The sequence below is a fragment of the Thermobia domestica genome, chromosome 5 (genome assembly GCF_964235325.1).
Source record: "Thermobia domestica chromosome 5, izTheDome1.hap1.1, whole genome shotgun sequence".
NCBI classification, from domain to species: domain Eukaryota; kingdom Metazoa; phylum Arthropoda; class Insecta; order Zygentoma; family Lepismatidae; genus Thermobia; species Thermobia domestica.
The window spans coordinates 73,467,043-73,611,221 of record NC_137458.1 but is presented as its reverse complement, the minus strand read 5'-3'; the positions used below and the strand labels follow the sequence as shown (position 1 = coordinate 73,611,221).

Sequence of the window (144,179 nt, the reverse complement as noted above, 5' to 3'; positions counted from 1 at the left end):
TGTGCTATACTTATAGGTGTAGTTACTGGTGTACAGTAAAGATATTACCGTATAAATATAAAAGTAACATAAAATATCTTAAACGGAAAACGTGAATAGGAAACAATGCACCTCTACACGAACTATTTACAATTTATTAAAACTATATGCATTAAACATCTTCGCTTATATAACGAAATAACCATTAACATTAAGAATTGTACTAATAAACTCTATCTCCTAAATCATAATGAGAATAAATAATAACTACAAATCGTTATCCAACAATTCCTGAAATTTATACAGACAAGATTACGCTATCACATTAAACTACAAATTATAATGAAAAAAGAAATTGTTAATTCAACTAAACATATTACAAAGTAAAAATGTTTACACTTCAATTTAATTACTTACACATATTCATATTTAAAAATGTTTAGTATTATTTAAAATTCCGATAAAAGTGTGTATATTAAGCACAATTACAATATCAAGTAAACTTATGGGAGCAAACTTCTATTAATATAGTGGTGTTACTATGTTGATATTAATCAACGATTCATTTATTTTTCATATACTTTTGTATTATATCAAAAACGTGAACTTCCACACGGTTAACATAGAGTCTAAGCGCCTTCTTGGGTGGGAGACTCGGATTCTATTCTTACTAGGAGCTCATGCAGTTCGGACTTCATGTAAATTTCTGCGTCTTATACATCACTACTTCTCAAAGGGACGCTAAACCCAAACCCAAGTCAAAAATATAGTGAAAACTTATAGTGTGAAGGGGATCAACTTTTGAATGTTATCATGGGACATCATTTCGAAGTAAGATTTTATCACAATCGCACATCTGACACTATTTCGAATTTATCTCTAATCATTTCATACTTATTACGCTCATAATATCTGTTTATTAGCTTACAATTGCCTTTCCAAACTTGCAAGCCAATTTAACCTCATATTGTATACTGAAAATGCATTACAAACTTGATGTTGTTTGGGGACCATTCGATATTACTCGATTAGCTATTTTTCTGATGGGTTACTTTTGTCTGATGTGGGACCATTTTAGGGGAGAGACTCAAAGAAAACTCTTAAAGTCGAAAACTAAGAACTACCCTCATGTGTATCTTGATTTTTTCGTATCTGTGAAAAGGGACAGCAAGTGTAACTCAACTTATTTTGACGTACACATAATTAATTCTGAGTACGCTAGTAAAAATTAGATTCTATTTCACAATTCGTTCAAATTTTATTGACGAAAGACTGCAGAATGTACAGGCTCATTCTTTGTTAGCAGCTGAGTGTATGCGTAACGTACATACACAAAGGTACAATGTTTTAGGGACTTCACTTTATAGCAGTACCAACAGGAAAATCAGAGTTTTACGTCCACGTTTATCCGTGTGGGTTAAAGAAGACAGTGATGATGAGAAATGAATGAAATGGTGAATGAAGAATGTGGAAGGAAATTGGAGAACCGCGATAAAACCCACACACACGGTGTTTGTCCACTACAAAACCCACTTGGCACGAGCTGAGATCGAACCAGGGATCCCAAGCACCTGAGGTAAATGCTCTAACAATGAGCCACCTCAGTACCAACAGAAGTGACATTGTACTTACGAATGCCAAAGCTCTTAATAGACATCAAGAGGACTTTTAAAGAAGTATTGAACAGGCAATGTAATTAGTACAAAGTGAATATAAAGATCTTAGGTACATGCAAACATAAAGAAATTCAAAATATTTCTAAGAAATCAATGTAAAATTTTATATTATTTACACATATAGCTACCTAATACGACTTCAATAAATTGCTATGTTTGCAATCTTTCTTTAAGTATTAGTATTGTGTCAATAACATTGAATCCTTCAAAATTACATATTACCTAGCTGGTGTTGTTAATTCAGAATTTGTTGCAAAACACAAACCATACTCAGTTCTCAGCGTTTCTTTTTGATAGTTACTGCGACTGTGAAGGTGGATCACTGAAACTTTCGGTTCACTTTTAACCTGCAAGAAACGTTGATTAATTACTTAAATAAATAGCTAATCAATTAAAAGTTGTACCATAAAGTTGTGGGTTCATTGAGGAGTGAAGAAAATTATGTAATATCATAATTATTTAATTCACAGTAGTTGGTCATTCCTTATTTCGTATGTGTTTAATTTACTTATTTCTAAATTCATTGTCTCGAACGTGAAATGTACCTCAATTCTTATCTCAGTCTCGATAATATTCACCTCTGAGTAAATCATTAGAACTTTGGTAAGATGACCAGTGGGACATTGTTATTACAGCAATTGGAACGTATCCACCAGAAATTAGGTATGTTAAAAGCAGCCAACCGAGTGCTAGTGAGTTATTCGTTTCAACTACTGCAAAGCCACATGTTGCTAAGATAGTTTATCTTAACGGTACGCGTAAAAAGCTAAATCTTCTAGATATACATTACTATTTCTTAATAGGAAGCTCTTTGTACAAAGCGATTGTATCAGTTTATTTAAACGCAGTGAAATTTAGGCCTTAATAATCTCAGTTCCCTGTATATACATACATAGGACGGTGTTACGTTAACTGACGTTCTCGATTTTCATAAATTATTTAACTAACAAAGATGGCTAATTAAGTACATGGCTCATCTGGGCCATGTCATAGGTGTAACTCCAATTAGGCAGGTAGTTAAAGTTACAACGTTATTCAAGTTAGAAGTTTATACGCACTTTAATAGCTACTTTTTAATGAAATTTCTCTCTCATGTTTTCAGGTCTATCAACATCCCTGAACGCTCTTATTTCAAAATAAAATACGAACAGCTATTCTTTTGACTTTCAAGTTATTCTAAAATTAATACGTGTCTGATCCATTGATATTAGAAAGGCACGCAATTAATATTAGCTAATGTAGATTCAATTATGTGCATCACAAATACCCACTTGCAAACACAATAGTCATATTATTATCATACCCAAACAAACATTATAAGATTCACAACTGCTTAACAAACACAGAATAGAAAACACTTATTCTTGTGACAAGTAAATCAGATACTTTATCCATTTCCGTTTCACATCTTTAGAAATATAAGAATGTACTTACCTTATCTCTAATTTCATTAAGAGAGGTATTTGGCAAAATATCAACTCCTTTAAAACGTCTGAATTCCTTTAAGTTCGCAGCCTTTACATTTGCAACAGATTCAATATTTTCGATATAGTGATTTAGTTTCTTCTTCTGCAATTTTCCAAACTTTCTGGAAAGTCATAAAATATAGATATAAAAAAGACAATAATAACTAGGGTTTCTTACGGAACAAGAGTTAAACTTTCTCGTCCTGACTGAGAAAGTTGCCCATCTCGTAATGTGCATATGTTTCTGCTAGAAGAGTTTAACCTCGTGTCGAAAATTGTGTCTTGTATGCAACTATTACTAAATTTTTGAGAATTATTTACTCGTTTCCTTTTCTTTATAAGTTTATTGGTTTTCTACATGAATGGAAATAAAATTTTCTGACAAACTTCGGAATTAATTTTATCAGTTTATATTGAAATATATGATTTTTGTAGAAACAATATTTAATATATAAGGACTGTTCATTTAATTCGCAGATTTTTATAGTATTGATTGTACCTTGGAATCCTCAACGCGCATCTCGGCGGTAGTGATGACTTTTAGCAATCTTCTGGGCACAAGTAGAGTTCCATATTACAAAACACAAGAAGACAAAACTTCTAATTAGTATTCGCTCTCGGGACAAGTTGGTACAAGTGAACAGTGGCCTGTCCACCGTGACAATGCTCCCTATCACACTACAATAGTGGTGCCATGCAGGGCCGTGCATAGGAGTTTACATACATAAACAATATATTTCAGATCTGTAGCATTTCTTTTATAGGTGTGTGCGTAATTACAAAATATGGCGTAGATGTCAAAATTTGATGTTCACGTCGCGTGTACAACAACCTTACAAATAGAAAAACATACATGTATATGCCAAAAAGTAGGATGAAAACAAAATATTACGGACGAATTGTTATTGTGCCAAAGGTGACAAAAGTCAATATATATTGTGGCAGTCAAGGTGTTAAAAGACAAATGATTTGATGCAATCAAAGAGAGCCATAACATTTGTTCCAGGACTGCTTTCACATATGGCAACAACATTGGAATCAGTGAGGCAGGAAGCAAGTACTTCGAAGGGAACAAGCATAAATAGGTGGTATGTATCAAACATACGATCTTATAGCATCAGTCCTGTGACTAAATGAATAGCCCTTGTATGTATCATGTAGGTGAATGTATTTGTAGACTATACTTTCGTTGTAACTATTACCTTCATTATTTACCGTCTTCAAATAGGAACCGACTTTTGCATATGGCAGAGGTCTGATGTTCAAGAAGTTTGTCATCATTCGTTATCATTGTTTGGACAGTTTTAGAGAAAATGGGAGAAGAAACAAGCTCTTTTTTAGACAGAGAATAACACAAATATTTATTAGTATATTTATTATTTTCCGGTTCATATCAGGAGGAATATCTAATTCAGATATATTGGTTATATCATGGAGATATCTTCCGCGTAATCGGCCTAGTTAATTGCTGACTCTCATCCTTGGTGCGAGATGTCCCGGGTTCGATTCTCAGTAGAGATACTCGGTCGAAAAAGTAAAAGTAAGATTTCCCATTCACACCAGGCAAACGCGGAGATGGTATCTAATATACAGGTCCAAGGCCGCTTCCTTCCTTCCCTTTCCTTGGATAGTGTGATCACCGAGGGACGTCAGACCTCATACGTGACGGGCTAACATGGTCATAGAGGTCAAAACCCCAGAAACTTAACAATAATTTTTCAAAAATATATCTTCCGCCAGATAGTCGTAGCATTTCCATTGGTTGACTTTTACATCGTTCACTGTATTAATTCCGTCCATCTTCTGTAAATATAACGATTCTTTGTGCAATGTGATATTAATAAATAAGTAAATGTAACTTGGCTTTAGTTATCACGGTTATAATTTTGTGACTAAAACCGATTTCTAACGACTAATTAAATTGATGTTTATGAAATATCAATTTTGACGCCTGGCAAAAAGCTCACTTCAGCAACACCATAAAAGAATGGACTAAGGTCATGTGTCTAACATCACAAAATCTGCGTACATCTATTATAACAGGTTGTGGTATCCTGACAGTCAAAAGGCAACACGTTGTAGAACAGAGTGATATGAAAGTGTACCTTACAGAGCACACAGCTGTAAGCGATTTTCTTCACGAATTCAAATTAAAGCATTCAGCACAAGAAGGCCCAAAAATCATTACCTGTGATTTAGAGCCAGAAATGGCGAATTAGTTTATTTCCGGTTAAATAACATTCCAAGATGAGTCCTTTGAACACCAACATCATACTCGTATGAGCCTCTAGGAAATGAAAGCGAACCTTTGAGCTATTGCACATATGTTAAGCATTCAGCATATCGCTGGCGTTCGGCAGTGCTGTGTAATAGAGAGAGTGAAAAACTTGAACTCACAGATGCAACATGACTTGACACCAGCCAACAAAGATCACCCTCTGGAAGTGTGCACTTCTCTAAGTGTAAGGAATGACAGGAAGTTCCTTATATCGGTTTGGCCTTCAGATACACAATGGACAGGATAAGGGCTTGAATCATGATCAACATTCAGGAAGGTTTGAAAAAAACTTAAATTTTTTGCAGGTAGGGTGTCTATGTAGAGAGTGATTCTCATTTGTTTTTCAGTCGAGGTGAAACTATCTCTGTTGATCGCTGCAATGCTGTACTCTATAAATGCTCCGCAGATTAGCCAACATGTATGAAGTAATTGTAACACGTATGCTGTTCCCATTCCAATGGCAATTCTGTTATTGCCTTAACAACAGTGCGAGCTCCTCGTGACTTGTAATATGAATCTCATCCAGATCTAACCTTAAAAGATGAACTTGGTTTCTTATCAATATTTATGGTACATCAATATTTTATTAGCTTCGATATTATCGATATTTTGCTTGCATCTATTTCCGATGTTCAAATGTAGCACCGTCCTATACATTTGTCTTACTCTTTGCTCCCTCCTCTGTTACTTCTCTGTATTGCTGCTCCGAAAGTAAAACATGCTCTGATATAATAGATCAGTCAATTAAAATTGGTTGGTATAAGGCATATATTTTAAATATGAGAATTGAGGAAACATTATAGACGAATATAGATTGTTTTATATGTGGAGCCAACTACTAATCAGTTGCTTTCAAGTTCTACGTAACAGACTTAAATTTTCTACACATCAAGTACAGGAATAGATATAATCCATTCTAAAGTACAAATTGATGTCCACTTACTGTTTTATATATTTCTTCACATTACGACCTTTGGCGATGGGATCATCGCATATAGTAATGGAGGAAACTCGAAATATCCATTCATTTCTATTTCTCTCGATTGTTAACACTGTTGGATTTTCCTGGAACTTCAACCAAGACTGCATAATTATCATGACTGTTGCAGCCACTGATGCAGAGAAACAACTCACCCATAATAGCCTGTAATTAGAGATTAATAGATGAAGGTTTTTCTCTAACAGTAAACAACATATATATTAATCTCAAATATAGATTTGATTACTCAGAGCCATCAAACTTTCAGAAAAGTGAAAGCAATATTTACAGAAGGATTAATACAATAAATAAATATTTACGTGATGAAATGGCTAATAACTGACAGACTAGTGCTAAGATCGATAGAAAAGTTGATAGTATCATACTGATGAATGCTGAAATTCAAACTCTACACTTATACTGTCGTGTTCACTTATTATATTCGGTTTCAGAACAATTGTGGTTCATTGGAAAGTGGATGCGTTTAAGTCAAAAATGTCATCATTAAGACTATTGTATCACTTCTGTTGAGTGCAGAACTTAGATTTTCGAGACTCGAGGGTATCTGTTCTGAAGTCTAATCCACAGAATTCACCACAGGTGTTCAATAAAGTTCAGTTTGGGGATTGGCGAGTTAGGAGTGGTGTTGTTGTTCAACATGATGTTCTAGCAGTTCTAGCAGTTTGAAAATTGGTTCTTGGCACTATATCACTATATCAGTTATTGGCACCATATCAGTTCTGATATGAAACCATATCAGTTCTAGTAGTTTGAAAAATGGTTCTTGGCACGAAACTTTGGGTTATAATAGGATACATATATATCCTAAAACATTCAACTAAGTGTGTGTAAATGTTTCCTAGGAGCGTAATAACAACACCAGTAAGAAAACAGTAAAACTAACTACCTACAACATCACAGAGCCGCTATCATGTTTCACGGTAGCAAGGAAACAGATGCTGCCATAACCTTCCTCGGGTGTCCAACATACACAACAATGGATTAGCATGTTGTTGCAAATAAGGTGGAAGAGAATTATTTGGAAAATGTTATAAATTTATAATCGTCAGAGGTACATTTTGCTTGTTCTCAGCCAATTTCTACGGCGCTAAAACGTTGTTGATCATGCTCAGTGGTTTTGACCAAACCTTGGATATTCAGGTCATGCAACTCTCATGTAGTTATCTCAATAGGCTGTTTAAGCTGCTAATTGATTCTTGTAGCCACTTTATGGGCTAGATTGTAATAGAGCAGGAGGAATCTGTTGCAACAAAACTCGCGACTTGTTGTGTGACCGGTTGGAATGACCAACATATTGTTATTTTCCCCTAACTAACGTTATAAAGCGTTTGGGTGAGTCTGTATTTAAGTTTCAAAATTTTATTTAACTTGGACTTTATACGAGAACGCGGTTTGTTAAGTAGAACAACTACTGTAAGTTCGGCAAAAGAAGAAACTACTTTTCTTTAAGAAAAAATCCTTGCTTTTAAGACTTTTATTTCCGAATATAATAAACACACAAAAAAAATTCAATGCAAGTGTAATAATAGATATTCTAGGGTGCGCATATATGTTCTAGGGGAGCTCAGCTCTCTTTGAACATGCCTGAATTCAACACTGTTACTGAGCTTGGCGACAACCATCATACTACAGAAGCTTTCCTGCCAGCCATTTTTACATTTCGCAGTTACTGTTTTGAAATAGTTCTGCAAACCATCATCCCTTGGACACTGTTTTCCACGAATTACGTAATACACATTCGTACATGCACTTGCACCCATTATAGTGGAATTAAAACTTCCTTGAAACTCTAACAATAGTTTTTAAAGAATGTAAAATATAAAGTCTAATCTAATGGATCGATATTATTATTATTATTATTATTATTATTATTATTATTATTATTATTATTATTATTATTATTATTATTATTATTATTATTATTTCTTTAATATTATTCTATTACTTTAAATTGGATTACTTTTCTAAAATCGTCCGTCCTTTTCTTGGTATCTCACTTAATCCATGTAAAGACGTCTGCTTCAGATATAATTTGGAGAATTGATACATATCTCAGATTTCCAACAAACAAGTAACCTATATAAAAAAAAATGAAAGTAAAATTTGTCACTATGAACAAGGAAATTAGATAATATATATATTCATAAAAACAAAATTTACCAAGGTTCTTTCTGAATATTCCGTCCCATACACTACCGGTACCGGTCCAATCCGCTTTTGGTCGCTACATAATTCACAATACAACTTTTACTTCTCTCACTTAGCACTCTTTAACAGATGATATAGCCCTCAACATCATAAAATAATTGAGTTGGATGGATTTACGTATCAATTTTATTTCATTCTTCAAAATGACGTATGTAATATTCTTCCTGCTACGTTTGATCTGGTTGCAAATCTCTAAGCTCATTAGTCAAATCTCACATAGTAAACGAAGTTCTAAATTTCGTTTATATCTAGTTAGAAATTATATTTCTAGACTTACATATCGGAAATATTTTACTAAATAAGAACAAAAAATGTATTTTGACAACAAAAGAGTTCATAAAGCTTGTTATCACTTCAAGAGTCTTATAACCATTCTAGTTTGTCTAATAGTTATCGTGCATGCCTTTTCTGCGTTGAGTCTCGGAATCGAGTCTAAGCACATCACTCTGACCCAGATCAGACTTTAGTGTCGTCCTTTGTAGATTTGTTGCTGAGAAGGTAAATAACTTAGTAAGTAATAGAGTCACAGAGCAATAATTTTCTATTCGTAGTTTGCCAAACAAAATGTTCGAGTTGAAGGAAGTCAATATTCGCGTCGCTGGGATGCCGCTAAATGTATGTTTAAACGTGTGCTCACTTGATGTAGATCATTAGAGCACACTTCATTGCTGGAAGATGGGCTGCTTTTTGTGACCGGTCAAGTCAGCGCAGACAGCAAAGATCGAAGGTTTTTGTGAATCGGGGTAGAGATTCACCATAATTTTTTTCCGCACATGCTATCGTCCCATCATCCACATTACCAGATCCTAAATCACTTAGCAAGTATACTTTTTTACAATATACATTCCATGCTTTCTGTTTCCCAATGTCTGCGAACTGACTGGTGATGATTTGGCGGATATTTTTGTAAAATGTGTGCTAAACTTTCTAAACAGGTCGTGCTCACGAATTCGAAGAGGGGAACAGCAAGTGTTTACTGACATATCAGGCGAAATATTGAAGGACGAGATTGTCCGCTTCCTCAACATTGGAAATGTTTTATTGATTTGCCTGAAAACAAATCTGACCTCCTAGCATTTCTTCCTTTAGAGCTGATTAGGTTCTGTAGGCAAACATTGAAAGACGAACAGCTAGTTATCACATCGGTTAGATTTACAGACTTACTTCACGTGGAGTCATCACAGGGAGAATACCTACCGTTTCTTAAATATAATAATAAATAGGATAATACTTCACGCATACCACGCTTTCAGCTGCGGTTACAAGCAGCTGCTCATTGACTCCAAATACACGGATGTTCTTGTTCTCCTTATACATTTTTTAAACAATTAAGGCAGAATAATATGGATGTCTATTAGAACAGCAATAAAATTACAATTTATTCCAGTGTATACAATTGTGAACGATGCTCAACGATGAAATACCATTCCTTGCCAGCGTCCCATGTACTTATTGAAAGCGACAACACCAGTCAGTTCGCAGACATTAAGAAACAGAAATCATTGAAATATATATTATAAATAATCATACTTCCTAAGTAACATAGGATCTGGTAAAGTGGATCATGAGACAATAGCATACGCAGAAGAATTTGCGATGAATCTCTATACCGACTCACAAAAAGTCTCGATCAATGCTGTCTGTGCTGATTTGGTCGGTCACAAAAACTCAGACCAACTTCCACCAACGAAGGATGCTCTAATGCCCAACATCAAGTGAACACATTTTCATACATTTAGAGGCACGCCAGCGACTCGAATATTGACTTCCTTCAACTCGAAGGTTTTGGTTGACAAACTACGAATGAAAAATTGGTGCCCAAATGGAGAACTCAGGAGTCTATGGCTAAAAGTTGCCCAGAGATAAAATCTTGTACATGTAAACATACGTGGGACACAAACAATTGCAAGTGTGTGCAGGCTTCAGTAGAGTGCATGAAAAACTGTAGCTAATGGTAACAAGTGTTATAATTTACCTGTAAACATTTATGTACCAGAAAATGATTCATCTGGTGAGGATTTAAAAGACTAAAGAAATTTTGGGCAGATTTGATATGATAATGTAGAATATTAAAATAGTTTTGCTTGTTTCCAGTAATTAGTAAATATTTAATGAAGTTCGATGTAATATTCTCATAAGTTACATACAAATAGAGTTATTGAGGTTTCTGCAAAATCATTTTTAAAGTAACCACTGAGAAAATACAGACCATTCTTGATTTTAGAAATATCCTTTAGGTGTACAACGATATTATCAATTAACCTATATATCACCTGTAAATGGTGTTTGCCCTCACTTAAGACATCTTTACATATGTTCTTACCTTATTAATATTTTCTGCTTTTTCATTATGGTAAGATAAAAATTTTGTTAAAGAAATAAGGAATTATTTTCAAAGACCTGTGGAAATACTGCACACAAATAGAGTTTAAAAATCTGAATCAACCTGAATATGAAGTGTAAATGGATTTTAACACTATAAAAGATACCTCTACTTATCTCATAATTTTGTTATCCTTAACACACGGTCGTATCAAGTGATCGGAGATCTAGAAATGATCATGACAGTGCAGGAGAGCGCAAGGGAGAAGGGTGAGAACTGTTCTTCAAATATTGGGGGAAAAATCAGCTTTTATCTCAGAAACAAAACTTTTACTGACTAACGTGAGCTAAAATTCAGTGATACCATTCGAAGCATCAGCATTCGAATCAAAGTGCACTTTCCTTCAAACTTCCCTCGCTGTACGCTGTTTTTGGAAGTAAACCTAACCAAATTGGTACCGCTGGAAAGATGATTTAATGCTCTACAAACTATTTAGAGATGTTTTTCCATATCTCAACTCATTGGGGAGATACAGAGCAAAAAAGAAAATATTAGGTAGAAAATATATAAGTTTTTAATGTTTAAGTTAAATTTTCCGAAAACCTGTTGTGTCTATCCATGCATGAATAGAGAAGAGCGTAAAGAATGGCTTAGAGATAAAACTGAAAAAAGAAATTCATTAATATTTTGATTAGTTTCTGAGATATGGACTTTTATTTGAAACGCTCACTTTTTAGTTTCAGTAGAGAAGGATGGGGTGTACGGGGGCACCTTCCGCTCGCATGAAGCGACCGACGGTTTAGAAATGATCAAGATAGTGGACTTGATGATTTAGCACCACCGGTTAGTTTTATTCTCTTGGGTTGAACGAAACTTAATAACCACGTGTTCTGCCTCCCGACTATGTTATAAATAGTGAAACTTTCTTATATTTCTAGACTTACATGTCGGAAGTATTTTATTAAATAATAACAAAGAAACGTATTTTGACAACAAAAGAGTTCATAAAGCTTGTTATCACTTCAAGAGTCTTATAACCATTCTCGTTTGTCTAATAGATATCATGCATGCCTTTTTTGCGTTGAGTCTCGGAATCGAGTCTAAGCCCATCACTCTGATCCAGATCAGACTTTAGTATCGTCCTCTGTAGATTTGTTGCTGGGAAGGTAAATAACTTAATAAGTAACAGAGTCACAGATTGCATCACGTCAACACGTTTGATTTGGTTTTTGATGAACTAAAACCCTCAACAAGTTAAATTTTATCAAGTTTAGGTTTAGCTATAAAATTGTACTCAAATTAAATAAAATATACTTTAATATAAGTGAATATTTGATAACAGAAAATATTTAAGTTCTTAGATTGTCAACTGCAAAATCATTTAGTTTCATTTTAGTCATGTATTCCACGAATACATTAGTATTTTTCGTCCTAGGAAATATACTATTCCGCTAACTTAAATACCATTGCGAGTTATCATTTACGTAAGGATGATACCACAGGAATACGCGAAAAATTTAGTTTTAGAAACCCATATTTTGGCTTCAATTCCCAGACCCATATTCTAACTTTCGATTCTTAACATTCTGAAAAAAAAACTGATGTTATTCCATCAAGAAATTATTGAGATTCTGTATCTCCCGAACGGACATGTGGACAGATAAGGTAAATATATATAAATGAGTTTTTGGTAAACATTATTCCTTAAAAACCAAGCAATATCATTGATAACTTTCACAAAAGACTGAAAATAGGGAAGAAAAAGCACTATACCCTTCTTCCTTATTTTCAGTAAGCACCACATCCTTAGGTAAACTTAACGTTGAGTGAAGAAAATCTGGTGACTTATTGTTTTTAATATGTTTGCCAAAGATAAACTTTGTCAGATATGGAGTTAGTTAGTAGGTCGTAGTTCAAGTGGATTAAGATGTCTAAATGGGTCAACACGACGTAACCCACTGCAACCCACCGTAACTCATTCTGACCCACCATGACCCACTTTATCAACTCAATCCACCAATCCACTCTGACCATCGATCCACTCTGCTCAGTGAATTCTAGACAGCATCTTCGCAACACTAGTGAATTTTTCTACGTTTTGCTTTGAAGGCCTCCAATTTTTGTCCTCTTTCATTTGTTTCTATTTACTTATCTGAGATGAGTATATCTAAGTGAAGAAATAACTTAAGGGACTTTTGGATATTGATATTTGTAATTATAGTAATAGTAATATGACTTACTACTTGCCTTTCGAGACACCGTCGAATTTTACACTTTCTTTTTATGTTGGCCTACTTTACCCTTATTTAAGACGCTCGCATTTCATTCTATTTTCCACTCAAAAACATCTGTAATTCAACAAGAAAATAATTAAATTAAATCCATCGTGATATGTATGGTCCATGATCAACTTTTTACCATTTTATATCGTGAAGGTCAGATCACATATTGAGGTGAGGTGGTTTTGAGTTGGTGGTGGTGGCGGTTGGCGGTGGTGGTGGTTGAGGTGGTGGCATCCCGCTCAGCAGAAAGTATATATGAGTCTTGGACATCATATAGCCAGGAATCGAACCCGGGCCTCCCTGCCAAAGGCGAGTACGCTAACCGCTCTGCCACGAAGGAGTTCAACATCGGCATTATAACAGGGCTGTGCTTGATCGATTGACCGTAAGAATTCAAACTCCGACTAATGATAATTTTACACCTTGTTGTATTACAATTGCAAACTCTTTAGTTAGTGAAGAGAAGGGCGTGGATCATGAGTCAGAGTTGATGACGGTGGTCTTGGTGGGTCACGATATACCATGAGTCCAGTGGGTAGTGGGTGACGGTGGGTAATGGGTCAGTGAGTCATGGCTCAAATTTTCATTGACCAATTGACGCCATCTCTGCACTTTGGTACCTATAAAATTGTACCAAGTTATTCGACTATCAAATATGAAACTGATCTCCATAAAAGGAAATGCTACCACTCAAAACCCAAATAGAGCTAAACATTGGGGCGAGAAGAATAATAATACTTTCTCAGATCGTAATACGCGAAAAGATGCGAATTGAAGAGACTGAAGAAGAGTAAAAAAAATTAAAATAGGTTTATAACTTCCGAGCGCGAATATGCTCAAACCTTTGCCGGAATATTAAAAAGTACAAATTTTTATAGTAATTTTTAAAAATTTTTAAATTATTACTCTCATGCCGAATGTAATAATTTATATATTAAAAAACATAAAAATAGTGTTTAAAGATTATTTAAATCCATTTCTTCCGTTCCGATTAATGAAATTTTGAAATGAAATTTACAAATGAAGATAGAACACAGTTCAAGGTTAAAAGATACCAACAATTTCTATTTGTTTCGTTTCTTTATTGAATGCAAGTTAAATGATTAAAAACAAGTTGAGTTGAGTTGATTTTAGTTTAGCGTCCCTTTCAGCAGCGAGGCTATATGAGACGTGGACCTACTGATTAACGTGGAATCCGAACCACGTGAGCTCCCACCGGGAATCGAACTGATTAAAAACAAATTATTTGAACTATTAGTAATATATATAAACAGATCTTTTGTTGACAGAACTAATTTTTTCAATAAGTTCTCTTAATTAAAAAAAATCAGTTAGGTTCACTGTCAGTTTAACGTTCCTTTCAGTAGCGAGGCTATATGAGACATGGACCTAATTATTAACGTGGAATCCAAATCACATGAGCTTCCGCCGGGAATCGAACCAAGGTCGACCACGCCAAAGGCGTGTACGCTAACCGCTTAGCCACGAAAGAGCTCAATGTAAAAAAAAAAACTGTTTAGAAATATTATTAATGGTTTAAAATAATTTGGTTTTAATCATTTAAATTTGTATTCAATAAAGAAAAAACAAAACACAACAAAGCATGTAAGTTGTTAGTATTTTCTTTTTATCTGGAGCTGTAATCTATCTTGATTTGTAAATTTTGTTTCCAAATTGCATTAACTTCAAAGGCAATGCGTGACTGGAAGGCGTTGATGGGTTTAAATAATATTTAAACATTATTTTCTATGGTTCTAACACATACGAATTTGAGGTATTAAATTCTAGAAGAGGCTAATTTGAAAATATATAAGAATTATCTTTGAAATATGATTTTTTCCATATTTTGGCAAAGTTTAGAGAACATGTGACCCCGGATGATATAAACCGATGCTCTTTTCTTTTTTTAGTCCATTTTAGTCTCCGCAATTAGCAACTTTTCCGTGGTATTCCGACTTTAAGCATCACCCTACTCTATGAAACATTCCGTCCTGGGGCAATCCAAATGAAATCGACCAATTTCCAGGTCAAAGGTTGCTGACAAAATTTATTTGTTTTTTATGTTTTTTTTACCTAAGATTGTACCACATTTAGGGAGTTGTAAACGGGTATTCATTTATTTTTTAGCCACGTAGGTTTGTTCGTAGCGGCCATTTTGTATAGGCACGTGTGTGTATTTTATACTTTTCAGACGATTCTGTTAAACGCTGAAACTTTTTAGGTTTTAAACATAATGGGTTCAAACCAAAACCATATGAACGATAATGGAATGGACAACATTTTGTGTTCTGCGGACATTGAAACGTACTTTAGACCGTCGGGGGAAAAACTCTAAACATTGATGTTGGAAACCTAAAAATGACCATTTTGCAATGCACATTTTGAAACGAAATAAATGAGAGTCGCCGTCAATTTTTTGTCTATATAGAGACTAATTAATAGACAACGTCCCAAGTAAGTTTTAGATCTGAAAACCATATATTTGATTTTTTGGAAATTTTTAAACATCACGAATTTTCGAAAAGCGTGTATTTTCACCATCAAATATCTCAGGAAAGACGCAAGTGAAAAATCTTAAATTTGCACAAAATGGACTATCGTTTTGCAGTAACACGTGGGTAAAATTGCGTTACTGAGACTTGAGTAGTTTCTATTGTGTTACTGATGATGCAATGATATGAAAGTCGAAATTTAACGAATTAACTTATTGCAGTACTTCTGTGCTTCCAGAACATAACATTTTGTCATTTGCATTTAATGATACCGTAGTATTTATGACGAGAAATGGCGGATTGGGAGAATTGAAGACATCAGTTAGGACAATCTTCCTGTTCACTTTCTCCATCCCCATGGCCCAAGGACCTCTTTTGAACTACCTACGAATGACAAGGTGTGAGTGCCAATCGCTAAGGTTCTCCGGAAAATCTAACCCTCAGTGTTCACAATTCCTACAAGTCCTACTTTCAATATCAGTGCCAAACCCTGTACACAAATTAGTCAACTGTTTACCTCACTGATGTCTTAACAGCAGCACTATAAGTAGAAAAGAAATAACAGACTCGTTCCGTTTCTTTGTACAAGATATGATTCATAAATTGTGCACATTTTACCAATTTAACATTACTGTCGTGTTATTTTGACTTTTACTTCAAAGTTTATATCCACGCCTAATGGTGATTCATGATATTAAGTCCCTGTAAAAACAATACGTAACTCAAAAATCACTGAAGTCTAAGTGATGCAATTTTACCCACTTGTTACTGCAAAATTAGTGGGTAAATTTTGTGCAAATTGCAGATTTTTCATTTGCTTCCTTTCTGAGATTTGATGGTGAAAATACAGGATTTTCGAAAATTCGCGATGTTTAAAAAATTCCAAAAAAATCAGGTATATGGTTCTTAGATCTGAAACTTGTTTGGGGCATTGTCTATTATCTAGTCTCTATGTAGACACAAATTGAATGTGAGTATAATTTATTTCGTTTCAAATTGTACTTTTCAAAATGGTCATTTTTAGGTTCCCAACATCAATGTTCAAAAGCTTCTTCCCCGACGTTCTAACGTACGTCTCAATATCCACAGAACACAAAATGTTGTTCATTCAGTTATCTTTCGTATGGTTTTGGTTTGAACTCATTATCTTTAAAACCTAAAAAGTTAAAGCCAGGGCCGGGGGGGGGGGAATTCGGGGCATTTGCCCCGGGGCGCAGCTAGTTGAAAACATGTAGGGGACGCCATTTCGAGGCAAGATTAACATTGGCAAGTTTCGAAGGCCGTATGAAGGAGGATGAAATGATTGATTGAATGAAGCCAGTGGGAGGAAATCTGAGCTGAAAAATGTTCTCACAGCATTTGATGAAATTATAACCACTTCCTCTAATTCAGAATTCAAATCAGTGTCAAAAACTTAATGAAACCAATCAAAGATCTGATATTTATAAATTATTTAGTATTTTGGGACTTAGTTTTGCATGAAATAAATGGAGTTAACAAAGAAATACGGTGTACAGAATAAGCAGTATTTCTTTCAGAAAAATGTTCCTTCGTTGCACACTTAATATTCTGAAGGGCACATATTATTTTCATACGGTACAATTATATTTATTATTATATTACAGACGTATTATTTTGATCTCCTCCAGAGGGCAGTGTCCCCCTAGAAACATGTATGGAAGAAACACTGAGAATAAGAATTTGACTTTGCAAAGGTCTCTTGATTTGTTATCTGATCTTCTGAACACAATCAAATTATGGATTTGACAGATATCTGTCTTAAGCGGAGCTAACTGTTAATTTGATAGATGTGGAATATCAGTTCAGAGAAAAGTGTATCTTGAAAAAGAAGATAATGTCAGGAGAGGATGGAGCAACACTTTTTACTGAAGAGGATCGCCTTAGACAATCTTTCTTCAGAATTGTTGACCTCTTACGGGAGGAACTCTTTACTAGAATGGACAAGCTCAAAGAAGTACGCAAGAAATTCGGCTTCCTCAGAGGAAGCTCATTGTGTGAAATGTCTTCGGAGGACCTGAAAAAATCTCGCTTTGAAATACCAAGAAAATTTGAATGCTGTAGAATTATGTGTAAAAATGGAGAGTCTTAATGCCCAGGCTGCTGTATTCTTGCCGGACCTCAAGAAGTCCACCCCAAGGAACATACTCGACATAACTACCGAAAAGGCGTTCAAGGTATATGTCCAAACGTTTCAGTGTTTCTTAGAGTTTTTCTATCCTTCCATGCAATGTGGCAACTTGTGAAAGAAGTTTCAGCAAACTAAGACTCATTAAAACATTTCTCAGATTGGTAACACTAGTTTAGTTACAGAGAACAAGGTTGCTCAACCAGAACGCATGTTAAAAACGAGAAGGGAATTATATAGAATACCCTTCTAGATAATATAAATAAAAGTAATTGTTCTTTTTTTTTGTTACCTATAAATGGATGTGAAAGTGTAACTATCTACCTTAAACTTAAGCATATTACTAGAAGAATTATCTACACACAGGTGGAAGGCCCATACATAAAGTGAAGCCAATATACACATGCGAGAAAAAGGCAATATAGACACGTGAAAAGTCAATATAAAGATGCGAAAAGCCATATATACATGAGAAACGCCAATATCGCATGAGAAAAGCCAATATCACATGAGAAAAATCAATATACATAATTATCTACGTACAGGTGGAAAGCCTGCACATAAAGTGAAGCCAAGCATACAACTGAAAAGCCAATATACACAAAGCAGGAATCATAAAGTAAGACAATGAAGAAGAATTTTCTGAGCCAACAGAAGAAGAGGAAGCAACAGGTTATCAAGTTAAAGATCCTTATTTATAAAAGATGTTTCTAAATAACCAAGTAAGTTCTGTCGCTTTTTCACCCAGCACATTCGAACATCGATATGTCACCTACCAGTAAGACGTACCTGGAAGATCAAAAATAGTCCCCATCAGCATCGACGATCTTCTGCCAACGTTCTGGAACGCCATGGATTCCATCGCGGTAGTACTTGGTGAACCGTGAAGCAAAAAAGGAGTCAAGTGCATTTTGCAACTTCACTAGGAATTTGAACTGGCATCCTCGAAGGTGATTGTCTAAGGAATAGAACAGGTGATAATCGGACGGTCTATGTCCGGAGAGTATGGCAGATGCAATATTGTTTCCCATTCAAGGCGTAGAATGGTGCCCGGGTCATCTTAGCCACATACGGCTTTGCGTTGTCCTGTAACAGAAGGACCCCTTTGGAATGCAGAAGTGCTGTTTCCAGAGTTTTGAGTTTTTCTTGAACACGGCTCAACTGATGACAGTGCACAGTTGCATTGTTAGCAATTCCCGATGCATGATGCAGCGAACAGTCCACCAAGCACACAGGGGGACCTTCTTCTACAGCAGTGCTGGTTTGGACTCTCTTAGAACCGCTTCATGGGATTCTAACCAAAGATGACGGCACCGTGGAGCTTCGTACAGGATTCACTTCTCATCACATGTCAACACCCTGTCCACAAATGGCTACTTCCTCAGACGAGAGAGCAAAGAAACACAGGTGTCTGCTCGCGTTGCCATCTGGCCCGGAGTCAAATCATGTGGGACCCATCCACCCAACTTGTAGTACTTCCCAAGTTGATGGAGGTATTACTGAATGGTTTCCACTCACACTGAATTGTAGTCAAAGTTCCTCACAAGTGTGGCCACTGTCCGACTCAATTACTGCCTTAAGATCTTCATTTGGTACATGTGATGGTGTTCTGACACGTGGTGCGTTTTCGACTGATTCGTCACCGTTCTTAAACTTCTTTAAGCACCGCTGCACTGTCCACGTAGTCACGACAACTTCACCAAAGACATGGCGTATCTTCCGCTCCGCTACAGCGGCGTTTGACCCCAGTTTGAAGTGGTACAGCATTCCACACCCTTGTGACTCTCTGTGGAGGTACTATGTTCACTCTGTCCTTACACAAGTTCACGGTGTAACTGCTACAACCAGGTAGTATGTTGTATATACCAATACCAATAACCGACCTTCGCCTTTTCTCCATTCACATTCAACTCACGGTGAGAGAGCCAATGGAACACATACCTCCACAAGAAACGACAGAAGTTTCCTGGTTACCTTTATAGCTAGTTTTAATTGTTATGTATTTGTTTTGTCTTTTATATTAGAACACTAATATTTGCATTAAAATCTGAAGGACATTTCACAATAGGTCCCAATACATGTATATAACAAAGTTGTATCTTCTACAACTATTTATTTCTTACGAGAAAAATCTTGAGAATTTTGTTTCCAGTATAGCAGAGTATTTTATTATCGAAATAAATGAGCTTCAACAAAAAATGGTTTCAGAATTTAAGTTTTAAAAATATCATAAATATGTAATATAGATAAAACGTAAACATTGCATAATGTATCGGTTCGTGTTTCGATTAAACGATAAAATAACTTTTAATACTTTTCACTTTGTAACTTTTGGATACGCTTCGTAATGATTTCAGACTTGTATGCAATGGCGTATTTACGATATTTTTGGGGGATGCCAATTTTAGTCCAGGAAATGTGAAAATTCTGCAAGATATTTCAATTACTTTAATACAATAAATAAAATTTCGGGTGGGCAAATACGCCATTCCTTGTATGTGTACACAAATTTCAATACAAGTTATAAAAGAGAGAAAGATGACAAATAGTTTAAACTTTTTAAATATATAATTTAAGCTTTGTTCCAATTTCTAACAAAAAGTATTTAGACTTGAGAGGAAGAGGATGCCAAAAAAACCTTTGTCCCGGGCGCAATATTTTGTAGATCCAGCAATGGTTACAGCGTTTAACGGAATCCTCTGAAAAGTTCAAAATACGCTCAGGTGCCTATACAAAATGGCCGCTAGGACAAAACCTGCGCGGCTAAAAAATAAATGAATACCCGTTTTCAACTCGTAGAATATGGTAGAAACTTAGGTAAAAAATTAATAAAAAACTAAATTTTGTCAGCAACCATCATTGGTCGAGTTCATTTGTACTGACACTGGTACTTTTTTTCCGAAATGAGATCGTTCAGTTTTACGTCTCATGATTATGACCGTTACGCTAAAGCAGATGGTGATGATGGAAAATGAATGAAATGGTGGAATAAAGAAAGTGGGAGGAAACAGGAGCACCCCGAGGAAACCCATGCACACAGAGTTTGTCCATCACAAAGTTCACTTGGCGCAAGCTGGAATCGGACCAGGAACCTCAAGCACCGGAGATGAAAACTCTACCACTGAGCCACCGCGACCCTATTTTTTTCTTTTCGTATCGTATGTAGTATGAGTATTTTCAAAGACGTTACTTCCAGTGGAATATTGGTGCAACTTTGCAAAAGTCTGTTATAAATAGCCGTTTTTATTATTTTTTTTATTTCATTCAGCTTGCGGCTAGTTCAGGCACTTTGAACTTGAAATGTAAGATTCTGCATTAATTTTTCAACAAGCTGAAAGTTAAACAGGTATTGAAGTTCTCCAAGATTTGCCTCATTTCAACTTCAATTCTCTAGCAATCTAATCTATTAAATTTATGTTTATTTAGATATGATGAAAAGTTTTCAAATTGGAATAACATACATACTGTTGTGGTTTTCAAAGATTAAAAAAATAGCAAACTCTCATTTTGAGCATCAATAAAATAGCCAACACCACAAAGATGTTCTACAAAGATGTTAGATATCTTTGCTCTCACGTTTGTTATAGAAGAAGAGCTAGTAATTCTAAGCATAAAATTTAAAATTTAGGCTAATACGTATATAGTAGATGAAGTAATTAAGGTTACTGTGGTAAAATCAACTATTAATCGCCCTTTACAGAAAATTTCACTCAACACTATGAATGCACGAGCACATCTAATGAACAACGATAACATATTACAAAAACAATTATTGTTAATGTTAGTATGTCGTAAGTGCATATTTAATGTGATGTCTCATGAAAATATCAATGTTTGCATCTTCAATGTGTTGTTTTTCAAGATAAACGTTTCTATTATGTCAGCTTTGGTACTTCAGCATTGTTATTTAGTATATTTGAGGGACATACAGGCAAGTCTATTGTAATAACTCAGCTGCTGATAAAACACAACAGTTTTTATTTTTTTATGACATTACGTGAAGGTTAATATTGATCTATTTACAAACTAACATTAATACTTGTCTTACAATACGAACCCAACAACTATAGATAAGGTGGTAATGGTAATAATTTATAAAATTGCGTATAACAGTTGCTCTTGACCTAATTTAGATATAAGTTAATTACTTTCGTGAGAATTGTGTCTAAAAAGGTTACTTCCTAAACAGATAGATACGAAAAAATGACAAATTTTCAATGTTGCAAACAGAATAAATATGTTTCCAAGTTGTATTTGTTCTGTTAAGAAAATATATTTGTTCCCCACTGTTAGGAGAATATATGTAACTGTTAGAGCTCTGTATCTCCCTGTTATGAATACTTACAATCTATTACGTCCGAATGTACTGTTTTAGACATACAGCACATTAGGTTTAAAAATGTATATACAATCTATTCCTACTGAATAAAAACTACCAATTTGTATTGACAAAAATATATATAGTTTGTAGCGACAAAAGCTCTTTTTTTTGTTTGTTTGTTTTGTTTTTATGGTTCAAGAATTAGAATTTAGATTTCTGGGCCTTGGGCATCTATGGCCATTTAGCCCGTCACGTATGAGGAATGACGTCCCTGGGCGAGCACACTATCCGGGAAAAGGAAAGGAAGAAAGGATTGGGGAAGCGGCCTGGGACCTATAAGGTAGGTACCACCCAGTATTTGCCTAGTGAGAATGAGTTAAACCCAAGAACACCTCATTCAGGTTTGCTGGCTTGAAAAAGTTTTTTACACTTTCTCGACCCAGTACTCCCACTGGGAATCGAACCCGGGACTGCTCGCACCGAAGTGAGAGCGTTACCGATACGCTACGCGGGGCCACTTTTGATGATTTAAGTTAGCAATTTCTGGTTTCAACGTGTATCGCCATAGAACGAGAATAGTAAAAATAGCGAAGAGCGGTCTTTTGCTAACGATTCAGCATTTTCAGAATAGGTTGTATCTTCTTTTCTAAACCTCTATACTAACCAGAACATTCAAATAATTAACGATTTCAAACTTTATCGCCATAGAATAAAAGCAGTGAGGGGTAATGAGTATTTGCTTTTTGATATAGATTCAGGTTGCAAGGACTACGTTCTATCTTCGATCTTATTATGCTATTGCAACCAGTCGGTAGATGTACCACTTCAAGTTTGAAATAAAATGAACTCGAAATTTACGTCTCACGGCTATGCCGCCTAGGCTAAAGAAAACGGTGATGATGAGAAATGAATGAAATAGTGGAATGAAGAAAGTGGGAGGGAACAGGAGAACCATGAGAAAAACCCATGCACACGGTGTTTGCCCATTACAAAGTTCACTTGGCGCGACCTGGGATCGAATCATTGACTCCGTGCACCAGAGATGAACGCTCTGCTACTGAGCTACCGCCGCTTCAATTCAAATTGAGTATTGAATTCGTGCAGTTTGGAAGTCTAGCGTAGTTGAACCTGTGAAATGAAATTCACTTGTTTATTATACGATTGCACACCACACTTTCCAAAAGGAAGGAGACAACGACCGTTTCTTTGATCGACATTTTACAAGGAATCCAACTCCGTAGTAGAATTAACAACCTATTATTATTACTTCCATCGGCGCACATCTTTCTTCAACATTGAGTGGGATGTTCCCATAATCGTTTTTGTTTTTTAAGTGATGTTCAAAATTTATATGAAGTTGAAAAACAATGCTATGCAGGATCAGGGAAGTAGAGTTGTCTTCAGCATTGGGAGGTGGGCAGATTTGTGGCTTATTCTGTGGGAGGGAGATGAGACTCATATTACGGTAGATGCCTCTGATTTCTGAGGTGGTTCTGTTGTATATTATATATAAGGCGATGTAAATGAAATGGCAGTCAGGCACAAATCATCACATTTCTCTCCAAAAAACACATTTCAAATCGGATTGGAGGGGGGGCAAGTCCCGCTCATCCCCCGAGATTTGCAGCAGTGATTATTTGTAAAAAAAAAAAAGTTCAAAACATTTAATGATTTGTAAAAAAAATGCATAATGGCTTTCGAGCTATAATAAGAAAAAAGTATAACAGGTCAAGAAATTTCATTTTTTTCTAAATAATAATATGTCGCCGTTTTTTGCACCAGTGCTTCTTTCGGAAACAAGAACGCCACCTGTGAGGCGTTAATGTCTACCTTGAGAGCTACTGCACTAGACCTGTGGTTCTCAACCGATGCGTCGCTTCACGCTGGTGTCACAAAGTCTCCTAAAGTGTGTAGCGAAATTTTAGATTTTAAAAGTCATGAAGAATTGAATAATTATTTGTCAAAATCAAGACAGACTGTACCAGTGAAGACCTCCAGCGGTAGCAATAATGCTCAGTGCTATATAGAGTCATTATAAAAACTAATTGGGTTCACTATTATAATGGATATTATTATTATTATTATTATTATTGTTATATTCAAGATGGCGCCAACTAACGACACGTGTGGTCTGTGTCGTAAGCCATTTTTTGGAAAACAATTAATTCTAGCATGTTGTCTATGCAACAATAGATATCATGTAAAGAACTGTCTCAAATTTGGACGTGTTGAATACGAAATGTATTCGGAAAAAGGCATTTCAACATATAAATGTCAAAACTGCATAAGGCAACGAGACGACAACACGGCAGTTACTCCTACATTGAGGAAGCACGTAAGTTCCATAGACACTGATCAAATAGACAATTATGGTGGTGATTCTAGTGATGATGAAGTTTTAGAACATGAGGAAAATAAATCCTCAAATACTATTTGTTCAAATAACAACTCAAAAGGTGTTTCATGCTGCAGTGTAGTGAATGAAAAGTTAGACCATGTAATATCTATATTACAGGAAATAAGTGACAAGTATGAGGCATTGAAAGCTGAATTAATTTCTGTAAAGGAAGAAAACATCAAATTAAATGAATTAGTGAAAGCAAGTAGTGAGAACAGAGTTAAGACATTTGCAGAAGTTGTAAATAGTCCATCTACACCTGACCGTGTTATAGTGCAAGGGTGCTCGAATGAAAACAATGTCAAGGTCAATGAAGCGAACGACATGCCATGTGAGCGAGTTGCAAAAAATGTAAACAATAGTGACTGGAAGGTTGTAAGCCAACGCTCCAGGCGTATTAATCCAGCAAAACAGCCAGGAATCGTAACAAATCATGAATCACGCGAACCTATAAGAAGCTCAAATCTAATGCAGGGAAGAAGTGCTAGTGATAAACTAAAGGTAAACAAAAAACCACCTCGTGTATCCGCAGTGTTTGTGACTCGACTTGATCCTAGTGTTTCGTGTGATGAGCTTACAAGTAGACCTCACCACTTCGCCGTTGCGTTAGCAAAAAGAAACACCTACTGCCCTAATATAGGGTTGTATATAAGACACTGACAATAATTTTAGCTGCTAATGAGCACTAGAAATATGGGAAAAACGAAATAGAAACATGAATGTGGGAAAGCCAAGTACAATATAATTTGATAGTTGCAAGACCGATATTTTTTTGAAATAGGTGGAGGAACAATAATTATGACTTCAACTATGTAAATCGAGTTAAAAGGGATGTTTTTGTGGCATTCCAGATCATGGTCGCCATCTTGAAATCCGCCATATTGGATCGACGTCAACTTTTTCAAATGGAAACGGGACCATATGAGGTATCAAACAACAATGATTTCTTCCACCAAATCTCATACACTAATTAGTTTATCCATATCTAGAACGGTTTACAACTTACAGTTCTTTGAATGTTGAAAAATTCGTTGTTTGTAGCAGATAACAGATAACTACAGTGACAATGAACATAGCTCCAGAGACAGCATTCTTACAGAACAAAATTACGCCAATGCAAGAAATGTAAGTCCTCAGCATTCATACAGTGGTGTGCGTGTGTGCCTCGCCACTTCGGTGTGCGTTTGTAAATTCAAACTGTAACTATAAGCAGTTGGGGCAGCACGATGAAGAGAATAGCAATATTGGTTGCCAATGACATTCCTGGTCGTAGCAGCTACGGTAAAAGGTAGGAGCTTACCTGCACCGTGCATCAGTCTACAGCGACAAACTCTTTGTAAGGAGACAAGTGCAGAAAATATATTTTCCCACTGTCAGTTCTATTCGTGAACTTGGAAGTGTTTGAGAAATAGTTATTTCGTTTATTGCATTGTGCCTCTAATTCTGTGAGGTGCGTACAAGTGTGTGTTAGGGAGAGTGTGTGCAGACAACAAATATAGACTACAAAACGACACGCCATGGCGTTAAATAAGGCAAACGTTGCCATGTACCTCTTGCAGCAGTTGCAGGCATTACGGTTCAAGCACAAAGCAACAAATATATCAGAACAGGAAAGAGTAATCGCAGATGACATAATTGGATTCCTAGCGGATGAAGAACTGGAATTCGAAATGGAATACACTCTAGATATTATAAAGGAGCCACATCATGAGATAAACAATCAAGAAGCTAGTGTGGAAGCGGAAGGGGGTAATCACACAACAGATTCCTAAGATGCCGATAGAACACCAGGTGTCAGACGCATCACTTCCATCACCATCGAAACGCAAGAAAGGCGATTCACTCTCGGTTGAGAAGACGAAACAAATTATTAATTACATGACACAACACCCAAACCAGGGTAAAAAGACAATATGTAACCGATTTCGCATTAGCGAGTGGACCTACGATCGTGTTGTTTAGAAAAAATACAGGACTATCACGCGAAGTCAAGCGTTCCATTTACAGGAGGCATTGTGCGTGCAGTTTATCCACGCACGTGAAGTAGTTTTCCAAACGGTATCAGACAGTGATCTTCAGCGAACGGCATGCCACGTTGCGCGTGATATTGAGTATGAACAGTTTAATGCCTACTACTGAACTTCAAACGACATTATAATATCGGACTACGGAAAGTGACAACCTTTAAAACAAGACTTCAACATGAGCGCCAGCCACACTTAATGTAAACTGCTAAAGATTACGTTCACAGCATCAAACAGAGGTTGCGTAATTTTGAGTTTAAATATGTCTGTAATGCTGACCAAAGTGGTTTTCAATTTGAAATGCATCGCCCGAGAACTTTGGATATAAAAGGCAAAAAGAAAATTGAGGCTCTAGCAATAAGTGTAAATGCTATGACACATTCCTACACAATCATGCCTTAAATTAATTTAAAGGGAGATTTAGTTGGTAAACTGTTCATTGTTCTCCAGGAAAAGAACGGAATAGTGCCTGTAACATTGCAGACTGGATTTAATAGGTTAGTGCAGAGACTTGGCAATACATCTGGCATCAACATCTGGTAAAATGGTATTACATGAATTGCGAGAATGTATGTGACCTGCTATTGGTCGAATACAGGGAGCAGGAATTCACTTATGCTGGATAGCTGAGAATTATTTAATAATGAAGAGGTGCGAAGTACAATAGCTCCACCTGGGAAATCAGTGAAAAACGCGACAAATTCCAAAAGGTACCACCGGCATATTTGAGTCTTTGATTGTATTTCTTTAGACAATACAAAAAATAGGCGTACCATTTGTGATTATGCAATAAAGGACGAACATTTTCATTCAAAACTGCATGGCAGAGATACTATTGTCACTCTGCATTCCTTTGTGTACAATCAATTTCAGTCTTCTAGCTTCGCGGAATGATTCAATAAGCATTTTGTAAATCAGTATATATTGGTGAGCCGATCGAATGGTTCGAGGTGTCGAAGAAGCACGCTTTCAATATTCCCGGCATTAAATTTTGTGATATTTGTGACGCTTCATTTTTTATTAGGTGCTCATGGTGCTCTGCAGAATTCTGTTTTGGCCATTTTATGAATGCTGAGAACTTGCATTTCTTGCATTGCCGTAATTTTGTCCAGCAAGAATGCTATCTCTGGAGCTATGTCCATTGTCACTGTAGTTATCTGTTATCTGCTACAAACAACGAATTTTTCAACATTCAAAGAACTATAAGTTGTAAACCGTTCTAGATATGGATAAACTAATTAGTGTATGAGATTTGGTGGAAAAAATCATTGTTGTTTGATACCTCACATGGCCCCCTTTCTATTTGAAAAAGTTGACGTCGATCCAATATGGCGGATTTCAAGATGGCGGTCATGATCTCGAATGCAATAAAAACATCCCTCCTAACTTGATTTACACAGTTGTAGTCATAACTATTGTTCCTCCATCTATTTCGAAAAAATATTGGTCTTGCAACTATCAAATTATATTGTATTTGGCTTTCCCAAATTTCATGTTTCGATTTCGATTTCCCATATTTCTAGTGCTCATTAGCAGCTAAAATTTTTTGTCAGTGTCTTATATACAACCCTATATTAGGGCAGTAGGTGTTTCTTTTTGCTAACGCAACGGCGAAGTGGTGAGGTCTACTTGTTAGTGCATTTATTAAAGATAGTGCAAACATTGAGGTTGTAAAGTGTGCCAAATTAAAAACAAAACACAACAGTTATTCATCCTTTTACGTTAGTGTACATGAAAAACATTTTGATACTGTGTGCAATTCAGACATGTGGCCTGAAGGAGTACTGTTTACAAGGTTCATAGGACGTTTGAAGGATGAAATAGTGGTACCCACGTTGGCAAGCGATCGGAATGGAAAAGAGCAACTACAGGTAACTAATACATAATCAATGCATACGAGATATTTACAACTATAGTATCAAAATTCTAATGGTTTGAACACAAAAGAAAAAGAATTTACAGATGAAATAAACTGTGAGAACTATGATTTTTATTGTATAACAGAAACGTGGTATAAAAAGGAAAACTGTTACCTTTCTCAAATCTCTAGAAACTACAGTGTGATACGAAAAGATAGAAATCTAACCCTCACAAATAAGTCTAAAGGTGGAGGTTGTTTACTCTTAATAAAAAACGAATATTCTTATGAAATCCTTAATCCCCCTGACGAATCCTTAGACATTATTATAGCAAAAATTTTAATTCCTGACAGTACCCCATTGATTTTATGTTTAGTTTATTTCCCTCCTGACATGTTACTTCAAGATTTTAGTAACTACTGTGATTGGCTATGTTCTTTTGTATTGACGAAAGATTTTAATGTAATTATATTAGGAGATTTTAACGCAGGAGACATAGATTGGATTTCAGGTAACATAACAACTGATAATTATTATTCGAAGAAAAAAGCAGAAAAAATATTTGAATTAAGCAATATTTTAAATTTAAACCAGAAAAATAAGTCATATGACCATAGGAATGCGGGAAGAGTATTAGATTTGTTGCTAACAAATTTGGATAACAGTTCTATGTATTTTGACATCCCACCACTGACTAAAGTCGATCGCTTCCATCCCCCATTCATGTTTGAGTGGAAAATTATAGATAGTGGCAAATATTGTCCCGTTCCTCAGTACGATACATGTAATTTCAAACTAGCAAATTTCCTAGGTATTTACAAGGGCATTAGGGAAATTAACTTAATAAATAATTGCAGTAACTGTGTTAATGAAATCACTGACCATTTATATAATTTAATTTATTCTGTATTTAATGAGCATGTACCTAAGAAGTCAATTGGTTGTAAACAAAAATATAAGGATCCATGGATGACGCGAGAATTGAAAGCACTAATAAACAAAAAACCTAAATATTTTGTTAAAGCCAAAAGAACAAATGATGAAGTATGGTATCAGAGATATTCAGACCTAAGGAAACTTGTGAAAAAGAAATACATTGAAGCAAGAAAATCTTATTATTCAGGCTTAGAAAATAGTATTTATAAGAACAGCTCATATTTTTGGAACGTTTTTAAAAAGTCTGACTGTAAACAAATACCGAAGCAAATAAATTGTAATGGTATGCTAATTCAAGACACTGTCGAAATTGCTGAGGCATTTAAGAGTGTATTTTATGAAGCTTTTAACTTAGAAGTAGGTCAAGAGGTATTGCCTGAGAATATCGTTAATAATAGTGCTCTAATCGGAATTCCTACCGTTACTGATTTAGATGTAATGGAAGCAATTAAACTAATTAAACCGAACACTACTCCAGGTCCAGATAATATTCCTTATTATGTAATAAAATCTTGTGCAACTGAACTTTCAACTAGTTTGGCAAATATATTTAACGTTTCATTACGTACAGGTGTATATCCTTCAATGTGGAATGTAGCGATTTCCAATACGCTACATTATTTTTATGATATATATATATATATATAAAATTGTGGTGTTGTGAAGTAAATTTACTGTTTAAAAAGGGCAGAGAAAGAAATTGATTAAAGTTTTTTTAAAAAAAAAAGAATTGTAATATGTAGGAAGGAATTCGTTTTGTTTTTCTTTCTTTCGCTCTTATTTCTGTAAAAGCTTGAAGTTGTAAGCGAAACACCTTTTCTTTTCGTTAGCTGTGTTTGAATGACGTAGCACGGGAAGACGAGATAGTGAGTGACACGCCCCCTTTTGTGGCTTCGGTTGCCTCGTGCTCGCTATTCCTCGTCACTTGGTTTGAAGGCGATACGGGGAACAAGTGGAAGATTACGTACATGCAGCAGTGTTTGGTTAAAGTCGGGAAATTCGTATTACATTTTCTCTTTCCTTGTCAGTGCAAAAAATATAAAATATAAAATACCGTGAACTAATGTAATGATTGTGGAGTGTTTTTTCTTTTTTAAAAAATGTATGAAGAAGTAACTTAACGTCAGTTTGTTTCAGTTTGATACTGCAAAATTGTTAGGCTATGTAGGCTGTCTCAATTTAATGAAAGTTAAGTTAGGACTCCTCTTATACCGTCTTGTTGCTAGAAATTAACAAAGTTAACAATTAATAGTGAGATTAATTTCTAAAAGTGAGATTAAAAAGAAAGAAAAAAATTATTTTTTAAAAAAAGTGAGCTTGTAAGGAATAAGTAATTTCTAAATGATTTTTCTACTTACTTCTAAGTTTTAAAAATTGGAATTAAACTACGTAGTGGAATGGTAATGCTAATACGTAGAAGAGTGCCTAAACACGTTAGTGGGTGTAAATTGAATTAGGTAGTTTTCGCTAGGAGTAGTGGTTAAAGAGGTCAAAACTAATTTAATAAATGGTAAATTCTAATTGAATAAATTTAACGAGACTACATAGGGTGCTTCAAGAGGAGTAGGGAAATAAATTACAGTACCAGTTTGATCGAATTGAGGCAGAAATTACGTTAAATTTAGACATTAAAGGAAATTATTTAACTGAAAAATTAACGCAATAAGATTATACAGGGCGTTTAAAAATTAATAAGCACTGAAATAATTAAATTTATTGCTAAATCGTGTTGCACTATAGTAGAAGAAAGACAAGGTCTTAGACTGTGGAACCAGCAGATGATTGGAGCCTTTGGGGTAAAAAATAATCTCTCCTTTTCTGTTTCTAATTTTCCAAATGTGAAGTGGTAAGTACTTAATTTAATTTTTTTATTACTTAGAAACAGTAGAAATAGTCACTGGGTGTTGAATGCACACGTTAAAAAAAATCTTAAAGTATACACTGAATCTTTTGAGCCAAATTTCTCCACATCGATTACATTTAAATTTAATAAATTTGTAAGAAAGAAAAGGTGTTCGCAATTCAAGCTTATAACTTCTCTATTGGTCATTAAATGTTTGGTTTTTTAGTCCAAATTAAACTGATTTAAATACAATGATTTTCACTCCTGATACTATATATATCGTTGAAAGATTAGTAATTGTTATCTATTGTTATTGTTTGGCTACATTAAATTGTATATTGTAATTTAAATCTAAAAATTTTTGAAGCTAATTAAAACTGTCCCAAAAATTTAATTTATCTGTTTAATTCCTATGTTTTTGCATTCACCAACCAGTTCTTTTTTTTGTATGAACGAGAGAGAGTGGAGTGCTATAATATTAACTATTTGCCTTTCATTTTTTTATTTTTGGGAGGTTTTCAGGTACGCTGCTGCTGTAAATTTTTCACTGGTTCAGAGTCACTCGCGATTACTTTTTGGTTTTTTTTTGTTGTTGTTTTTCTAATTATTTTCCTCAAGCCATATAGTAATTGCGATACCGAAAAGTGACGCTTCGAATAAACCAAGTCAACATATTTTTTAAAATTCTTTTGATGACGTTCAGGTTGATTACCTAGGAGATTAATTTTTAAATTGAGATGCTATTTCAATTCCGAACCAGCGGGTATATGGTATTATAAATTGGATCAGTCGAGATACTTAATGTTTCACTAATGTACTAAATGCTACAACATTAAATTCAAACCAAGTCCGTTGTTGACGTTTTGGAGGTTGGGCTATTGTAATAAGTAATAATAATAGTCCCCCTTGTTGCAACGTAATAATAAGCATTACTGATTTAGAATTTTCAAAATGGATAAAATTACTGTTAATTAGTGTAAGGATAGACTGGATGAGTAGAATATTGAACGAGAAATTAAAATTATTTTTTTTAAACTTGCTTTCGGATAAATATGGAAATGGAATAGATGTTAGTTGTTCAGGATTTGATCATAGTGTTATATTCAGTATTATGAAAATTATTTGAATAAGTATCCCTTTAAGGTAGTCCGTGGTAGATTAAAAATTGAAGAAACCTCTATAAGTGAGTGACCTTATCAGTGAAAATTGGGGCTGATTGCTAAATTGTAATTCAATAAAGAAAATAAAACCCAAATTTGTTACGACTTGATTTGTATGATATATTTATTGTATTTTGTGAATATTTTGTGTGGTTGTGTGAGTGAATGAAAGTTGGGTAGCTTGATAGTATTTGGAAATATTAGTATTGGTAGTAGTAGAAATAATTCTTAAATTTACTATCTGTTGCATTTCGTTGAATTTTTTTTAAATTGTGAAAATATTAGAGATGGCATTTTCCGACCACTCTGGCGAAACAAATTATTTGAGTTTAGAATTGGACCCGTTTTCTGAAATACAATTTCTTAGTGGTGAACGTAGTCCTGGACGGAGGAATGTTGAAGTGGTTCAGCATAATGCTAATGATATACTTGAAAATAGGAATCAAGCGCGTTTTACTACGGACTTTGTACAGTTTGATAATTTGTTGCCTAGTAGTTTGGAGGCACAGTCTCCTCATTTACGCAGTGATGAGTTGAGATCACATTTTTTGAGTAAGAAAGAAGAAAGTGACTCGGATTCTGATAGTAATAATGATCGTAAAGCTCAATCAAAATATTTCAGGGAAACTATTAATGAATTTTGCGATTCGGTTAAATATGTAAATCCTAGATTAACCTCTCAGCCAAATTTCTCAGAAATGTATGGTTTCCTCAAGGGAATTTCGGACTTAGAAACTGAAGTCAAGGGAGTTCCTAGTCATCTATATTATGGGTTGGATAAAAGATTGAGTCGTAATATTGAATCGGAAAATACGGTTAGGGAAGTTGGGCGAACAAGTTCCATAAATGAAAAAATAAAAAAGGAAAGTAAATGTGAGGATTTATCGAATATTCAGGGTGAAACTATCCCAGACTCTAAAAAATTCAGTGATCTGTTATTTAATGCCAGAGAGGGTAAAAATATAACTTGTACGCAACCTTGTTTTGGAATTTCAGAAAATTCACTAGATCCTTTGATTAATAAATATGTCTTTGGGAAAATAAGTTCTATTGTTGATTCGAAACTTAGTAAGGTACAACCAACTGATGGAACTGATAGTTATAGGGTTTTTGACATGATGGTAATATTGAATGAGTTAGTTGTGAATTACAAATATCCCCTGCGAATGTTGTTATACTCAGTGTCGGTCAAGACTTCGGGAATGTTATATTCTGAAATTATGGATGGATTAGCACATAATAAGTCTTGGGAAGATCTTAGGCAAACGATTAGGGGTAGATTCATATCGATGACAGTGCGTGGTCACCTTATTGCTACCAGAGTATTTCGTCATATGAAACAGACGGAGAATGTAATTGAATATATTGATTCTGTTTATAACTCAGCTAAAGTTCTTGGGTTTAGTGATAGTGAAAAGGATATTGTAAATCTGTTATTGCATGGGATGAACCCAGAATATAGGTTTCAGTGTTTTTCTTATCAAATACCAGAAAATGTTCAGCAAATGAAGCGTATGGTAGAAAACTTCGATAGATATAAGCATTCTAAAAGAGAGTATGAAAACTTAACTTCGTTTAAAGGAAAAAATGTTAGGTCTTGCCTTGTTACTAAGGAAGATTATAATTATATGGGTTCATTACTTAAAAAAGGCATACTTTCAGAAAATTCTACTGAAACTTCGCGTGTTGAGGAAATTTGTGGGAAATTGAAAGATGTACAACTTGGTAAGCAAAAAGCTAATTATGGTAAATCAAATGATAATAAACATTTTAATCCGAAACAAATTGTAACTTCTACCTTTTCTGGAAAAAATAAGAAATATTCGACGAACGATGGGAGATTTAATAATAAAGGAAACCCTACTTCTCTCACTCATGGCAATTCGGGAGGAAACGGAAGGTGTTTAAGACTGAATAAACCTATGACTGATAAGAAACTAGAGGTTCCGGCAAGTATGGATGACAGTTCGGCTACCTTTGTCCTAGCAAACAATAGCAGGAGTTACTGTACCGTGTTGTATAGATTCTGGAAGCACTATAAATCTTATTAGTTCTCGTTTAGTTTCATTGTTGGATGAATCTAAATATAGTTGTAGGAAAACTGACTCAATTGCGATTAACTCCATGATGTGTTCTAGTAGAACTGAACCCCGCATGGTGACTGTAGAAGTAAATTTTGGCGTACTGCGATTCGACATAAGCCTCTTCGAAATTGCTGAGATTCCGTGTGATGTTATTTTGGGAACGCCTTTTTTAAAATCAACGAGGGCTATCCTGGATGTGTCTAGGAATAGAATTTGTTTTAGAGACAGTAATAGATATCTAATATTACGTAAAATGTCATCATTGACTGACTTTTTTGAAAATGATAGGCAGCATATACCAGGAGAGAAACCTAATCGAAGAGAAAGAGACTTACCGGGAGAGAAACCGGATCGTGCTGACAGGAAATCTGTGTGTATTTATCTAACTGAAAATAAGAACCGGATTTCACATAGATGTATGAAGAAAGTAGATGTTTCTGTTCAGTGTGAATTGGACTCTGCTTCAGCGTTTGAGAATGTGAAGTCACGTGGGACAGCTAGATTAGATGAGACTTATCGAGACGCTTGTTGGATGACGGAGAGCTCTGTAAATCAAGGAAATAAGGGTGTCGACCGTATAGATCCAGTTAATGGGAGTGAAGACCAGTGGTCTGTGTCCTTAGAAGAAGAGTTTTCTCATCGTTTTGCGGAACTTAAAAGGCAGTTAGGAATGAGTAGTTCCAGTGACATTGTAATTGAAGAGCACACTGAGGAAGAATTGCCGATGGACAAAAACGAAAGATCGAATATGGTTGAATCCAGTGATGTTAAAACTTCAATAGACGAAAGTGAATTTTGGACTGATTCGGATATTTTGGAATTTATTCAATCGTTAAAACGTTCCTACCCGGATGTTGTGACTGAGAGAGTGGGCTGTTATAAAAATTTTCAGTGTAAGCTTTATCTTCGAGAATCTGGTTCCTTTAAGGATAAGCCTTTTCCCATTCCCAGGGAAAAGCGTCAGATATTTGAAAATGTAATAAAAGAACTTGTTGCTCAAGATGTTTTAGAGGAAGTAGATCATTCTAATTTTGGTAGCTCGTGTTTCTTGGTTAGGAATCGTGATGGTTCGCACAGATTAGTTGCCAATTACGTTAAACTTAACAGTATGTTATCTGACTATGTGTATCCCACTCCAAACATGGAAGAATGCTTGAGAAACCTTGCGGGATGTTCTTATATGTCAATCTGTGATTTACGGAAAGCTTATTTCCAAATTGAGGTTGAAAAACAGAGCAGGGACTTGACTACTATTGTCACACCCATTGGAACTTATCAATATAAGAAATTGCCTGCAGGTATAAAGCTTGGGTCAAGTATTCTGGCTCGTTGTATGAAAGATGTCCTTGGAGATTTAGAAGACCATGGTATATTTATTTATTTTGATGACATTTTAATAGCAAATCGCACGAAAGAAGAGCATATCAAAGCCATAACTTTGGTGCTTGATCGCCTTAGGGAAAATGGTCTCACGCTCTCGCCAGAGAAATCCTTCTTTTTTCGAAAAAGAATTAAATATCTTGGATTTATTGTAGATGGTGAGAACATTATTATGGACCCCAAAAGGATTGAAGCCATTCTAAATTTACCTGTACCGAAGACTCGTAGAGGAGTTCAGCGTTTTTGTGGAATTTTAACTTTCTACTCTCGTTTCGTTCCTGGGTTTCAGGAAGTAGCTGCTCCTATTTCAGAATTGAGGTCAACTAAAAAGAAGTTTGTGTGGGGTGAAGCCCAGCAGTTTGCCTTTGAAGAAATTAAAAGACGTTTTGCAGAAGAGTTAGTTCTAAAGGTTCCAGATCTTAATAAACGGTTCGTGATCCATGTTGATGCCTCAAGTCGAGGATTAGGAGGGGTAATTTCTCAAAGAGATGACAGCAATGAACTTCGTCCAGTTGGATTTTTTTCTAAGAGATTAAGTGAAGCTGATAGACATCGTTCTATATATGAGCTTGAGTTTTTAAGCTTAGTAAAAACCATTGTCCGATTTAAACATTATCTGTTTAAAGAGTTTGACCTTTATACAGACAATAAAGCCTTGAGTTGGATAATCAATAATTCCAAAAGGTTGTTAAAATATGGGTCTTTAATAGAACAGTTGTCTCAATTTTCTTTTAAGATCCACCATCTAAAAACAAACGAAAATAAGGTCGCTGACTTTCTGTCTAGACAATATGATAGTTTCAATTTTGAAGTTGAACCAAAACTTGAAGAAAAATCCGAGAGGAAAGATTTCGTTCTAGTTAACCTTTGGAAACTACCATTCTTGAGTGAACCTTTGACTGAGTTGCAGTGTAAGGACCCCGAGCTAAGCGATTACATCAATAGGATCGAAGGAGGTGAGAATATTGTGGATATGCAAATTAGAAGTGGATTCTTGTTGAAGAAAACTAAAGCCAAAAGGAATGAGTGGAAGATCATTGTTCCAAAGGACCTTCAAAGGAACCTAGTGGAGTACTATCACCTTCAGTATCTCACAGGAGGGCATTTTGGGATATACAAGACGATACAGAAGATTATGAAACGATTTACATGGACTGGGATAGTAGATTATGTCAAGGAGTACGTGAAATCTTGTCCAGAGTGTCAGAAATCTAAACCATCGAATTCCAAGAAAATGGGTCGTCTTGGTTCAAGTGTCGTTACTAGGATTAATTCGAACTGGATGGTGGACTGCTTAGGACCTCTTCCGGCTTCCAACGGATTTTCTTATTTGTTAATAGTGATCGACAATTGTAGTAAGTTTTGTATGCTCGAAAGGCTGAGAAAATTGTCATCTAAGATAATTAGTGATAAATTATATGATTTATTCACACGTTATGCATTTATTGAATCCCTGTCAAGTGATAATGCATCCGTTTTTACGTCCGATTACTTTCAAAAATTTTTGTATAGTTTGGGAATTCGTCACATTAAACTTAGCCCTTACCACCCAGAGGCGAATGTGGCGGAACGTTACATCAAAACGCTAAAATTCTCCATGAAATCGTATTTCGCTGAACGGCAAAACCAGTGGAGTGGTGTAATACGAGATCTTCAATTTAACTTTAATATGTGTGAACATGAAGGTATGCGTGCAGTACCTTCAGAATTATTTTTGGGAAGGATTGTTAATAGCCTCTTGGAAATTAAATGGAAAGTTATGGAGATTGATATTTGTGGAGAAACTTCAGAGGACGTGTGGAAAAATGCCTTGGAAAATATGGTAAAAAGCTGGGAGAAAAGGAGGAAATTGTTTGAACAAACTAGAAGAGAAGTAAATTTGGACGTTGGGAACCTTGTATTAGTGAAAAATCATGAGAAGCCTTCGTTGAAAGATAAAGTTACCAAATCGTTAATGTACCAATGGGTTGGTCCGTTTAAAATAGTCAAGTTTCTGACTCCAAATTCTTTGTTGTTAGAAGATGTAAGCGATCCATCAAAGGTTAAACGTAGTCATGTTACCGATGTTAAGAAATTCTTTCCACGTAGAAATTGAACTCTAGGTTAAGCCTGAACAACTGATTCAATATTTTACTCATTGCAGTTCAACCTTCAAAACGACATCAACGTAATTAGTGATAACTATAGAATAGAGATTAATTTAGATTAAGTTAAATTGTTAGGTTAGATATTAGATTTGGAATTAGTACGTAGAATTGTTAGAAATGTTAAATTTTTCAAATTCATTCATATCCATAATCATCTCATCTTTCATAAATCATTTTCATTGGTGCTAATCATTAGTTGTTTGTAATTATTTGTATTATAAATCTGTTTTTGTATAATTATAGAAAAATCTGTTGATGTACTAAAATTGATGTAAACAGCTGTTTCTTTACCTATGCTATGAAGATTAGAAATCCTGACCAGATATTGACTTCTACCAATGGAATTCCAAAATTCAGACATGTTACTTTGCTTGGCATTGATTCATATCCATGGAGGATGAACGAAGAATACTACTAATTCGCCTGAAGATCTAAAAGTGGAATAATTTTAAATGGTTTGTTATATAATTGTGAAATGTTTCTCGAGGAAGACTTAACGGCCGAAAAGACAATTGATATAAAATGTTATATAATGAATTTAAGAAAAGTTTCTAACTAATGAAAGACTTTTCAATTGTTCCAATATGCAAATTTGAAATATAAAAAAATTCCGTGTAGTATTTTTTATATTTTTCGGGGCAGTGGTGTTTCTAGCGATTTCCAATACGCTACATTATTTTTATGATATATATATATATATTAAATTGTGGTGTTGTGAAGTAAATTTACTGTTTAAAAAGGGCAGAGAAAGAAATTGATTAAAGTTTTTTTTTAAAAAAAAGAATTGTAATATGTAGGAAGGAATTCGTTTTGTTTTTCTTTCTTTCGCTCTTATTTCTGTAAAAGCTTGAAGTTGTAAGCGAAACACCTTTTCTTTTCGTTAGCTGTGTTTGAATGACGTAGCACGGGAAGACGAGATAGTGAGTGACACGCCCCCTTTTGTGGCTTCGGTTGCCTCGTGCTCGCTATTCCTCGTCACTTGGTTTGAAGGCGATACGGGGAACAAGTGGAAGATTACGTACATGCAGCAGTGTTTGGTTAAAGTCGGGAAATTCGTATTACATTTTCTCTTTCCTTGTCAGTGCAAAAAATATAATATATAAAATACCGTGAGCTAATGTAGTGATTGTGGAGTGTTTTTTCTTTTTTAAAAAATGTATGAAGAAGTAACTTAACGTCAGTTTGTTTCAGTTTGATACTGCAAAATTGTTAGGCTATGTAGGCTGTCTCAATTTAATGAAAGTTAAGTTAGGACTCCTCTTATACCGTCTTGTTGCTAGAAATTAACAAAGTTAACAATTAATAGTGAGATTAATTTCTAAAAGTGAGATTAAAAAGAAAGAAAAAAATTATTTTTTAAAAAAAGTGAGCTTGTAAAGAATAAGTAATTTCTAAATGATTTTTCTACTTACTTCTAAGTTTTAAAAATTGGAATTAAACTACGTAGTGGAATGGTAATGCTAATACGTAGAAGAGTGCCTAAACACGTTAGTGGGTGTAAATTGAATTAGGTAGTTTTCGCTAGGAGTAGTGGTTAAAGAGGTCAAAACTAATTTAATAAATGGTAAATTCTAATTGAATAAATTTAACGAGACTACATAGGGTGCTTCAAGAGGAGTAGGGAAATAAATTACAGTACCAGTTTGATCGAATTGAGGCAGAAATTACGTTAAATTTAGACATTAAAGGAAATTATTTAACTGAAAAATTAACGCAATAAGATTATACAGGGCGTTTAAAAATTAATAAGCACTGAAATAATTAAATTTATTGCTAAATCGTGTTGCACTATAGTAGAAGAAAGACAAGGTCTTAGACTGTGGAACCAGCAGATGATTGGAGCCTTTGGGGTAAAAAATAATCTCTCCTTTTCTGTTTCTAATTTTCCAAATGTGAAGTGGTAAGTACTTAATTTAATTTTTTTATTACTTAGAAACAGTAGAAATAGTCACTGGGTGTTGAATGCACACGTTAAAAAAAATCTTAAAGTATACACTGAATCTTTTGAGCCAAATTTCTCCACATCGATTACATTTAAATTTAATAAATTTGTAAGAAAGAAAAGGTGTTCGCAATTCAAGCTTATAACTTCTCTATTGGTCATTAAATGTTTGGTTTTTTAGTCCAAATTAAACTGATTTAAATACAATGATTTTCACTCCTGATACTATATATATCGTTGAAAGATTAGTAATTGTTATCTATTGTTATTGTTTGGCTACATTAAATTGTATATTGTAATTTAAATCTAAAAATTTTTGAAGCTAATTAAAACTGTCCCAAAAATTTAATTTATCTGTTTAATTCCTATGTTTTTGCATTCACCAACCAGTTTTTTTTTTTTTTGTATGAACGAGAGAGAGTGGAGTGCTATAATATTAACTATTTGCCTTTCATTTTTTTATTTTTGGGAGGTTTTCAGGTACGCTGCTGCTGTAAATTTTTCACTGGTTCAGAGTCACTCGCGATTACTTTTTGGTTTTTTTTTTGTTGTTGTTTTTCTAATTATTTTCCTCAAGCCATATAGTAATTGCGATACCGAAAAGTGACGCTTCGAATAAACCAAGTCAATATATTTTTTAAAATTCTTTTGATGAAGTTCAGGTTGATTACCTAGGAGATTAATTTTTAAATTGAGATGCTATTTCAATTCCGAACCAGCGGGTATATGGTATTATAAATTGGATCAGTCGAGATACTTAATGTTTCACTAATGTACTAAATGCTACAGGAAGCAAGTATATGTTGTTCCAGTGTATAAATCAGGTGATAGACAGATTGCAAGCAACTACAGGCCAATAACTCTTGTCAATGCATTCTCGAAGATATTTGAACTAATTGTCCATAAACACATATATTTTAAGGTAAGAAATATCTTAAATGAGTCTCAACATGGTTTTTATAAGGGCAAGTCAATTGTAACAAATCTAATTCATTTTACAGACTTTACCTATAACGCACTGAAAAATAAATTGCAAGTCGATGTAATATACATAGATATATCAAAAGCTTTTGACTCTGTCAGTCATAAGTATCTCATTAGCAAGTTATCAAATATTGGTTTGTCACCTTTGTACATTCGCTGGTTTGAAAGCTATCTGTCAAACAGAACTTACGAAGTTAAAATCGGACCTGTACATTCTAGTGTAGGCTATGTAAAAAACGGAATACCACAAGGGTCGCCCTTGCGCCCTCTCTTATTTTCTTTATTTTTAAATGACCTGACAGAAAAAATAAAATACTCTAAAATTCTCCTATATGCTGACGATATGAAGTTGTTCAGATTAGTCAACAATGAGTTCGATAATTATTTACTGCAACAAGACTTAAATGCAGTAAACACGTGGTGTAGAAATAATTTTCTAAAAATTAATGATAAGAAAACAAAATTTATCACATACACCAATAAAACTCAATATATGTCAGTAAATATGAGGTCAATGGTGTACAAATTGAGAAAGTAAGCATTATTAAAGACCTAGGTATTACATTTGACAGTCAGTTAAAGTTTTCTAATCATATAAATTGTATTGTACAAGGTGCCAGAAGGATAATAGGTTTTATTTTTAAACAGTGGCCTGTATTTCAAAGAGATAAAACATATGTATTTCTATATAAATTCTTGTAAGACCAAAATTAGAATTTGGTTCGGTAATTTGGAACAGCATTTCTAAAACTTTGACAAACAAGATTGAATCTGTGCAAAAATGTTTTATTCGACTTCTATGTTTTAAAATGAAAATGAGCTATTACTCACATAGTTATGAATATTGGACTGATTATTGGGGTTTAGAAAGCCTTATGAATAGACGAAAAAATTTCGACAGAGTATGCATGCAAAAAATAGTAGATAACATTTATATCAGTGAATATTGTTTACAAAACATAGGTTTTAAAGTGCCAAATCATAGCATAAGAAATACCATGATTTTAGTTCCTCTGAATTGGAAATGTGAAATTTTAAAAAGATTGACACATTCTTTAAGCTCATTTTAGACTTATTGTATTAAACAGTGTGAAAGTTTTATGTGATCTGACTGATAGTTTTTAATCAATGACGTTTAGAAACATTAAGCCAAATGTAATTTTATGACTGCTGTTCTCAGCTTCTTGTTGTTTTAGATGGATGGAAAACTTGATAACTTTTACTGCGTTGACAAGGAATTATTTCTGCTTAGCTGACTTTTAGCTACATTGTGTTTTATATTAGTACCCTTCTTTTTATTGTTTTCTTATTATTTATTTTTTAGTAGTATTATTATGCCATCGCATTCTCTGATACCAAGTGCTGTATTTTTGCCGAAAGCTGTTCGCGGCACTAAAATAAAGATTATTATTATTATTATTATTATTATTATTATTATTATTATTATTATTATTATTATTATTATTATTATTATTATTTATAATAAAAATATCAAACAAGTCTGTCGCAATTAGTGATGGGCAGTGGAAATATTCCCGGTGGTAAGAAATTTAACAACTTGGAATATTCCCTGTTTTTTTCCCTGGCATATAAATTCTCGGGAAGGAATTTATTTCCATTTCTTTAGTTTATCTTCCAAAAATTTAAGAATCATATGACTAGCTATTTTATTTTAATATATTATGATTTACTACTATGTTTTAAATAATTTGGAGGTTAAAAACATTAAAATTATTTTACTGTACTTTATATAACTAATAATATGATTTTTCAAGTTCCATTTCGATTTGCATTAAAAAGTACCGGTACTAATTTGCAAATGATGAAAAGGAACCATTTTGTAATGTAGAATTATGTAGAAATAGAGATGAAGTATTATTAATAAACCCTGAACCACCGTTAGTAGTACACGCCGGTCTGTCTCCTCTCCCTGACTCGAATTTCTGATGAGGTACTCGGACTTCTTTTACATGTGAATTAACGCCAATTTTGAGAAATGGGCAGGAAGAAAGGTCGTGTGTGGCAATATTACGTGCAAAGTTATAAAGATAAGAAAGTATCTAGCAAATATTGTGAACATACATAATTATACGCAAAAGTTGATAAAACCGTGGAACATTTTTCTTCTGGCAGTTACCCAACCTAATTTCTTTATAACATTTAAAAATTTAATATGTTTATATCAGTCAGTAAAAGAGTCAAGTTTGGAAAATCCACTTAATATAAATTTAAACTGTTTGGCGGTTTAAATTATGTGGACCTACTATACCATTTTTGACACACATTTACTTTTATAGAACATATTGTAAATAAATATCCATTTGTGCGTACTCTCTAAATATAATAAAATATTAATAAAATAACATAATATCGTTCAGAATATACATTTTAAAGATTCCTCTGGAGACAACAGTAATAATATACTGTGATATAGGAATGAATTTAACTTTAAAATCATAATATAGTGATAGAACGCAATTTTCTTTGTGATTGCACGTAAATTCCCGGAAAATTCCCATTTTGGGGAATGTTCCCGGGAATATTACCGAAAAATATCTTTCCAGGAATTTACTCATCACTAGCCGCGATGTCCTGGACTTTCAGTGTACTGAATCGTCAGTCAAAAAAGGTTGAGAACCACTGCACTAGACAACTTTTAGATACATAGTGGAAAATTGTCTGTTTCAAATTTCACTATAATTCTACGATTCATCTACGAACAGTGCTTCAAAAAATGTTGAATTTTAACCAACAAAATGCAAAAATATTGAAGGGACATCCTTCAAATATAAAAGTCAATAGAACAAAATTTCCTATTACGGTACCATTCCTTATACAGAGTGGACTACCTACCTTGAAATAAACTTGTAACTTTTAAGCTAATAGTATCTAAAAAAAACGTTGAAATTTTGTACAATTCCAATATCTACATGGAGTCGTCGTTTGAATTATACACCATTATTACCAAATTAACAGTGTTGCTAATTCAACATAAAGTTTATTTATTTCAAATAGTATGACGTCAGATTATTATATATTTCAAATTTAAGTGTCAAACAAAAACTTACAAAACTATTTTATTATTCAGTGTTGCTAATTACAGTGTTACAACCAATCGAGCTTTGCAGGCCTCAACAACAGTAATAACACAACTGAAACAAACAGAATAATGCACATTCAAAGGACTTAGTCCTTTTATTTTGTTTAATTTAAAGTCCCACGATTAAGAAACCCAGGCTAAATGAGAATGTGATGAAGGGATGGGGTGATAATGATGGACTGATGAAATTGGGGGAAAACGGAAGAATCCCGAGAAAACTCATGCATATGAAGTTTGGTCACCACAAAAGTCAATTGTCAAAGCTGGAATTGAATCAGAGACCCTTCGTGCTAGAGACAAGCGCCCACCAAAGTATCTTATGGTCGTCTACTATTACCGCGGTATAATGCATATCGAATTGTATAGCAAGAATGTTACAATAATTTTAAAAAAATATTTTCTTCATAGTTTTTATTTTGAAAATTTGCATATATAAATAACCAATTACGTAGATGCTTTTCAATATACGTAAAGATCTTAATACCTTTAAAACTGTTATCCTCTTCGCACATGTGATAACAGTCAACAGACATGGTGGCAGTCAAGGTGTTAAAGCACTTTGGTATCACAAATTATACTATTTGAAATTTCAAGCCAGTCCGAAGTATGGAAACATAGCAAAACTGATTAATCCTTGAGAGACTGCTTGAAGTTTTGTAACTGCACGAATTTGTTCTAACTACAACAACTAGAACCTTTGGATATAATGTTATAAACAACAAAATCAACAATCTTCGTAACAGAGGCGTCATTTCAGACTTTCCTTCACGGAGCCAACAGCACCACCGACATAAAGACTTTCACGTTTTGTACTAGTATATTAGTAAACAATCCATTAAAGTATATGTATTTCTCAAACTCTTGGGGGGGGCAAGTGCCCCCTCCTGCTCCCTAAATAACGCCGCTGCTTCGCAACTATTTCTATCAAATATGCACTGTATTTTAAGCAATATTTCAAGCACTTGTACGACAACAATCTTATCAGACTGAAAAATACGCTAGTTTTCAAATATTATGCATAAGCAAACTGGCAGAAAATAAACTATTTTCTAAACTGCCAAAATTGCACGAAAGGTATTAAAAATTAAAAAAAATATCCGGCATGCATAAGAAATATTGATAAAAATGATAACTGGTACCGGTATATCATTACTGTTTATAATATGCACATCGAAAACTAACAAATTTGAGGATCACTTTTTCAATAAGACAAGAGGTATTGAAACAATAAATGAAAATGAAATGATTTTTTTTTTTCAGTTTAGCGTGCCAAAAGTATGCCCTCTAGGCTAAGGAAGACAATGATTAAGTCAAGTAATTTATGATGGAAGAATTAGTGGAAAGAAAATGTAGGAGGAAACTGGAAAATCCACGAACACGACGTTGTCCGCCAAAAACTTACTTGGGCGAGGATCGAACCAAGGACCCTACACACCAGAGATAAGCTCTCTACCATCCAGCCGCCGTGTGAAACAATAAATAAACAATAAAATGTGATCAGCTTCCTTGGTAGAGGAGATCAAGAAGCCCAGTGGATTCTGGCATTGTTTTTTTTAAATGCCTAAACGTTATGCTTATATAGAATGATTTATCAAAATCAATTAACGGATCTTTATTAATTTTATTTTTCTACAATACTGAAATATTCAACGCTGTTTGTTTTGCTTATGTGTGATATAGGATAGTATGATTTTTCATAAACTATAAAGAAATTCAATGTTTTTATTTGAAAAAAAATAGAGCATAGATACCAATCCTGTCGATCCCATGTCGATCTACATTGATATTACTTAAGAATTCTACATTAAGACAAGGACGTTGTCCAACAATAAATGTAATTGTTCAATGATCTGCTGATCCCATTTCTAACGACGACAAGTTTTGAAGTCTCGATTTGTCCATGGTGAACGACTGTTGTCTCCCTAATCCCAATTGAATAGTTGTATCTCATCGTGGATGGAGAGCTAGAATAAACAGAATTAGTTTATCATATGTTAGTCACTTTACTTCTGCATGACTCTCGACTGCACTATCAACTGTGAATAATCATGTTTGATTTCCGGATTGTTGGTATTAGTCTGGGAAGAGAAGAGTCAGCCGTCAAAATAAAATTATAAAAAATCCCAGATTCAAACTTCATCCATGTTGAAAATTTGATTGAGATTGATCGGGTGGTTCAAGAGTTATTAAATCACGAACATAATCAGTTTTATTTTTATATATCGTATATTGATTTTAGTATATCTCCCTCTCCTTCCCATCCCCTACGTTGCTCCGCCAAAGTGAAATGATAAAAAAAAAACACAACAGGCACAAAGCTCATCTATGTTGAAACTTTGATCAAGATTGGTCATTTGGTTCAAGAGTTATTAAGTTTTATTTATTTCTTTATAATTTCCCCTCCTCCCCCAACACTAGGTTCTAACGTCAAAGTGAATAGCTAAAAACACTCCGAGGTCAGAACCGCGCCTACGTCAAAAATGTGATCGACATCGGTCGGGCGGTTCAAGATATTATGAGTTACACACATAGTCAAATTCAATTTTATAATCTAGCTAATTTGGCTAGCTGGGGTCTTCGCCCCAGACCCCCGCGTTTACTCCGTCTACGGCGTCACATCTCTTATGTATCAGTCTTTGCATTAATAATGAATTTCGAGCATTTAATTTTCATATCTCCTGAATTTGCCCAGCTAAGGGCTTCGCCCCCACACCCCCGCTTATGCTCGGCTTATGACCTCGTACCTCTTACGCCCACAAACCTACCAAATTTCAACTTTCTTTTCTATTTCAACTGTCTAAAAGATAAGTTTTTGTATCCCAAGACAACGCCCAATTAAATAACATGGGAATTTCTTCATTACACTTTAAATCCCTTAAAAATTAAAAATATTCAGTTTTGGAAATTTTCCTGTCGATTAGTCCCAGAAGACTACAATCATGTCAAATTTAATCATTGTGGCTCTAATCAACACAATGAGTTGAAGCGATTTAAGTTTATGATGAATTTAAAAAATTAAATCATAAGGCAATAATTAGTACAAATATATATTTTTAAAAGAAAAATTAATGTATTCGAAGATATTACTGCTTATATCTTCTGCCCCTGAAAGGTTTGTTTCTTCAATAATAAGAAAGTATAATCGATGTTTTTACAGTGCAAATAAAAGAAGAGTAAACGAAGCTGAAATGGAATAAGAAATGTCATATTTGTGGAAGTTTGCCGTCCTTGCGCTACTTCAAAGCATATTTCGATTACCTAAAATTTTTTACGCCTAAAGGCAATTCCGCTCTATTAAAAACCAAAGTTAAAAATCGGAGCTTTTCCGTTTCACCTAATGTTTAGTGTTTATCTTCTTTATACTAAAATGAAACTTTCAAAGATATATATATATTACAGAAGTACAGACATCCTAAAAGGCTGTCAACCACAACCACTTTGACGATGTTCCGAAGAAAGTATTGAATCCTGTAAAGAGACAAGCCAAACCAAGCCAAATGTTTCACAATTTTTGTTTAAAATTTGTGGAACCTTTAGGATTGTAATTATTACTCATACCCTAAGGTCAGTGGTAGAAAAATTACTGTTATAAATTTTAATTGTTGCGCTGTTACTTAAAATTGCAAATATATATACGTATATATAGGGGTGCTGACAAATTTTCGGTCCGACTCCGACCCGACCCCTATCTTTTGTAAGTTTAAGTACCAGATGGGATGATTATAGCACTAACTTTTTTCTTTATAGTTCATGTATTGAACCATATCGCAGCCAATTGTGGAATTAATCGGAGAAGGATGCAGAGCCTTAACTTTGCCACGTAAAAGAAGTCATAAATAAATAGATAAATAATCAACAAGGAGTTCGAGATGTCATGAAGTTTTTGTCTCAACAACAGAAGTCGCAGAAGGAAATTCATGGTGGCATGCCAGACAAATTGATAAACATTATTCTTCATACTTCAATGTGGAGAAATAGTGCTCAAACTGAAAGAGTGTTCAATAGAAGATTGTGAAAAGTATGAGAATCAGTGTCTGTGTAAACTATGGAAAAAGAAAAAAAGGGTAATGACCTGAGTTTGAATTAGCAGGCGAATTTCACTTCAAGTTATAGCTGAGACATTACAGATATGGAAAGAACATGCCTGGTCAATAATCCATGATCAGCTGGACATGCACAAGTTTTCCACGAAATGAGAGGGCAAATGTTTGAACTCTGATAAGAAACGCAAACGTGTGATATCTTCTTAGTTGATTATGCAGTATTTTGAAAACTTTAATAAAGATTTCTTGAACTGGCTTATTACGAGAGTAAATGGCGGCTCAAGTACTCTGATCTTGTGACGAAACAACAGTCATGTTACTGGCGCCACTCAGAATCTCGAAACACACAGGAATTCAAATCCGAGGGCGAGATGCTTGCCTCAATATTCTAATATAAGGATAGTATTTTGTTATCAGATTACCTTCCAAAGATTACAAACCGTAACATAAGAGTATTACTACATTGTTCTGGTTAAGTTAAAGGGCACTATTAAAGTAAAATGCCGGGGAAGGTTGAGAAGAGGTGTGTTGTTTCAGTAGGGCAATGCTTTCTGGAAGAACAATGAATTTTCTGAAGAACCTAGGTTCCTAATGCAATGACATTTCTCCTTACTTGGCAGACTTTGCGTTCTATGGCTATTATCTTTCCCAAACTAAGAGAAAGTTGTGAAAGGACAGAAATTTAGCACTGATAATGAAGTTAAACAAGTTACAGAGCAGTTTGTTTTGCACAAGAGGAGTTTTTTTTTCCTTCGGCAAGAATACCGTGAACAGCCTGAAACTTTCGTGTGCACCTGTAGCTAAAGTTCTTCTAGGTCTTGTCTAGAACTTATCACCTTTCCTTCGTATATATATACGCTTAAAGTTTTCGAACACTGGATGTTAGTAAGCATTTGATCCTATTATTTTGGCATGAAAACTTCACCGTCTTTCACAGTAGAATTGAGGTCTATGAGTTACTACAGATGCTATGTCAATTTATAATTCTTAAAATTAAAACCAAAAAGGACGGTTTGATATACGTATTGCATAGTATAAGCAACAGTGTTGTAGGTGAGGCAAGATATTAGACGTAGAAGGGCAATGTAGTTTTTCAAATTTTGCAGTTCTCTATTCATTATACATATGATGGCTTTTAAAAGGCTAAAATCGCCATTCTTTGAAAAATGTTTACGACGTTCAATATGTATCCTTCTCTCCTCAATCATTGCTCAGTGGAAGCGTATACGCAATGCTTGTCGTTACGATTCCAACGAGCAACAATGAAGCATACGAAACCATCGTAAGCACTTTACAAAGTATGATATTTTTGGCGTTTTAAACAAGCAACAAAGAACTGCATCAACAAGCAACAAAGAACTGCAAATTTTTTGGAAAGCTAGTTTAAATTTCAAAGCTACTTTCAATTCTTGTCACTACATTGACTCTCTATGTCTACACTTTCCAAACAAAACTAATATCTTGCCTCACCTTAAACACTTTTGTTAATACTATGCAATATCTATATCAAATTGCTTTTTTTCTTTCCTTTTTGGTTGTTGTTTCAATTTTAATAATTATGATTTGACATATTAACTGCAGTACCTCTCAGACTTCGATTCAACTGTCGTCAATTTTGATGCTATAGTTAATAATTCCTCTCATGCAGGGCGGTAAAGATCTCGTGCCAAAATAACAGAATCACTTCACAGTAGAAGCTTACAAAAATCCGGTTTGTTCGAAAACTTTTAAGCGTACTATATATATTTCAAACTGAAATTAATAAAAATCATTCATTTCCGATTTAAACGTTGGTCGCCAGAAAACGAAAACGGTAATGGAAAGTAACATATGTTTTTTTGAAATTTCAACTAGCAATTTGGGACGACCGGCGTGTGCACCTACGTGTGCACCATAGAAGTTCAACATTTGCTATGGTGTGGTGTACGAAATTGTTCATGACACGTTTCAATTCAGTAAAATTAGTGTTCGGTGAGTGCCTAAGAACTTGACAGACGACCAAAATAGCAAGCAAATTATGATAAGATTGAATCACCTAACGCGTTACGCCACACAAGGTCATGACTTTCTGAAAGGAATCGTCATTGGTGATGAGTCGTGGGCGTGTCACTACATGCCGGAAACCAACCAACTATGGAAATATGCTGGTTCCCCAGTACGAAAAGAATTTATGGTGACTCAATCTGCAAGAAAGGTATTTGTGACAGTGTTCTTGAATATGTACGATGTGTTATTGGTGGACTTTGCTGACCACGTAACCACATTAAATGCTGCAGCCTGCATTAAAACTTCGGTTAAGTTGCATCGTGGCCTTCGTGACAAACGCCGCGACATTAATGCTGACAGTGTCAAACTTTTTCATGACAATGCCCGCCCACACCCTGCTTCTCTTTTCCGTAAGAAACTCAACAAATTTGGGTAGGAGGTGTTCGAGCATCATCCGTACAATCCGGACCTAGCATCATCGATGGCATCAAGTTTGTCTTTTTGGTCCTATGAAGAAATTCCTGGCCGGCCAACACTTTGTGACTGTTGCGGAAGCAAAATCAACAGTCCGCAGATGGTTACACTCCAACCAAACAGACTTCTACGAAAAGGGCATATTGAAACTGGTACTACGCTGGGAGAAATATGTTGAAAAACTTGGTGACCATGTAGAAAAGTAAGCCAATGATGTAAGTTCATATGTACTTTATTTGTTTTGGTACATATTGAACTTTTTTGTAAAAAAAAAAAGTACTGTGCGTTACTTTCCGATCTGCCCTAGTATTTATTTTCCGCAGTGTAGATAATATAAAAGATTGCATTACTATGTTTGAAGTGATCGCTTGATAACGGGCTCTTTCTTTCTTGTTTCTAATGTGATGCTATTGGGCTTCTGAATGATAAACATATCGCAGAGTGTCTACATCTGCTGTCTATTCACAAGCTATTATTCGTTTCATTAATTTTTCTGGCCGATGTTCTGGTCTGAATAATGTTCTTACATAAGTTATAAGTTAAATTTGTTCTGTTGGGAATATTGTGTTGACTTTGTAAATTTTCGTTTGTATTAGTGTTTATGTGTGTGTGTGTGTGTGAAGTACAATGAGAGCTTCCAATTCAAAGAGAAGATTGTATAGAGAAGATTGCATCAGGTATGGTTTTACGTTCATTGAAAAATATAGTATTCAATTACTACAGTATGTTGTACACAGTGGCGTATTTACGATTTAGTTTCGGGGAGGGCTTTGCTAACTTTCGGAAGGGGCTTTGCCTGAAAATGTGAAAATTCTGCAAGATATTTCATATACTTTACTATAGTAAGTAAGAGTTCGGGGGTGGCTTAAGCCCGGTAGCCTCCCCTAAATACACCATTGGTTGTACAAGATGGTATTCAACTACTATGCGCATGCTATCCTTAACAATGATGCTCTCTGCCCTTTCCGATTGAAACATTTGTCAACAATACATCTAGCCCACAAAAAAATCTAATGTTTTATTATGTGGAAAGAAATTCGTTGAAATAGATTGTTGAATTCTTCTGGAACCTTTCACGAGCAAAATGAGAAAGTTGTAGAAAATTTAAGGCTTATAAAAATATAAATCGCTTTCGTTCCTGACTCATATTACTCAGAAAGGCCTACAAAAAAAAAAAAAAAAAAAAAAGAATCATAAGGTCTACGTTTTTAAAGTTTAGGTTGTGTAGTACACTATCAATCTAATAGTTTCATATAAATTGCTCACGGAAAAAATAATCGAAATCATACATTGGTTAAGTAACCAATGATTGTGGGTCACGTTCAACATGCTCTGCTTTGTAATCCATCTTCTTGTAAGATTACTCAATATTGTATCAGGCTTATGAAATATTTTATATTGTGCATATATTTGAAAATACCACATTTTTATCAAACTGAGGATTCGAACAGAGCCTCACACAATTAGAAATTTTAAGATTCAAATACTTTTACTACCGCAAACATTTTAGCATATGTGAATTAATGGTAAATTATAAATTTATATTTCTCTAATTTAAAATTCATATTTCATTTTCTTGTGTATAATTGGATGGTGGTGTTTCAAGTGTTTCCACGCGACAAATATTTCTATTAACGATGGAACTACATATAATTAAATGTGTATGAGACGACAGTGACTACGAAAATAATATACAAACTTCTATATGTAGAACAGGTTAGTGCTACGTTAATTGCAAGTGTAGCGATGTAGTTTGGATATCAAGAAGAAGAAAACAACATCTTGAAGGAACAATTGTCTTTCCATTCCTATTTCTCTCTTTCTTTCCTTTCTTTAACTTCTTTCTTTCTCTCTCTCTCTGCCTCACCCACACACACACACACACACACAAACATATATATATATATATATATATATATCCTTAAGCTTATTTCTTTCAGGTTCCTGCAGGAAACCCAAGTACTAATTGAACTTTATAGAAAATTATGAAGATCAAGTAAAAATATAAACTCTTGAGAAAATAAGAGATATTTGATTCGTAACTAATTGTAGTAACAAAAATACTTTAAAATATAGTTCAATCGAAAAATATGAGATCATGTATAAAATAATCAGTCTAATTGCAATTTCAATTTAAAAACCGCCAGGGTTTCTGCCGGTCCCTACAAATATAACATAAAACTTTCAAAGTAATATTTTACAGTTGAAATGTACAGGAAAATAAGGTATACCGTAAACTGGGGATACTTTGAAACTTTCTTTTTTCATACTGTCTTTGTTATTTACAGCAATCAATTTTTCTTCTTGTGACGTTTCTAGAGTTTAGTCCATGTTACTTTTCCTTGTAGTCATAACAAAATTTTATTAAGGCTGAAGCCGCAAAGGAGCCAAAATGTGCGTTTCCAAGTAGCCACGCTTTTGTGGATACTTGGAAAAGATGTCTTTTCATAGTAGTAAGAGTTGTGTGAAAAATGGGACAATTTGGAAAGAACCACTTGCAAGATCACACATTCCTGAGAAGATTGATATGCAACATGCCTATGTTTCTTTCATATCCTAAGCTGTTTTAAATAAAAAAGAGACCTTTTTGCACAACATTTTATTTAAACACAATAAATTGTTGAACCAATGTAAACTAACTGCAGTGGTAATCTTGTCTTCCTGAAAGCCTACAAAACTAGTTTTAAAATGTTTCTGCCATATATTTTACTAAACGGTAGTTTTTCAAACAATGCAAGGGAAATTTTGGTAAATGTCAATACACGCAGAGGCTCTCGGGGCTTTAATTACCATACTGTGGATTACAAGAATACCTGGTACCATCTTTACAAATGTACATTTACGTTAACTCTTTGCAAAAATATATTATACTGTGATAAGAATAATAATGTAACATAGTACGATGAAGACAAAAAATTACATATTAAAATTCTTTGCTGGAAAACAACTTGTTCTCTGCTGTTGTACGTAGGTTCAAGCAAAACTTCAATAATGTCATCGTTGTCTATCCCCTCATTAATATCGTCATTTTTAGTAGAAAAAAGGAAAGAAATTTTTAAAAAATGGCCACAGATTGTCCAGAAAGGAAGTGGAAATGTAAAACTAACTCGCCTTATTAGGAAACATCTGAAAGCAATAATATTTAGCACAACCAGGTAAAAATCACTTTTCATTACGGAAACACAGGGACAATTCACAAAAAATTCAAAAAGTATCAATTTCTGTGAGAATTTTCAGACCAGTCTATTAATAAGACGCAGCACTTATGACCATCCATATTGTTTCCTTTAGATACCTAGTTTTCATTGGTCTGGAAGAAAATGACGTATCTGTCATAGTTCTCTCATTATTATAGCATATAACACAGAAAGGTCAGTTTTCCAAGTAGCACCAGTTTACGGTATGCAAAAGGAAAGAGAGTTTGGAAAGTTAGAAAGAACACATTTTACTCATAACTCAGATTATTTTCTGTTGATGTTGGCATAGGAATTCTCACAGAAACTTTTGAACTGTTTTCTAAATTTAAGTTCACGTTTTATACATGCAAGAATAAAAGGAGAAATTATCTAGTATTTCATGAGGTATTACAATTCTAAAGCTGTCTTGTTACAATCGCATTCTGGAAAGAAAAGTTGTCCGATTTTATCTTTCTTTAAACATATATCTTTAACCACCATGCAGTAATTTTACATTGCATTACAGCTTAAATGTTAATACGCACTTAAGCAGAAATGAAGGACGAGGAATCTGTTACCATCTATAGAACTAATCGGTAATATACGGTAATTTTTTATTTGACTTCCATATTGTAATTATTGATGTAAATCAACCTTAGAGAGAAATAATGTAAATAAATCACATAAAAGAACAAGTAAATAATACACTTTCTTTTCGAAGCATAAGATAATGATATACATACTTACAGGTAACATTTAATGTACTAATATATATTCTTCTTATTAATGTGTATTAGCACATGGTCCTATTTATTGTGTAATAATCTCTTTTATCCTCTATTTTCACCAGTATTGCATTTTTCACTCCATCCCATTTATCCAGTTCTGCTTATTTAGTAGTATTATTGTTTTGGCTTTTATAAAAACAGGGTTAATATACTCGTATGTTTCCGTTCAAATGTTTGCACTGCAAAAAATTTTATAAGGCTACTATATATGATGACGTTTGCCTTCCATCTTTCTTATACGTAAGATGGAACAAAATTACTTAACCACGCAACATTGATAGGATCATTAGCTTCAGTACAAATCTATACTCGTACTCTGTTAATGCGGAACATCGTACGTACATGATTAAGCAATAATTGGCATTTCTCCAGATAGGTTCCATCATTCCCATTTATTGATGACAAGAATTGATACTGACATGACATTAATGTAACGAACTATTACTACACACAAAAGTAGAATGTATATGTTATTGTATGTTTCCTGTAGTATATGAACCTATTACTACAGAAATGCATCCAATCAACTATCAAAAGTATAGTTAACGGAAAACTGCATAGTTATATTAATTGCATACACGCAACATATAATAGTTATTACCAGGGCCCGGATCTTGTTGACCTAAAATTTTCTAAAAAGCGACCTATAGAATTACACTAAAATTCCTCTGAAATGATCCTAAAATTCACAAAAATTGACCTTAAAATTTGTTTTTAAAGCGTTTATTTCGTTAAACATTGTCGTTTTGAATATCTATTAGATTTTAATTACCATTTCTGACTCATTCTCAAAAGCTTTGTTTCAGTTAGTTGCAGTCTATTGATCAGTCCATTGTATGGCATTGTACGTACTGAAAGCATCAATTCACTCCCTAATTGAAACTAGGAAACACACTTAAGGAATAGAAGTTTGCAAGTGTAGACTGTATACACGAGAATAACAGATAAAAGAAACCCCGTTTAAAATCTTTGTACGTCTTCGAATTCATTGTTAGTTATTCACGTGATCATATCCTTTGTGTGATCTAAAATCATCTGTTTGGCCACCTACCAACCCCTATCCCTAGTCAACCAGCTACAGCTTGGTGTTCATTACCTTCTTAGGAATGCAGTTTTCCACCCCAATAATCAGGAACCAGGAAAAGAGATAACTTCGTATTTTTCAAATCCGTGAACAGTGCTCATTTTAAGATTTCCTTATGTAGAAGAAAAAGACTAAAAGACCATAAGTGACCTGAAGTTACCTTAAAATATTAAAAAATGATCTGAAACTTCAACACGGCAAAAAGTGACCAAAAGTTGACCCTAAAACAATATACTTTTAGAACCTTGAGTTTACGGTTAACGTTTTTATTTGAAGTTGCCTTGTCCTATGCGTAACAGAAAAAATTGACTTGTCAACAATATCCGGGCCGTGGTTATTACCCACTCCATCGAAATTTAAAGGATGTATTTTATATACCAAGTTCCAGACTTTCTGCATCAACTACAATAAAGCAGGTTATTAAACGTTTCTACTTTGAATTTTTCCAAAGGCTCTGCTGGTGAATATTTCGTGCTAATGTCAGACAGATAAATGCCACCCAAGGAATATTACTTATCCTTTCGAATACAGTTATGTTTTTTTTTTTAATTTTTGAAAAATTGTTACATTTTTAATTATCTCAAGAAGTCATCCTTCGACTTAAGAGTACACGTGGTCCTTGAAAAGCATATATTGAGGACAGTGATGCGGTACGGTTTCTGGTTGAATCCTACAACCTTCCAAGTAGAATTTGTGGGAACAATCATGCAGTTTGGGCCTTCTGGGTTTCTCCTCCGTTTCGCCCTCTGTCTTTATTCCATACTTGTCATTCCTTATTATCATCTCCATTACTTTTAGCATCGAAAGATAATGGTAAAACGTTAAAATACAATAAAATAACACGTACTATGATGTTAGTAAATTATACTATTCACTGAACGACTAAATGAATATAACAACAATAAACCGACTTCAATTTAAGACATTGATAGATGAGAATCCTGGATATTATCTAATATATCCGTGTTAGATCATTATTATCAAATGGCAACATAGGATTAAAGTAATAATAACTTGACATAAGTGGATGATGTAACTTATTTATGTATTTCCTAACACTTTTATCATTACAAGTGAGAGAAACATGCACAAAATGGCAAGGTCTGTTGTTATAAATACAACGAGAATAGAGAACAGTACTAAAGAGCAGAAGACGATATTACATTTATACTGTAAATGATAAATCTGTGAAATGAAATTTAACTTTCGCATTGAAGTTTCTTTGTGATCACACGGAGCCCAGCAGAAACACCTGACGTTCTTCAAATAGAATTTGTGACCAGACAGCTAATTTGACGTACTATGTTTTATTTGCAAATTGAAATTTAACTCAATTTGTTTTGTTATAACAATTCGTTTCAAAATATACTGTACTTACATTTTCCGTTCAAACGTTTTATATTATAAAATCTCTATAAACCTCTTAATGCCGTGTCGTTTGCATTCCATGATCCTACTAATTATGGGTGAAATAGAACCAAATTATTTTTAATAGCCCAGGTTGATATTCCAACCAAAACTTAAAAATATGATTTCTTGAGGTCACAAGATTTTCAAAACATTATTGATGTTCTAATGTGGAATATTTTCAAAATGTACTCTATCAGCAACAATACATCGTAAGCAACGCTGTGGAACAGACCGAGAAATTGTGGTATGGTTTTCATTGAAATTGATTCACAAGTAGTCCCATTCACCTCTCCCATGACATCCAGCGTATACGGTTTTGTGCCGTAAACAGCGTTCTTCAGAGTTCTCATAAATACTCTACACTTCCTCATCGGGCTATCGACTTCTCAACGAAATTTTCATCCAAGAATTACGACACGTAACGATAGTAATGTGGTGGTGCACTGCCTTGCTGAAAAGAACAATCTTCAGCTGGGCACAGATGATGACCAGCTGATACATTTTTTCTATAATATTCTACACTTGTCACTGTTTCTTTTAAAGAAGAAAGGCTTTGACGGACATACTACACCACGCTAATAGCCCAGAAAGATTAACTCATCATTCTTAAATAACATTGGGATTGCCTCTTGGCCAGTAAACACAGTTGTGGTGATTGAGGCTTCCATTCAATTTAAAAGTCGACTCAGTAGATCAAACAATGAAATCAGTAATGAAGCAATGAAATCAATGTGAATCAGTTAATTCACAAATTTGAAGGCGCCTATCTTTATTGTCTTCATTGAGTGCGTGAAGCAACCTGTAAATCTAAGGTATACACTTTGCTTGCTTTAAAATGAGGGGAATACCTGATTTCCTTAAACATGATTCATGCGAAGCTTGCAGTCTGGGGTTCTGAGTTGATCTTGTAAAAGATTTTAACGCTATTTTCACCTCTTTCTCGTGCGAAACTAATATTTTCCCACCACAATGTGCGAAAGTAATATTTTCCATTTTCCGATCACAGTTCCTTCCCTCTCAAATTGTAATTTCATAATTTTACACGTGCAAGCGGGCAGTATCAAATTTCACCGCCAATGTCTCTGCACTTCTTTCATGTTCTCATACTTCCAACAGCACTTTAAATTCACTTTCGTTGCTCAAAGAAAAGGTTCCTAGCTACCTTGTCAATTACTTGTCGCTAGTGGCAACTGAACCAAAAATAAATAAAAGAAAACATAACTGATTGAGAAGACAGGGAACAAATGAAGATATACTAATCATGAAAGTGCAAACTATAATTAGCATTATCATCATAAAAGTACAAAACTATAGTGTTAATCATATACTATTATTGGTATAATTTTTATTCTAATTGGAGTAACTGGCTGGGGGAAGGAAATAGATAAAGAGAAGCAAATCTTGTTAAATATTCTGAAAAAATTCTGAAAAAGAAATAGCTTTCGAAAGATTGAACATGGTTATAATTTCATTGGTGCTAATACAGTAAATTGCAACACACGTATGATTAGATGAAATAGATTATTGAATTATCAAAAACAAGGTTTTAACAAGATGAAAATCAAGCAAAAAGTCCTGCATTCGCGTATTTCTTCCTCAAAAAACGGTTGGTTTCACCTTCTATATAGAGCCGAGGAATTCATTTAATCAATCGACATTTTACGTACCATTGTTTTGAGAGGTTTATACCATACTGGATCGAAATATCTGAGTATTGATCAAGCATCCTATCTAACCATTTTATATTGAAATATGTACTGATATACAATGAAAGTAAAGTTTAAAATCCGAGTTGGTTCCTACGTAGGCAGGACATTAGGTGGCTCAACCAGTTATTTCTATAATACTTGAATAATCTCAACAAGTAACTTTAGAGATACTTCGGATGATTATAACATGCAGATTAAGTACCAAAAGTTGTGCAGCCAATTTTATACAATATTTATTTATCTTGTATGCGGTAGCATGTTTCTTTTAATTGTGTATCTAAAAAAACCCTGAAGGAAGAAGGTAGGCGGATCATGTTGTCGACTATGGCACATCTCTATATGCCAAAGTGAAATAAGTGACCAAAGTAAAGTTGACGAAATGTAGAACATAGTTTCAGCTGTATCCTATATAATGTGTTTACAGAAATTTGTCATTATGAATTTCACGTTATTTTCCTATATTTCAAATAAGCTATTTGTTGAAAGATTTAAGTTAACTTTAATAAAAGTGAACATGACTTTCACTTATATATACCAATACATTAGTTATTAATGGTGGATATTGGTCATAATATACACAACACAAGCATTACATTTTACTTCTGTATTTCTGTAACAAGTTACATTAGCAAATTTAACTTTAAGTATATTCTTATTTCCAAATAAGAATACTCGTTATTTTTATTACATTTGACCACTCAAATTAGGTATTTCCCTTTACAATTGATATTCAGAATTTGATCTTTTGTTAGCATATCGTTTGGAAGTGACCATCAAATGAAAGTTTTATCATGTTAAGTTACACAATCATATTTCAACTGCCAAGCCATACAAAACTTAATAAGTAGCTCGTTTGTAATTACCGATCAATTCGCAATTGAATTTTTTTTTTAAATCTGGAGTAAATTTTTATTCATAAGAGTAAATGGGCCTCATGTAATCATTTTGACGTGTGATTAAAGTCATTCTAAAAGCCTGACTACTGTAAAAAAACATATGTTAGTCGAACAGTTTAATATGGCACTAATCACGCGTCAAAATGACTCTGCATAAAGCCTATTATGTTTAAAAACTGTGAATATTACAAGGCTGTCAAGAAAATGACAGAAATGACTGAATAATTTGGTACCAAGCTTTCCGTGCTATTTATGGTCGCTTAGGGCCTTATACAGAGTCATTCTGACGGGTGATTAGTACCATACTAAAGAGCTCGACTAAGATATGTTTCCTGCAGTAGTCAGGCCTTTAGTATGACGCAAATCATACGTAAAACGACTCTGCATAAGGCGGTTAGGTTCTAATACTTCTTTAGAGGCAATTTGTAGAACTAAATATCTTTGGTATGTGTAACTAGAAATTTATTTCGGGAGATGACGCAGGTTTTCTTTAAAATAAGGCAATTGAGGCGGGAAACGATCAATAACTTTTCGCTATAGCGTAGGCAGAATGAAGATATAACCTTGAAACTGACATATGGTATTTCTACTTTTCCACATAGTCATCGTGCAAAGTAACAATCTTTTTCAAGCGTTATTTCACGGAAGTTCTTTTCAGAAAGTGTCAAAAAGGGTATAAAACCAACCTTTTAAAGTTGGAATACGAGGAAGAGTATATTTCTTTCAACGAGTGCTTTATGCTTGGAAAGAAGAATTATTATGTCATGAAACAAGATTTAATTTATACCGAAGCACTGAATAACATTTAATATGTCCTGAACTTTGTGAAAGAGAGTGTTCTTGAACATCTTTGACAGTATGCTAAGGAACTCTACCTTAAATATATCATATCACTGTAATATAACCAATCATGCAATGATTTATGTTATATGATTCATGAGGAGTACGCCCAGAAACCAAACATTTGACTTCCTTAGCAAAAGGCTACACACAGGACCATTTCTCCCGGTGAAAATGTTTCCACTGATTATTCAGAACTTAAAGTCTCTGGCTCGTAGCGATATACTCAACATTCGTTCACGGTTAAACGATGATCGTTAAATTCAATCTAGTCAAGACATACAATCATTCTATTCCAGGTTCTGAAAAGAGGGTTACAACAGTTCAACACTCGACTCATTTCAGACGTCAGAATTTGAAACCTATAGTAAGTAGAAACTACAAATTACACATTAGTGTCTTTTTTTAAAATTTATTACGTATTTATTACGCAAATTTCAAACATGTAGCCCACCTCTTTCAATATAATGAAATGTATCTTGGATATAATGTAGTCCGTGAAAGAGTAGATATTAACTATGTGTTAGCATGCGAAAAAAAAAACATGCTACTAAATCTGTTTATGTATCTGTCTCTTACGACACTATTTCACTAATAGTCTAGGCAGGTAAAAAGAATAGTCATTTGAAAAATGCTTGGCAACGTGTAGCGCTTCAAGAAAGAATACCATGGAACAACACGTTTTTGTTGGTTTTGCAGAGCAGAAAGAAAGAAGAGTAAAGTTGGTCTTCAGATAACAATGAAATACTGTTTTTATAATTTCAACTACTTACATTTACTTATCTCTGTTGTTGATTGTCGGAGTATAATGTCATATTTTCCAAAGGAATTTTCAAAGTATCCTATTTGTAGTTCGTGCATGGAATTTCAGTACGTAATTATTATCTGGAATTAATCCTATCACAAATTGAACTCAAGATAAACAAAAGAGATTGTTTTCATCACGAATTTTACTCATATACACAAACATCTTCTGAAAATGAGTTCTCAAACTTTACTCTGCAGGAAATTGCTTAGTCACTTAAATCACTCACAAGTTTATACGCTGACCGTTGAAAGCTTTTCTTAAAATCACACTGTTTTGAATGCATAGCTTTTCTCTTTGCCATAAAAGAGTTGGTTTGAAACGATTCTTTATGATTTTCGCAATGTTTGTTTACACAGACTGCACTTAATTTGTAAACAACTTAAACACCATATATATATATACGGATATTCTCAATGTTCCATCTTCTTACCAACTGTGGTAGAAATGCGATCCATCACTTCCATATAATTCATGATCAGTAGGAAATCTTGTATGCATTCAGGATGATTAATAATACTGTGTATTAGAGAGTAGGCCTACTGGATTTAAACTTCATAAATATAAGAAATTCGAGATCTCCTCCGAGTGGTACCCTATTCTTTCTTAATTGTGTAGTACGTCCTTATTTTCTGAAGTGAAATTGTATCCTATACGATATAACGGAAAAATTAACAACATACACTATTCTTTTATTTGCAGTGAATAATTACTGGTTTTAGAAATAAGAAGTATATTACTTCAACGAGACTCATAAAGCTTGCTCCAACAAATAGTCCAATAACACCTCCAATGGAAACTGTAAGTAAGGAAGAAAAGAATTAATCTAGATTTATATATTTAGGTCAATAACAATACCCCGTTCTGCTTCAATAATTTACGTATAAAATCTGCAAATATAAATTGCAACTAAATTTGTTATATATATTGTTATATATATGTTATTACTTTATATATATATATATATATATATATATAAAGGGTACGATAGTGGCAACAAAGTTTCCTCTGCACTTCCCACGAATATAATGTTTTTGCTGGTAATATAGGTAGACAATCTGGTCTAATCAAAACGATTATAATTTTGAGGGACTATGTGAAATTGAAACTCTGTGAATATTCAATGAATTGCACTGAACAAAATATGTATACCTTGAATAAAACTCCTTGTATATCCCTACACAGAGACTCTAAATTCATTGACATTGAGCCCATATTGAAAAACTGCGTTACTTATTATTTATTTAATCAACCATCTACCCTTTGACACTTAATAACAGTGAAATCATTAAATAAGTGTAGTTACCGTAAATATCGTGTTATCACATATATTTGCCAACAATTTACGATCACCATATGTGACGTTGCTTATTAGTTCTTGAACAATAGTTAGCAATATGTTCAAACTCCAATTTCCTTTAATATAATATTTATTTATAGCCTAAAAGAAATAACATTAGTTACTATATGATGAAACTACGTTCATCAATATACCATTTTGTTCTTCCTTTCCCAAATTATTACAATATTAAACTACTTGCGTTACAACTTATAATTCCGTCGACAGTTGTACATAAAATTTAAACCATTACACCATATTTTAATCCGATGAAAAATTGCCTTACTAATGCAGTATCTATGCCTCTTTATTGTAGAGCTTTCTGCCCGCTATCAATTTCCGTGTTTCTCAATATCAACAACGGTACTATCAATTACAATAAATTGGAAATGAAAGAAACTAGTAAATAAAATATATAAAAGTATCATCTCAGCATCTGAATGTGGTACTAAATACAATTCTGGAATAACCTCTGTCAGTATAGTGTTCCACTGGATTAGAACTTGTTACTTTACAAATAAGAAGCAATAATGCTTGTGACATGTACCTATTTCAATCCAAGATAATGTTGATTCAGCATTACGTGATCACAAAAGACGCAGATATCGTCATTACTTTCTGTAAAACTTAACCAAATGTATTCACTAAATTTTACAACTTCAGTAGGAACAACAAATAATTTTTGAAGCCTGAAAATTTATTCGTAACGTTATGTGAAATAATATAAATTTACAGAAACTTATTACTAATAAACTTTTAGCGGGAGAATATCATTTTAAGTATTAATAACTTTGTAGCATACGTTCTAGATAATAGTTTAAAAACATTGATTATTTTAGTCCAGTATTTCGTTTCTACATATCAGACGATACCTAGAAACTTAAAAACATTAGACTAGAGTTGAGACATATCATTCATATTTGAATTTCCATCAACAGTTTTCGGTTCTGTGCAAACGAAATGATATTATTTAAGTCCATAATATTTATCAACAATTTAATGAAAATATACTAGAAGAGACATTTTTCTATTTAAGATGTAACAGAATATAAATTTCAGAGATTACCTGGTAAGGGATCTCATATATCACAAACATTTTTTTGTTCCGTTTTAAATCGTTCAGCCAAAACTTCCTTAAATGCTAAATCTACAATATCACTTAACTAGAGACGTCTAATGAGTATAAAACCTCTTCTCGATTTACTTTCAACGTTTGATATCACTATATGTCACTGCGAACAGTACGTACTCTTGCCAACCACTAAGGTTCAGTAATAAATGCTTTTCTAGAAGCTTGTCTGTTGTATCATATAAATCTACAACTTGAAATATCTACTTCCTTTAACACTATAACTATTACTACATTTCTGACTCAAATCCTAACATCGACAAGAGTTCCACTATCAACATCATACTTATAATAAACATAATTTAGTAATGCTGTTCACTTGTTTTTGCAATTGCTTTACTAACTCTCAACACTGACAACTAAATATGGAAAACACTTTATCCAATTATTTGTTCTTCTAATAGTTTCAACCAATGCAAAATATGTTTTAAACATGCAGTTACAATTGTTTTCGTATATTCTTACCTGCAATATCAAGTACACCACGTACAACTTTTAGTCGTCGACGTGTTTTCGACAATTTTACTTTAGCACTCAGCTTTCCATATTCACCAACATCTCGTTTCCCAAGGCTAAACAAGACATATATAAGACATTGAATTGAATTATGACTATTATGAAATATAATACCATATATGATTTACCTCTCTAGGTTATGATATTTACTAGAAAAACAAATTATTTTAATGTCGCTCATGGGCATTATTGATACGCGGGCTACAAACGAATTTATCTCAATTTCTTTGCAGACATCAATTTTGACCAAAGCATTTTCGAAATGTTACCTCTACGAGGTACGTTCAAAAGTATCGAATCTTAATTTTTCCCGCGTAAACCAATGAAGCACATGAGACTTTCATCAGTGTAGAGGTAGAGGGGACACTCATGCACAGCCGTGAATTTTTTCCCGCCCACAGAAAGCATCAGTCGCTCTGTGTGACTTTTGGTTATTTTCCAAGATGAAAATGCCACTAAAGAAGACCCAATTGAAGACAAGAGAAGACATCATGCGATAATCAAAGCCACGGTTGGTCATCATCCAAAACCTGTGTTTCAGACGTGTTTCCAATAATGGCAGGAGTGGTCGGAATAGTTTATGCATTACCAAGGAGACAACTTTGAAGAAGATTAGTGTTTCGGATTTCCAGATCAATAAACGAACGTATTTTTGCTAACAAAATGTTCAATACTTTTTGAACTCACTTCGCATAAACATTTTATTAAAATTTTGAGGAAATCTCCAAATGTTACATAAAACATAATTTATGCTTTGTATCGGTAGAAAATAAAGCATTCTTATATTTTTTGGCTTAAAATATCATTGTTCTCTTGTAACAATTTGCTTGTACATTGTCGTCTGAGAAACAAATCTAAAAGTAATTTTCTCGTAGTTCGAGTCCCTCCTTATAAAGTTTTGTGTTCCAACCATGTTCCGTTTAGCATTTTCAAAATAATTGTGTACACACGAATTCCTTAAATCTAGTGCAATAGCTCAGTATGTGACGTCCAAATGTTATTTCTACATTAATATACTGTAAATTCCATTCAAAATTTGAATATGTTCTCTTGAATATGTTGAATTTAAACATCACATTTGACAAAACCTGACCCGAACTTTATAAATTATATTTTTAAATTATCTCTTTAATTTTGCTTCATTTTTAATTTGTTATTCATCTATACATAGTACTGAATTAGTGTTGTAAAAAACGGTTTTTTTTTCTGTGAAGTTTTTTCAATAAAAAACCGTTCTTTTCCATGTTTTTTTCAAATGTTTGTTTTTTTCTGGCAGCTATTATTTATTGATTTATGTTGAAGATTATTGAAATAATCAATAGAACTTGAGTCGAAGCCCTCGTAACTTACAAATCGTTTGTTTCCTTGTACATATACGAGCAAAATCGTGTGATTATTCCTTTCGGACCCAGATCATTTTTGGCGTTTTCCAACTTTGTCAGTTAGTGACTTATTCCTCAAAAACCATTTACCCTATTGATATGGTTAAGACCTTGTTTTTTAGAAAAAGAATGTGGCTATTTTTTGGTGTACGTTACATTGGAGTGTTGCGAGCGGGAGAGAAATTACTGATGGAAATGTAGGGGTGAACATTTACAAAAAATCCCTAACCGAATTTGAAGATTTTTTGTATCCAGCATCACTGTTGCCATATGGGTCATCTAAAAAAAATCTTTGGTGCGTTGACAGTGTACAGTGAAAACCTGAAGTCTCTGGCTTCCATTTAAAGAGAAAGAAAAAAATCTCTGTTTCCATATACATGAAATTTTGACACTTTTTTGCCTCAGAAGCAAAAATTAACAGATATGCCGGGGCTACAGCTTCTCTAATTATCCTATTTGAAACTTTTTATGGTGTGTTCTGTAGGCTAAAGAGAAGGCTTTTAGGTAGTGGTACATTTGTTCCAACGTAGCGAGCAGGGGGGAAATAATAGAGGGGAAAGGGAAATTTGCCAGATTTTTCACTTAAAATCGGGAATTAATTGTTTTGGCTGAAAACATTGCCATAAAGCAGACGTAAACTATCTGAAAGCAAACCTTGGTACCATAAGAATGTATCCTACAAGTATCATGGCGATATCTAACAAAGTAAGCATGAATTTTTTAAAAAAATCTCATTCTAACTCAGAAATGCACAATTTTCTTACCATTTACATAACATGGTTTATTATAAGCCTCAACTGTACTTCCCCTAATTATTCTACCGAAACTTTTTATGGTGCATTGTGTCGGCCAAGGACGAGGCTTTCAGGCAGTGGTACGTTTGTTCGAATGTAGCTAACAAGAGGGAAATAATAGAGACAAAAAGGGAATTTTTCCAAAATTTCCTCCTAAAATCGGAAATTAAAATTTTCTGTAGCTGGCAACAGTGCTAGCAGACACACACAAACTATCTTATATAAGCTTTTGTATCCTTATTATATACCCTACAAGTATTGAGACGATATCTAATAAAGTAAGCAGATCATTAAAAATATTTCAGTCTACCTAAAAAAATCAGTTATCTTTCCACTTAGAGAACAAGGTCTACTGTAAACCTCAACTGTACTTCCCCTAACTATAGTATTGAAACTTTCTATAGTGCGTTGAGAAGGGCAAAGACATGACTTTCAGATACTGGTACTTTTGTTCCTATGTAGTCAACAAGAGGGATATAATAGACAAAACACGTAATTTTCCCCTAACATCTTGAATTAAAATTTTCCGTAGCTGGCAACACTGCTATCAGACAGACGAAAACTATCTTAAAATAAACACTGGTACATAACTAATATACCCTACAAGTATCATGGCGATATTTAAGAAACAATGCTTTTAATTACCAAAAATATATTTCGATAAACAGAAAAGTAGGGAAAATCAAGAGTTAGATCCTAAATCCGAATTTTTCGTGCGTCCCCTAATTACCCCACTGTAACGATATGTACCCGAGTTTGTTCAGTAAGGACAAATGTTCGACTGGCGTAAGATGACTTGCATTCGGACGTATAGGTAGGTTTATAACAAAAATTTCGAATTTTTTGCCCAAATTTAAGGAGATTTTAATTTCCGTAGTTGGCAACACTGCGCGCAAGCCCATCCAATTGATGTCAACAATTAGGTATCCATCCGAAGTATCTACCTGACAAGTCTTAAGGAGGTCTCTCTACAACGAATGAAGCTACAGGGGAAAAGTAATAAAGAAAATTCGAAAATTCTCGAATTTTTGACGGGTGAAATTTGAGAAGGAAATTCGACACACAGAAGAAGAAGAAACTAAAATGATAAACTATGGACCAACCATATTTGGCAAAAAATATATATACCGATATCTTAATTAGTGACCATACGGGAGCGGATTAAAAAAGTGACACACGCGTATGTGCCACTTTGGCCACGTGGGTCCGAAAGGGTTACGAGTGTACATTTAATTACATTTGTTTGACTACTAAATTGTGTTGTTGTAGTAATTATAGTCTTGACTAATAATAATATCGTTGTTGTAAACAATCATAATCTCTCCTTTTTACATCTTAGTTCAAATACTGATGCTGAGAAATGCAGGGTGTTTCAAAATGAATACCGGGGAATTAAGTCTTCGTGGTACTTATTACATTTTACGCACAATTATAAACAATACATCAAATAAAAGAACACCTCAAACAGTTTTTGCTTCAAGTGTTCGATGTGAGCTTCATTCGTCACATGGCACACATTGAGTCAATAGGTGAGAAAGGCCCATAAACTTTCCACCACATGCCACAAAACATTCAATTCACACAGACGGTTGCACTGTAACTACAAATTCAGTCTTTGCAAAATTAAAACACACAAAGCTTTCTGGTTCCATTTTTGCTACTTACTTTTTCTAACGGCAGACAGAGGAAACAATCCATGGTCTGCGTGTGTACAAAACCGTTTGAGTTGCTTTTTCATTTGATAATACTTATTATTGTAAGTTAATTGTAATAGATACTACAAAGTTTCAAAACCCTAATATTGATTTTGAAACACCCTGCATTACTTCAAATTATGTCATTCTATATTCATGTCTTGTATGTACACTCATGTCCAAAATTATTGTTCCATGTCTATAAATATGTTGTTCTAGGAATATAATTTGATAACGAATCCGCCTGGTATTTCTTATAATGTTAGTATGTGTATAATCGGCAAAGACATGTATGTGGAAAATTTCATGTCAAAACAGCAGTAAATAAGAACAATAAAACGAAAATGAAACTTTCTTGTCCATTTAGCAACATTTTCTTTTACTCTTTCTCATTTTCGTATTTACAATTCTTTTCCTTTGAAATTTACCACAAATATACATTTTCCGATTATACACACAGCATCAGTATTAAAAGTATCCTGCAAAATCATTATCAAATTATATTCTTACAAGAAGACAGTTATAGATATGCGACAACCATTTTGGACATGAGTGTACATATTATTAGGGCCGGCCCTAGGCAATTTGTCGCCCGTGCAATGACGTAATTTGCCGCCTCCCTCTTTCTCCAGAAAGAACAAATCTTAAAAGTCACGATTTTAAGTATGCTACTCCAGCATGAACAACGAAAGGGAGGGAAACTACATCCGCACTCAGAAAGGCTTATATACTTACTACAAATACAATATTGTTGTGTCTGTTTTTTTCTTTAAATATTAATATATTATGTTAGTGAAAGACATCTGAAAGATGGTAATCCATTTTATAGAATTCAATATCGAGTTTCAATCTCAACATATCAGTTTGCAATTATAGTGAAACTAGCTCTTTTACCTTTATTTCTTGATTTTCCTTCTACATCTATTTTTTTTAAGTGTTTCCACCGTCAATGATAACGATCTTATTTGCGACAAAGACAAGAGAAGCTCTGATAACTAACCAAAGAGGACAGGCATCCGAGAATTGAGTTCCTGTATTTAACAACAATCAAGCAGTTTATTCTGGGATTTATTTTGCCATTTGCTTTAGCACTGATCATGTTACTTAAACTAATGAGACCTAAACATAATTTATGAATGTAGCATTCAAATAGAAGGTCAGCTTAGTAAATTTAGCTACCATGATCATGAAGTCTGTCTCCAACAAGAAATATTTTTTTTAAATAAAATACTTATGACAGATATTGCAGCCCCGTGCAAATGCACGTGTTGCACATATAGTAGAGCCAGCAATGCATATCATATATCTAGTCGACAAATTATTTATAGAATTATTTATAAATTTAAAGAATGCACTAAGTTTAAACATATAAACGATGAAAAAAAATTTGAATGTTGTATTTTGGAGCTCCCAGTGGAAAAAATTGTAATAATCTGTATATATAGGACACCGGATAGTGAAGATGAAATTTTTGTGCGTAACTTAGAAGTAATACTCTCACATTATAGTTGTACTAAATACAGCCCAGTAGTAGTAGGAGATCTAAATATGGATTTTTTGAAAGATATTGATGTAAAGATAAAAACATTATTGGGTACGTTTAATTTAAAACATTTAGTAAATAAACCTACTAGGATAACTCCAACCAGTATATCAGCACTAGATCAGATCATTCTAAACTCTGACCACTTGAGCTCAAGGGCGCAAGTGATTAGTACCGGATTTTCTGATCATGAAGCTCATATTGCTGAAATATGTGATAAACGCTTCTCTGTAACTCAAAAGTGTAAGAAACATAGTGTAAGAACTTTCAAAGTTACAAGGGTATTCAGTAATCAGAATATCAACTATTTCAATTATTTACTTAGTCACGAAACATGGGAAGGTGTACTTTCATTAAACAACGCAAATGATATATATAATGAATTTATAAAAATTTTTGCTTACTATTTTGATATAGCTTTTCCTAAAATGAAACTTGTGTTAAAATCCCAGAAGAAGGGACAATGGGTTACTCCTGAAGTACTAAAAGCAAGTGCTACAAACATAAATTTACATAAACTTAGTAAGGTTTTTAAAACAGGTTGTGCAAAGTCCTACTATAAACAATATAAAAAAAGGTACAAGGAACTAATTAGAACGACTAAAAAGAACTACTACCAACTTAAACTTGCTTATGCATCGAATAAAACTAAAACCATGTGGAACATTATAAATGAAGAACTAAATAGGGGCAAAGAGACACCATATGTGGATACAATAATACATGAAGGGAACAGTGTATCAAACCCAAGGGAAAAAGCAGAAATATTTAATAATTTTTTTATAAATGTTGTCGCAAAAATTATGGATGATGATAAAGTAAATAAGTGTAAACAGAATGGCTACAAAGTAGTTACTGTAAATAATTTTAAACGAAGTTCAAATAAATGTGAAAAAACAATCTTTCTACAGCCAGTATCAGAAGATGAAATAGCAAATATAATAAAATCTCTCAAAAACAAAAATACAGCTGGAATTGATGAAATCTCAGATAATTTATTGAAAAGATGTTTCAATCAGGTGACAAAGCCACTTTGTCATTTAGCAAATATATCACTTACAAATGGCGAGTATCCAGAAAAGTTAAAAATTGCAAAAGTTAAGCCATTGTTTAAAAAAGGTGAAAAGCAAAACATAAATAACTACAGACCAATATCTCTCCTACCTGTCGTTGGAAAAGTTTTGGAAAAAATTATGTATAACAGGGTAATTAATTTTTTATTGAAAGAAAATGTTATTCAACAAAACAACAGGGCTTCCTTAAAGGTCGATCTGCAAACACCGCAATATTTAATTTCATTGAGAAAGTAAGAAATATTGTAGATAAGAAAGAAAACTGTATAGGAATCTTTCTTGATTTGTCTAAAGCTTTCGATACAGTACAACACAGTTTACTTTTGAATAAACTGGAGAACTGTGGAATACGTGGTAAAGCAAGGGACTGGTTTAGTTCGTACTTAAAAAATCGTAGGCAGGTCGTAGAAATAACGCATAAGAATAATAACATTGTAGAAAGCTATTTATCAAATGAATTATATATAAAACACGGAATTCCACAAGGATCTATTCTAGGGCCATTGCTCTTCCTTTTATATATTAATGATTTTGAAAAAAGCATATCTTCGGCAGATGTTACCCTTTTCGCTGACGATACCACTCTGCTAGTGAGTGGAAAAACTGAAAAATTATTGGAACAGAATGCTAGGCAAACACTAAATGAAGTATCTCTTTGGATGAAGAAGAATAATCTTTTTGTTAATGTTGAAAAATCCATTGCTATAAATTTTCATAACAAGTGCAGTAAACCAATATACCCTAACCTATATCTGAACCAAAATAAAATTAACTATACAACACACTGTTCGTTTTTAGGCCTTACTATAGATCATAACCTGACATGGGAATTTCATATAGAGTCAGTTATTAATAAATTAAATAGAATATGTTATGCACTAAGGATTATTAGAAAGAAGGTAAATTTAAAATTAGCTAAAACCTTGTACCATTCGTGTTTTAATTCTATCTTGCAATATGGTATCATGTTCTGGGGAAATTCAAGTCAGAGATTTAATGTTTTCAAAATTCAGAAGAAAGCCATAAGAATACTTTGTGATAAGAAGCCGAATTTTTCTTGTAGACATTTGTTTAAGGAGGTCAATATACTTCCTCTGGATAGTTTATATTTGTATCGTCTCTTTTTGTATTTGAAAGAACACTCATCGGCATTCGTAACAAATAAGGATGTACATAATCATAATACGCGAAATAAGAATGATTTTCATTTGTGTAATCACCGGTCAGCAATATATCAAAAAAGTGTAAGTTATGGTGGTGTTAAGTTGTACAACATATTGCCTATTGATATAAAGTATGAAGAAAATATGAAAAGGTTCAGACAAAAGTTAAAATTATTTCTATTAGAAAATTCTTGTTATACGATTGAGGAGTACGTAAATGTCATGACAAGGTAATATTACTTTATTTTACCCATGTTTTTTTTTTTTTTTTTTTTTTTGGAAATATGACGCATGTTACACTTACTTGAGGACATTCCTCGTACTTGTAAGTTCATACAAAAGAAATAAATACAATACAATATATGATATTCAGAAAAATATTAGTAGGCAAATTAGTATTAGTTTTTACCTTTAGACAAGTTATTTGCATTTTATACTGTTCGTGATATTATTTTCGTACTTATTAAAGGCCTACTTCCACGAAAAAACAAATGTTCATGTATACTTTTATTTCTTCGTTGATATTGGTGAAACAGTATAGAAACCCGGATTATTAGTAGGTACGCTACTCACATAAATTGTAAAATATTTGTACCTATCAGTATCTAGTGTTTAATTTATGTTGCATTTTATGGTAATTACACCTACATAAAAATACTTCAGACCTAAATGACGTAAGATACATTACAAATGACTATTTGAAAAAAAAAATTAGAAAAAAACGAGAGGCAATGTTTCTTTTCTAAAAGAAACGTACATTTCTAAACGGTTTTTTTTCTATTTACAACACTATAATGAATACAGTTTTTTTTTCTATTTACAACACTATACTGAATACAGTTTTTTTTTTTTACTCTACATCTTAATTTCAAAACACATTTCATGTCTTGACGGCATATAAATAAAAAGAAAGTACTTTGTAATGTATTTGTGATAAACACTTTCTAATATATCATGCATGTGTTGTAGATTAGAAAGAAATATTGTCTAGGTTATTTTTTATTTTCGTGAACTGTTATTTTTCTCCTGCAAAGATTTCAAAATAATATTCCGTATAATAATTAACAGCATTATCGTTTAGATTACCTTTAACTTCCAAGCTATAAAAGGTCGTGAACTATTTCTAATGTATAGTGCATATTATACATGGAAGTGGTTGAATCTATAACTTAAAGGACTTGGGAAAAACTACGGCTGTACATTATATTATGTCTGATATGACTCACATATAATATGATGTGTATATATCTTACGAATTAGGTCATTATTCTCATTTGATTTGAAATTAATATCCCTTTTAACAGCTATATGAGATTTGGATATACAGCTTACATATAAATTGTAATGTCTACTGGTAAAGACAATAATAGTGTGGGATTTATTCCTTCACCAAATTTATTTATAAATATCACAAAATATCTTTGTAAAGCACAAAGAAAATAATTCAGTATCTATCCTTATCACAAATGAAGGTGAAGGAAAGAAATACGTTTGCACTGGAACCTCTTTATTCATGTCAGCCTCCAGGGCATCTATAGCGACTATAGAATATGATATTATTGGTAACCTCCTTAGCTGAAGTTGTATCCAGAAGTTTAAATTGTAATTAGGAATCCCCTTAGCTCATGGAAGCCTTCAGAGATTTTACGTAAGGTAATACTCCGTCATCCAGGATGACCTCAGGAGCATGTGTTGTGAGGTATGTAATCAGTGGTCAACTAATAATTAGGACGTCTCCTGGTCCTCTTTTATAAGTGACTTCTGGTTCGTCCCTACTCGGGTTTCAAAGTGCAGGTTTCGTGTCTTCCTGTTTACTTCATGTGTATCGTCTGCTTCAATTGATGATTATATAAAATAGCACGTGTGTTAAAGATGTAAAATGTAATCGATTGATATAGTATGCACTGAAAGGTGGGGATCCTTACACACACACACACACATATATATATATATAGGGTAAGTCAATATAATTGTTACAAGCCATATCTAGCCAACTATACATCAAATATGAAAAATGTTAAGAGTCAATGTACAATACAGAGAGGCCTAAAATATGAGTCACACAAGAGGCTCCCCCGTCCCTTTCGGGAGGAGCTGAGGGTACGTGAAATTTTCAAATGGGAACATAGGTCGAGTGATACCTCGTTTTAAAGAGCTTGGAAAATTGAACAATTTTTTTTAGAAAACAATTGTTGATATGGGGCACCGTTCTCAAGATGGCCCCCAAAAATCGTTCTGTATCAGATAAAATTTCCAGTATTTATAAATCAGAAATAGCTGAGTAGAAAAATATGACACAAGAAATGAAAAAGCCATAGGCAACGTGGAAAGGTATTGTTGCGGTGTTTCCAGGGTCTCCATCGTGGGGCCCCGGAACCAACTTGAAAATTTCAAATGGGAATATAGGTTCAGTGATACCTTGTTTGATAGATCGGGGAAAGCCAAACAGCCTAGTACAAAATTTGTTTTGATTTCGGGCAAGCCTGTTTTTAATTGGCCGCTAAAAATGGTTCCCCATTAAGATACAAAGCGCAGTGTAGAAACTCAGTGTTACACACCAATATCCCTCGAACTATGTATCAAATAAGAAAAGTCTTAAGAGTCAATGTACAATACAAAAAGGCCTAAATATCGGTCAAACATGAGGTCCTAATTTTGTACTAAGGTGTTTGGTATTTCACGAACTATCAAAGAAGGTATCACTCCCCCTATGTTGCCACTTGAAAATTCGACGTACATCCCTCCCTCAAAAAGTGGGGCGGGGAACCTCGTGTTTAACCCATATTTTAGGCCGTCTGTATTGTACGCTGACTCTTAACACTTCTTATTCGATGCATAGTTCGAGGGATATTGTAGTGTAACACTCAATTTGAACACTGCGCTTTGTATCTGTATGCAGAACCATTTTCGGTGGTCATTTTGAAACTGACTTGCCCGAAATCAAAACAAATTTTGTACTAAGCTGTTTGGCTTTCCACAATCTATCAAACTAGATATCACTCAATCTATACTCCCATTTGAAATTTTCAAGTTGGTCCCGGGGCCCCATAATGGAAGCCCTGGAAACACCGTAACAATACCATTCCATGTTGCCTATGGCTTTTTCATTTTTTGTGGCATCTTTTTCTACTCAGCCATTTCTGATGTATAAGTACTGGAAATTTTATCTGATACAGGATCATTTTTGGGGGCCATCTTGAAAACGGTACCCCATATCAAAAATTGTTTCCTACAAAAAATGTTCAATTTTCTAAGCTCTTTCGAGAGAGGACTCACTCGACCTATGATCCCATTTGAAAACTTTACGTACACCCCTCCCCTCAAAATATGGGCGGGGGAACCTCGTGTTTAACTGGTTTTTAGGTCCCTCTGTATTGTACATGGACTCTTAATATTCTTTTTATTTATTTTATAGTTCGCGAGATATTGGCTTGTAACACTTATTTTGACCTACCCTATATATATATATATATATATATATATATATATATATATATATATATATATATTTGTTTTTATGTATCTGTGTGTGGAGAGAGTGAGAAAGAGAAGGGGAGAGAGATTGCTGTAACTCAATGGTAGAACGGGCACCACTACCGCGTGTGTTTTTTAATAACCAACAATGAGTGATTGGGTTTTCACAGTATTCTCCCGTTCCCTTCCATTTTTTCACTTCACCATTTCGCTTATCATCATCACAGTCTTCCTTATCTTCAGGGTATAATCGTGATACGTTAGGCTAAAAAATGTGTGTATTTATATATATAGCATATACACTCCAACTCTATGTCCTATGGAACCTGCAGGTTCAATGCCACATTCACAAGAGCTCACCATTGACTTCTATCCTTAGCCAGCTGGATCCAGTTTCTACTTTGTATTCCTATCTCCGCGAGTTCCATCTTAATATCGTCCTACCATCTGCATCCAAGTCTCCTTAAGTGTCGTTTTCAGGTTGGAATTCTAGTTAGAACTTCGAAGCGTTCCTATTTATTTCCATTCTGGCTACACATTCTGCTCGAGTGCGCCTCCTAGATTTGATGACCTTAACAATGTTCGGTAAACAGTATAAATTATGTAGTTCCTGCTTATGACGTTTTCGCCATTCTCCATTCCCATTTCTCTTGGATCCGAATATTCGTCTGAGGATCTTATTCTCAAATACTTTCAGTGTACGTTCTTCCCTCAGAGAAAGCGGCTATGTTTTGAAACCATACAGAACAACAGGTATGATTATCCTTTTATATATTTTAACCTTCAAATTCCTCGATAGGATTCGCGACGACAAGAGATTTTGAAATTAATAATAACACAAACTCCCTGCTTTAGTCGACATTTAATTTCTTCTTGAATATGGTTTTAGTCTCTATATTGATTTTATATTGATTACATATTTGGTCTAGGAATTAATTCGTGCGGGTGGAGAAGAGATGGCGCAACGAACGGAGCGTCCCACAGTTCCGTGTATCCACACATGTGTTGCAAACCCCTGTCATCGCGTATCGTTCGTAGTATAGGGCAGTGGATTAAAGCGTCAACAACACCAGTTTGTAGTTAAGTGAACATGGCGCAATTTGTGCCTGATAAAGTGTTTTTGCGGGGTGTCATGCTGCATTACTTTAACATGCAGAAAAGTGCGACTGAAAGTCATCGTATTTTGGTGGAAGTGTATGGTGACCATGCTCTAGCTGAGCGAACGTGTCAGAAGTGGTTTGCACGGTTTAGAAGTGGTGATTACGGCTTGGCAGACCAAGAGCGAGCTGGACAGCCAAAAAAATTTCAAGACGAACAATTGACAGCATTGCTCGAGCAGGATTCGTGTCAAACGCAGGAACAACTTGCAGCAGCATTAGGCGTTGATCAAACAACAGTCTCCAAACGCTTGAAAGCCTTGGGAATGATTCAAAAGATGTCACATTGGGTTCCACATGTATTGAAAGACAGAGACGTTGAAAGACGAAAAACCATTTGCGAATTGCTGCTTCAACGACAGAGCAGAAAGGAGTTTCTGCATCGAATTATTACGGGTGATGAGAAGTGGATCCATTACGAGAACCCTAAACGAAAAAAGGCCTGGGTGAAACCAGGTGAACCAGGTCCATCACAACCAAAACGAGATATTCACTGTGCAAAGGTTATGCTGTGCATATGGTGGGATATGAAAGGTGTGGTGTACTATGAGCTGCTGCAACCGGGTGAAACTATGAATGGAGAACGTTATCGACGACAATTAATGCGTTTGAAGCAAGCTCTGGCCATAACACGACCAGAATGGGAGAACAGACATGATAAACTTATTGTTCAACATGATAACTCTCGCCCACATGTCGCAAAACCGGTCAAAACCTATTTAGAAAATGTCGGATGGGAAGTTTTACCCCACCCGCCGTATTCACCAGACGTTGCTCCTTCGGACTACTACTTGTTCGATTGCATGAACAACGATTTGATTGGACAGCGGTTTACTTCTTCAGAAGATATCGAAACATGGGTCTCTGACTGGATCGCTTCCAAGGATGAAGACTTCTTTCGCCACGGAATCCGTACATTGCCTGACAGATGGGCGAAAGTGGTGGCTAGCGATGGACAATATTTTTCTTAAGGTATTTATGTATTTTGTGTTTGTACTACAGCTTCAATGTGTGCGTACCAACCGCACGAATTAATTCCTAGACCAAATATATTTGAAAGTGTCCACTTTATCGAAAGTATTATTTGATATTTTAATGTATTCATAATATGCATCGATTCCCGGCGGGAGCTCATGTGGTTCGGATTCCACGTTAATCAGTAGGCCCACGTCTCATATAGCCTCGCTGCTGAACGGAACGCTAAAGTAAAATCAACTCAACTGAACTCATAATATGCAGTGTTACGATCCCGTCGAAATTCCACGTATTTAGCTTTCTCTACATTTACTTCTAAACTTATGTCCCTGCAAGCGTTCGACAAGACCTCTTTCCATAGTTTTCCTATCATCCGCTATTAAATTTAGACCATCAGCATTTGCCATAAACTGGTGAACACCATTCAACTCTAGGCCCTGATTAGTATCTTTGATTTTCCTTACAGCGTACTCTAGGACAAATTTGAATAATAATGGCGACAATGCATCTCCTTGTTCCAAATCCTTCTTAACGTGAAAGCTCGAGGACAAGAAATTTCCTACCCGAGCTTTACTTAGTGATTTATTTAAACATACCTTAATTTATATAATGTTCGATTTCGTAAATCTCCAATAATTTCATCTGCGAATGGGGTCCATCTTGCTAATACAAGTTTGAGAGGAATTTACAGAATGTTGACAGAAGAGATATACTTCGATAATTATTATAATCAGTTTGTTCGCCTTTCTTGTGAATTGGAACAATGATTGATTCTTTCCACTCTTGTGACAATTCTTCATTGTTCCAGATAAGGATAATGAGGGTGTTTATCTTGCTTCATAATTTTTCCCCTCCTGTTAAAGTTAACTCACAAGGGACGGCCACGCAGTGGCTCCGCTGAGATCTGAACGAGACAATTGTGTTTGTATTTGATATGTTATAACTAGATGAATCCCAAAATTATCCGTGCCACCAGGCGGAATATCGTGAGTTACAACATATTTTGTAATGTAAGAACTACAAAAAATAACTGGCAGAATAGTTTCAAACCGAGTCATTTGTTCAGAAACTGTTGGGTAAATGGAAACCTCGGTCAACAAGTATCCCATCATTTTCAACGACAAACGTCTTGGGGTTAAAAGAACTTTGCCCCAGGGTTTCCCGCAGGGACTCAGACGGGGTTCAACTTAAAGAACTTTCTTGTTAAGTGAAAGAAGATGGAGCACGTCTTGACTTTCTACGACAACCCTGTCCAAAATTGGGGCGGGTCAAAAGCTTAATTGAAAATCTATGGCCACTTTGAATCCAATACGGCCGCTTAAAATCTATATGGAACAGATTGGCATACAAAACTGCTGAAGCTAGGGAAACCAAATTTGGAATTAATGTTGATTCGTAGGTGACGAAAATATGCGAAAAGCAAAACGCGATATCTTGAGTTCACAATGCCGGACTATGTATCGAACCCATTTCCAGCTCAAACCACTGATGTCGGAGAAGCGAAATGTGTTATTTACGTTTATGGTTAATAGTAGATATCCACAAAATATCAAAAAGTACCATCTGTAATCCAATATGGCTGCCAGCGTGAAAAATCAGTTTGTATATTATTTCTTAGAATACTGTGACCAAACCAACAAAGTTTAACGCAGCTCGATGTACTGAAATGATTTACACATGATTTGGTACTACTCGTCAATCTTGTAAATGAATGTTTTTGTATATTTCGTATTGCTTGAAATATTGCGATCAAACCAACGAGTGACATACAAATGTAACCATAACGAATACGTTACAACAGAGAACCAACCTGACAGGTGCAGGAAGTCCTTTATGCTTGAACTACGTACGACAATATTAGAAAAATACTCGAAGGTATTCTGACTTTTGTTTAGAAGTATGAGTAGGAAGTCAGAGTTGTGTGTTCATCGCATATTCGTTATATTCAAGTAAATGATGTTGGGAGAACCGTGACGAACGTGCATTAAGAACAAAATATATATGTATTGTTACCGAATGAAATAATAGTTGAAGTGAATCGAAATTCAATTGTTCTTTAATCTTCCTATTGTTTCTAAATGCTTAATAAAGAAAAATAGACATTTAGATTTGAACTGTTATAAATGACAGGTTTTAAGCAGCCATCTTGGATCCAAGGTGGCCATATATTTTCAATTAAGCTTTTGTTAAATTTTGGACAGGATTGTCGTAGAAAGTCGAGACTTGCTCCATCTACTTTCATTTAACGAAAGCTTTCAAACGATGAGCTACTTAACCCGTCTTGCCATTTGAAACGTTTTAGTTCGACCCCGTCTGGGACACTGCGGGGGACCCTGGTGCAAGCTTTTTTATCTGAAAAATTGTGTCCTTGAAAATGATGGGATATGTGTTGGCAGAGGTTTCCATTTACTCAGCCGTTTCCGAACAAATGACTCGGTTCAAACTATTCTGCCAGCTTTGTAGCTTTTACATTACAAAATATGTTGTAACTCACGACATTCCGCCCGGTGGCACGTATAACTTTGGGATCCGTCTAGTTATAACATACGAAATTCAAACACATTTGTCTCGTTCGAATCTTAAAGGAGGCACTGCGTGACCCTTCCTTGTCAGACGGGATTTCGTCTACTGGGAGATTTGTGTTCCTTTAGTTTCTTTATAGCGATTTCTACTTCTATTCGGATAGGCTCTGGAATATATACACTTACTGGTAAAAAAATGAAGCAACCAGATTGAATGGAAGGAATAAAATAAAACTTCACGGGCTGCAAGATAACGACTTTATTGACTACATATGAGGTCAATCCAACAACGTATTTGGTTCTACTAGCGTAGCGCGTGATGCAACGGAAAGTTGTAGTGCCCCTTCGGGCACGGATACGTGCGTTTATGTGGCTTGGAAGTGAGTCGTAGAGTCGTTATATTGTTGCCTGAGGCAATTTAGTGTATAGATGCTGTAATTGCGTCTCGAGATTTTGCAGATCCGCAGTGACGATAACTTTACGTCCGAGCTAGTCACAAACGTGTTCAACTGGGGAGAAATAAAGTGTTCATCTGGCCAGAGAATAACTTTAGCGTGACGTAGACAGTCCACTGGCGAACATGCCGTCTCTCATTGAGAGCTGTCTTGTTGAAAAATTGTATCAATGTATTCTCGCAGAACGGGTATACATTCGGACGCAAATCTTGCCCATATATCAGTATACCGTCAAGGTTATGCGATTATTACGAGAGTAACCGAAAGTAATATGCCATTGCCACTCCTACCATGATGCCAGGAGTAATGCTAGTTTCATTTATTAGTTGATCATGACTTCTCTCAACGGTGCTACTATACACGCACATAAATTTTCATCATTTGATACTGTACGTGCTGTATAATTTAGTAATGTTGGGTTCAAGTAGTATTTTGATTCTTGGCTCTACTCTAATGACTAGACTGTCTGAAGATTCTCCCAATATCCTCTTAAACTGTCTTATTTGGGTGAATAGCACTTTGACCATTCAAGTGTTATTTCTACAATTGCAAAATCACTGGTAATATTAGCAAAGACAAAATATCTTGCTTGTACTTCCTTGACAAATCCATTTATATTAAGTACACATTTCATTCTTGTGTTACTGTGACTTTCTGCCGCTCCCTTTCCCCTTCTCCTAATTATTACACATACGTCTATTAGAAACTAGGATCGAATTTTCTGACTGAATAGTTTCCAAGCCAAAACGAGGATTTTTTAAATTCCAGCGTCTGCTCCTTTGGTGCACGAGGACCCGGATCCAATTGCGAGCGACTTCAAATTTGAACTCAAAACAGTTAATCATACTCCACCTTACACTATAGGTTCATGTCTCATACAACCTCGGTGCTCAAAACCCACGCAATATTCCATTCTAACCAATCAACAGGACAAGGTTTGTCTTGATGAGCAACAAATATCAAAGATGTATTTGTATTTACTTTAAGTAGAACGCCATCAAGTTCCTCTAATCGAGTCTTTGGCCCAGGACCTACTATTACTAATCCTGGTGTACGTAGAACCGCACCCTCTAAATTTGAGGAATATACATTGGCATCCCTTTAAATTTCGGAAGGGTTCCAAAGAACCTTCCCCTTAATTCTGAAATTTTCCAAAACTAAAAATTTTACATGGCAGGATAGAAGCAGGGTATGTACCTCTATAACTTGGTTGGTTCATTTTGTTCCTTTTATGGGTAAATATTTACAAATAACTCAAATTCCGAAGGATTTTACTATTGTGTTTTTTTTTATCATTGTTTGTCATGTTATATATATATAAGTACAGGGGACCATTCTCTTTCATAAGCCATGGGTACGTTGATGCTCCGTTCTTAAACAGCCACCTTCTCCTTAAATTGGGGACTTTAAAAAATAATAATTAGCAAATATTCTCTAGGACTCGAATACATACATTAGCAAATTTGTTTGGTCCTTCTTGGCTCGTTCTATTGTAAGAAAAAATGCGATAAATATAAATTTATAGTATATGTATTACCATCTATTCGCCACGTTGTTGTTTTTGTCCTCATTTATGTTATTTGATTAAGTTTTATTACAACTTATGATTACATGGATCAACTTAGGTACATTTTCGTACGACGTATTTGTATATTTATTTTCCCTTCTCAAATTGGTATAAAACTTTAATTTAGAAAATGTCAAACAGTAAAAATTAGTGAAAATCCTCTAGGACGTGAATAAATATCTCAGTAAATTTGGTTGATCCTGCTTCTTCCCCATCTATTGGCAAACAAAATGCTAAACATATAAATCTAAGCTATACGTACTGCCATATGCTCACCATGAAAATTCAGGTGTTTTGTTTTGTGTAGTGGTGGATACCGTGTGGTTTCTTTTTGCCCTAACTTAACCTTTTTGATGAAGCTTTATTGCATTAGACGGTTTTATGGATAAATACATGGGTCAATTCTTTATCATAAATCACTGATAAATTGATACATCCCTCTAAAAGTTTGGGAGTAGTGTGTGTTGATCCACTTAAATTTGGGAATTGCCGACAAGTAAAAATTGGTGAATATTCTCTGCAAATTTGCGAATACGTACGTCTGTAAATTTGATTCATGCACTTATGCCCTACTATGATTAAAAATGTCACAAATGTACGTAAGCAATGATATTTTCGCAACAAGTTTGAAATAAGGCAGGGAAATTTAATTAGCATAAGAAGGTTTGCCTCAATGTCCAATTAGATTAGACTTTATTTTATAGCCATATGGCCATATGACCAGATGACTTTTATGACCGTATGGATAACTACTTAATTTTCTCTTCTAAAAAGAGGATATGGACAGCATGATACATCCCTTTGAAATCCCGGATTTGCCCACCCTAATATTTTGGAAGTACAAAAACTAAAAACTAATAAATGTTCTTTTGAGCTAGCGAACATACTTCGGTAAATTTGTGTGCTTCATGTTTTCTTCTTCCAAGGGTACAAATAGGCAAAAAGTGTCAGTTTGTGAGAAGATGACTTAATTTATTCTCTAATATGGGGTTTTGAGTTGAGTTGATTTTGAGTATAACGTCCCATACACAAGCGAGGCTATATGAGATATGGACCTACTGATTAACGTGGAATCTGATCCACATGTGCTCCACCAGGAATCGAACCCAGGTTTCCACACCAAAGACGCGTACACTAACGCCTTAACCACGAAAGAGTTCTAAGATGGAATTTTATTGCAACTTATGATCATACGACGAATAGAGGAGTTCATCTTCTTTCATAAGATAGTACTTTCTTGGTTCACTCATCTTAAATTTTGGAAGGGGTATAATTCACTTAAAGCTAAATTTGGAAATTTTTTAAAAAGTAAAAAGGACTTGGGTATATGCTTTTGTAATGTGGATGGCAACCTGTGTCCTTCCGAGGTAAAAAAATGCCAAAATTCAAATTTGGTTGTTTTACCAGATTTATCATCGTAGCACTAGTCAAAGATAATCGATGAAATCTTATTTTCTATCCCTATCTCTCATTATTGATGTCATATTTATAAGATTTATGTCACTGACAGTATTATGCTGAGTGCAATCTGATTGGTTGATTCCTGCTTCGACTTTAAACTTGTTAGATAATTATTGGAACCTATTCTTATCACCAACAATTTCTCAATTTGAACCTTAGGATTGCAGCTTCAACTCATAGTATTAGATCTTTGGTGTAAACTTTTCAGAACTTCAAAACTGGAAGGCAATTGTTAAAACAAATAAATTTCCAACAATATCAAACTCACACTTTGAACTTTAGCTACAACTTATACGGTCTTTGTTGAAAAGTTATTCTTGATACAATCTGATTTGCTTATTACTTAGAAACATTTGTCAAACAATTTTTTAAAGCTTTTTTTCTATAACATTTGTTTGAATATTTTGGATTATTTTTCAAATTTCAACATATTGCACTGATTGCAAAGTTTTGAAAATTTTGTTTAAAATTTTAATTTAAAATCCTTTTGTTTAAAGTTTTTCACTCATCTATTGATGTACAAAATCAATTTTACGCTTAGAAAATTAGTCAAAATTTATATACTAATGGACATTGATGTTAAGTTACTCTCCGTGCAATATGATACACTGAGCACTTTCAAACCTTTGTCTGAATTTTTGGACAATACAATATTAATTTCACAATATGCAACAATATTAATTTCACACTTTGAACTTTAGTTACAACTCAAAACCTAAGGTCATTGTTGGAAAGTTATCTTTGATTGAATCTGATTTACTGATCACTTTCAATTGTCAATTTTTTGGCATAGTTTGGAAAAAATTTATTTAACCTTAGTGTTTATTATTTTTATTAATTTTTCCAGTTTGAAATTTTTGAACTCATTAAAAAGTTTTTTAAAAAAAGTTGAAGACCTTTGTCTAAAATTTTGCATTTATCGATTGATATCCAAAAACAACAGTTTCACAATTTAAACTTCAGTGAAAACTCATAATTAAAGACCATTGGTGGAAAATTATCCTTGGTACAGTCTAATTGGCTGATTATCACCCTTTATTTAAAATCCTTCAAAATATTTTTAAGTTCTTCATTTAAGATTTTTCGTTTGAAAATGTTTTTCTTTTTCTTACACATTAAGTACAGCAAAGTTTAAGTCAAGATTCCTTCCCAGGTTTTAGTAACCTAATTTGGTATATATTAATTAGCAGATACTTTACTTGGCTAATTGAAATCATTTTATAAACTGCTATTATTCTTTCACGTCTGAAATTCATGGTTTGAGTCCAGGACCCTTTCGGAACCCTTCTTTTAGGAAACAGGTTTGTGAATTATGAATTTGAAATACAAAAATTTGACTTGAAACATAATACGTAATTTTAAACATACAAACCCTTCGTAATAATGAACCAAAATATTTCTCTATCATCACGTACTTAATAATGTAATGCCTAACGTTCTGATAAAAGATGTGAATATGGGTACGCCACTTCACTCAAATGAAACGATTATATGAGTCTGTAAGTTAAATAAAAAGGTTGTCGTTTCTGCTATTTTACAAGTAAACAATGAAAATTATATTTCATGAAATGTATACTAAGTTGTAATAATCAATGGCACTTACCCTGCACTATATGTAATTTCAATAGTCGGCTGAACACACGGGCGTGGACAATCACATCTGAGGCCTTTGTCCTTATGAGCAGCTGAATTAATAGGATCCAAACGATCTGCAAATAAAAAGAATATATATTTTGTTATCGAGATTTTCGTTTTGGTAAGAATTTCCTGTGAACATAAATGCGTTACTCATTTCTCTTGTCTTTTTTTTTTCTCCCTCGTTTTCCCAGCTGTGGCACGATGAAACTCGGTTTATCTAATACTTATACTCTATCGCAACCGGAGCTAGGAAGCGGTGGATAAAAATGTAAGTACCATAGAAAAGTAAATAAATGGATATATAAATATATATGTGTACCTTGAGTAAACGGGAACAATAAGCTAAAAATTAATGTTGTGAACAAATGAAGAAAAATTTGGTTTGCAATGCATAAAACATGTAATGACACTCAATACGAATTATACTAAACTCAAATAACATTAAACTCACAGACAAACAAATTTCTATTTTTCTGATATTTTCGGCCGTTCACGATTCTATTTTTTGATGACTTGGTGGCATGATTAATTATTCCAACTGTGGGTCATACTCACTACGATCTTCGACCGGTTAAACTGTTTAAAGATCGTCGTGATCCTGGTGTCGAGTCCCACCTGATTACGAGAATTCCATAATAAGCTTCAGAGATGATGATCCTAATTTGTCGATCGGATTTCCACTTCTAGATGCTTCAGGCAACGCCAAATTACTCAACACTCCGATGCTTACGCGGGCATCCGTATTTGTGAAACTATTGTAACTACCATCGCGCACAACATTTAGTAGACTAGATCGTCAAACATTGATTCGAAAGTCCACTTCGTTGCATGAATATATATAGTTTAGTTTTGAATAAGTATTTAAGCTCAAAATACTTAACCCAGGTAGGGGAGTTCACTTCACACAAAAATATAGAACAACTTCGATCAGCACGGATGCAAGAGGTCTGGCTTCCAATCACATAAGCGCGCGAATAATTTTGTTTCTCCAACTGGCTTTAACATGCAGCAAGACGTGGGAGGAAGGAAAAAGTCACGAAAGTCCAGATCCAAGGGTAGTCACAAAGAATGTAGACATCATACGAGCAGCCTCCCTGTTTCTTAACCATATATGGTCGCAGGATTGGAGCTAAACGTACCAACAAATAAGTAGGCATACCAAACTTGGAATAGAGCAGCTTCGAGACTTTTCTTACATGTACAAGGCTTGGTCACTTAAGTTCAAAATTGACACTGTTATTCCCATTTTGATTTGACGCGACAGATGGGCTTAGGAGGCCGGTCATAAATTCTAATAGTGACTTTCAACATTAATTTAATTCTTCTTTATCTAAAAGGAAGAAGAATTCCTATTGGTTATTAGTGTACTATACATTCCTTGAACACCAAAGACCTGAGTTCAGTTTTCGATGGAAGCTCATGTGATTCGAATCCCACACTAAGCTCGAGGTCCACGAATCATATCGCCTCGCAGCTGAACGGGACGGTAAGCTTCTAAACATACAACCTTTATTGACCATGACATGACAATTGGATATATTTAGAAGTGCTTTATAATCGAGTTCCATAAGGGAAAGAGTTCTCATGTGCGTGTGAAGAGGGTGTCTAGTCCAAAAAAGTATCACTGGAAATAGAAAACTACATGTGTGAATGTCAGATGATCTGACTGAAAAATATTTACTCAATCGAATTCCTATTTGCGAATTTCTACTGAAAAGAAACAAATACGAACCATTTGTGAAGAATTTGTGCAAAGCGGATAAACTACAATAACAATGTGCGATAAATAATTACATCTGATTTATCTTTTATAATTATTAAACTCAAAATACCTTCATATTTCTCGGTTTGCTTATTTTTATATGCCTAAGTAGTACGTCTAAAGTCTTCCAAGTACAATAATATTTTTAATAATTTCTTGATATGTCAAAGGCGTCAAAAAACATTTTCAAATTGCGCCTTGTTAATAACACAGTTATGGAAAATGATCCAATAAAAATTAACCAATTATCTTTAATTTCAAATTTTAAATGCGGTTGGCATTTTCGTGGCTGCTATAATCATATAACATAGAAATGTGTACTACATTGAGAAACATTGGAGACCTATATTTCATCATCTTTCTATAGAAAGACAAAGAAGTAGAAAATAAAAATGGAACACTTTGAATAATACTTTGCAGTTTTTACAAGAAGAAATAATAAGTTCGGTGTTGTGTTCACTCAAATATCATAATATTACAGATAATGCGAGCGATTCAGTAGTATGTTCTAACACTGAGGTTCTGCAGCATATACTGTGAATGATATATCATTTACTACTTGGAGTAAAACGGAATATACGATTTACATCTATCATAATTGTCTACAGGTTCGAAATTTTAAGATAAACATTCTTAAATAAAATAAGGTGTAAGAAAGCTTGAAAACATTGTTGTTGTAGAAGTTTCGATAAAAATATCATAGAATACTTTAGAACAATAATTCAAATAATATTTTTGATAATAATAATAATAGAGTGGAATAATGAATGGTCCTCACATCAAGTCTCAACTTCTTTTTGATATATGTTCACCCTGATTGTATACACGACTCCAAAAGTGCATTACCACTTGCTCTCCTCCTTTTCCTGCAAAAGCAGGCAACCCAGAAAGCTCGGCGGTCAGGTTGGTTGCGAATTCGAAAGGCGTTGGATCAAACCTGAATTTTGTAACAAATATATTAGTGTGACAAACTCCAAATAAGAGAATAAAACAAATTGATAAGAATGACAATGTTATTATCGTGACGGGGATGGATGACATCTAAAGTTACAAAATGATCTTACTTAAGCAGTTCAAACAAAATGAATGACAACAAACAGATACCAGAGGAAAGCATTTCTCTTTCCCACAAAAAATAATCTCATAAAAACGAAAAAGTTACGTAATGTAAAGTTTTAATATAAAACCCACACAAAAATTTAAAAAGTTGACACCCGAAAGGCAAGAACAACTGAACCGCAGTGAATGAAATTGTGCACAGATATTTAAAATATAAAATGAGGGACACGGGTTTCGTATTTTCTTAAAAAAAACGGTTGGAGGGGCACGGACCCCTACAAACACTTGATCATGAAATATCAATAGTGCTAGTAACAGTACGTCAGATGTGTGTAAAGGACAGGAAGATTTGCAACGAAACTTTACGTGTGGGCAATACGCAAAAATAAACCAATACGGGCATTTTCATTTTCTAGGAGGAAACGGTTTTACGGAGCAAAAGCCCCACCTAAAGTTTTAAAGTTGAAGCCCGATAGACAAAAAGAAGTGAACCGAAGTGAATGAACTGTTCACAGATATTGCAGACGCAAAATAAGGATACGGGTTCCGTATTTTCTGGATAAAGCGGTTGGGTGGGGCACCAACCCCTCTAAACCTTTGATCACGAAATATCAAAAGTGCTAGTAACACTATGTCACATGTCTGTAAAGGACACGAAGGATTGCAAGGAAACTTTGTGTATGGATAAAAGCGCAGAAAAAAGGAATACGGTTTTTTTTCTATTCTGCTGAAAATGGGTTTCAGGGGCAAAAGAACGCGCTCCAAAATTTCAAAATTTGACTCCCGAAAACTAAGAAGAAGTGAACCAAAGTGAATGAAATTTTGTACAGGTATTGTAGTCACAAAATGAGGGACTATGGGTTTCGTATTTTAATTGAAAAGAGGGTTGGGTGGGGCAGGGTACCCACCAAATATTTGATCACGAAATATCAAAAGTGCTAGTAACAGTATGTCAGATGTGTGTAAAGGACATGACGAACTGCAGCGAAACTATGCGCATGGACGATGTGCAGAAAAAGGAAGGTATACCTTTTATTTATTTTCTTCGGAAAAACAGTTTAAGGGGGCATAAGAACCCACACGAAAATTTTGAAAGTTCACGCCCGAAAGGTAAGAAGAAGTGAACCGAAATGAATAAATTTTGGCACAGATATTGTAAACATAATATGAGGATATACGGGTATCGTATTGTCTGCAAAAGACGGTTAGGTGGAGCACGGACCCCTTCAAACATTTGATCACGGAATATCAAAAGTGCCAGTGACAGTATGTCAGATGTGCTTAAAGGACAAAAAGAATTGGAACGAAACGTTGTGCATGGACAATACGCAAAAAATAAACAAATACGGTTTTTTATTTTCTGCGGAAAAACGGTTTTCGGGGGCAAAAGCTCCCATCCAAAATTTCTGATATTGACGCACGAAAATCAAAATAGGTGTACCGAAGTGAATGAAATTGTGCACAGATATTGTACACATGAAATAAGGGAATACGGGTATCATATTTTCATGGAAAAAATGGTTGAATGGGGACACCTACAAATCTTTGATCACGGAATATCAAAACAGATAGTAACAGTATGTCAGATGTGTATAAAGGATATGAAGAATTGAAACTAAGCCTTGTGTATGGACAATACGCAAAAAATAAACGAATAATGTTTTTCATTTTCTGCGAAGAAACGGTTTTAGGGGGCAAAAACCCCCACCTAAATTTTGAAAGTTGACGATCGAAAGGCATAAGGAAGTGAGCCGAAGTGAATCAAATTGTAGGCAGACATTGTAAACATAAATGAGGGAATACGGGTTTCGCATTTTCCTTGAAAAAAGGGTTAGGTGGGGCACCGACCCCTCCGAACATTTGATCACGAAATATCAAAAGTGGTAATGACGGTATTTCAAAAGTGTGTAAGACATGAAGAATTGCAAAAAAAAACTTTGTGTATGGACAATACGAAAAAATATAGGAATAAGGTTTGTTTTATTTTCTGCGGAAAATGGATTTCAGAGGCAAAAAATAGACCCCAAAATTTTGAAAGTTGACGCCTGAAAGGTAAGAAGTGAACCAAAATGAATGAAATTTTGTGTATACATTGTAGACACAAAATGAGGGAATACGGGTTTCATATTTGCTTGGAAAAGACAGTTAGGTGGGGCACGCACCCCTCCAAACCTTTGACCACGAAATATCAAAAGTGCCAGTAACAGTATGTCAGATGTGTGTAAAAGAGATGAAGAATTGCAACGCAACTTTGTGTATGAACAATAGGCAAAAAATAAACAAATACGTTTTTTTTATTTTCGAGGGGAAAACGGGTTTTGGGGGCAAGAGCCCCCGTCAAACTTTTTGGAATTTGACCCAAAAAGGCAAGAAGAAGTAAACCGAAGAGAATGAAATGTGCACAAATATTCTAGGAGTAAGATGAGGGAATACGTGTTTCGTATTTTCCTGAAAGAAAAAAAAACTGTTGAGTGGAACGATTTGTTGAGTTTAGGGAGGAGTGAACCGAAGCGAATTAAATTGTATATAGATATTGGATATGTAAAATAAGGCCTTTCGTGTTTTACAAGTATCGTGTATTCATCCGATTTTTTCAAATTTGGCATATCAACTACAAGCGCAAACAGTATAACGTATTTTATAGTATTTCAGGAGGAATGTGTAACCCTTACAATGTTTTTCCGCATAAAAAAAGTGTCAATTTATTTCCAGTTAGCTGTTGATCTGCCAAATTTAAAGCAAAACGAATTGGGACACTTGAGAAAGACGAAAGACCTTATTTTACATTGGGTCTATATAATATCTACACACAATTTCATTTGCTTCAGTCCACTCCTTCCTGTAATATTTACTTTTTTGTCGGAGGGGCCTAGGCCAAAGCACTGTTTTTCCTCAAATATTAAAACACGTTTCATTTATTGTTTTGCAAATTGTCCCTATACGAAGTTTCGTTGCAAATTTCCAATCTTTACGAGGTTCTGACGTATGCTTATTTACACTTTCGATATTTCGTAATTAACGGGTTACAAGGTCCGTTCCTCACTCAGCCTTTTTTTCCCAGGAAAATACGAAACCGAATTATCTCATTTTATGTCTACACTATCTGCCCACAATATCATTCAATTCGGTGCATTCCTTCTTGCATTTTGGACCTCAAATTTCAAAAATTTGGATGGGTATTTTGCCCCCTAAAACCGTTTGTCCAAAGAAAATATAAAAACGTATTTCGTTTATTTTTTTCGTATTATCCCTACACAATGTGTCATTTCAATTCTTCATGTCCTTCAAGAAATTCTGGCATACTATTATTAGCACTTTTGATATTTCACGATCATAGTTTTCGAGCGGTCTGGGTCCCACCTAAAGGTTTTGTTTTCTTCAGGATAATAAGAAATACGTATTCCCACCGGTGGTGACGAAAAAATTCGCTTGTAGAGGGATAATTTGCTGAGGTTTTTTAATTTGGCCAATCAGGGCACCTTTAATTGTGTATATTCGACGATAACCGCTTTGAATCAGATAAAATGCACTCGCCATGTAATTTTATTACAAAATGACGCGTGTCTGTTTGTTTTATTGCATAGTTCTCCCATATTAACTTTGTATTGTTCGGAGACAATTTCCATTTAAGAGGACTGAATACCGCAGGAATTTTTAAAATGATCCCCATTGATTCATACGGGAAACTATTCCACTTTTTGAGCCGAAACGAGACTGAATTTCAAGGTTATGATTGTATTGATTCAAATCATTAATTGCTCCTTTTTCGTAACTGCATCTTATATTGCCATCTAGTGGCAAGCAACAGAACTCAGTGATGAGTGGATATTGGCCTCGCGGAGGAATATCAAGCTCGTATATTTCTGCTACTCTCAAGCGCTAAATTCAAAGTTTAATACTTGTGTGGGAAAAAATCATGCCACGAATAAGTAAAAAGGTCATTAGGTTTTATCAACGAAGAGAAAGAAGGGGATTGAACTTAAAACCTTGGACAGAAGAACAAACTTTTGTAAGCGAAGTTCAACATAAAATATACAATATAATTTTTGACATTATAAAGAAACCTTGAATGTAGGTTGGAAGAATCATTCAGAAATTTCAGCTCGAATTTGTTTCAGGCGGGCTCGCGTGTGGTGTTGTCAATTCTCCTGTACGTGTTCTGAGTGCGGCACAGTCACTATTAGATCAGCTGACGAAAAAAAGAGAAAAACAGCTCGCACAATCAGCGAGTTGTTATTATTCTCACTATATTTACGTTTTAGTTTCTTACTATATAATTGTTTATAACTAAGACATGACCTCTGCAGATCACAGTCATCTCCAATAATCAGTGCCAGATCTGGGGAAAAGGGACAAACGCTCCGAGTGGCAATTTAGGGGACGACAAGCTGCAAAAGTAAAAAGTAAAGGCTCCTACAAAGGAAATACAATCACCTATTGAATTCAATTTGGCCTAAAGTCTTTCAAATTTCAAGTATGCTCATATATTTGTAATGTTAATGCATACAACGTACCTTCCTCTGCAATTCAAAATACGTAAGCAGGTCTCCACTGAAAATTTTAAAAAAAATGGACTACATGATGCGAGGCCATGGTGGCCGTCGCGTTCTGTAGCTAATAAAAGATGACTCTTCTCCACTGCCCTGATCGGGCCCTTCAAACTTTTTTCTTCTATCGAAGCCAGGACTGCCTATTTGGGAAAAGTCTCAATGTTGACGATTGCTAGTTATAAAAGCGATGCATCCGCCGTTCTGTTGGAAAGGGTGGCGGGGTGTGGAAAGTCCCGCAAAATTCTACGTTGCCCAATGGGAAAATATCTAGATTCTACACTACCAATCTATATATATATATAAAATTGAAAATAACTGTTTGTGAGTAAATCTCCTGAACCGCCCAACCGATATCGATCAAATTCTTAACATGGATTAGCTTCAAGGCTGGGCTGGTTTTAGGCTATTCACTTTGATGGTAGAACTGAGGGGAGGAGAAGGAGGTGTAAAAAATAAATAAAACTTAATAACTCCTGAACCACTCGACCGATTTTGGTCAAATTTTCAACATAAATGAGGTTCAAGCCTGAGATCACTTTTATGATTTAAATTTGACTCAGCACCGTGAGGGAGGAGAAGGAGTGGGTGACATATAAAAATCAATTTATATAAGACTGAAAGCGACTATTTTGTAACTTAATACCTATTGAACTATCTGACCGGTCTCAATCAAATTTTCAAGATATATGAGATTTGGATCTAGAAACATTTTTCTAATTTCACTTTAACGGTAGATCCTAGGGGAGGGGAAGGGGACGAATAAGTAAAAACTAATAAAACCTAATATCTTTTGAACCACTCAATCAATCTCGATCAAATTTTCAACATATATGAGGGTCGGGCTTTGGGTGTTTTTATCGTTTCATTTTGACGAGCCAACGTAGGAGAGGTGGAGGGAAAAATATATGTAAAAAATAAAAATAAAAATGACTACCTTTGTGACTTCATCACTTTTGAACCACGTGACCGATCTCAATCAAATTTCCAACATACGTGAGTTTAGGGACAGGGATTGCTTTAGGTTATTCACTTTGACGATGCAAAGTAGGGAGGGGGAGAAAAATTTGAAAATGATCAAACATGACGGATATTAGAGTTGAATATTAGTTTTCGGGGTCGATGAGAGAAACAGTGACACTTCTGCTGTTGTTTCAATCCAAGTTCAGCCCTAATAATTGTGGAGGGGGAGGGTGCAATGGAGGAGAGAGGATAAACATTTAAAAATGATCGAAATGACTAATATTAGTGTCGAATCTATAGTTTTAAGAGTAGCAGAGATTAACAGTGACAACTCTGATGCCGTGTGCCGCAGCACAGAGGAGGGGTAGGGGATCTATATATATATATATATATATATATATATATATATATATATATATATATATATATATATATCATAATCGATAATGACCAATATTAGTGTCTAATCCACAATTTTCGGGATCATTCTGATGAACTGTGACATTTTCGATCCGGTTTAAATGCAAGATCAACTCCCCCACTTGCGGGAAGAGGAGAAAGAGATATATAAAAATGATCGATAATGGCCACTATCAGTGTCGAATTTATAGTTTTCTGGGTCGCTTAGATGAACAGTGGTACTTTCTATCTCGTTTAAATTCAAATTCAACCCCACAATTTGGGGGAGAGGGAGAAAGAGATATTTAAAAATAATGGAAAATGACCGAGTGCTGAATCCACATTTGTGAGGGGTCGCTGAGATAAACAGTGACACTTTCGATGCCATGGCCCCCAACATGGGGGAGGAGGAAATATACATATAAATGACCGAAAATGACCATTATTGGTGTCGAATCCATGATTTTTGGGGTCGCCGAGATGATCAATGATCTTTCCGATGCTGTTTAAATCGATGCCATTAAAAACGAAAACAGCATATTTCACGGGTACTAAACACATGAAATACGGAGTTGTGCATTTCAATTTCCATTTCAACTCAGCAAAGCGGGTAATATATGCTAGTAATATTAATAAAGCTCAGTCACCGTCCTTTCTCTATTTCAAAACCAGCTACAAATCTCTTTCCTAGAATATCTATTACTGGAACTACCGTTATATTTTTGTTTTTCGTCCTTATACAACACCAAGGTTATAAAGGAAGGTCTTTTTGATGTGGGTTCGTAGCTTGAATCTGATCGACCGTTCCCAACCATACTATCTCGCCTCCAGAAAAACTGGATTACGGGGCAGAGTCTAAAGCAAGTAATGTATATCTCTTTTGCTAAAAAAAACTTTAGTTCGCATACTAGTCACAGCACATGTTTAGAGGTTTTTCAACGAATCTGTATGAGACGAGACATGCAAATGACACAGGACTGAAAGTTGAGCTTACACCAGAAGTCGAATCTGGTATCATTCTAAGACAAAAAAAAATCCTAATGGCTGACTACTTTAATGCTCATATTTCAATCTCATGTAAAAATTTAGGGTGAGACCGGCCCCCTAAACTGCCCGTGGATTCGGGCCTGTGTGACAACCCACCCTCTAACACAATTTTCTGGAAGAAAGCCTCTATTCTTCCTTTTGTATTTCTAGTTTACTGAAAACATGAAAAGCAAACTAGGTCACAGAGCATAGAGTTGGAAATGATTGACATGTTGCATTGCAGACATATTTCGTACCATTGATGCTTTTGGGAGGTTTTCCAGGGACAAAATTCCCCTCGGAGTTATATCTCCTATGGTGCTCAATATGCGTTGAGTTGATTTTATGGTCCCTTTCAGCAGCGTGGCTATATGAGACGGGACCTACTGATTAATCGTGATCTGAACCACATGAGCTCTCGGCGGGAATCGAACCCGGGTCTCTCACGCCAAAGGCACGTACGCTAACCACTTAGACACAAAGAAGCTCGGTGCTCATATTAGTAAGGAAGTAAGCACATTATAGGACTTTCAGTGCAGATAACTAAATACGAGTTAAATTTCTATAACTCACTACAGTATACAAGTTGGGAAGTGACTACAATGTACGATGGACCTTCTTGTAAACTACACTCTGTAAAGAAAAAATAGCGACACCTCAATTCTCAAGGTAACTTACACAGAAAACCTTAGTTGCAGCCGACTAGAAGAGGAATAGAGGGAAATTATGAGTGTGATAGTTCATTTGCATTATCTGTGTCACCTATGGTGTACAACGGCGCTTACTAATTATTTATGTATCAGTAATATTCTCACCAGATGGCACCTGAGTGAGAATTCTACATTGCATTTGTGATATTTTAGGCCCAGCTAATTAGCATTTTGTGATCGTTCTCTGCTTTGTCATTGTTTGAACAGTGTCAAGTGGCAATATTGTTGTTGTGCAGCGTTGTTTTTGTATGAAATTGTTACTACATGTGGACTGTAAACAAGTACGATGGGTAAGAAATGTTATTTGTCGCCACGTGAACAAGTCATAATTCTTGCTTTGCACAGCTAAGTTACATCTCTCAGGGAAATGGCTGGAATACTCAAAATCTACCATTCGACGGCAGAAAGAGCAATTCACAAGCAAATTAATATAAGAAATCATCCCTTCGTCAACAGTGTGATAGAAAAAAGAAAGCATCACCAAGAGCAGATCGCCAAATAAAATCAATAGCACTGCAGAATTAAGGAGTGACTTCCCCAAAAATCGTTTCTATAATTTGAGATGATCTTGGAACTGCAGTTACTCCTACGACTTTATTATCTTAACTGTATGAAGAGGATATTGCGAAGAAAAAAACGCCTGGAAAGGCGAAACTGACAAAAACACAGAATACTTCAGCACTAAGTTTTGTGATGCGATATGCTACTCGTACTTATGACAACTGGAAGCATGTTGTTTTCTCCATTGAAGAAACTTTAGAATAGTGGAAAACGATAGTGGTGTAAAGTTGTGGATACGAATGAACGAGAAACTTGATACGGATTTTGCTAAAGAGATGCAAATATTCAGTTACTGAGTGATGGTAGGGGCTTGGTTCACCGCCAAAGACATCAGAACAATGGATTATGTGAAGAGTCATTTGATGCACAAAAACATCTTCAAATTCTGGTACGTAAAATTCTTACAACCGCTAAGATAACTTTCCTGAAGAAAATATGGACTACTTCGTTTTACAGAACGTTAATGCTTCATGTCACCGAGCGAAAATCGTTAATACGTTGTGCAAGAATATGACTATTCAAAAACTTATGTGGCCCCCAATCTCACCTGACATGAATCCAATTGTAAAGTTTGAGTCAATATGAGCAGAAGACTCAATAGACAACTATCTCGGATAGTATGGAACTCACGGAACAGATAATCCGCGAGTGATTACATGAAATCAATGTTGTATTGTGCAATAGCCTTGTCAGCAAAAGGCCTCGACGATTTCCTGCACTTCCTAAAGCCCATGGTCCACATACGAAATCTAATTTGATGTATTGTACCTCTCAATGTTCGTACACAATATATCTTACTCTTAAGAAATTACAGTTTTTGTTTTGGGCTATTATTGTTGATCTTTCATACTTTTATGTATAATTCTTCCCACAGCCGTTTTTGCTGAAAACACACATAGTTACTAATATATGCATATAAATTCATTATATGTATATAAAAAACCTGAAACTGCGGCACAAGTATTAAAAATGAACTGCTCATTAAGAATACCCATTGTAACATTATCAGCAATGCATGTAAAAACTCATATTGGTTAATGTATGTTGTAAAAACCATATCCGAGCAAGTGTCGCTATTTTTTCTTTACAGAGTGTATTCTTGTAAACCAATGAACAAAACATTTCTTGTAAAATTCAGCGTTTGCAAAGAACGTGTGTGGTTGACTGATAGCTACACATAAACTGACAGAACGAAAGTCTTGATTTGAGTACTGAAGCTGCCTCAGACAAAAAGCAACCTGCCCTTAGGCGTTGTTTTGTGCCTTGTAACATTGTGTTTAAAAAACAGACACAGACTCAAGATAAAACAACTGATAAGGCTAGTTTTCTGTTATATAAAATTATATTTCCCAATTTGTTGTTTGAAACCTCTTTATTCCATATCAAAAACAACATATCCATATTTATAGTTATCATGAAAATATATTTATCATTCAGGTCCTTTATTATTATTATTATTATTATTAGTAGTAGTAGTAGTAGTAGTAGTAGTAGTAGAATTGGTATTATTATTATTATTATTATTATTATTATTATTATTATTACCGCATAATATTTTTCGCTAGTCCTCACACCAATTAATATTTAGCAGCATGGGTAAAAGTGCGTGGGTACGCGGGGGAACCCAGCCCCCCACCTCCAAAAAATGTGTACGGCGTCTCCCGAGTTCCTAAGCAATTACAATGGGCAAACATAGGCATGGGGGACGGCGTGACGTCATGCCACTACCTACCGTCCAGATGATTCCATCCCATCTCGCCTAATCCCACCTCGTCTAACGATTTATCAGCCACTTATATCTCCAAGAGAAGAATGTCCACCATTTTAGGCGAAATGGGAATTCCCATTTGCCTAATCCCATCTCGCCTAATATCGCGGTAGGATGCAAGGAGGAAATTTCTGTACTAATGAGGGAACTCCTCTACTAGCATTATAACCAGATATTTCAATCAATATTGGCAATCTCTGTAAACTACAATATAAATATATAATAATTACTATACAAGAAGAAAGCATAGGGGAAGGCGATTTAGTTAATTTAGTTCACTTTTGATTTGTTTTGGGAATACTGGAAATTGATTGGCAAACAGGAGCTAATCAGAAACAGGATAGAAATATACAGGGTGTTTCAAAGCAACACCGAGAACCTTTGGGAGCTGATTCCTGATACCAAGATAAGAACCTGGGTGCACAAATACTTCCTTTTGGCGCTATGACCAACCAAAAACCTGTCGGGAAAATGCCCAAAATGTAACTCGAAAACAGAATGTCGGATCGAAGTCGGGGTAAAGGAAACGTATATTATTTTTAGCCATAGCTTCCATTAATGCACAACTCGATATGGTACAGGGACAGCACAAAGATCACCCCAAAGAAATTGAAGAATTATTGGGATATTTTATGAAATGTTGACTGAAGCAAGTTAACTACAATTAAATACGATATTTCAAATAAGAGGAATCTTAGAACACGGTCGAAGTTACAAGAACATCGTTAAAATTATAGAAAGGGAAGATGCACATATTTGATTGATCTACTTTGTCTCAGTATAGAATTGACTATCGAGAAAGAACTGAAGTTATTTGAAGTCCAAAAAGTTTACATGTTATGCTTTCTAGGCTAAGGAAGACAAAGAGATCACGCATGGCTATGGGGTAGCGTGTGCGACTTTCGCATAGGAGACCCGGCTCCAATTATCAGCGGGAGCACAAGCAGTTCGGATCACACGTTAATCCGTAGTCCCATGTCTCATGTAATTTTGCAACCGAAGGGATGTTAAACTGAAATCCGATCCAATAATAGAGAGAGATAATAGATGGAAGCTAATTTTTTGGGAAATAATTCGTGAAAGGAGAATGTATGAGAAAACAGGATAATTCCGAGAAATCTCATAGGTACGATGGTATCCACTACAAACTTTTATAGTCTGGGATCCATATCCCCATCCGGCATCCACAACGGTTTTAGGGGGCAAAAGAACACACCCCAAACTTTTGAAAGTTGACGCCCGAAAGATAAGAAGAAGCGAACCGAAGTGAATGGAATTTTGCACAGATATTGTAGACATAAAATGTTGGTGTACGGCTTTCGTATTTACTGGAAAAGACGGTTAGGTGGGGCACGAACCCCTCCAAACATTTGATCACGAAATATGAAAAGTTGTTGTAACACTACGTATGTCAAATGTGTGGATAGGACGTGAAGAGTTGCAACGAAACTTTACGTATATACAATACACAAAAAACAAAGGAATACGTTTTTTAATTATCTGCGGAAAAATGGTTTTAGAGGGCAAAACCTCCCACCCCAAACTTTTGAGAGTTTACACCCGAACTAAGAATTGAACCGAAGTGAATGAAATTTTGCACACATATTGTAGACATAAAATGTGGGTATACGGGTTTCGTATTTACCTGGAAAAGACGGATAGGTGGGGCACGAATACCTCCAAACATTTGATCACGAAATATCAAAAGTGCTAGTAACAGTATGTCAAATGTGTGTAAACGACATGACAAATTGCAACGAAACTATGCGCATGGACGATGTGCAAAAAAAGGAAGGTATACGTTTTATTTATTTTCTGCGGAAAAACAGTTTAAGGGGGCAAAAGCCAACACCGAAAGTTTTGAAATTTGAGGCCCGAAAGGCAAAAAGAAGTGAGCCGAAGTGAATGAAATTGTACACAGATATTGTAGACATAAAATTAGGGAACACGGGTTTCGTATTTTCCAGGAAAAAACGGTTGGGTGGGGCACGGACCCCTCCAAACACTTGATCATGAAAACATTGACATGTTAAAGGTGCCTCCTGAAATACTATAAAATAATATATATATACTGTTTGAGCTCACTGTTGATCTTCCAAATTTGAAAAACCAGATGGATACACTTGTGAAACACGAAAGGTCTTATTTTACATATCCAATATCTACACAAAATTTCATCGCTTCTGTCCACTCCTTCCGCCACCAGACACCTCGATTCACGCTAAAGTTTTTTTTTCTTTTAAGGAAATTACGAAACACGTATTCCTCCATCTTACCTCTACAATATTTGTGCACAATTTCATTCACTACGGTCCACTTGTTTTTGCCTTTTGGGCGTTAATTTTCAAAATTTTTGGTGGGGGCCTTTGCCCCTTTACCGTTTTTTCGCAGAAGATAAAAAGTTTTTTTTTATATTGCCACTACGCAAAATTTCGTCGCAATTCTTCATGTTCTTTAGGACTTCTGGCATACTGTTATTAGCACTTTTGATACTTCGTGATCAAAGATTTGGAGGGGTCCGTGCCCCACATAACCGTTTCCTCAAGTACGAAACCCGTATTCCCTCATTTTATGTCTACAAAATCTGTGCACAATTTCGTTCACTTCGGTCCACTTGTTTTTGCCTTTCGGGCGTCAACTTTCAAACTTTTGGGTGTGGGTTTTTGACCCCTGAAACAGCTTTAACGGAGAAAATAAAAATACACGTACTGGTATTCGTTTAGTTTATGTGTAGTATCTACCTACCAAATTTTATCAAAATCGGAGTGTTACAAAGGGAAAGTGTTACTTGTCAGTCATTGTAGAATTATTTTCCCTGTTTCTCCACCAAGAAGAAATTGTCTGACAAGTAAAGGGTCCAAATGGATGAATCGAGTTGCGGAATGAGACGTAGTGTGACTGATAGAGGAGGAGGAAATATGCAAAATGTGCAAAGTTATAAGGGCTAAATGTCATAAGAAACGGAGGGGGTCAAAATTGATGGGAGAAGGGCTATGCTATGTTGTTGAAATACATCAAATATACTGCTGAATCGTGAAAATAGTGAAAGATAGACAATGCAAACGGTGGTAGTTACACATATTGACAAAATGTGATCTACAATGGGCAGAGTAAATCACGAACTTCCGGCTGCACCTTGAAATCCGCCATTTTGAAATCTGTGATAATTTTGGAAATGGAAAAGTAGTGATGTGATATATCAGTTAGGGCCAGCATGTTCTCAAAAGTCAATTATGAACTTTATTGATCGTTATCTGTACTTATTTCTTAGATTTAGGATAATCTTCATAGTTATTTACGAAAATTTAGGAGACTGATACTCGTACGTTGAAAGTTTGGACTATCACGAAAACACATGTAAGTTGAACATGTTCAAAGCCAAGAAAACTAACCTCGATATTTGATATCCAAGTTGTATATTATTATATTTCACTGTCGAATATCAAATTTCAGTGTTAGCTTTCTTGGTTTGCAGATATGTGAATTATTTCTTGCCCATAATACGACTAATAACGCTAAAAGACTCACAAATCAAATTTAGTTCGTACCTTTAGCATTTCTTACAATCAACGTAAAATTGTACCGTGTTATGCAAAAGTGAACTAAGCGCCAAATTTTGAAAATCCACGTAAATGCGATGATTGGTTCCTGATAAGCATTAGAACGTTTTGCACAATCGAAAAGAGAGGAAAACCAACACCTTTCCAAAAAAAGAAACATAATTTCACTTTAGATTACGGCTACCTTAATGCTGGACATCAACCTTTAAACGTAATTTTCTTAAAAGTATGAAAGTGGCGCTTAGTTCGTTTTCGCATGACACGGTACAATTGTAGTTCTTAGCCTTTCGATAATTATGAGCCTCATAGACTCCTTCTTTCTTACAAATATTAGTATCAGGTATTAGTATCTTAACGGTAACCCACTGATAAACTGTAAGCAACCCCTGTAAAATGGAATGAAGTATTTCATTTTAACGAACACGATTATGCTCTTTAGGCTAAGGGAGACAATGATTAAGGCAAGTAAATGTTGATGGAATATATGATGGAATGAGAATGTAGAAGGAAATTGGAGTATCCCGAGAAAACCGACACACGATACGATGATGTCCACCACAAAGTTTCTTGGTTTAGGATCGAACCACAGGCCCCACGTAACAGAGACAAGCTGTTTACCACTGAGTCACCGTGTCCTCCCCAATCCCTAAGAGACGCGGGCATCCAGTTAAGAATAACTGACAGAAAAACGTGTTTACCATTTTCGCAGGAAGGAAACTCCACAAATCCCACATTCTGATCGTTTGTACTTCAAGTAGGTTGGTTTACCATACGCAATATTTAGTATATCGATACATCTGTCAGAATCATACTGTTTCCTCCAAAGTAGGGGCAGGGTGACTTGGTGATAGAGCGCTTACTTCTGGTGCGGGATGGACCTCGTTCGATTCCAGACTATAAAAGTTTGTAGGGATACCATCGTACCCGTGAGATTTCTCGGGATTATCCTGTTTTCTCCTACATTCTTCTTTCACGAATTATTTCCCAAAAATTATCTTCCATCTATTATCTCTCTTTATTATTGGATCGGATTTCAGTTTAGCATCCCTTCGGTAGCAAAATTACATGAGATATGGAACTACGGATTAACGTGAGATCCGAAAATGGTGGACATTCTTATCTTGGAGATGTAATTGGCTGATAAATCGTTATGTAAAGTGGGATTAGGCTAGGTGGGATGGAATCATCTGAAAAGGTAGGGGGACGGTAGGTAGCGGCATTAGTCACGATGTCTCCCATGCCTATCTTTGCCCATTGTAATTGCTTAGGAACTGGGGGACGCCATACACAGTTTTTGGAGGTGAGGATGGAATCCCCCGCGTTCCCACGCACTTTTACCCCTGCTGCTAAGTATTAATTGCTGTGAGGACTAACGAAAAATATTCATGATAATACTACTACTACTACTACTTCTAATAATAATAATAATAATAATAATAATAATAATAATAATAATAATAATAATAATAATAATAATAATAATAATAAAGGATCTGAATGATAAAGGTACTTTTTTTAAATTTCTTTTTAATTCCTGTGGGTTCTCGTGAATCTGGTTATATTGCTTTTATAAGGAATAAAGAGGCTTCAAACAACAAATATGATTTGTATAAAAGCAAAAAAGCCTTACCAGTTGTTTCACAACTGACCTTGTATCTGTTTTTTTTAAACACAATGTTACAAGACACAGAAGCCACGAGTGCGAGCAGCTTGCTTTTTTCCCTGAGGGCAGATTCAGTACTCAAATTAAGACTTTCGTTCTGTCAATTTATGTGTAGCTATCAGTCAATCACACAGGTTCTTTGCAACGCTGAATTTTACAAGAAAGGTTTTGTTCATCGGATAGGAAGCGAAGTCCATCATACGTTGTAATCACTTCCCCTCTTTTGCACATTGTGTGAAATTTAACTTGTATACTGTAGTAAGGTACAGAAAAGAGAATGCTATTTTTTAAAGAGAGAATGACATTATCGAATAACATTGACCATTATCACAATATATTCAAGATGAAAAATATTCATTTAACAGTCGTCATACGTAGTTGTATGCACTGAAATTCCCATAATGTGCTTTCTTCTTTTCTAATATGAGCACCGAGCTTCTTCGTGGCTAAGTAGTTAGCGCACGCGCCTTTGGCGTGAGAAACCCGGGTTCGATTCCGACGAGAGCTCATGTAGTTCGGAATCACGATTAATCTCATATAGCCACGCTGCTGAAAGGGACGATAAAATCAACTCAACGCATATTGAGCACCAGGAAATTTTGGCCCTGGAAAACCTCCCAAAATCATCATTGGTACGAAATATGTCTGCAATGCAGCATGTCAATCACTTGCAACTCTATGCTCTGTGACCTAGTTTGCTTTTCATGTTTTCAGTAAACTAGAAAGACAAAAGGAAGAATAGAGGCTTTCTTCCAGAAAATTGTGTTCGAGGGTGTGGGGTCACACAGGCCCGAATCCACGGGCAGTTTAGGGGGCCGGTCTCACCCTAAATTTTTACATGAGATTGAAATATGAGCATTAAAGTAGTAAGCCATTTGGATTTTTTCTCTTAGAATGATACCAGATTCGACTTCTGGTGTAAGCTCAACTTCCAGTCCTGTGTCATTTGCAGGTCTCGTCTCATACAGATTCGTTGAAAAACCTCTAAACATGTGCTATGACTAGTATGCAAACTAAAGTTTTTTTTAGCAAAAGAGATATACATTTCTTGCTTTAGACTCTGCCCTGTAATCCAGTTTCTCTGGAGGCGAGATAGTATGGTTGGGAACGGTCGATCAGATTCAAGCTACGAACCCACATCAAAAAGACCTTCCTTTATAACCTTGGTGTTGTATAAGGACGAAAAACAAAAATATAACGATAGTTCCAGTAATAGATATTCTAGGAAAGAGATTTGTAGCTGGTTTTGAAATAGAGAAAGGACGGTGACTGAGCTTTATTAATATTACTAGCATATATTACCCGCTTTGCTGAGTTGAAATGGAAATTGAAATGCACAACTCCGTATTTCATGTGTTTAGTACCCGTGAAATATGCTGTTTTCGTTTTTAATGGCATCGATTTAAACAGCATCGGAAAGATCATTGATCATCTCGGCGACCCCAAAAATCATGGATTCGACACCAATAATGGTCATTTTCGGTCATTTATATGTATATTTCCTCCTCCCCCATGTTGGGGGCCATGGCATCGAAAGTGTCACTGTTTATCTCAGCGACCCCTCACAAATGTGGATTCAGCACTCGGTCATTTTCCATCATTTTAAATATCTCTTTCTCCCTCTCCCCCAAATTGTGGGGTTGAATTTGAATTTAAACGAGATAGAAAGTCCACTGTTCATCTAAGCGACGCAGAAAACTATAAATTCGACACTGATAGCGGCCATTATCGATCATTTTATATATATCACTTTCTCGTCTCCCCGCAAGTGGCGGAGCTGAACTTGCATTTAAACCGGATCGAAAATGTCACAGTTCATCAGAATGATCCCGAAAACTATGAATTAGACACTAATATTGGTCATTTTCGATTATTAATATATATAGCTCTCCTACCCCCGTGCTGTGGCACACGGCATCAGAATATTCGCTGTTAATCTCTGCTACTCCTAAAACTATTGATTCGACACTAATATTAGTCATTTGCGATCATTTTTAAATGTTTATCCTCTCTCCTCCATTGCACCCTCCCCCTGCCCAATTATTAGGGCTGAACGTAGATTGAAACAGCATCCGAAGTGTCACTGTTTGTCTCATTGACCCCGAAAACTATGGAGATTCAACAATAATATCGGTCATTTTTGATCATTTTTAAATTTCTCTCCGTCGTCCTTCCCTACGTTGCTTCGTCAAAGTGAATAGCCTAGAGTAATCCCTGCCCCGAAACTCATGTATGCTGAAAATTTGATTTAGATCGGTCAGGTGGTTCAAGATTGAAGTCACAAAGACAGTCATTTATATTTTATTTTTTTTACATATATTTCCCCCTCCCCCTCCCCTACGTTGGCTCGTCAAAGTGAAACGGTAATAGAAACACTCAAGGACCGACCTTCATGTATATAAAAAAAATTAGATCGAGATTGGTTGAGTGGTTCAAAAGTTATTAGGTTTTACTAGTTTTTATTTATGCGTCCCCCTTCCCTCCTCCTAGGATGTACCGTTAAAGTGAAATTAGGAATCGGTCGATTGGTTCAGGAGTTATTAAGTTTTATTTATTTTTACATTCCTCCCTCTCAGTTCTACCATCAAAGTGAATAGCCTAACCAGCCCAGCCGTGAAACTCCTCCATGTTACAAATTTGATCAAGATCTGTTATGCGGTTCGGGAGATTTAGAGTCAAAAACATCGTGTTTTTCAAATTTTATATATATTGAAATTATTGTAAAATCCATAGTTTTCCATATTAGTGTAAAATCCATAGTTTTCGCGGTCGCTGAAATATATATATATATATATATATATATATATATATTAGTAGTGTCGAATCTGAATATTTTCCTATGGGAGCAAGGTAAAATTTTACGGCACTTTCCACCAGCCCCTTTCCCCTTTCCAACAGAACGGCTGATGCATCGCTTTTACCACTAACAATCCTCTACATTGAAACTTTTACCAAATAGGCAGTACTGGCTTCGATAGAAGGAAAAAAGTTTGAAGGGCAGGATCAGGGTAGGGGAAGAGAAGATTCACAGTGTTAGGCAAATTTCAATTGAATTAACAATTAACAATTAATCTGTAAATTTAATTGTTAATTGCTATTAACAACTAAAGTAAGTAATGGTTAATTGCTAGTTGCAGTTGGCCATTAATAAAGGAGAATCAATTGCAATTAATCAATCGATTGAAAGTAATTGCAGTGGAAAGTAATTGCAATTGAATTCAGTCATTCAATTGCAATTGAAATTAATTGGCAATTAATTCAATTGCAATTGATTTCCACAGCAATTACTTTCAATTGATTGATCAATTGCAATTGATTTTCACTGATTAATTTTCAACACTGTAGTTCAGAGAGGGTGTGGGGCAATGAAAACTTTAGCCACGACCAGTTGACCTACCACCCATCGTGACCCACGACCCACCGTGACCCACTCTGACCCACCACCCACCATGAACCACTCTCACCCACTGTGACCCACAGACCCGTAGAAACCCATTATCATCAACTCTGACCAATAATTCATGCCCTATTCTCTACTGACTAAAGAGTTTAAACTTGTAATAAAACAACGCTATGAAATTATCACTCATTGGTTTGAATTTCTACGATCAATCACTCAAGCACCGCTCTATTACAATAACGGTGGATCTGATCTTTCTAATATAAATAAAATAGAGTTTGTTTGAGTGTCTGTCTGTCTATCTGTGTGCGGCCTGTGAACCAGACGAGTGGACGAAAGTTTTATAAATTTGGTCACGGGTTGCTTGGTCTAGGCCACAGATCAAGACGAAGAGTGTTTTTTTCAACCGGGACCGGCCTGAGGACCAGACAAGTTGGCCGAGAGTAACCAAATTTTGGCCACGAATACCTTGTTTCAGGACCCAGACCAAGGCGAAGCGTTTTTGACTAAATTCGAACCAGGGGGTCTCAGGGGGCGTTTACCGGGACAAGTAAAAGTAGTAGAAAATGACCGAAATGAGTGTCGATTTGATAGTTTTCGCGTTCGCTGAGATCAATGGTGAAACTCCGATCGCATTAACTTCCAAATTCACCCTATTCGGCTGCGGGCCGGGGGTCAACTGAGGGGAAGGGATACCGAAACGTAAAAGTAATCTAAAATGACCGGTATTAGTGTAAAATCCATAGTTTTCGCGGTCGCTGAGATAAATGGCGATACTCCCACAGGCGTTGACAAATACAGCCGCCATCGGCTGCTGGCCAGAGGCGTTGTTTTTTCAAAATTGGAACCAGAGGATCATAGGAGCTTTTACCGGGATATGTAAAAGTAGTAGAAAATGGCAGATGTTAGTGTCACATTCATAGTTTTCGCGGTCGCTGAGATAAATGGCGATACTGTCATTAGCGATTATTTTCTAATTCAGCCACCATTGTATGCGGGCCGGGAGTCACCGGGGGTTAATTGCGATACATGCAAAATTATGGAAAATGCACGATATTAGAGTCAAATCCATAGTTTTCACTGTCGATGAGATGAATGGTGATAGTCCCACAGGTGTTGACTTTCAAATACAGCCGCCATCAGCTGCGGGCCAGAGGCGTTGTTTTTTCATAATTGGAACCAGAGGATCATAGGGGCTTTTACCGGGATATGTAAAAGTAGTAGAAAATGGCAGATGTTAGTGTTACATTCATAGTTTTTGCGGTATGGGCTGGAGGCCAGAGGGAATTTTTTCACAATTGGAACCAAGGGGGTCTCAGGGAGCGTTTACCGGGACATGTAAAAGTAGTAGAAAATGACCAATATTTGTGTCGAATCCATATTTATCGGGATTTCTCAGATGTATAGTGACATCCCCGATAGTGTTTACGTTCAAATTCAGCCCCCATCGGCCTTCTCAATGAAAACACATGTACGTTGTTGGGTATATATTCACACAAAATATATCCAATTTTAGAAATGTTTCTTAATTGTTCTTCCGTTGTTCACTTTGTTTACATTGATACTTTATCTGATCAGTGCGAAGAACGGGCATAACAGCTAGTACGAAATGGTAAAGTGTTTCTCATGGACCAAATTACAATGAATTCTATTACATAGATAATTATTATAATTATCATTGATAATTATTACCTTGTTGAATTATAGATACTTTTCAGTGGAAAAAGGATTAAAATTTGAAATCCAAAATCAAGGTAAAGGAGACCAACGTAAATGAAAAAAGTATAAAATTTTTCAAATAATTAAGCGTACCGAAATTTAAAATTTCCATGTAATTAAGCTTACTGTACAAATTGTATATCTCTTTTTCCCACAATTTAATTTCCATGTGCTCTGAAAGCTAAACACAAGCTTCAACAATTATTATAATAGAAAGCAGTGGATATATAATGCGAAGCACTGTATTTTGTTTCTCAATTTGTTTCTCAACTAACATCGATCGTTTTCGATTATTTTTTACAAATCAACCCACTACCAATTTCCCATATGTAGAAAGTCCTTCCTTCCATAAAAGAGATTTAAAAAAATGTAAGGACATGTTCTGTTTATTTTTAGCTCCATAAATTGATGTCGAGTTTCGTGTCGAGCTGAGTTTGACAAATAGCTCCCTCGTTCAGCTCGTTTTAACTCGTTTTGAAATCATGATCTGATTATACTGGAAAGAGGAACCATGAAAAATGTAAACAGTAATGTGGAATACTTTTAGTGTTGCTCATGACAGGGTTGCATTTTGTCTCGTACTTTTAGTGCATCTCGAGGGGTACTTTTAGTGCATTTCGTCTCGTCTCGATAGCAAAACGACTGCGTCAAATGCCATGAGCACCGGCGTCATTAACTTGTTCCGCAACCAACGAATTTCGGGATGTTTTTTCACAGTTTTGTGCCATTTTGTACGCCTATTGTCACTTTTTGTGCGTCACCGCAAGTGGATCAAAGTGAGTCTACAAATATGGCAAAACACATTTTTTATTATTTTCTGCGGAAATACGGTTTTAGGGGGCAAACGCAACCACCCAAAATTTTGGAAGTTGAGGCCCGAAAGGCCAGAGGAAGTAATCCGAAGTGAATGAAATTGTGCACAGATATTGTAGAAATAAAATGAGGGAATACGAGTTTCTTATTTTCCTGAAGAAGAAAAAACCCATAGCTGGGAACCAGATCCCTCCAAAACTTAGATCGTGAAATATCAAAAGTGCTAATAACAGTATGTCAGACTACTTGAAGGACATGAAGAATTTGAACGATATATTTTGTAGGGACAATACGCAAAAAATAAACGAATATGTTTTTTGTTTTGTGCGGAAAAGCGGTTTTAGGGGGCAAAAGCCCCCTCCAAAAATTTTTGAAATTTGGGGCCCAAAAGGCAAGAAGAAGTGAACAGAAGTGAATGAAATTATGCACAGATATTGTAGACGTAAAATGAGGCAATTAGGTTTCGTATTTTCCCATTAAAAACCGTTGAGTGAGTCACGAAGCTTTTGAACCGTTGATTACGAAATATCAAAAGTGCAAATAAGCATACGTCAGAAGTTCGTAAAGAATATGGAGAATAGCAACGAAGCTTCGTATAGGGACAATTTGAAAACCAATAAGTTAAACGTGTTTTAATATTTGCGGAGAAACAAGGTTGGGGCCTATTCCCCATCCGAAAAAAGTAAATATTACAGTAATAGCGCAGGAAGGAGTGGACTGAAGCAAGTGAAATTGTGTGTAGATATTATATAGTCCTATGTAAAATAGGGCATTTCGTGTTTCTCAACTGCCTCTATCCGTTTTGCTTCAAATGTGGCTGATCAACAGCAAACTGAACATAAATCAATACGTGTTCTTGTTTATGCGCAATAACTTCGTAAGCGTTAAAGCTGCTTCCTGAAATACTATAAAATACGCTATAGTGTTTTTGCTTGTACTCGATCTGCCAAATTGAAAAAATCGGATGGAGACAAGACACTTGTGAAACACGAAAACCATATATTACATATCCAATATCTATATACAATTTTGTTCGCTTCGGTCTACTCCTCTCGCTACTCAACGCCATGGTCCATTCAACAGTTTTTTATTCTTTCAAGAAAATACGAAACACGTATTCTCTCGTCTTACCTCTATAATATTTGCGCACATTTCATTCACTTCGGTCCACTTCTTCTTGCCTTTTGGGTCAAATTCCAAAATTTTGGACGGTTGCTCTTGTCCACAAAAACCATTTGCACCCGAAAATTAAAAAAACATTCGTTTATTTTTATACTATTATTTATAGACAAAGTTTCGTTGCAATTTTTCATGTCCTCTAGACACATCTGACATACTCTTACTAGCACTTTTGATATTTCGTGATCAAAGATTTGGAGAGGTCCGTGCCCCACCCAACCATTTTTTTTCAGGGAAATACGAACCCTGTATTCCGTCATTTTATGTTTACAATATCTGTGCAAAATTCCATTCACTTCGGTTCACATCTTCTTACCTTTCGGGCGCGAACTTATGTGGGTTCTATTGCTCCCTAAAACCGTTTTTCCGCAGAAAATAGAAAAAAGTATTCCTTTATTTTTGCGTATTGTCCGTACACCAAGATATGTCGCAATTCTTCGTGTCCTTTATACACATCTGACACATTGTTACTAGCACTTGTGATATTTCATGACGAAAAGTTTGAAGGGGTCCGTGCCCCACCTAGCCGTTTTTTTTCTCAGGAAAATACGAAACCCGTATTCCCTCATTTTACATCTACAATATTTGTGCACAAATTCATTCACTTCGGTTCACTTCTTGCCTTTCGATCAACCACATTCAAAATTTTGGGTGGGGGTTTTTGCCCCCTAAAACCCTTTTTCTGCAGAACATAAAAATCCCGTACTCGTTTATTTTTTTCGTATTGTCCATACACAAAGTTTATTGCAATTCTTGATGTCATTTACATACATGTGACATACTGTTGCTAGCACTGTTGATATTTCATGATCAAAGGTTTGGAGGGGTCCGTGCCTCACCCAGCCGTTTTTTTCAGAAATTTACGAAACAGGTATTCCCTCATTTTACGTCTAAAAAATCTGTGCAAAATTTCATACCCATCGGTTCATTTCTTTTTGCCTCTCGGGCGTTAAGTTTCAAAATTTTGGGTGGGAGGTTTTGCCCCCTAAAACCGTTTTTCCGCAGAAAATTTTAAAAAACGTACTGTTAATTTTTGTTTATTGTCCATACGTAAAGTTATGTTGCAATTCTTCATGTCCTTTACATACACCTGACATACTGTTACTAGCAATTTTGATATTTCGCGATCAAATGTTTGGAGGGGTCCGTGCCCCTCGAACCGTTTTTTTATGAAAATACGAAACCGTATTTCCTCATTTTACGTCTGCAATATCTGTACAGAATTTCATTTACTTCGGTTCATTTGTTCTTGCCTTTCGGGTGTCAACTTTATAAATTTTGGGTGGGACTTTCATATTGAACGTTTACATTATGTAACCTTTTCTTTTTTATGAGATTCTTGTTTGGGGGGAGTAGAGGAATGCTTTCCTCTGGTATCTCTTTCTTGCCATTCATCTTGTTTGAACTGCTTAAGTAAGATAATTTTGTAACTTTTGATGTCATTTAATTCCGTCACGATAATAAAATTGTCATTCTTAACAATTTGTTTTATTCTTTTATTTGCAGTTTGCCACACTGATATATTTGTTACAAAATTGAGGTTTGGTCCAACGCCTTTCGAATTCACAACCATCCAAACCGCCGAGCTTTTGGGGTTGCCTGCTATTGCAGGAAAAGGAGAATAGCAGGTGGTAATGCACTTTTGGAGTCGTGTATACATTTGGATTTCTTGATAATTACAAGGTTTAGTAGAAGTAGAAACATTTTTTTAATCAAAGGTAAAGATCTTAAGAGTTCATTAGCAGAAATTCGCATACAGTCAATTGAGTAACATGTTTCTAGCGGTTTTCTTCGGTTTTGTACAAAATATACCCGTTTATCCAAACCATTACTTGTAAAATTGATCTCACATAATAAGTGTAATTTCCATCGGTACTGAGCCCACTGAAGCTTTAACATAAACACTAAAGCTTTTGTTATTTGGTACTAAAGTATTCATTTAATAAAGTTCCTTATGGCATACTCAACAAAAATCTGTAAACATAAACACAACTAACACGATTTGTGATTAACACCTGATCCCATCTCTAATATTTTTAGATTGCACTGTCAGTTCAATTTCTCTAAATTCAAACATTTCTAAAGTTGCATCACCATGTTGGACTAATATCGAAAATTCTTTTCTCTCATAACGAAGCAAATCCAGAACTAAAATTTCCCTATTAACCATTCATTACTTCGTAAGTAGTGTACAAGAATTTTTACAGAAATACTGGCGAAATACCTGCCTAAGCAATTCAATCCGTGTCGTCAATAGTAACATCACTATGGAATATTTTGTTTTCAAACACAATCATTAAAAAAAATGGTATGATAATAAACATAAATTATTTGGATGTAATCTGCTATTGTGAATTCATTAAATGATAAAATGGGTTCTAGTTTATTTATACAGTCTTTCTTTATATTATACAGAGAAAGTGATATTAGTCTACCTTGTACTCGCATAATGCATTCATGTCCTTTCTTGTCACAAAGTCTCTGCCTCTCTGTAAATAAAATAATAATATTTAAACTAAGCTTTCAACATATGTAATTTCGTTTAATAAGTCATTTCTGTACACATTTCTGGCTTCATTACTACTTAGTTTTATATTTTTAAAAGCGCAAGTTCGTAAGTAATATTAACGAAAGAAGTATGGGAGAATTTGTTTTTGTCCTTCTATGCCAATTGCACAGATGACAGAAAAAAGTAAATAATCCTCTTATACTTTCTCTACAAATGTGGAACAAATGGATTCCTTCTTATTACTGAAATATGTTATCCTTGAAATATACCCCTCTCAGCCCTGATTTTTTGTTTATTCTCCGATTTTCTTTTATTTTGTCCTATTATTCTTTTTAACTTAACAAATGAAATCCAAATGAAATAACAAAACAGTCAATTTTTTTTGCGGGTGTCATATTTAGAGAATTATGGATGAAACATTTTCTGTACCCAAGGGTTGAAATACGTATGTGTAAGATACAAAATGGTATTAATCCAAAATATTATTGTGATCTACATAGTTTAGAAACTCAAAACACATCACTAAAGCAGAAGGAGGATTCATTGCAAATAGTTTATTTCGCCAAGAATAAAACAACCTACGTAGCTGAGCTTCGTCCATCGTGATAGCCCCTGCAAGTGCTCTACAACAAATGTGCGTAGCTTCCTCATAACAGATGAAAGCACCAGAGAAATAGCGGAAAGTGATTTAGACAAGTTCAAAGAATATTGACATGAAAATCCAACCAATTTGAATCCTCCAGAGTAATTATATTAATCTTAAAATATGATATACACAAATGTTACTACCAGGTGTGAAGAGGAATATAAGGTATTAGCGGTAATATATATTCCTCGCAAGGAAAGAGCAGATCTGTTCTAATTATTTGAACTCTCTTCGCACGTGGATACGAATTTCAATGAAAACACAATGACAGAAAACCATAATGTTACCCCCTCCCTCACCTATCCCTGAACTAAAGTGACTAAAAAGTGAAGAAAGTGTTGAGTTTCATATATGGTTTTTATCTTGTACAGCCTTGTTCAACAAAGCTGGCCTCTAATACATATTTTAAAGGTTGCATTCAAGCTACGTAGACACATTAGCTCATCCTTTCAAGTCGTAAAATTTTCAAGAAAAAAAAAACAAGTTATGTCCCCTTAGTGTAGTTTGTGGAGAAAAATACAGGAACTTTGGTAAATGTATGAGGTCAGTTCTAGTTGAACAATACTATAGTACATATATGTCGTGAGTTCTCCAAACGATCACTGCAGAAAAGTTACTAAAGTGAATTTTTACATTTAAAACTTTTCAGACAGTTGCGAAAATTTTACATCAATGAGGCCATTTAATTAAGTTTTCATTCCAAGAATCCGAGAATTCAAGAATGTCCATATGCATAGGCGTAGTCGACTAGCCTATGGGGATCAGATTAAAAACTAGAGGGTAAACCACAGTACGATTGAGCCACATTCATTTTTATATATACTCAGTTACTCTCGAAGTGCATGTACCTCTAATTTGATAGTTTCAACAAAATTCAATTTAAAAACTCCAAGAACAAAATAAACAAAAATATTATAGCATATATTAAGTAATAAACTTATAATAACCTGTACCTAGATATTGATAAGCTTAACCCTTAGGGGATCCTATGGTACAATTTGTACCATATGCACTTTTCATGGTACATTGCGTTATTTCTCTTCTATTTGAGCTTTTTCGTCCGGGTTTTTTTTGTTTTCCAACTCCAGAGGCCTTGTAGAAGACATTACGTATGGTTTCAGACCGTCCTGCGTCCAGACACAGGAGGTGATGACGTCATAAGTCAAAAATTTCTCTTCTCATTTTCTAAGCCTATGTTCAATATTTTTTGGCGGGCTTATTTTTCTACGTAGAAGATTGAAATTATGCACAAACATTCAGTCCACCGAGTAGTATTTACCAGATTTTTTGTTCCGATGTCAGTGCTAAAACAGGGGGGGAACCAGAGGGGCGAAGGGGTAAAAACAGGGATTTCTTTACCCCCAAAATCCCGTTTTTGGTCATTTTCCCGCCTTACATACATGATAGGACCACGTGAGTCATACCATCTGAAAGGCAGTTCCATTCTGAAGAGAATGACGGTCGAAGTATTATTCTAGGGTAATTAGGGACGTCTCAGGGATTTTTTGAAAAATATACTTTTATATAGGGAAACATGGGGCATTGTCGGTATATATATTTTTTGGCGGGCTTATTTTTGAACGTAGAAGATTGAAATTTTGCACAAACATTCAGTCCACCGAGTAGTATTTACCAGATTTTTTGTTCCGATGTCAGTGTTAAAACAGGGGCGGAACCAGAGGGGCAAAAGTTGAAAAAAGGGAAATTTTGCCGCAAAAAATCCCGTTTTTTGTCATTTTCCCGCCACACATACATGATAGGACCACGTGAGTCATACCGTCTGAAAGGCAGTTCCATTCTGAAGAGAACGACGGTCGAATTATTATTCTAGGGTAATTAGGGCCGTCTCAGTGAATTTTTATCCAAATATACTTCTGTATAGGGTAAAAGTGGGGCAAAGTAGGGGAATTTTTTCTGGCGGGCCTATTTTTAAACGTAGAAGATTGAAATTTTGCACAAACATTCAGTGCACCGAGTAGTATTTACCAGAAGTTTTTTTCCGATTTCTGCGTAAAAACAGGGGGGGTCCAGAGGGGCAAAGTTTGAAAAACTGGAAATTTTGTCCCAAAAAATCCCTTTTTTGAGGAATTTCCCACCTTAGATACATGATGGAGACATGTGAATGGTACCGCCTGAAAGACAGTTCTATTCTGAAGAGAATGATTGGTGGATTATAGTCCTAGGGGAATTATGGATGTCTCAGGAATTTTTTTCCCTCAGATCATAGTGTTTTATGGTACGTTGGGGCACTGTGGGAATTTTTGATAAAAATTCTCCCTCCCTTACTATTCAAGATAGAAACTTGAAATTTGGCACACACATTCAGTACACCAAGTACTATTTATCAGATTTTTTTTTAGATGGCTACGATCACACAGGGTGGGTCCAGGGGGGGCCAAAGTTCGAGAAAAAAAATTTTCCCTCCGAAATTTTCACTTTGACATTTTTTCCCCGCTTCTGGTATATGGTATGAGCATGTAAGTGGTACCATTTGAAAGCCAGCTCTATTCTGAAGAGAACGAGGTATGAACCATGATCCTAGGATAAATAGTGACGAAACAGTAGCTGCTTGAATGAAAGTCTAAAAAATAGGCCAAAAAGCCAGGATCCCCAAAGGGTTAATATACGAATAAATTTTACCGACTTTATTTTTAAAGTAAAAATATGTTAAGTATATATTTCCTATGCGAGCATGTTATTGCATCCATCCTAAATGTTTCAGAACAAAATGTATATTAATTTTAGGGTCTCGTAATACAGTTAGAAACTACTCCAAAGTAATTGTAAATGCGTTTAATAAGCACTATGATGAAATGTTTATTACTTCTTTCAGAAAAAACATATAAAACCTTGCAGAAAAATATATAAAACATATAATACTTATTTAATCAAAGTAGTATGACAATGAATACGTGCAATATAAGTACTAATTATGTTCAGAAATTCCTTACACAATTATATACCGTCTTCCCATAATATGATCATAAACATGATCACTTTTATTTATTGAATCTGAAAGAGAAATTACTCTAGAAATGTCCTCTTCCTCGCGTTAAAAGCGAAATTCTTGAAAACGTTGGGACAATTTTTCACGCGGAGAGAAACCGAGCTCATTTAAGAGGAAAGTCCATAAATTCTTTCTACACATAGGTTTTCTGGTGCTACTCCTACCATGGCATACAATTGCAGTCATATTAAACTTATATTGTGACGCAGATGTTCTGGACTGCGTAGTCTCCGTACACAACCAGATAATGATTATCAAAATACAGAGCCATGATTTTCTGTATCCTGTTCGTGCCGATGAGTAACACATATGATTTCTATCTACTTGCGTCTGCACACATTGGTTCCGGCTAAGCAACAAACCTTTACGTGTTTGATGTATGGGAGAAATCCCAGAGAGAGATGTTAATAAACTCTTGCACACAACACGTTAACACTTCATGGGTACTAGTGTTCCACCTAGTGAAACCAATGTGGATATTTTACAGGCCAAGAGCGCATGCTCCTTAGGTTTTCATGATTGTTTCGTCGGTGAATAGGCTATGCGACAAATCTAGTGTCGTGTCGTAACACCGATGTGCAAAACCGACCACAATTCACAAATTCATGCCCATGTAGTTCCTGATGGAGGGAGGTGAGATATTGGTGAAACGTATTTGTATACAGAATGCATATATACTTCGGTGACTCATACCACCGTCCCTGGCAATATCGGGGGGGGGGCTAATGTGTAGGTTCACAGCAACAGCGACTAGAACATTTCTTGCACATTTATTATTTGTTAGATACCACTTGTTCCAACTTCTACCTCTTGAAGTGCGTTACTACAACAGAATCTTTTTGCAGATTGAAAGGTTTGGTCTACCAAGTTCAGTTAAATTGCTCCAGATGTTCCGAAGTCACACTGGAGTATATATTCATATAAATATATATATATATATATATATATATATATATATATATATATATATATATATATATATATATATATATATATATATATATTCGCCCTTCTCTCTAAATAACACCGGCCTGCGAAAATTTTCAGGTAAAAACAAAGAAATGTTATGTGTTATACGTTAGATTAGGTGTCTTTATGTAAAGAAAATAATACCGATTGTTTCGTATCACGTACTGATTTGTCACAAGTTCTTCTCATGTTTATGCTAATGGAGCATCGTTTTTGTAAATAAGGTTTGGATTGGGTATATGGAATGCAGGTATGGACATATCTGAGATAAAATATTGTACATCGTCTGTTTTGGAGGGGATTAGGTAGTTACCAAGTAACACCAGAACAACAAATATAACTGTTGTAGTTCGCGTGTGCGCAGCGCCAAGTTCAATACGCAAAGTTCTTTTGTCTGAAAGGGGATTCTGGAAACGTGTATCACGCCTTTGTGTACAAGTTACAACGACTACTTGAAGTCAATCCGTGAGTGAGTTTCTGTTAAAAATAGCAAGTGACACTGATGTTCGGAGGCGAAAATGTGTGAACAATCCAAACTCTTTCTGTTATATATGTGGCCAATATACAATTAAAGGCCAGAAGCGGAATATTACCCCATTCACAAAACGTTTGTACTTGGCATACTTAACATGAAGTTAGGTGATCAGGCCAAGAATTTAGCACCTCATATTGTGTGTAAAACGTGTGTAGAAAACCTGCGGCGTGTGTAGAAAAGGTTCTTGCTATCAATGCCATTCGGAATCCCAATGATTTGGCGGGAGCAAAGAAATAATGTTGAACAGTATTATTTTTGTTTCAATACGAAAAACAAAAAGCACATTGTGTATCCGAGCGTTCCATCAGCCATAACTCCCGTACCACATGGACCCTATATTCCTGCCCAAAACCACCAATACAGTTACCAGAAAGTGTGTCTTCGTCATCTTCAAGTGCGGAGGATGGTGATGATGATACCTTTATATCGGATGTTGAAAATAAACTCCACGTCTTTATAATCAATGTAACTTAAATGATTTGGTGCGTGACGTAGACCTCACTAAGGAAAAGGGTGAACTTTTAAGTTCAAGATTAAAAGAGAGAAATCTTTTACTTTCTGGGATAAATTCATATTGTTACTGAAATCGGGAGGAAGAATTCAGGTAGTGTTATGTTCAAGAAGAAGAACTTGTGTTTTGCTGTGATATACCGGGTTTGATTCGTCGTCTTGGAATAGTTTAGCAAGCAAAGGACTGGCATCTATTTATTGATTCGAGTACAAAAAAGTCTCAAAGGTGTTCTTCTACAATGGAAATAAACTTGCTTCAGTGCAAGTCGCCCGTTCAACATTTCTTCGTGGAAACTATTAATTTGTCTATGGTTTTGCAGAAACAGAAATACAATGAACACAGATGGTTACTGTGCTGTGATTTGAAAGTATGCAGTATCATATTGGGTCAGCAAGCAGGTTATACAAAGTGCCCGTGTTTTCTGTTTGAGTGGGACTGTCGGGACAAGAATAGACACTTGTTACTTTCTGAGTGGCCCAAGAGGAAACAGATAGTGCCAGGAGCAAAAAACATTGTAAATCTTCCATTAATTGATCCTCAAAATGTGTTATTGCCCCCTTTATATATAAAATTGGGAATTATGAAGCAGTGCGTTAAGAGTTTGAATAGAAGTAGTCCCTGCTTTCGGTACTTTTATCAGAAATTTCCAGGACTCTCGGATGACAAAATTAAGAAAGGAGTTTTTGATGGCCCCCAAATTCAGAAGCTTATGAAGGATCCTACATTCACTACGACGAAGAACGAAACACAGCTTCAGGCATGGAAATCATTCAAGGATGTTTCCAGAAAATTCCTGGGTAATGTTAAAGATGACAACTACCAACAGATTGTCGAAACCATGCTGTACAATTTCCAGAAATTAGGTTGCTACATGAGCTTAAAATTGCATTTCCTGTACAGTCATCTAGACTATTTTCCTGCATATTTAGAAGCATTCAGCGAGGAACATGGCGAGTGGTTCCATCAGGACATAAAATAAATGGAACGAAAATATCAGGGGCGATGGGACGTCTCCCTGATGTCAGATTACTGTTGATGTCTAGTGCGAGATAACGCTACTCAGAAACACAAACGCAAATCAACTCAGCGTTCACTCACAACTAAACGCAGCTAAAAATAGTATTCTTGTAGTGAGATTCATACTTTCTAGCAATGAACATGTTACATTAAATAGTGCTTTTTGTATATTCGTTACAATTTGATCATGTTCTACTCACATTGCAGAACTTTGTGTCTATTATGGTGAACTTTGTGTTGAAATTAAAATAGTATTAAAAACAAGATTTCATATAGTAGCAAAATGTATCTAATAGGCAAAAATATAGTGTTCATGTGGTGAGATTTATACCGTTAACTAATGAACCTGTTACGAAAAGTAGTATTTTGTATATACGTTGCAATTTGATCATGTCCCATTCAAATTACACATATTCTCTATTATGGTGTTTTCTGTCGAAATTACAACAATATAAAAAAATTCGATTGAAAATAGCCAAAAAACTGTAAGTGATAGTCAAAAAACTCTTTCAATGTTTGAAATCAGCACACCTAATTTAGGCTAAATCACCTCTTCAAGCTTTTGCCGGAGAAAAAATGTTATTTAACAGGCCGGTGTGATTAATCGAGCTAACATGATCTCGTTTTCGATCATATATATATATAATTTCTCCTATTCCCCAAGGCGTCTTATTGGAAACTGAATTCGGACTTAACTTGGAATAAAATGTCACACCCTTTCTTGGGAGCTAATGGGGTCTGAACATGAAATTAAACGGCAGTGCCGTGCCGTGAAAAGTAAGCGACCTTCGCGAGAGTATACGAAGGCGCATCAATACATATATTCCAAGTAATTTTTCCTCTCCTTTTTATTTTTTTCTCCCGAATTTTGTGGCGCAGAGGCCGTCGCCTTGCTCCCACCAACCTACGGGACGGTACTGTTAAACGGCATCTGAAGTGTCGTTTTTATGTAAGCGATCTCGGAAACTATAGATTCGACACTAATATCTGTTAAATTTTAGCACTTTAGGCCTGTCAGAGCTAGGAGGTCTTGCCGCCACTGAGGGCTGAACTCAGACTTAAAAGGCCTCTAATTAACTTAACAATGCTGAAAACTAATGATTAGCACTAATCGGTTAATGTCGAGAGTTCTAAAAATGAATATTTTATCCCTTGGTGCAAATGGAAGTTTAAATCGGACTTAAAAGGTTCTAGAATGTATCTATTTACCTATGCGGCTCCGAAATATATGGATTCGATACTAATATCGGTCACTTTCGATCTATTTGATATATCTTCTCATGGAAGCCGCCTAGAGTTTACAGGGTGTCTTACCCTAACTAGTAGCAGACCTTGGACTTAGAGAGATCAGAACTGTCACCAATCAGCTAAGGAACGTCGAAAACTATGGATTCGATACTAATTTCGGACTTCCTTGAGGAATACCAATGGAGACTGAATTTGGATTTAAACAGCATTGGAAGTGTTAGTGTTCATCTCCGACACCTACGTGTCCGACACTAATATATCTCGTTTTCGATCATATATATATATATATATATATATATATATATATATATATATATATATATATATATATATATATAATTTCTCCTATTCCCCAAGGCGTCTTATTGGAAACTGAATTCGGACTTTTGGGCATGGAAACTGTCATCAACCAACCCCGAAAACTATTAATTCGATACTAGTATCGGTCCTTTTCTGTCATTTTATATGTTCTCCCTCCCACTGCTGAAGAGTTACTAGGGGACCTTACAGTACTCTTTTCCAAACTGTAAGTAGTATGTGGACCAAGTTCACTAAATTACTCCAGGAGTTCAATTTTTATATTGAAACATATACACAAACACACATATGTATGTCCATTTATGTATCCGAGCTCCTTCGTGGCAAGGTGGTTAGCGTGCGCGCCTTTGGCGTGGGAGATCCGGGTTTAATTATCCGCGAGGGCTCGTGTGATTCAGATTCCACTTTAATCAGTAGGTCTCGTCTCATATAACCTCGCTGCTGGAAGGGACGTTAAAGTCAGAATCAATTCAATCTATCTTTCTAAAAATCATTTCTGTGAAGTGAACTGAAACTCTCTGCATATAATTTCTGCCTTCTTTACTAGAGAACAATTTAGTCTGTTAAAATGGCTTGTTGGCTTGTTGTGGGTCGTCAACTTCCCGTGGACATGGTTTTGGGATATAGTAAATTTGCTGTCTGGAACCATGATCCGACTTTGGATATTATCTATTTAGACCCGCATAATCTCTTTATGCCTCACGTCCTTATGATTAAAAATCCCGCTGTTTACCACTAAACTCAAATGAACACCCTGCCGAGATTCTCCTGAAAAAATATAACTGAATTTTCTAGACAACGACAGTCAAATCCATTTCAAATATTGTTGTTTTCATCGCCTTTCTCTTTTCAATTCTAGATGGATGCGAGGGCTATGTGCACTATCTTTACTTTCATTGAAAATTTTCATTTACATGTTTAATTGTAGGTTACGAAACCCGCATGTACTCAGACATATACTTAGTTTCGAAATACTATATCATTATTTATTTGAATATATCTTAGTTATTTCTACATTTAACATTACGTACTTCAACATGTCTTATTTCACTTAAAAGAAGAATAACACATCTTCACATTTTTTTCCGATTAGAAAGGTTTTCGTGAGGGTTCGAACCTGGCATCTTAAATTTACTGTTTCCTAAGATACAAGAACTTAAGCTAAGAAACATTTTAGCTTAAAACAGTCATAATTAATCCATTCATTGTTTTTTGTAAAAGATGTACATTGATATTTTCAATAATATCAATTCACATTGCTCACTTTTACTTCTTATGTACGTAGGACAGTAATGTAAGTAAGTAATGATATGTTATTTTATTTCGGAGCCATCTAAATTCAATAAAAGATAAGTTGCAACGCAATATTATTTTTTACACTTTCTTAAGCAGTTATCTACTTAGTTCCAATGCAAGAAGCAGAATCCAATATATATATATATATAATTAAAAACTTTGCCACACTCCACATATCTGTTAATTCTCATTTTAGATACACCCTTTGATGTCAAAAGGAACGAACAATGGACGTGTGGAAGCTACCAAGGAATTGGGAATAGGTTACCTGCGTTATAATGTTTCGTATCGACTATCGAAATTCTGGAATGAAGACAGCTGATCAATGTTGTGGTAACACTGTAAAAACAATACGACATGAACTGAAGAGTTTGCAATAAAGAATACGAACCCGTGGCTGGAGAAAAATACAACGACCTTGAGATTGTTGTCGAATATTATAATGCATCCAACAATTTGTACGAGAAAATGACAAATTACCTAAGCAAGGAAATGTGAGCTCCACGAATGAAAGTGAGTGTTGCAGCATCAGCCATGAAGTTAAATGTAAATGAGAATTTCCGCCATCACTCGTACAAGATACGTAAAGGCTAACGTCTAACAGAAAAAGCGTCAGCAAAGCTCCTGCAGATCCTCTTACGAAAGTGAAATATCCTGTTGAACCAGGAACAATGTTGTTCTTCTCTGATTAAAAAACAAGGCTATTGTTTAGCTTTGGGGGGGCCAGCTTTTTCGCCTACTTTTTTGCGATATTCTATTCCGATTCGGTCGTCTTATATTTTCATACGTTAAACTAGGATCCATAGTATAAGTAGTAGTAGTAGGAGGAGGAGGAGGAGGAGGAGGAGGAGCAGTAGAGTAGTAGAAGTAGGAGTGGTAGGAAGGGGTTAGAACCCCACAGGAGTTCGTTGGATTCTGTTCTCGACATAAAATGGGCATTCATTTCCACTTACCTTTACCTACTGCCTTTAAATACCTTCTTGACTACTTAAACACCACTATAGACTCATTTCTCCTGTAAATCAACCTGATTTCTGCCACTTTTGGTCCCCCAATACGAAACAATTACCAAAAAAATACTTTTGTCAGGACCAGGTATGAAACTTCCAATAACGACAGATGACTTCCCTTTAATATATCGGATGTTCATTGTATCATGCATATTAAATTTACCTGAAATGTGATGACATTTCGATGTGTAACCAGTGATGGTGACTTGATATCACTGCGTCTTTGACGAGAGACTCAGGCTCAATTCGAATCGCCGAACACCACGGTCTATCCTTGGGTAGAATCGGTAGTATGGAAGCAATATAAATTTTTTAACATTGGATTCACAAGTGTTTGTCATAAAACGTCACTGCTTGTAGATAATCAACAAAATTCGGGTCAAATTTGAGCCTCCCTAGGGAAATTATGTTTTATATATCCGATTACGGAGCCACAACGAAGTAGTTCTGTGTGCTAAGCTTGACTTTTAGAGTGAGTATATTTTCATTGTTACCACCGTTATGTCATTGTTCCGTGTTTCTAATATGGTTTTATTTTAACCCAGACATTCTTTGTTGTCGTCCCTTACCAGAAACTGTCACATTTAACCCGAACACCAGTACATGTGAATTTTAGCTTACCTTTATGCTTACCAACAATGATATCGGTGCAGTTGCACAATTCCAAACGTTTTTCAACCGAACATTGATATAAACACGCAGAGTAGCTATAATAATCGAAAGCCCACAAGCCATCATTCTCCTCAGGAAATCTGCACTTCCTGGACTCTACTGGAATCTGCCGAACATCTTCGTCTGCGACTTCGTTTGTCAAGAGAAAGTCCAGTTTCAGGTGTCCAATTATTTCAATCATCTTCATTCCAATTTGCTCTGTAGTTGGCATTGGCATTTCATAGACTTCATGGAAATTGATCTACGTTTAGAAAATTACGAGTATATATAGTATCTCAAGACACTAATACAATGGAATAAGTAACAAAAATATTTATCGCGTGCAGCACAAAAATATAGTTAAGAGAATATTTTTAAAAAATGGACATTCATAATGAAATTGACAGGGTGTTTGAAAACAACACCGACAATATTTGGGAGGTGGTTCCTGACACCAAGATAACGCAAAAAGAATAGATCAACCTGGGTGCACAAATGTTTCCTTTCGGAGTTATAGGCATTCGAAAACATGAAAATATTATGTTTAAAGGTCCATAGTTTCAAACTTATGGGACCTACCGTAGTCGGGTCAAGACTTCATTTAGGAACTAGTATGTGTCCTATCCAAATATCCATGTTTCAGAATATGCGATACTTCCGCAACAATTTTTATAGAGGTAGTTCTGAGTATTTCAAATTATATGCCCTCAGCCAAACTCCTCCCGTAAAAATTGTTGCGGAAGTACCGCAGGAATCTGAAACATGGATATTTGGGTACGGCAGGTATTAGTTCCTAAGAGAAGTCTTGTTCCGATTCCAGTAGATCTCATAGATTTGTAGCTAAAAACCTTTAAATTTCAATTTTTCGTATTTCGGCAGCCAATAACTCCGAAAGAAAGCATTTGTGCACCTAGGTTGGTATATACTTTTTGTCTTAACTTGGTGTCAGGAATCACCTCTCAAAAGTTGTCGGTGTTGTTTCAAAACACCCCGTATTTAAGGGAATGTATCACGACATATTGAAATATAACTCATAAAGTTCTATGTAGTATTTTCAAATTGACGTTCAAAGGTACAATGCTTTATCTGGAAGCGTCTTGTGTGAACAGACTTTTTAGGAACTCTTACATATAAATTTTCGAAATGATTGAGCTTTCTAGGGACAATAGCAGATAGTACAGGTAAATTTCAAGAGAATTGAAATATAACCTGGTTATCTTGTGCATGTCAAGACGTTTGTAGATAAGTATTGTACTTGTGAACGTCAATTTGAAAATACTACATACAGTGTGTCCAATATACAATGCAACCCGGAGTTTGGGATGGTAGAACTTTTGAATCTGAAGCGATACACAAATAATGGTTATCCCAAAATGAATTTTTGTTCATGCATATGTTTTTATACTAGAAAGTAACAATTGAAGTACACTAGAAACTACACAGTGTTGCCAAATATAACCGAAGCCGTAAATCAATATTTTTGCAAAACATGTAAATTGACTCGTAACTCATACATATGGATGTTCTGTCGTTAATTTTCAGTGAGTTTACTTGGATTAGCTGGAAACTATGGAGCAGAAAAAAAAATAATTTTTATTCATTTCCATCGATAACTAATCGGATGAGGACTCTGTAACGGGGAACTAGATTAATCGTAGTTTTCATAAATTAACACTGAATTGGCAACACTGTTGATGATTTTGTGCATCAAAAAGTGTGTTAAGAACTTGTCTACATTGTGCAATTCCTGGAAACAACGAAAATGAAACTTTGAAATAATCATGATAAAACTTTTACTTACCTTTAATCGGCAACACTGCTATTCATTTCTATCGGTCTACTTAAAGCAAGAGGTTTACAAAAACAATTCTCGAACTATATAAGACCTGGAAACGAACATTCTCAGTACCATTGAGAACATAACTACTTTTACTCTTCGTAAAGTTGTTGCCAACGTGATGAAACGTGTGAACAAGTGTTTGCATCAAAACAGGGGCACCTCCAGCATCGCTGTAGAGCTGATAACTCGTTTCGTGATAGTAGCAGTATTGCCGGGTGGGTGCAAGTAAAAGTGCAAATTCAGTGTTAATTTATGAAAACGGCGATTTCCCTTAACGAGGCCTCATCCGATTGGTTTTGGTGGAAATGAAAGATTTCTTTTTTTCTGCTCCATCGTTTCTAATCCACTCCAACTAAACAAACTGAATATTAACAACAGAACATCCATACGTATGAGTTATGAGCAGGGCCCGGATCTTGTTGACCTAAAAAATTTTAAAAAGTGACCTATAAAATGACACTAAAATTCCTGTAAAATGACCCTAAAAATAACAAAAATTGACCTTAAAACTTACGTTTTCTCAAACTTTTATTTCAGTCAACATTGATATTTTTTAATATCCATTGGATTTTTAATTAACATTTCTCACTCATATTCAAAAAATTTTGTTTCAGTTAGTTGCAGTCCATTGATCAGTCCATTGTACGGCATTGTAAGTATTGAAAGCGTCAGTTCACTCCCGAGTTGAAACTAGAAAGCACGCTTAAACAATAAAACTTAGCAAGTTTAGACTACATGAAAATAATAGATAAAAACACGTTTAAAGCCCTTGTACGCCTTCTAATGCATTTTTAGTTATTCACGTGATCACATTCTTTGTGGTCAATAACCCAAAACTATCTGTTTGGCCACCTACCAACCCCCGCCTTTCGCTAACCAGCTAAAGTTTAGTTTTCATTGGCTTGTTAAGAATGCAGTTTTTCCACTCCAATAGTCAGGAAGTAAGAAAAGAGATTATTCAACTACGTCTTTTCCACACCCGTAAACCGTGTTCATTTAAATATTTCCTTATGTAGAAAAAAAGAATAAAAAGACCATAAGTGACCTAAAAGTTATCTTAAAATATTTTTTTAAAAAATGACCTGAAATTTCAAAACAGCAAAAAGAGACCAAAAGTTGATCCTAAAAACCTATATTTTTAGAACCTAGAGTTGATGGATAACGTTTTTACTTGAACTTGCCTTCTCCTATGCGTAACAGTATAAAGTTGACTTGTCAACAAGATCCGGGCCATGGTTATGAGTTAATTTACATGTTTTGTAAAAAAATTGATTTAACCCTTAAAAATTGATTACATCTGTTAACATTGTATTGGTTTCTAGTGTACTTCAATCGTTGTTTCCTAGTTTAAAAATATATGCATGAACAAAGGTTCATTTTGGTATAACCATTATGTGCGTATCGCTTCAGGTTCAAAAGTTCTATCCCAAACTCCGGGTTGCATTGTTTATTGCACACCATGTAGAACTTCGTGAGTTATATTTTTATATGTTGTGATACATTTTCATAAATTTACAATCTTATGAATTATCACATCAGTGAAATCATGTGACCTACAGAAAAATTGTAACAAAAGTGTAGAGATAACTAATATTACAATTGTCTTTTTGTAATTGTAACATCAGATAAAGCCAAAATATGTTGAAATAAGTATCATCAGTGGCCAAAATTATATGACAACAAAGGATTTGTACATCTCTTTTCAATTATTATTTTTTATTACACATTGATAGCCTTAACGTATTCCTACACCATTCAGGTGAGACGTAATTTCATTGCCAAAAGTAATTTACTGCAAAAGCCTTTACGCAGATCTTTTTTCGTTATTTGTGGTGTTATGAAGCAAATAAACTTGGTACAATTTTGTAAGGTACGATTTCTTAATACTTGCCGTACTAACGAATGTGGAATACCAAGTGAAAACTGATGTGAGAGATATTGTCTAGACTACTCATTTATGCTGACAGCCTTTTAGTGTTTTTCCTTCACACAGTAACTTTCTCTTTGAATGCCTTGTTAAAATTTAGATAGCTGTTGTTATATAGTGAATACAAAATATCTACTCGTTTGGACCAGGAGCAATTTTGATTAAAGTGATAACTTTGAGTCACGAATAGGTACTAAGGTTGCTGGAGGTCACCAATTTTTTCTTGCTGCTCTTTACATACATATCCAACTGAAAGGATCATATTTATTTATTTATTTATTTATTTATTATTGGTTTCATATACAGCAGTAGGGCATTTTGCACTGAAAGACTTTAACGTTTATGTAACAACAATAAAGTAACAATTTGAGCTCAACATGGTACAGAACAATGGCAACAATACAAAGATAGCTTATTGAAGATAGTTGATACCTGAAATTCGTACAAAATTACGAATATGAATTAATTATTCATGTGGAAATTTATGTCAAAACTTTTTAATTTTTTCTTCTAGAATCTTTAATTATCAGATAGCACTTAGTAATGATATCCTTTTCATTTCATTACGTTTTCAACTTTATAGCATACATTCATTGTCTTTTCTTAGCGTTAATATGTATTATTTAAGAATTTAATCATTTTTCTAATTCCTATTTCAACGTATGCATAAAACAGAAGATACTTATGGCAACCACGGTAATTTGTTATCGTTGTAAATCACACTCAAAATAAAACGGGTTTTCAAGGAACTCTTTTATTTCATGTAAAATTGAACACACTAAATAAGGCTAATTTTAAAGTAGTGAACTTTGTTACTCTTGTTGTTCATACCGCTTATAAAACTGTCCTGCAGACTTTCTTGCATTTTCTTCTATATCGTACGTTATACTCGTCTTCATTTCTTCAAGCAAAACAAACCACGCGAGAAGCTATGTGACCTTCGAAGAGAGATTGTGATTAAATGGAATCAGTTCCGAAAAATATAGACTGCAGAAGATAAATGTGTTGTGCTTAAGAGGCATTTATTCGCCTTTTCAAGAAATGTGAGTCAGAACAATATCACGATTTCACGATGAGAATTAAATTGTTGCTTTGGCACAAATGAGGTGGAATTAATCGTATTAAATGACAAAGACGTCATATAAACATATGTATCCTCACTTACATTCGACCTTTGGAAATAAAAGCACACGGATCCCAGACTATCGAAGGTCATTTCTATTAGAACCTTGCTCTTTGATCGCCCAGCTTGGAATCTTTCTTGTCGTATTGAGAAGGGTTCATGTTGATGACTTCTGTTTCGATTTATTGTTGCATAGAAACCACGATGGCTCGTCACCTGTAATCAATATATTCAAGATATCTACATTCTAGTACATTGTGTCAATCAAGTTTCAATTGCTCAGTATACGAACTTCCCATTCCTCATCGATTTTACGTTCCTCGGAACAATGTGCCCACGTGATCATTGAATCTTCAAATAATTAGAGAATAGGGTATGCAGATTAATCAGAAATTCTTATAACGATTACCAATTATGCTATCGTATTTCAAAGATAGTAGTTTCCTATTCATGAACTGTTGCAATTATTTTGATAATCTGTATACTTCATAAATAAAATTTATCTTCAGTTTACAAGTGATCACTTGCGATTCTCCAGGTGAATCTGCTCTCAATATTGCTTCCTTATTGTACACTTCTGGTAGCAGAACACATTACTCAAGAAATTATAACCACTAGAAAAGGAAACTTTATAGCTGCACTATCTATATACTATTCTACTCATATTATATCAGCTAGTTTTTCTGTGCAGTAAGAGGTTAGTCGTACGTAGCTAAGGCGTGTTTTCCGTACCTAGCATGCTGGTATGACAGTAGAAACAAAACTTTTTAAAAATAATTTCAAAGTTTTGACTTCTGCTTAAGGCTTTCTTGCGCTTTTCCAATGATTATAAGAATTGCAACAACAAGAAATCATGGCTTTAACAGTCTAAACGCATACGATCGATCCAACTAATTATGGTGTACGAAATAAACTGTTTATGATAGCTTCGGGAAGATTATATATGTGTGTGCGGAAACAGTAACCCCGATGAGGTTTGACAAATAAAAGCACGAAGGAGTTGTTAACGCATCACTCAAGTAGTGAAACGTAGAAAAGGAACACAAAACTTATGCACACAAATCACTGCTCTTTGTCAAAGTCTGTGAAGTAAAGAGACAACTGCGTTCATGGACACTAATGGTTGGCATGTAATGAGATGGATTTTGTACCGCTAAATTAGTGCATCTAAATAATATATCGCTGCACCAGTATTGTGCAAAGAATGATAAGAAGAGAACTTATGCGGAATTAACTAGTAATGTGTCGCGGAATGTGAGTATAGTATTCACAAGATGATGTGCATTTTGCCCGCATGGCAGTGATGAACTGTACTGCGACATCTACAATGTTGAATCGATGCTGGAGTATGGTAAATGATCTGAACGAATTGTTAGCGTCTACTGAACGCTGAGCTAATGACACAAGTTCATTCGTCAAATTCATACACTTCTACAAACATCTCACCGTAAAAATATTACTTTATACTCATCGCTGGCGTGGTGAGTAGCAGAGGGTTGCATTTTCAGACAAGTCTCACTTCAGTACATTCAGTAATGATAGCCGCATACAAGAAAGACGCAGACAAATATCGTAACAGTCAAATGACTTGTGTAATCCCGTGGTGCATCATTGGGTACAACACACTGTCTTCTGTGAGAGAAAACTCACCAGTAACCCCTACATCAAGGAAGTTCTAGAGATTGAGATCATATCCATAATTTCGATAATCCGGGCGCCATATTTCAGAAGAATGTTGCCCACCCAAATGTTTCCCAAAATGTATGTGTTTTTCTCTTGTTTTAAATACGAAACTGGTATGCATGGTAGTCTGATCTGTAGCATATCGTACATGACAAAAAAGGAATTAGTTGCGACAACGTTTATCAAGTCATTCCATGGCAGACAGTAACAATATCAAGTCAACTCACATACAAGCAAAGGACATAATCGTTTTAGTTGGTATATATATATGAAAAGCAGCTAGAATGAAATGAGAGTCCTGATAAATTAATATTTGTCAGTAAATCAAAATACACTGCATACTTCCTGTTAGCGTTTTGATCAAAATGGCTGTTACTCCAAAGGGAAACATCAGAATAGTTGCTACTCTAAAGATTTTTTATTTTATAGTGTGCTGTGGCTCGCCGCAGATACAGGAGTGAATTTTAAAAGAATATGTCTAATAAGTAACTTAAACTTCTGACATGAAATTCATGTAATCAGTTTTCGCGTGAATACGACAAATCAGTAGTATGCTATCAGCATAGTTAGACCGATTGAAATAGCTCAAGGAATAGCCAGTATTAAGAAAGCGTATATTATGAAATCATATTCGATTTATCTGCTTCAAGACATTACTCATGACTCAAAAGATCTAAGTGAAGATTTTTATTGTGATATTTGTATGGAGCACATTCAACGCCTATTTATTTAATTATATAATTACAAATTCTCATACTAATGCACCTTAAGGTTTCAAGCTACATTCATCACTTAATTTAATACTGTTAAAGTTTCGGAACTGCAATTAGTTCTGTGTATGAATGTCACAAATCTGTGCTATAAGTTGAATAGTCGGTTTTAAGAAGGTAATGAAGGATCAAAAATGACAAAATGCCTTTTGTTCTTTACACTGTCTAATACAATATATCCAAGTTTTGCTTTACAGGTGAGTGTTGTGGTATACAGTTATCAATTTCAGTACCAACTTAGTTGTTATTGAATAAAAACTCTGCACTTTATATAGTTTTTTATTTCTCAATATTTTGTTTCTGAACTTGATAAGCCTAAAGGTACAATTTCAATCAGCTAACATTTGTGTATCTTTAAGTTTCAGTTTCCATAAGTATCAGTATGTATGAACTGCAAAGAAATCTAAGTATTCTTAGCAATTATCGAAAAATATGTTATGAAAGTTAACACAAAATACACGTACGTTTTGGTGGAAAATTTTCTTATGCATAACTAATGATGAAACAAATCTCTGCTATCATCTTGTTTTATTTAACCTCGAAAGAGTAGAGATAGTCATTAACTGAAGAAAAACATCCAAAATGTGTCAACCTTAGTTATGTTTTACATGCTTGAATATTTTTAGAAAGTCATTAGATTATTTTATTTTACTACATAATATGAACTTATCTTCCATTTGGAATTAAATTTGGTCTCTTATACTTCAATGCCCCAAATTAATTAATATCCGTAAGTAGGAATGTAATTTATGACTGCTATCTAAAACATCAACGAACATGCATACATACACAAAAGAATAAAGTCAACTAGTACAAAATTCTCTTCCTTATCTCGAGTCACTTAAATCATTAAAAGTATGAAACATGCACGTTTTTACATACGTAAACGGGAATTTAAAATAGATTTTAAATTACTTTTAACTCTAAAACTCTACTTACCATCATAGGTACTGAGATCCATTGAATTGTATACTCAAACAACTTGTACCTGTCCTCTTCGTAGTAGTGCTGATTCTGTGGGGTTGCTTTCGTGCTCTCATTCATCGTTGACATGTCTCTAATAAAGTGAGAGATTAGAAATACATTATCTCTATTCTAAATATGCTATTGGAAACACATTTAAGAACATCTCGAATGCATCATCTTGCTTGAAACAAATTCGATTTACAGAATTAGGAGGCACAGATGCTGATTCTATTATGGCGTTTCCAGAACAACGGCCGACGCACATAACATGATGATCGTGTTATATGTAGAGGATATGCAATCCATAGTTTGAAGACCCCACTGAATAACATAACGAATGTACTTCTGTTACACAAACTCTGTACACACTGCTAAGATGACAAATAGGTCTGAAGGAGGCTAAGTGCTCGTTAAGAACTGACGCTTACGTACCGACGAGAAATATCAGTGGTCCATCTGTTTTGAATATGATTCGAGAAAATACAGGTTTTTAAAAGGAAATAAGGTTGAATATGATTCAAGCAAATACAGGTTTCTTAAAGGAATTGAGGTCCTCAGTGAGCTTACTATGCATCAAATAAAATTCTTATTAACGTGATAGCGACTGCTAGTACAACCGGTGACACCCTGGCCCCATATGAGTTCATGATCACTAAAAAAATTATTGTTAACTCTTTGAAGGATGGTGGTACTTAAAGTAACCACATTTTCTTATCTCTCCCGTACGCTTTGGTGTTTGATGGTTAGGTACACATACAACTTAAGCAGTTTACATATTTTCCCATAGATGGTATAAATAGTAACTTGGAACAGCAGAATATTTGTCTATTGAAAAACATGGTAATTGAAATAGTACAAATGTTCGTCTCAAAAAGTCAGTCACCTTTCCTTGCCTCTTATACGTTTCCATACAGAACCCACACCTACTGTTCTAGTATGCAGCCACTAATATATACAGGATGAACCATTTATCATGGTGCCCTTTGTAACTTGGAAACAACACATATAAAAGGCTGAAAGTTTGTATTAGGCAAACATCAAAAGGGGACTAGTGTTGGACATACATTTTTATAGAAATACAATAACAGTGTTGCCAACGTAACATAAAGTTGTATTTTTCAAATGACACTACGTCAGGTTACAACATATTTCAAAACCAATGTATTAAATGAAAACTTACAATAGCACACCTGTTATGCAGTATTACAAACTAAGAACGCTACAGTATCTAAAACTAAATTTAGGCAACTTCTATAACACTAATAATGAAAATGACACAAAGGGAGCAATCATATGCAAAGTACTTACGACGTAGTTCAAAAAACGTAAAAATAAATTTCGAAGGAATTAAATATTTGGCTTTCTTCAAACAACTTTATTTCAGAAAAGTATTTAGATAAGTATCACATCCAATTCTGTAGATGGTTTTACATAGATATAATGATCGTAATGGTGTTTATCGGAATTTGATATCTCAAACCGTTCCTGATATAAGAGAAAATTGTAAAAATCTTTATATTACTTAAAATTTAATACTTCTGAGGAATTTTGAAACCATTGCTGTTTTTCTTTGCTTCTGTGACATCCTGACAATACTATTTGGCAGGTTTAATTACAACAAGTTCCCGTAATTATATAATTTTGAGCAGTTTTATATACTTTTTACCATTGTTTATTATATCTCCAGAGCGGTTTGAGACATCAAATTGCTGTCAACTGCATTACCATCTTAACGTTATAGAAACCCAGGGAAACCCAGCATGTTGCACTTGATACACGGAGGGTTGTCAAAATAATAGAAATAACCTAAAAGGTGAAACTTACCAGATAAATACGGTATGAACCACCTTTGGTCTTCGGTATAGCTCTCTTGCCACGTTTAATGGAGATATAGAGGCAATAAATGGTAGCAAATGGTAGCAAATTACATTCCACAAGCAGTGAACCACTTAGTTTTGTGGGACAGAATAAAAGCGGAAATCTGCGCAGAATCGCGTCTCCAAAACAGACCACAGATATTCAACTATGTTCAGGTTTGGATGTTATGAAAGGCAACAAAGATGTTCCACTTCACCCCTATGTTTCTGAAACCACGTCGTAACAGCTCCAACTGTGTGAATTAATGCATTACGATCCTTAAATATAGCGTCATTTCCTGAAAAAGCTTCTGGACAGTAGGATGCATATGGTTCCATAAAAAGATTTGAAAAGCACGGTCAGCAATGCGGCTGGCAAGTATCAATACATGACCCAGTGGAAACCAGAATATTGTTGTATATGGCGTAAGAGTTATATTGTCATATCTCACAGTTGGACGGAAACACTACCCTTCGTACCCTTCTTTGGGTGTCCACTAGGATGGAACCAAGAAACAAAAGTATTGTACATGAGCTTGCAATAGCTGTCAAAAGTTGTCTCTGGTGGCAGTTAATAAATGTGTCGAACTTTACAAATATCCGTTAATACATATGTATTTTGAGAGTTCGGTGTTGTTGCTAAGTTTTATTAATATTTTTCATCTTAATTTCATGCGTTTGTTATAGAAAACAATGCTTTTAACTTATTTTATTACTTTTAATTAATTTTAAGACACATTTATGTATTAAAAACACATTAAATATTTATCCCTAAAATTTTGCTGATGTACGTTAGCTTTTTGAGAACACGGTGCATCTTTTCGTAGAAATAATGCAAAAAAATGCGAAACTTAAAAGATTGATTTCAAGTAAACGCTTAACATGAATAAATCTCAATTTGTACGAAATCTAACGCAAAAAACTGTGAAACTTCAAACATTTAACATAAAAGAAATGAAATTACACAAAATTTATATACAAATTCTGATATTGTACTAACAAATGCACGGTTACAGAACTGGAACATTACAAAAGCTTAAAATATCACAACTGAAGCTTTTATGTGCATAATTTGTAGGAGATGGTTTTAAAAGAGGGCACTATATTTTGTGCGTCTAGACGTGCGAGGATGGGAGCATCACTTGCATCTGGTCCAGGCGATGTTTCCGTAACCAGCTTAACACAGCCCTTCACGGATTGTGTAGATACTTCAGATAGTCTTCAACTTTGAGAGAGAGGGTGGTGCCCGAAAAATTTGTGCAATGTTGAATGTTTTACAAAGAGAATTTTTACTTATCATAGTTTTCGTTAGATCAAAGTTTTAGTTATATCGAAAGTTTACTTAGAACAAACTTTTTGTTAGATCAATTTGGTTGTTCAAGACAGTATTTCTGACATTGGAGCAAACCAAAAAAGACAATTTCTGCGTTGTATTGAAAGTAGAAACAAGGAAAACACTAAATAATCCCATTTTTGGAGCAACCAAAAACTTATCTGATTGGGTGTTACGACCTTATAATGACGTGTTTAAGTATTATATGTTTATTTTGCATGAAAAAAGTCATTTGATACTTGCAAAGATCCCACCGTTGCTGACATTTGAAAAGATGTAGACACGAAATTGGAAGAGACATGTCTTCCCATTTCTATAGTTCCTTATACAGAAATTCTTCAACTGATTTGAAGAATTCATGACAAGTATAAAAAAAACTGAAGAAAACGAATAACAAGAAACGTTCTAAATCCGATGTTTTAATAATAAGCTATAGTTAATTTTAGCAAAACTTCTTTGATAACTTTGCCATATCGCTTGTTGTAAATACGTTTTCAGTGTTTGGAAATAAGTGTTCACTGGTCTTACGTTGTTATCATCAGCAGTATTGTAAGGTGTAGTTATAATTCCCCTTGGAACAAATGAATTAATTTCAATCTAAACGAAGTGAAACTAAGACGTAACAAAGACAGCGAATGTCTGCAACTTCAGCAACACCAGAAAGAGTAGCACATTGTTCCTGAAATAGTGGATGACTGGTGTTTATCATCATAAAATAATAACTAAAAAGCACGTTTCACTGATTATGCTACTTACTAATGCACATTTATGACATATTTCGTCAGAAAGATCGAACTCAGAAGGAATCTGAAACGACACACTTAAATTCTTTACTGCAAATATTATCAAGGCAAGTGAGTCATGAGTTATCGGGTATTGCAGTACTGCACTAAATACAGAAAGCAAAGTTGGTATAACTTCTCTTCTTGAAACATTCTCAATAAACCATTGCAATGCTTAGTATGCCAATTCCATGGAAATGAATCGTCCTTCACCATTTAATGGAGTATCTATGTGGACCAACATTTGGTCCTATTGGTAAAAGTATCCACAACATACCAACCGTCGACCGAGATTATTTAAGTATAAATCAGAACAATTTACTGGAAATATTTGAGGCTGTTGTTAGGCGAAACGCCTTTCTGGAAAAGCACCTGGAGCACTGAATCATTCTAGGTAGCTCACAACAGCTAATTGAATTTTGTACTTGTATATTGTTACAGAAAATGTTAAAACTCTTGTTTCCTCCATTGTTAAAATCTATACATCTACTAGTTTTTAACTAAGTGCAACTTATGCAAGGAAGGTGCAAGGAACGCTTGACAAGCCATTCAGTTCTCGAATTTTTTAACGGGCGACTTGTTACATGTCATCGATCTCTCATTCAAAGGAATACTTATTTTGCGCATTCCTGAAATGTCTATCTGGAAATGTTGGATGTTGATCGTTAATATATATGGTAGCCAGCTGCTCACAGAACATTGCAATCTCGAAACACGTATTTCATTCATGACCATCAGATTCGTTCTTTTACTGTTCTTCCTCTTAAGTTACTGTTCTTCCTAAAAACTGGAGATGTGTCAGATATGCTTGCGGAATGAAATTTCCATGTCATATACAATGCGTGGAGCGCTATTCCGTAGAGCAAAAGCAGAAGATAATTCCATCCGTGCACGTCTAGAAGCACGCAAGACAGACCCAACTTTGAAACAAAGATCTACTACAAATCATCTGCATAAAAGCTCTGAATGTGATAGTTTAAGTTTTTAGTAATTTTAAGTTGTGTAACTGTGCTTTTGTGAGTATAATATCAGAGTTCTTATATTTATTTTTGTGTAATTCATTTCTTTATGTATAATGCTTTTAGTTTCACATTTTACGTTAAATGTTGTAAAACTTCAAATTTATTAATTTACTTGAAATAAAACCATTTAGAATTTCGCATTTTAGACAAAAACAAGATGCAGAGTCTTCTTAAAATGCTAACGTGTATCGCCCAAATGTGTGGAGGATAATATTTTATATGTTCCTTATACATACATATATTTTAGCAGTAAAATGTGGGCAATAAAATTAGTTAAAGCATTATTTTATATATTATAATCATGAAATTAAGGTGCAAAATAATAAAACTTTACCACAGTAATATCCCCTAAAGATATTAACCGATATTTGTCAAGTTTGGCACATTAAATATTACCAAAGACAACTTTTGGCAGCCAATGCAAGTCAATGTGAAATACTTTCAATTTTCCCCCACCCTAGTGTCCACCACAAAGTCCGTGGTTTAAAATAACGTGAACATTGACTCGTACGAACATGTCACACCTTTCTGGCCATTACAAGTCCATGTTTAAATGTTTGTCACAATTTGTGTCGTGTTAAAACCTTATGGACCTTTATAAGCGATTTCACCTGTGCAATCTGACCGTATGCCTATATACCGTAAGTGGCGGCACATTTTGATTAGTAACAGAGGCTCTGAGAGTTCTGAATTAGTTCCTCCGTCAGTTTTGTCGCAGTTAGTTCTGAGTGACAAAATATGCTCGGTCGTATCTGCAGTTTTTCCGACCAGTATTCTTCCTCGCCGGTGCGGTTTTGCCTTTAACTTTTGTAGGCCGTCATCACCTGTCGTCACTCACGACGAAACAAACACACTACTTCTGTCGCTCTCACACCACAGAACCAGGCGCCAAAAATAAGGCCTCTTTGGATAACGAAGAGGTCGCATATTTTAAACTCTCCCGGTTTGCTCTGTTCATTGCACTCTGCCAGTATAGAGTTTTCTCTAACACACTACCAACCGTGTTGGTCTGTGATCCCCGTCTGACCACTGCTAACCAAGACGTTTCCAACTCCAGGTGTTTGTATTATTTTCATAATCATCTGTACGTCTTCATATCTTGCATGTTCGATCTATTAAGCGATATTGAGCAAGTATATGACATGATTGTACATCATTTGACCGCCACCGGCTATCACTAAAGACCAATTCAAAGCCAGCATGATAATGTATACATGATACTCCTGTTATATAGTCAGAAATTGTGGAACCGGCTACCTTTTTGGACAGCTAATTGTAAAGACTAACTTATACATGCTGTAAATGAGAGTATGTATCATTCAACATATCTGCATAGCATGTTTGAGATATCCTGTGATCGGTACCATGGAAACACGGCCCTTCAGTATAACTTTCATCGTATCTACCAATTTTTGTCGAGAATTGTGAACTTTAAGTGAGTATTTGTCGATGTCTCTCCACCAGTGTAATATACAGATTAAGAACATTTAAAAGAAATAGAAGTAATTAAAACATGTGCATATCAACTTGTCTAAAATTATTAAGGTTTTGAAAGTCAAAATTAAGAATACACTTATTGTGATTAGAATATTACATTATGGATATTACAATATGCACCAACTTGTTCTATAATCGTCTGTCATTTCTAAGCCAAAACTATAATTCTTGCTATGAAACTTCTGTCGTTTCTGGCCAAAAAAAAAAAGTATGATGTGGTTTTCACAAACTTCTGTTGGAAACTACTTAACGTCAATCAAGGAATTCTGCAGATATTGAAACAAATAATAGACTAATTGTAGGAGGTCCGGGCTTTACGGTGGATACATTACAACTTCACAGTCAAGTTCTCGCCATTTTTGACTGGTCGTTAAAAATATTTGGAGATGTTTACGTTCTTAATATATTATACAACACCGTTCTGTTGACAAATTCCAGCTATTTCTTTTGAATTGCTAGGTGAATTCGCGGTAATTTTCATCACTATAAGTCCGAGTTTTCAGTTTTGTATGGCAGCTACAGTTGGTGTTGCATGGTGGTCTTCCAATCCCATCAAACACATAGCCTAACCTTCCTACAACTCAGTGTGGAAGGTGCTACAGACAGAGACTCTTCTTTTCGCTTCGATCGCGAAATTTTTCTATATTATCTTAGGGTTTTACTTTTCATCTCTTCTTATAAACTGCTTCATAAATGGCTCGAGTCCCTTATGTTTCAATAGAGATTAACAGAAATAAATTCGATGAAGTAAGTTTCTGAGGTTGATCATGCGACATTCTAACGTCCAGAAAAATGCTCCAAACTCTGGATTTGATAACTATTTTCTTCCTTTTCTGAAAACCCAATCAAACGAGCACTATCAACCTAAATTAAGTCTAAATTAAACTTGGCATTATGGTAGCCATTGATTTCCTATACACGTTTATAAATTATTATAATACGCAGGCTTTCAGGTTCTAAGTTACACACATAATTAAAATCAAATGAATGACGACTTTTGCACGTCTATGCATAAGGTTTAGCTGCAATAATAAAGTTCATTCAATTTAATAATTATCTATCGGATCATACTCGAGTAGCTAAAAAAAGTTAAAAGCAAAATTCATCTTAGGGCTTTACAATAGCTTTGAAGGTACATGATGAATCTATCATCTGTTATCATCACTTACACAGAGAAAAATCCGTTCTCCGGACAGCGGTATATTATACAAATATACAGTATCCTCTTGCTTACTATAGAAATCAGTAAGGAGAATACATTATCCGTATGCTACACAGGCACTGCCCTTAGATGTTACATCATGCCGTTGCAGGATGTCTGACATCTAACAGTTTTCCGTATATCACATGCATATAATTATGTTACCTTCGTCAGCTATATGTTATATACGTCCACTTGTATGCGAGCTCCTGACCGCCTACATTGTTTCATACAGAAAATAAGTATAAATGAAACACTTATACAGAAAGAATTATAAAACATGCGTTCTCAGTTATATGTTTGCTGTACGTTAAGTCCAAAAACTACAGGAATTAGGCATGTAACCTGTCTTTTTAAGTACGCCACCTACAATTTTTTTCTCAGTGTATATATAACACAATACGTTATACCTCATCGATCCACCCGACCATTTTTTATACTTGAAGTATTATTGATGTTAACATTTTATTCGAAAACCTCACATTTTAGTAAGGAAAAATGCAATTGACGACTTTGATTGCTTGAGTGTTTGTAAAGCAAACATCAGTAAATGCTGTATCACTGAAGTTACTCTTTATGATTAAAAAATTACATTCCATTTCTTTCCATCTATGCATTTGAAATGTAGCTGTAGTTCCATGAGCAAATGTTATAGATGAGCTATGTTTGATGACTGTCAACTCCTTAGAATCATTAATTCTGTAGGCGACGCATCTTCACTGCAAGCTGATATAGATAAATATGTTAAGTGCTCTACCTGGAATCTGTCTTTAAACCCCAACAAATGTTCTACCCTTTCTATTTCTTTAAAAAAGAGTGTACTTCACCAAATATACAATGTCAACAACGTAATCATCAAACGTGTTTTCTCTCAAAAAGATCTAGGTGTTACCTTTAATGAAAAACTCTCCATTGCGAATCATATCATATCGACCTCATCCAGAGCTATGAAACTACTTGGTCTACTTTTCAGATTTCCTGAAATACAAGGTCTCCCTCCCCTTAGGATGTTTTATAAGGCTTTCGTCTCCCTGATTATTGAATATTGTTCAGCTGTATGGAATATGGCAGTACCTACTAATCCATCTCGCTTTGACTCGGTCCTAAACTTCTTCCTTGCCATAGTTAGATTTAGAATTCCTGATTTACATGATCACTCAAGACAGGAATTAGTGTCTTTAATGAAACTATGTACCCCTGACAAACGACGCCACGCTGCTGATTTGCTTTATCTTTATAAAATTATTAATGGTAAAATTGACCTTTTATTATCGTAGACTAACTTTCGGGTTCCTTGGTTTAGAGATTAGCGCTCCTTCATTTACAGATTACCGTATGATTACAATACTGTTTCAACACATCTTAACATTTTTACTTCTGAACAAAACTTCAGAACACAACTGAAGAGAATATTGTATATTGAGAAGTGAACCTTCTATTCAGTATTTGTTGTTTGTTTCTTTATTTCTGTGATGTTGTGTTTTTTTATGTTGATGAGTTTCAGCCAATTGGCCTTGTGCTGTATGAAAATTAGTGAATAAATGAATAAATAAATACATCTTTTCGAATATATTTTTAACAAATAGTTATGAAAAATTGTACAAATACTCAAACTGTCTTTCCGCCAGCCAAGAAGAAATAGTGCAGTCTTTCTGTTAATACAACATATTAATGTATTATTTTCGCATCCGCCGTTTTAAATAATAAATAAATAAATAATAATAATAATAAATATTGTAATATACTTACTGAATTTGAGGAGAGTTAAGGGTCAAGCAGTTGAGCGTTCCGGAAATGGATTCTTTGAACCGAGAACAACATTCAAAGGGTTTGCCATTCCATGAACAATTTACCACTATCGACTCACATGGACTGCAAAGAAATTAGTATTTTGTAAGTATTCCTCGTTTTCTTATACATAGTGGTAACAATACTTATGGACCAAAATAAGTTTGTCATGACGTGTCACTTCCAAGTGACGTAAATTGGGAAACTTGTATCATACATAGAAAGTACTACTACAGTATAATATTGGAAACAACTAGAAAAAGTACCTAATTAGAAGACCAAAAGTAACACTACTTACAATAGAGTCACTGTTTCTCATGATAGCCTCTGATGTTACAGGAATGAAATTGCCTTTAGAAGAGTGTTATCGCCACTGATAGCAATGCATTGTCTGCAACGTAATCTCATGCTGCTTATACGGTTCTTCAATACTTTGTTTTGGTATCTAATTCAATTCCCCAACCAGCGTTTTTGACAGGTGTAGAGGAGTCCTTGGAGCACCTGAACGTGCTGCAAGATATCTCCTTATAGCATGCTAAAGGTTACGGCTGGGAACAGGCAGGCTGATTCAATCTCCAAATATCTTCTCTTTACAAGGGCTTCGCCACTTACGCTGTTTGTTCTGGTCGTGCATCTCATAAAGTTAAAGTCGAAGCCGACTGAGCCTCTAAGGAAATGAATGTGAGTAAGAAGTACAGTGTCACAATAATGCTAACTAGTGAGTGTGCCGCGTTTACAACTTAGAGGTTGGTATACCTAACCAACATTCTGCCACAACACGTAAGAACAACTGGATTACCGAAACGATCATGTTTGAAAATGTTCCTGGGTTCATTGCATGTTTCAAACTCACCAGACGAGTGTTTGACCAGAATCACTATCAAACTGAATGTGTTTTTATCAGAGAAAGGAACGCGACTCCACTCCTTCTTGATCCAGTCCTGACACCATCGCAAACGGTGCAGGCGATTTTCAAGTGTCAACGGAATACAACGTAATGGTCGTCAGGTAAACGGTAATGGTGCTCAAAAGCATTCAACATATCAGTGTAAAGCGTGAGATTGGGACCCTTGTGATCCTGTTAAATGTGTTTGCAATTGACATGCTGTTTAACGTCCATCGGTGTAGCGTTCCACTAATGGTGCAGTTGATGGTGATCGAATACTACCTCTCCTGAACCAGTATTGCCTCTGGTTCGGGAATCTCCCTGACACGGAAATCTCCCTGACCATGTTGTTGGCAATGCAAGACTCTTGGGCCACACTCCTCATACTTCGTCCTTGTTCTAATTTCTCCTGCCTCCTAAAAATTATGAAATCGTACATTTTTTAAGACAGTAAATCAAATATTATAACTTTATACTATGTTACACTTTCATAGTAATAATTCTTCTCCAAATACTCCCAATATAATGTAAAAAGATTTCAAGAATCTACTTCGATTTTTTGAGTTGCCGCCATTCGTCTGAACTATGGGCGGGGTCAGTGATCTTGTGTATTAATGTATATTTGTAAAAAAAATTGCACAAAACATATTTAAAAGTGTTAGCGATTTGTCTATCAGGTATCAGACACAATGGGGTCAAAAATCAATAAAATGAAATGTATTCAAGTTTTCATATGTTTGGAAAACGTATAATATTTTAAAGTTGCAGAAAACTCGCTGAGATACAACATTGTAGTCCCTGCAGCTCTTAGCTCGTTTCCAAGTAATTATATTATATTGGAAATAGCCCAGAACTCACCACGATGATGTGGCTGCAGTTTGAGTTCTGCCCTCCCTCCAACTCCTGGACTTACCTTAATTTTGTAGTTGCAGATTACTCGTTCTCAAATGTTGTCTAATATTTACGTTCAGTTACTCATTTTTAATTTGTATTCTGATTTCTTTGTGAACTGTAGTATCCGCTCCCGATATTTTGAAGTTGCCAAAATAAGTCCATGGTTAGCGTCTGCACCCCTCAGAGAACTATCCGCTTCTGTTACTAATTTTATCATGCGCTTTACTGATTGTGTTGCAAGGACAACTTGTTACTTCTTCACTTGCAACTGTGGCAATTTTTACGTTATGTTGTAGCTCATATTCGCTTAGGTGTTGTATTATTAGTGGCTCCGTCAAGACACACACAGATCAGTTTAACGTATCAATGTACAGTAGGTTTTTGCGTTTAATTTGATCTCAGAAACTTTAAATTCTCTCATACTGACAGATAAGGATAATATTCTTGCTTTCAAAATTATTCTCCAATCGAGACTTCTTATGTTCGCATCTGTGTCCGTTTTTATTGCCCGAAGTAAATTCTCGGTATGGCTGAACCATGCATTTTGTACCTAGGTATTATCACTGGATCTATGATTGATTTAGCATTTGAATCCATAGATCTAGAAAATGCCATAAGTTTCCTAAATGTTTAGCTCCTTGTGT

The 144,179-nt window shown here is 35.0% G+C and overlaps 2 protein-coding genes across 2 annotated transcripts in view; both read right to left on the bottom strand.

Moving 5' to 3' along the window:
• Positions 1–8,159, bottom strand: part of LOC145685139 (uncharacterized) — a 14,723-nt gene extending 6,564 nt beyond the window's left edge. Inside the window, exons 1-4 of the mRNA XM_081757487.1 lie at positions 7,984–8,159; positions 6,343–6,543; positions 3,090–3,243; positions 1,878–2,002 (exon numbers count right to left, since the gene is read on the bottom strand). Of these exons, the coding sequence (XP_081613613.1) occupies positions 1,878–2,002; positions 3,090–3,243; positions 6,343–6,543; positions 7,984–8,159 (656 nt within the window). The remainder of the gene's footprint in view (positions 1–1,877; positions 2,003–3,089; positions 3,244–6,342; positions 6,544–7,983) is intronic.
• Positions 8,160–61,931: 53,772 nt separating this feature from the next.
• On the bottom strand, positions 61,932–132,363 carry LOC145685138 (uncharacterized). Its single transcript, XM_081757486.1, has 6 exons — positions 132,250–132,363; positions 128,900–129,073; positions 123,938–124,229; positions 85,087–85,192; positions 64,173–64,279; positions 61,932–62,038 (listed from the first exon to the last, which is right to left on the bottom strand). The coding sequence occupies exons 1-6, from the start codon at positions 132,361–132,363 to the stop codon at positions 61,932–61,934; spliced, it is 900 nt and encodes a 299-aa protein (XP_081613612.1).
• Positions 132,364–144,179: the final 11,816 nt, after the last annotated feature.

Coding starts and splice junctions, on each gene's coding strand:
- LOC145685138 (XM_081757486.1), bottom strand. CDS start 132,363: ATGTCAACGATGAATGAGAGCACGAAAGCAACCCCACAGAATCAGCAC. Junction 129,074..132,249: donor GGATCTCAGTACCTATGATG/GTAAGTAGAGTT, acceptor TATTGATTACAG/GTGACGAGCCATCGTGGTTT. Junction 62,039..64,172: donor TGGTGTACTTGATATTGCAG/GTAAGAATATAC, acceptor CCTTACTTACAG/TTTCCATTGGAGGTGTTATT.